At 43.9% G+C, this 144,179-nt stretch overlaps 1 protein-coding gene across 3 annotated transcripts; it reads right to left on the bottom strand.

Moving 5' to 3' along the window:
* Positions 1-94,457: 94,457 nt before the first annotated feature.
* On the bottom strand, positions 94,458-143,276 carry LOC139413002 (E3 ubiquitin-protein ligase Midline-1-like). 3 transcript variants are annotated; one of them, XM_071159962.1, is made up of 10 exons: positions 143,253-143,276; positions 118,471-119,245; positions 106,146-106,241; positions 102,338-102,445; positions 101,115-101,263; positions 100,841-100,968; positions 99,900-100,043; positions 97,082-97,243; positions 96,620-96,827; positions 94,458-96,337 (listed from the first exon to the last, which is right to left on the bottom strand). In XM_071159962.1, exons 2-10 carry the CDS (start codon positions 119,182-119,184, stop codon positions 95,989-95,991), a joined length of 2,058 nt encoding a protein of 685 aa, XP_071016063.1. In that variant the 5' UTR covers positions 119,185-119,245; positions 143,253-143,276; the 3' UTR covers positions 94,458-95,988. The 3 variants fall into 3 exon arrangements, with proteins under 3 accessions (XP_071016063.1, XP_071016061.1, XP_071016062.1); XM_071159960.1 differs by lacking the exon at positions 143,253-143,276 and adding an exon at positions 129,082-129,352; XM_071159961.1 differs by lacking the exon at positions 143,253-143,276 and adding an exon at positions 121,239-121,369.
* Between the last annotated feature and the right edge of the window lie 903 nt (positions 143,277-144,179).

Raw genomic sequence — 144,179 nt, 5'->3', positions numbered from 1 at the left:
CTAAAATATTCATCACTGTGGTAAATTTCAACTGTCATCAGGAAACGAAAATGATTGAAAATGATTTTTAAAGAAATCACTCCGGGAAATGTCATAGGTGGACAGAATGTTAACATCACCATAACAGATTTTTTGCAGACACACTGTGTGGCAGACTCACCGTGTGGAATACAGATGTGAAAAGTATTTTTTCACAAACATAATGTGCCACTACTACATTCAGAAATGGCTGCTTGTTCTGCTGCTGGTTCTGAGAGTATAAACTGTATGTGTTGAGTTTACACCTTGGGGCCTTTTGGCAAAGTCATGACTTATGTGTCTGTTGTTAAAGGCACATTGTTGTTCAGTCACGCAACAACCATTGTTTTTTGTGCCATCTTCTTAGAATATGGAAAAAAAATATTTTGTGATATTCTTTATTTACACTGAGTGTACAAAACTTTAGGAACACCTTCCTAATATTGACTTGCACTCCCTTTCGTCATCAGAACAGTTTGAAGGTGTTGAAAGCATTCCAAATGTTGACTCCAATGCTTCCCACAGTTATGACAAGTTGGATGCATGTCCTTTGGGTGGTGGACCATTTCTTGACCTACTCAAACCGGTGCACCTGGCACCTACTATCAAACCTGTTCAAAGGCACTTAAACCATTTGTCTTGCCCATTCACCCTCTGAATGGCATACATACACAATCCATGTCTCAGTTGTCTCAAGGCTTAAAAATCCTTCTTTACACTACCCTTCATCTACACTGATTGAAGTGGATGTAACAAGTGAAATCAATAAGGGATCATAGCTTTCACCTAGATTGTATACCTGATCAGTCTATGTCATGGAAAGAGCAGGTGTTCCTAATGTTTTGTAAACTCAGTGTATATTTGGATTGTTTCATTTCTACCAGTGGAGGATGCTGAGGAGAGAGCGTCTGATAACTGCTGGAAATGAACCAGTGTTTGATGTATTTGATACCATTCCACTGATTCTACTCCAGTCATTACCACGAGCCCGTCCTCCCCAATTAAGGTGCCACCAACCTCCTTTGATTTCTACCCATACTGGAACTGTTCTACACTGAACAAAAATAAAACACAACACGCAACAATAACAAATATTTTACTGAGTTACAGATCATAGAAGGAAATTAGTCAAATTAAATAAATGTGTCTATGGAATTTACATGACTGGGAATACAGATATGAATATGTTGGTTACAAAGGTAGTGGCGTGGATCAGAAAACCAATCCGTATCTGGTGTGACCACTATTTGCCTCATGCAGGCGACACATACAGTATAAATGTATTTTCGGCGTGCCGTGAAGGCGTTGCCCTCTGACCAAATTTGGTGTCCTATAGGATATACTACACCCCTAATGATATAGTGAAGTCTGGTTATGTTCTAGGATCTCTGAGGAATACATACAAACGTGATTTGACTGGTTGAAACAACGTTTAGGGTTAGATTTTCACAGATTCCTTTCTTTGCAAATTGAATGAGTGGAAATACAAAATTGATTGTGTAGGCTAAATGGACCTTTTTAGGATATGAAAAATGATTTTTTTCTAACAAAACGACACTTCATGTTATCTCTGGAACCCGTTGGATGATAAATCAGAGCAAGATGTCAGAATGTAAGTACACATTTTACCTTCCTTCAGAGGGGAATTTTTCAAACCTATCGCGGTGACAAAAGTGTGTTGTTGTTAGGAGCTCTCCTCAAACAATAGCATGGCATTTTTTCGCAGTAATAGCTACTGTAAATTGGACAGTGCAGTTATATTAACAAGAATTGAAGCTTTCAGCCGAAATAAGACACTTATATTTACCGACATTTGTTTTTTCTCTAAAATTGTGCAATTGTGACACAAGGCGCTGCATGATGTCACGCCCTGACCTTAGATAGCTGTTTATGTCTCTATTTTGGTTTGGTCAGGGTGTGATTTGGGTGGGCATTCTATGTTAATTTTTCTATGTTTTGGTATTTCTTTGTTTTGGCCGGGTATGGTTCTCAATCAGGGACAGCTGTCTATCATTGTCTCTGATTGGGAACCATACTTAGGTAGCATTTTCCCACCTGTGTTTTGTGGGAATCTGTTTTGTGTGTAATCTTCTGTTTCGTGTTTTCTGCACCTGACAGAACTGTTCGTTGTCGTTTCTCACTTTGTTATTTTGTTCTAGTGTTCAGTGTTAATAAAATCATGAACACTTACCACGATGCGCTTTGGTCCGATCCTTCCTCATCAGACGACTGTTACACATGATTTACAACTGTCCCGTTGACGGGACGAATATCCCTATTAAAACGCATCATTCTGTTACCAAATCAGTAACAGAATCACCCATAAATATGAAACAGAATGACTGCAATTGAATTGGCTAAAATGGGAATTTATAGTAGTCACAATCCACAGTTGAGTCACCTGCTACTGTCTTCCCTTCCACTGGCATACTGTTATGTTCAGCTCAAAACTGTGGTCAAAGCAAGAGTATGAAAACAGTCTGGACAACCCCTCCCTCTCTTTCTCCCTGTCTCTCATCTTGCTCTCTCCAGTTAATGTTACCTCTCTCAGCTCTTACTGACACCTACCCATGAGCCACCTCTCTTTCCATTTACTGTAATCAGCATCCTCACCCACTGAGCACCGACCGAACACGGACTTCCATGGACATTGAAAAGTAGTTGAAATTTGGTCAGCCAAGATCTGAACCAATCATAGACGTCTGTTTCACAAGTTTGTAAAAACAGTACAATATACTGTAGTATAGTACAGTAGAGCACAGTACAGTACATGAAAGAAAAAGTAGGTCAGAGAGGAAGGACCTTTGGGTTTCTCATCCAATGGGTTTTGAGAAGGAGGCGAGGAGAGAGGATGCGAGGAGTATATAATCAAGTTTCTCACCTTGTGTAAAGAGTTGTGTTTTGTTATATTGCAATCAATGTTTTTTGTTTGGCATTCTTTTAAAGTGAAAAATAAGAGTCATCGTTATTCTGTGACTGTGAGGATCGACGCTGGAGATGAGAAGCAGGTACATGGAGTATTTAATAAACGAAGTGAAATAGAACAGGAACAGCATCTGGACAGGGAAAATAACGACATCAATGCTGACACAGGTAACAAAGTGAGGAGCAGACATATTTAGAGGGGGTAATCAACAAAGTAATTGAGTCCAGGTGAGTCCAAAATTGCGCAACTGTGCGTAATGATGGTGACAGGTGTGCATAATGAAAGGCATCCCTCGAGCTCCAGAGAGGAGAGCGGGGGCAGGCGTGACTACCCCCCCCCCTCTAGGGGCGCCACCCCGCGTCCCACCTGGGCTAGCCTGCAGGCCGGCTGCGGAATGGGCGCTGGACAAGCTGGCTGAGGCGTAGAAGCTCGATGAGCCGGCTGAGGCGTGGGAGCCTGGTGACCCAACTGAGGCGTGGGAGTCTGACAATCCGGCTGAAGCGGAAAGCCTGATGGGCCGGCTGAAGCATGACGTGGGGTGGGCCCCTGTCGAGCCCAACGAGGCAAGAAGACCTCTCGAGCCAGCTAAGGTGTGGAAGCCCGACGAGCTAGCTGAGGCACCCTTGGTTCCATCTGATACGGCACCCGGACCCGACGTCACCAACCAAAACAAAAACCAAAATCTCCCCAATGCTCCCTTCAGTGGTGTCGGCATTATGTGAGGATCGACGCTGGAGACGAGAAGCAGGTACAGGGAGTGAACATTTAATAAACAACGGACATGAAACAGAACAGGAACAGCTTCTGGACAGGGGAAAAATAACGACATCAATGCTGACACAGGGAACAACGTGAGGAGCAGACAGCTATGGAGGTTGTAATCAACAAATTAATGGAGTCCAGGTGCGTGTAATGATGGTGACAGGTGTGCGTAATGAAGGGCAGCCTGGCGCCCTCAAGCGCCAGAGAGGGAGAGCGGGAGCAGCCGTGACAGTGACCATGGAATTGCCCATATTATTTTTTTACATAGTGCATATGAGGATTACCTCTGCTTACTAAGCACATATGGATGTTTTTTCTCTTTATTTCTCTCCTTTAACATTGGTTACTGATTTGAATGGGGCACTTGAAGACACCTTTGGAAGTTTAGGACTTTTCCTTCCTCTCAATCCATCCATCCACCTCTCTCACACTCCCTCACTCCTTGACTCCCTCCCTCTGTGTTTGATTAAACCACCAGATGCTGCTGTGAGTGTGGTGGGGGATGAATTAGATGTGCATACAAATCAGCCAGGTCACCTGTGATACAAATCAGTATTCAAAGTCCATCCATGTCTGAGGTTGTCAGGAGAAGACGTGGAAAAGGCCGCTAGGGGAACAGTGAGAGCTGCTACCTTCAAATTGGTTTCGATTTTGATAGGGTGTTGTGGACGGGGATAGCGGATTTGGATGGTGGAATGGTGTAAGCATCTATCACTGGTGCCAAAGATTGCATGTTCAAATCCAGAGATAAAATGTTGTTTTTGAGATTTTAGTTTTAAGCGTATCCAAAACCTTAACCCTTAATCTTGGAACTACCCATCCCGGATCCGGGAGAATTGTCATCAACTGACACTAATTAGCATAACGCAACGGACAAAAAATATTACTAGAAAATATTAATATTCATGAAATCACAAGTGAAATATAGTGAAACACAGGTTAGCCTTTTGTTAATCACCCTGTCATCTCAGATTTTTAAATTATGATTTATGGCCAAAGCAAGACAATTATTTGTGTAAGTTTATCGATAGCCTAGCATATCATTATGTCCAGTTAGCAGCAGGAAGCTTGGTCACGAAAATCAGAAAAGCAATCAAATTAACCGTTTACCTTTGATCTTCGGATGTTCTCACTGACGAGACTCCCAGTTAGACAGCAAATGTTCATTTTGTTCCATAAAGATAATTTTTATAGCCGAAATACCTCCGTTTGTTATTCACGTTTGGTTGAGATATCCACCGGAAACTGCGGTCAAGACAACGCCGAACAATATTCCAAATTAGATCCATAATATCGACAGAAACATGGCAAACATTTTTTATAATCAATCCTCAAGGTGTTTTTCAAATATCTATTCGATAATACACTGCTCAAAAAAATAAATGGAGCACTTAAACAACACAATGTAACTCCAAGTCAATCACACTTATGTGAAATCAAACTGTCCACTTAGGAAGCAACACTGATTGACAATAAATTTCACATGCTGTTGTTCAAATGGAATAGACAACAGGTGGAAATTATAGGCATTTAGCAAGACACCCCCCAAAAAAGAGTGGTTCTGCAGGTGGGACCAAAGACCACTTCTCAGTTCCTATGCTTCCTGCTGATGTTTTGGTCACTTTTGAATGCTGGCGGTGCTTTCACTCTAGTGGTAGCATGAGACGGAGTCTAGAACCCACACAACTGGCTCAGGTAGTGCAGCTCATCCAGGATGGCACATCAATGCGAGATGTGGCAAGAAGGTTTGCTGTGTCTGTCAGCGTAGTGTCCAGAGCATAGAGGCGCTACCAGGAGACAGGCCAATACATCAGGAGACGTGGAGGAGGCCGTAGGAGGGCAACAACCCAGCAGCAGGACCGCTACCTCCGCATTTGTGCAAGGAGGAGCAGGAGGAGCACTGCCAGAGCCCTGCAAAATTACCTCCAGCAGGCCTCAAATGTGCATGTGTCTGCTCAAACTCCATGAGGGTGGTATGAGGGCCCGATGTCCACAGGTGGGGGTTGTGCTTACAGCCCAACACTGTGCAGGACGTTTGGCATTTGCCAGAGAACACCAAGGTTGGCAAATTCGCCACTTGCGCCCTGTGCTCTTCACAGATGAAAGCAGGTTCACACTGAGCACATGTGACAGACGTGACAATCTGGAGACGCCGTGGAGAATGTTCTGCTGCTTGCAACATCCTCCAGCATGACCGGTTTGGCGGTGTGGGGTGGCATTTTTTGGGGGGGCCACACACTCCATGTGCTCGCCAGAGGTAGCCTGCCTGCCATTAGGTACCGAGATGAGATCCTCAGACCCCTTGTGAGACCATATGCTGGTGTGGTTGGCCCTGGGTTCCTCCTAATGCAAGACAATCCTAGACCTCATGTGGCTGGAGTGTGTCTGCAGTTCCTGCAAGAGGAAGGCATTGATGCTATGGACTGGCCCGCCCGTTCCCCAGACCTGAATCCAATTGAGCACATCTGGGACATCATGTCTCGCTCCATCCACCAACAGACTGTCCAGGAGTCGGCGGATGCTTTAGTCCAGGTCTGGGAGGAGTCTCAGGACTCAGGAGACCATCCGCCACCTCATCAGGAGCATGCCCAGGCGTTGTAGGGAGGTCATACAGGCACGTGGAGGCCACACACACTACTGAGACTCATTTTGACTTGTTTTAACCTCTTGGAACTCCCCATACCGGATCCGGTATCAGGAATACAGACTCAAGCTCATTACCATAACGCAACGTTAACTATTCATGAAAATCGCAAATGAAATGAAATAAATATGCCATCTCGCAAGCTTAGCCTTTTGTAAACAAAACTGTCATCTCAGATTTTCAAAATATGCTTCTCAACCATAGGAAAACAATAATTTGTGTAACAGTAGCTAGCAAACAAAGGATTTAGCGTTAGCATTAGCGTTAGCATCCAGCACGCAACATTTCAACAAAAACATAAAAGCCTTCAAATAAAATCATTTACCTTTGAAGAACTTCTGATGTTTTCAATGAGGATACTCTCAGTTGGATAGCAGATGCTCAGTTTTTCCAAAAAGATTCTTTGTGTATTAGAAATAGCTCCGTTTTATACATCACATTTGGCTACCAAAAAAAAAACGAAAATTCAGTCCTCAAAACGCGAACTTTTTTCCAAATTAACTCCATAATATCGACTGAAAACATGGCAAACGCTGTTTAGAATCAATCATCAAGGTGTTTTTCACATATCTCTTCATTGATTGGCTTTCTCCCCTGAATCAAATGGTAAAGTGGAAGCAGCTCAATTGCGCACCGAATTCGACGCAGGACACCAGGCGGACACTTGGAAAATGTAGTCTCTTATGGTCAATCTTCCAATGATATGCCTACAAATACTGCTGCTAAGACCTTGGGCGAACGACAGAAAGTGTAGGCTCATTCCTTGCGCAATCACAGCCATATAAGTGGAAAACAGAGCTTCAGAAATTCTGCTAATTCCTGGGTGATGCATTCTTGGTTTCGCCTGTAGAATGAGTTCTGGGGTACTTTCTGAAACTTCAGAGTGTTTTCTTTCCAAAACGGTCAAGAATATGCATAGTCGAGCATCTTTTCGTGACAAAATATCGCGCTTAAAACGGGAACGTTTTTTATCCAAAAATGAAATAGCGCCCCCAGAGATTTAATGTTGAGTGTGACTCCAAATCCAGACCTCCATGGGTTGATAAATTTGATTTCCATTTAAAATAATTTTTGTGTGATTTTGTTGTCAGCACATTCAACTATGTAAAGAAAAAAGTATTTAACAATAATATTTAATTCATTCAGATCTAGGATGTGTTATTTTAGTGTTCCCTTTATTTTTTTGAGCAGTGTATATCAACCGGGTCAGTTGGCTTCTTAGTAGGAGCGAGAGAAACAATGGCCGCATTTGTCTATTACGCACATATCACTCTGAGAGCCACCAGCTGACCACTCACGCTCATTTTTCAAAATAAAAGCCTGAAACTATGTCTTGTGACACTAGACACATTAGGGAAGCCATAGAAAAAGGAATATGGTTGATATCCCTTTCACTGCACAATAGGGATGCATAGGAAAGCAGAGGTTTCTAAATAAGAGTCACTTCCTGATTGGATTTTTCTCAAGCTGCTATATGAGTTCTGTTATACTCACATACAATATTTTTACAGTTTTGGAAACTTTAGAGTGTTTTCTATCCTAAGCTGTCAATTGTATGCATATTCTATCATCTGGTCCTGAAAAATAGCCTGTTTACTTTGGGAACGTTATTTTTCCAAAAATGAAAATAATGCCCCCTAGTTTCAAGAGGTTAACCATTAAAAGTTAATGCTGTGACGACCTTCCCACTCTTTCTGCCGTATTTTCTCTTTCCTCTTGTTTTCCTTATTAGGATGCCGGTGGGCGGAGTTGGGAGGGTCGTCAACTACATGGGAAACACCTGGGCCAGATGTGTCCCAGGATAAATACACCACTTCCCCATTCATGGGGGAGACTCTCTCCATGCAGACACCTTTACAGATTTTGTTGTGTATCTTGGTGGCCTTTTGGTTGTTTGCTTTGGCACCTTTCAACACCCTGCATTATCACACTCATGCATGCAAAACACTCACTTACACTACTGATTACTGATTACACACACCATTGTATATTGTACTTAGTTTACTTTATATAATAAATATATATTTTGTTACTCCTAATCTCCACGTTGTCTCCCTTTTGTTGCGGGCTTTGAGCCGGTTTGTGACAATGCCTAAACTTTACCTTGAAACAACTTAGACATTTGACGTTTGAGAAACCTGGATGAACGTCTAATTCTGATGTGAGACTGTGAGAGCTTGTTGATAAAAATTGAGGTATTTCCACTAAAACCTGGAATTAGGGGGGCAGTTCATGATGACCGTGGAAGCGGATCCCAACCAAAATAATCCCTTTATTGCCCTTTTTGAGGTGAAAATTACTTTCAAATCTAAACAACAACCATGGCTTCAGATCAGTCTCTCTTTTTTTCTTGCAGAAGTGGTCAAGAGCAAAGGACAATTTGGTTAATGCGGCGGCCGTAAATCTGTGACGCGAGACTGAAGCATAAAACGTCAAACCTAAGCAATGTTTAATTCCTCAGCTCCTCTGCTTGGATACTATGAGAGATGGAGGAATAAAACTACAACAACCCTCACTCTTTTGGTAAATGGCTCCAGTCTTAACACACATGGAGAGAGAGGCTCTCTAGCCTGGACGGGTCCCTGTAGGAGGGCTAATTGTTGATTGCCTGCATCGCCGAGAGGACGCTGTATGAAATATTAAGCGAGGCTCTTGGGTTTGCGAGTCACCCACGACAGTCGGGCAGATTTATAATTAAGCAGGGGAGGATTAAAGACACAGTGAGAATGAAGATTAATAAGCAGCAGGCTGGGCCTGCGCCGACTTCGCCAAACCAGAGAGACGAGAGTCATTAACCCCTTTCCCGCTTCCCCCAAGAGCCCCACAATGCACCACTGCTGGGCAGCTGAGAGGCATCGAGAGGTGTTGAGGGGCCATGGGTCATAAAGTCCCAGGATGTTGTTTACACAGACTATTAAATATGCCTGCTGTCATTCGTAGTATGTTTCAGGTCATTTCACGTGCTGAGAGACGTTGCGGTTAGCCTTGTTCAACGGGTTGAAACAATGGTGCTTATGGTGCTTGATTTGTTGTCCGGGCTTTGCGGAGCAGTTTTGAAAGGGAAACATTTTTGGACTAGAGAAATGAATACATGACACTGTAGGCTAGAGGGCATGAGGCTGAGAACCAGAAAATATTAACTTGTCAAAATTGATGGGGTAATTTGTTTTATTTCATTACTGAATTAATACTGTTTGTGTGTGTGTGCATGCGCGCCCATGCGTGCACCAAATGTGGTTGCGTGTGTTTGTTTGATTGATGTCATACGTTTAACAGAGAGACTAGGTCAGGAAATGTATTTTTACTCATTATACAATCGTAATGAAAGTATTTCTCCAAAGTGTCTGCAAAGTTTGCTCCGACTTCTCCAAAATTGTATGCACAGCAAAGAATTACGGCCTGATGCACTCTGTGGAACTCAGCAATATTTCACCATGGTCCAAACGAAATATATGAAGCCCGAAGCTCTGAGTACATTTCCAAATCCGTGCAACAAAAAAAAAGAGAAATTGTAATAGACTTGCCAAGTATTTATCTCGTATTTATCTCGTTCTTCACTTTTTTCTCTCCGGTTGACATCGCAAGCAGCGTCTACCTGGGCAAAGTGTATGCTTGAAAGCCATCCTAAATGGGGGAGGATATAGAGTGTGGCACACCTGCTGAAAGTTATTACACCAGTGACAGTAATGCGTAGTGCAAAACTAACATTTCTCTTTGCCGTGTGCCACAGGGAAGTGTTGCCGGGTGTTAATGCGTGCATCAGGGCACAAAGAGGTCTGACTCTGACATCTCCCACGGGACACCTTGAACGGTAGCGTGTCGCCGCTGCCTGACACCTGCCCCGCCACCCCGTGCCAAAAAAGAAAAGCGGAACTACTTTCTGTCCCCTGTCCCTGTTTCATTCCAGTAGCATGGCACGCCGGTAATGGGTGCGTTGGAGTGTGCATCCACTGTGATGTTGACATGGTGTAAATGCACAGTCACAGGATGTGGTGCGACGAGGCAAGTAGGAGCCGGGAGGATCCCCCGCTGCTAAGTGGTACACTGTATTTGTATTCTGAATTATTTATGCATAAGTAAGCATAATTCGCCCTCAACCATCAACTTGAGTTTGTGGGTGGGAGTCGTGTCTCTCTGTATGTGTGTGTGTGTGTGGGGTGTCTTTCTGTCTGTCTGTTTTCTTTTCTATTTTTATGAACTTTTTGGAAGTTTGCACTTCCTCCCCAACTGCCAAGTGTTTGCAAGGGAAATTAAACCACCCCTAGTTGGCGTTGACCTTATTCCTAAAGTGGTGTTTGTCTTTGTGTGTGTGTGTTTGTGTCTACTGCATTCACATTCTTGTCCTGTTCTGCGTCATGCACTACAAAGGAGAGGAAAAGGACAGATTTACAAAGGAGTCTGTGTACAGGGCCTTCTGTGTCAGCCTTGGACCAGAAACACGCAATTTGCATTCTCTAATTAACGTCTGAGTCCTCTGTGATGGTAATTCCAACTTGGACCACGGTTAGCTCAGAATTACAGAAGACAAACAACCTCAAAGGACAGTGATATTTTCTGATACTTTCTGATAAAGGACAGTTCCATCCCTGATACTATGAATGCTGTAATTGGGAGGCAGAATTTGGGATACCTTTTTGGCGACAAATATACTCCAATATGGAACGTGTCTTTTGGTGCACTCAAAGCAGGTACATTGAGTGTGAGGAATCAGTGTGAAAAAATTTGACATTTCTTTCGTATGAGTGAAGATGTAAGGTGGCATTGAACCTCAACTGTAAGGTTAGATGCCAGACTGTGTCTAGATTAAGGCAGGGATTCAATGCAAGGCGTGTTATGGGGCAGCTCACTACGACAGACTTTTAAAGATTATTTACACTTTAACTGACATGCACAGTGTTTACAATGAATCTGATCTCCAAGAAAGTCGAAAAATGTATTTAAAAGGCCAATTATCGGCTGTCTAGTGTGTTGTGCTATAACTCATCTTGCATTGAACCCGGGCCTTCCTTGGTACCGGAATGGTAAATCAGTCTGGTTGAGTACGGTTGCAATGTGTTAAAGCAACAGAAGGGCGATTTAGTATTTCAATGACCAGAGGGTAAGCGAATTGTCCATTGGAGTTCTTGAGACAGTCTCCTTTTTGTCCAAGCTATAATATATATGACACACTTGAGATGAATCACAAATGTCTACTTAAGGAACCATTTCCAATGGTTATCATCTCATTTATCGTAGGATCAAGCTCAGATGCCAGTCATCCCCTTCTTCAGCACCTGTGACTGGTATAGAATGATGGTGATGGGCACATGATGATTTGCCTGTGAACTGATTGCAGGTGATTGTGTTGAACGAGGAAAGCACTTCATGCAATCACAAACCAAGAGAAACAAGGTCCTGGAAGAGAAATCATTAGAAGGGAATGATGAGAATGATGTCATAGTATGCAACATACATGTTTCTCGTGGTCAATGGTGTTGTGAGAGACTCTTCGCAATTGGAGATGGATGTTCTTCAAAATTATGTTGTTTATTTTCTTTCACAGCTGCATATAAAGAGATAGATATTGGTTTTGGTGTTGGGAATTTCCAGCTAAAAAAGGACCCATGAGCACCAACATGTGACGCTCATAGGAGCATGTCAGGTTGAGTGTCAATTGAAAGCAGAGTCCATTTTTTTATTTTTAGTAATGCAGCTATACATTTCTCAACCAAATATTAGGAACAGACAACGGCTAGTGTTTAAGACCCTCTCTAGTTAACACTCTCTCTGGCCCTGGAAGAGCCTTTTACTGATGAGGTAGGCTTTCATCCCACACCTCAGCCTGATTCTATTGCTCAGTGCCATAGGGAAATTCACACCTACAGTACCAGTCAAATGTTTGGATACACCTACTCATTCCAGGGTTTTTAACTATTTTTTCATTGTAGAATAATAGTAAAGACATCAAAAGTAGGAAATAACACTTATGGAATCAGGAAGTAAACAAAGAAGTGTTAAACAAATAAAAATATATTTTATGTTTGAGATACTTCAAAGTAGCCACCCTTTGCCTTGATGACAGCTTTGCACACTGTTGGCATTCTCTCAACTAGCTTCATGAGGTAGTCACCTGGAATGCATTTCAATTAACAGGTGTGCCTTGTAAAAATGTAATTTGTGGAATTTCTTTCCTTCTTAATGCGTTTGAGCCAATTTGTTGTGTTTGAACAAGGTAGGGGTAGTATACAGTATATAGCCCTATTTGGTAAAAGACCAAGTCCATATTATGGCAAGAACAGCTCAAAAAAGCAAAGAGAAATTACAGTCCATCATTACTTTCAGACATGAAAGTCAGTCAATATGGAAAGTTTCAAGAACTTTGAAAGTTTCTTCAAGTTTAGTTGCAAAAAGCATCAAGCACCATGGCGAAACTGGCTCTTTTGCGGACAGCCACAGGAAAGGAAGACCCAGCCACAGAAATTGCAGCCCAAATAAATGCTTCACAGAGTTCAAGTAACAGACACATCTCAACATCAACTGTTCAGAGGTGTCTGTGTGAATCAAGCCTTCATGGTTGAATTGCTGCAAAGAAACCACTACAAAAGGACACCAATAAGAAGAAGAGACTTGCTTGGGCCAATAAATACGACCAATGGACATCAGACCGGTAGAAATCTGTCCTTTGTTCTAATGAGTCTAAATTTGAGATTTTTGGTTCCAACCGCCTTGTCTTTGTGAGACGCAGAGTAGGTGAACGGATGATCTCTGCCTGTGTGTGGTGCCCACCGTGAAGCATGGAGGAGGAGGTGTGATGGTGTGGGGGTGCCTTGCTGGTGGCACGGTCAGTGATTTATTTAGAATTCAAGACACACTTCACCCCTACAGGATCTGTTGGTCCCCCGCTGGATGGTTGAGCTAATGTAGGCTAATGTGATTAGCTTGAGGTTGTAAGTGACAAGAACACTTCACAGGACACAGACATAACTTCCGGCGCCGACAGAGATGGCCGCCTCGCTTCGCGTTCCTAGGAAACTATGCAGTTTTTTGTTTTTTTACGTGTTATTTCTTACATTAGTACCCCAGGTCATCTTAGGTTTCATTACATACAGTCGAGAAGAACTACTGAATATAAGATCAGCATCAACTCACCATCAGTATGACCAAGAATATGTTTTTCGCGACGCGGATCCTGTGTTCTGCCTTACAAACAGGACAACGGAGTGGATCCTATGCAGCGACCCAAAAAAACGACTCCGAAAGAGAGGGAAACGAGGCGGTCTTCTGGTCAGACTCCGGAGACGGGCACACCGTGCACCATTCCCTAGCATTCTTCTTGCCAATGTCCAGTCTCTTGACAACAAGGTTGATGAAATCCGAGCAAGGGTAGCATTCCAGAGGGACATCAGAGACTGTAACGTTCTTTGCCTCACGGAAACGTGGCTTACTGTAGAGACGCAATCCGAAGCGGTGCAGCCAACAGGTTTCTCCACGCATCGCGCAGACAGGAAAAAACATCTTTCTGGTAAAAAGAGGGGCGGGGGCGTATGCCTTATGACTAACGTGACATGGTGCGATGAAAGAAACATACAGGAACTCAAATCCTTCTGTTCACCTGATTTAGAATTCCTCACAATCAAATGTAGACCGCATTATCTACCAAGAGAATTCTCTTCGATTATAATCACAGCCGTATATATCCCCCCCCAAGCAGACACATCGATGGCTCTGAACAAACTTTATTTAACTCTCTGCAAACTGGAAACAATTTATCCGGAGGCTGCATTCATTGTAGCTGGGGATTTTAACAAGGCTAATCTGAAAACAAGACTCCCCAAATTTTATCAGCATATCGATTGCGCAACCAGGGGAGGAAAGACCTTGGACCATTGTTACTCTAACTTCCGCGACGCATATAAGGCCCTGCCCCGCCCCCCTTTCGGAAAAGCTGACCACGACTCCATTTTGTTGATCCCTGCCTACAGACAGAAACTAAAACAAGAGGCTCCCACGCTGAGGTCTGTCCAACGCTGGTCCGACCAAGCTGACTCCACACTCCAAGACTGCTTCCATCACGTGGACTGGGAGATGTTTCGTATTGCGTCAGATAACAACATTGACGAATACGCTGATTCGGTGTGCGAGTTCATTAGAACGTGCGTTGAAGATGTCGTTCCCATAGCAACGATTAAAACATTCCCTAACCAGAAACCGTGGATTGATGGCAGCATTCGTGTGAAACTGAAAGCGCGAACCACTGCTTTTAATCAGGGCAAGGTGTCTGGTAACATGACCGAATACAAACAGTGCAGCTATTCCCTCCGCAAGGCTATCAAACAAGCTAAGCGCCAGTACAGAGACAAAGTAGAATCTCAATTCAACGGCTCAGACACAAGAGGCATGTGGCAGGGTCTACAGTCAATCACGGACTACAGGAAGAAACCCAGCCCAGTCACGGACCAGGATGTCTTGCTCCCAGGCAGACTAAATAGCTTTTTTGCCCGCTTTGAGGACAATACAGTGCCACTGACACGGCCTGCAACGAAAACATGCGGTCTCTCCTTCACTGCAGCCGAGGTGAGTAAGACATTTAAACGTGTTAACCCTCGCAAGGCTGCAGGCCCAGATGGCATCCCCAGCCGCGCCCTCAGAGCATGCGCAGACCAGCTGGCCGGTGTGTTTACGGACATATTCAATCAATCCCTATACCAGTCTGCTGTTCCCACATGCTTCAAGAGGGCCACCATTGTTCCTGTTCCCAAGAAAGCTAAGGTAACTGAGCTAAATGACTACCGCCCCGTAGCACTCACATCCGTCATCATGAAGTGCTTTGAGAGACTAGTCAAGGACCATATCACCTCCACCCTACCTGACACCCTAGACCCACTCCAATTTGCTTACCGCCCAAATAGGTCCACAGACGATGCAATCTCAACCACACTGCACACTGCCCTAACCCATCTGGACAAGAGGTATACCTATGTGAGAATGCTGTTCATCGACTACAGCTACATCGACCCCGCCCTGTGCAACTGGGTACTGGACTTCCTGACGGGCCGCCCCCAGGTGGTGAGGGTAGGCAACAACATCTCCTCCCCGCTGATCCTCAACACTGGGGCCCCACAAGGTTGCGTTCTGAGCCCTCTCCTGTACTCCCTGTTCACCCACGACTGCGTGGCCACGCACGCCTCCAACTCAATCATCAAGTTTGCGGACGACACAACAGTGGTAGGCTTGATTACCAACAACGATGAGACGGCCTACAGGGAGGAGGTGAGGGCCCTCGGAGTGTGGTGTCAGGAAAACAACCTCACACTCAACGTCAACAAAACTAAGGAGATGATTGTGGACTTCAGGAAACAGCAGAGGGAACACCCCCCTATCCACATCGATGGAACAGTAGTGGAGAGGGTAGCAAGTTTTAAGTTCCTCGGCATACACATCACAGACAAACTGAATTGGTCCACTCACACAGACAGCATCGTGAAGAAGGCGCAGCAGCGCCTCTTCAACCTCAGGAGGCTGAAGAAATTCGGCTTGTCACCAAAAGCACTCACAAACTTCTACAGATGCACAATCGAGAGCATCCTGGCGGGCTGTATCACCGCCTGGTATGGCAACTGCACCGCCCTCAACCGTAAGGCTCTCCAGAGGGTAGTGAGGTCTGCACAACGCATCACCGGGGGCAAACTACCTGCCCTCCAGGACACCTACACCACCCGATGTCACAGGAAGGCCATAAAGATCATCAAGGACATCAACCACCCGAGCCACTGCCTGTTCACCCCGCTATCATCCAGAAGGCGAGGTCAGTACAGGTGCATCAAAGCTGGGACCGAGAGACTGAAAAACAGCTTCTATCTCAAGGCCATCAGACTGTTAAACAGCCACCACTAACACTGAGTGGCTGCTGCCAACACACTGACACTGACTCAACTCCAGCCACTTTAATAATGGGAATTGATGGGAAATGATGTAAATATATCACTAGCCACTTTAAACAATGCTACCTTATATAAATGTTACTTACCCTACATTATTCATCTCATACGCATACGTATATACTGTACTCTATATCATCGACGGTATCCTTATGTAATACATGTATCACTAGCCACTTTATACTATACTATGCCACTTTGTTTACATACTCATCTCATTTGTACATACTGTACCCGATACCATCTACTGTATCTTGCCTATGCTGCTCTGTACCATCACTCATTCATATATCCTTATGTACATATTCTTTATCCCCTTACACTGTGTACAAGACAGTAGTTTTGGAATTGTTAGTTAGATTACTTGTTATTACTGCATTGTCGGAACTAGAAGCACAAGCATTTCGCTACACTCGCATTAACATCTGCTAACCATGTGTATGTGACAAATAAAATTTGATTTGATTTGATTTGATTTGATTTGATTTGACATTAAACTATTGTTAATCTAACTGCACTGTCCGATTTACAGTAGCTATTACAGTAAAATAATACCATGCTATTGTTTGAGGAGAGTGCACAGTTATGAACTTGAAAATGTATTAATAAACCGATTAGGCACATGTGGGAGTCTTGATACAAAGATTTGAACAGAAATGCAATGGTTCATTTGATCAGTCTAAAACTTTGCACATACACTGCTGCCATCTAGTGGCCAAAATCTAAATGCACCTGGACTGGGATAATACATTATGGACTTTCTCTTGCAGTTCAAAGATGATGGTACATTTCTTTTTTATAATACGCATTTTTTGTTGTATTATCTTTTACCAGATTTAATGTGTCATATTCTCCTATATTAATTTAACATTTCCACAAAGTTCAAAGTGTTTCCTTTAACCTCTTTGATCTCTAGGGGCGCTATTTCATTTTTGGATAAAAAACGTTCCCGTTTTAAGCGCGATATTTTGTCACGAAAAGATGCTCGACTATGCATATTCTTGACAGTTTTTGAAAGAAAACACTCTGAAGTTTCAGAATCTGCAAAGATATTGTCTGTAAGTGCCCCAGAACTCATTCTACAGGCGAAACCAAGATGATGCATCAACCAGGAAATGAGCAGAATTTCTGAAGCTCTGTTTTCCATTGTCTCCTTATATGGCTGTGATTGCGCAAGGAATGAGCCTACACTTTCTGTCGTTCCCCCAAAGTGTTAGCAGCATTGTGACGTATTTGTAGGCATATCATTGGAAGATTGACCATAAGAGACTACATTTTCCAAGTGTCCTCCTGGTGTCCCTGCGTCGAAATTGGAGCGTAAAGCCAGGTGCAATTATTTTTCCATTTGAGAGCAAGGAGAAACCAGGCTTCCACGAAGGATATATCATTGAAGAGATATGTGGAAAAACACCTTGAGGATTGATTCTAAACCACGTTTGCCATGTTTCAGTCGATATTATGGAGTTAATTTGGAAAAAAGTTCGCGTTTTGAGGGCTGAATTTTCGTTTTTTTTTTTTTTTTTTTTGGTAGCCAAATGTGATGTACAAAACGGAGCTATTTCTAATACACAAAGAATCTTTTTGGAAAAACGGAGCATCTGCTATCTAACTGAGAGTCTCCTCATTGAAAACATCAGAAGTTCTTCAAAGGTAAGTTATTTTATTTGAAGGCTTTACTTGTTTTTGTGATAGTTGCCTGCTAAATGCTAACGCTAATGCTAACGCTAATGCTAACGCTAAATGCTACGCTAGCTAGCTACTGTTACACAAATGATTGTTTTCCTATGGTTGAAAAGCATATTTTGAAAATCTGAGATGACAGTGTTGTTAACAAAAGGCTAAGCTTGAGAGCTAGCATATTTATTTCATTTCATTTGCGATTTTCATGAATAGTTAACGTTGCGTTATGGTAATGAGCTTAGGTCTATAAATAGAATCCCGGATCCGGGTTTGGTCGTCGCAACAGGTTAAAATGGTATCAAGAATATGCATATCCTTGCTTCAGGTCCTGAGCTACAGGCAGTTAGATTTGGATATGTCATTTTAGGCGAAAATTGAATAAAGGGGTCCGATCCTTATTAACCAGCATGGATACCTCAGCATTCTGCAGCGATACGCCATCCCATCTGGTTTGGCCTTAGTAGGACTATCATTTGTTTTTGTAAGGGATATTTGACCAAGAAGGAGAGTGATGGAGTGCTGCATCAGATGACATGGACTCCACAATCACCCGACCTCAACCCAATTGAGATGATTAAGGATGAGTTGAACCGCAGAGTGAAGGAAAAGTAGCCAACAACTGCTCAGCACATGTGGGAACTCCTTCAAGACTGTTGGAAAAGCATTCCAGGTGAAGCTGGTTGAAAGAATTTCCAAGAGTGTGCAAAGCTGTCATCAACACAAAGGGTGGCTGCTTTGAATAAGATATCATATATTTTGATTTGTTTAACACTTTTTTGGCTACAACATGATTCCATATGTGTTATTTCATAGTTTTTATGTCTTCACTATTAATCTACAATGTAGAATAGTAAGAATAAAGAAAAACCCTTGAATGAGTAGGTGTGTCCAAACTTTTGACTGGTATTGTATGTGTTAGGGAGAAGTTTGCCAGGGAACTAGGTTGAGATGGCCTCTGTAAACTCCTCTCCTCCAACTACAACTCATACCTGGGCATTCCATGACCGGACAAGCTTCCCCTGGACTTCCCCAACCATGTGTTAGTGTGTCACTGCAAGGGACCTTTGTTAGGGTTCGTGTGTATTTGATCTGTAAACAGGTTATATGCTGCTATTTCTTTCTTAGTATATGCTTCCTTAAAATATGTATATGTCAGGATTGCCTCCATCTGTAATCCCTTGTTACATACTTCACACAGTCTGCCCTTTGGCATAGTTCCGTGTACCTTTATGTTCAACCATGAGGGAAAATCTCTCCCCAACTGCAGTCGCGTTATTCCTATGGCTGTCAGTCGCGTTATTGTATATCCTGACCTAAAATGGTTGACCAGTGACCTCATCATGCCCCGGTCACTTCCTGATATGGTAATAGCCACATTCAAGATGGCCTCTTATTAGCATGATAGCATGCCTATGTAACCGCCAACACTGATGCTAACTTTCCCTTACTGCCCATACTACTGTATGCTATTACCTACAGCCTTTGCCCTACTAGACCTTGGCCTGCTAGCCTTGCATGTTAGCTCCCTCTGTACATATTGTATACTATGCTAGTCACTAATTGCATCCTATTTTAAACAGCCTATGCTGTTCTAGCCCTTATTCTAGCCCTTATGCTATAATAGGTGCTATTTAGCCTGTTTACCTGCATTACTGCTCTGTAGCAGTTTAGCCTACAAGGCCCTGTGTATATTTATTACCATACTGTATATTTATTACCAGCCAATAATATTACCATGCTACCACCGCTAACTCTACTATATCTATTACTATCGTGTTCTAACCCATTGCTATGCCATTGCTGGTTTGTATATATTGCATCACTGTAATTACTAGTGTATAGCCAACACAGCCATCACATTGTTATAATATATATCCTTCCATCTTTCGTACAGAAAACCACTAATATTATCACTATCACTACAACACATCCACCTAGTCCACTTCCTGTTTTCTTGGAGATTTATCGCACAATCGCCCCGTCAATTGAAAAAGGCGAGAGCCAAATCATGGTGGAGACCTGGTCTGGACTTTCCACTGTAGTAGCACCAACCGAAACCCCTAAACACCTCCCCGAGCACTCTCGCGACCACCCCGTGAGAGCCCTCTGTTGCCATGAAACAGTGGGATCATGACACTGTAACCAGGGTAGGCCAAGCACCACGGGAAATGCAGGAGAGTCAATGAGGAAGAGACTGATTCTCTCCTTGTGACCCCCCTGCGTCACCATGCCCAGAGGAGCGGTGGCCTCCCTAATCAACCCTGACCCTAATGGTTGACTGTCTAAGGCGTGAACTGGGAAGGGCATAGCCACTGGAACGATTGGGATCCCTAAACTATAGGCAAATGATCTGTCTATAAAATTCCCAGCCGCGCCTGAATTGACAAGCACCTTATGCTGGGAATGCGGACTCAGGAAAAGTAACAAACAAAAACATTTGTGCAACAGAGGGCTCTGGGTGAGAATGGTGCCTTCTCACCTGGAATGACGCCAGAGTGCCTGCTGCCTCAACCCCCAGAGGAACCAACCCGGCACCGACCGGCAGTGTGACCTCTGCAGCCACAGATGGCTGAGCGCAGCACCTCCCAGCTCCATGGGCATCAGAGCGGTGGTGCTGTGGGATGGAACCGACAGACCCCGCTCTGGACATCCGCGGGTAGCCAGCAGGTATTCCAACCGAATGGACAGGTCCACCAGCTGGTCGAAGGTGAGGTTGGTGTCCCTGCAGGTCAACTCTCGTCAGACGTCCTCAAACAAACTGCAGTGATAGTGGTCGATCAGGGCCCTTTCGTTCCATCCCTCGCCGGCAGCCAGGGTCCGAAAGTCCATTGCGAACTCCTGGGAGCTCCTCGTCCCCTGCCTCAGATGGAAAAGACATTCACTCGCCTCTCTACCCTCGGGTGGGTGGTCGAAGACTGCCCTGAAACGATGGGTGAAATCCTCGAAATGGTCCAGCGCCGCATCTTCTTCTCCCCACACAGTGTTGGCCCACTCCAGGGCTTTCCCCGAGAGGCACGAGATGAGGGCGAACACCTTCTCACGGCCTGAAGGAGCCGGGTGGACGGTTGCCAGGTAGAGATCCAGCTGCAACAGGAGAACCTGGCAGATTGCAGCCGTTCCGTCGTACTCCCGGGGAAGGGCGAGACGAATCCCACTCGGACCGGGTGAAGTAGTAGTGGAGACCCTGGTGGTGCTGGTGGAGGAGCTGGAGGAACTCCCTGTCTTTCTCAGCAGTCCATGGTTTGGACCACGCAGTCCATGGCGACGTCGAGATGGTGGAGCATCGCCGGGTGCTCCCAGACACAATCTCCGACCTCTATACCAGGGGCACCAGCTCCTGCTGACTCCATATTGTCGGTGTGAAATTCTGTAAGGGATGCATAACTGGTGGCAGGGAAGTCAAACGCAGGAGAGCAGAACTGGGTAATACCTGGAGCAGTATAACCTCTCTAGGGTACGTGGGACGCTTATGTTAGGTCAGAGAAACACAGCCATTTTTCCAGCCAAATAGAGGAGTCACAAAAAGCAGAAATAGAGATAAAATGAATCACTAACCTTTGATGTTCTTCATCAGATGACACTCATAGGGCTTCATGTTACACAATACATGTATGTTTTGTTCAGTAAAGTTCATATTTATGCGCAAGTGTGACAGTAGGCGTGTGAACAGCCTTTGCAGATGTATGTCTTACACCTGCAGCACACCGTGTGTGTCTTGGAGTCCTTCTTGGGTGGGCAGAGCTGACACCTGAGTTTACATTGGCACGTTATGTTCAGTAGTTCCTAAACGTCCGGTGATTTTGCAGAGAGCCACATCAATTTTCAGAAATACTCATAATAAACATTGCTAAAAGAGACAACTGTAATGCATGGAATTTTAGATCCACTACTCCTTAATACAACCGCTGTGTCAGATTCAAAAAAAATTACGAAAAAGGCAAGCCATGCAATAATCTGAGTACAGCGCTCAGACAGCAAATCAAGCCAAACAGATATCTGCCATGTTGGAGTTAACAGAAGTCAGAAATAGCATTACAAATATTCACTTTCCTTTGATGATCTTCATCAGAATACACTCCCAGGAATCCCAGTTCCACAATACATGTTTGTTTTGTTCGATAATGTCCATAATTTATGTTCGTGCGTTTAGCCCAGTAATCCAAATTCATGAGTCGCGATCACTAGGAGCAGACGAAAAGTCAAAAAGTTCCGTTACAGTCCGTAGAAACATGTCAAACGAAGTATAGAATCAAGCTTTAAGATGTTTTTAACATAAATCTTCAATAATATTCCAACCGGAGAATTCCTTTGTCTTCAGAAATGCAATGGAACTCACGTGAACGCACGTCACCAGCTCGTAGCTCTCGGGCAGGCCTCTGACTCATTCCCCTCTCATTTGTCCCCACTTCACAGTTGAAGCATCAAACAAGGTTCTAAAGACTGTTGACATCTAGTGGAAGTCTTAGGAAGTGCAATATGACCCCATAGACACTGTGTATTCGATAGGCCAAGAGTTGAAAAACTGCAAACCTCAGATTTCCCACTTCCTGGTTGGATTTTGCCTGGCATATGAGTTATGTTATATTCACAGACATCATTCAAACAGTTTTAAAAACTTCTGAGTGTTTTCTATCCAAATCGACTAATTATATGCATATTCTAACTTTTATGGCTGAGTAGCAGGCAGTTTAATTTGGGCACGCTTTTCATCCAAAATTCCTAATGCTGCCCCCTACTCTAGAGAAGTTAATTATCAAAACCAACGGCATCCAGAAATACAAAATATGGGTACAAAACCCATCGCGCACCAGTCAAAATGTGCACAAGCACTTACAACAAACAATTTCACACACAGACATGGGGGGAACAGAGGGTTAAATACACGACAAGTAATAAGGGAAATGTAAACCAGGTGTGTGGGAAAACAAGACAAAACAAATGGAAAATGAAAGGTGGATTGGCAATGGCTAGAAGACCGGTGACGTCGACTGCCGAACATCGCCCGAACAAGGAGAGGAACTGACTTCGGCGGAAGTCGTGACATCAAAACACAATAATGTTGAAGTAAAGATCTGTGCCAATTAATATCAACACTTAAATGTAGTTTTGGATAAATGATTTGCCTTCTGTAAGTTTAAGAAATATTGCCTAGTGTCTTGTAAATCCATTACGAAAAGCCACATACCTTAAGATATTTTCCAGTTTCTCTCCCTCCTGAGGATAGAGGAGAATGAAAGTTCACAGAACTAACAAGTAAAGGTAGACCTACCAACTAGTTCGTGTTTTTACTGATATCATTTGTATTTATGAATTATGAAGTGACTAAAAACTCGTAACTCTGTTATCAAATCGGTAAAAAAAATCACCTAATTACTGCTGTTGAATTGGATGCAATGACAGATTATAGTAGTCCCAAACCACAGTTGGGTCACCTGCTACAGTTCTCCCTTCCACTGGCATACTGTTATGTTCAGCTCATAACTGTTTTCTTTCTGTTGTCTGGTGGTCAATGCAAGATTGAACAGTCTGGACAACCCCTCACTCTCCCTCTCACTCTTTCTGCCGCTCTACATCTCTCTCTAGTTACTGTCACCTCTCCCGTCTCTTACTGACACCTACTGTACCATGACACCTATCCTCTTTCCATGTACTGTAACAAGCATCCTCACCCACTGAGCATCAACTGACACCAGACACCCATGGATGTTGAAAAGTAGTTAAAATTTGGTCAGTCCGCCCTGGTCGGACCATATCTGAACCAATCACAGACGACTATGTTTCACAAGTTTGGACCACACAGTACACTAGAGCACACTAGAGTAGAGTACAATATAAGAATGTTTTGTACTCTACTATACTGAACATAACTACTTTACTGTAGTGTACTGAATTTTACTCTTCTGCGCTATGCTGTCCAAACTTGGACATCTATAATTGGTGTCCCCGGTGCGGGTGCATAGCCCGGTGCGGTACATTCCAGCTCCTCGTATCGGCCGGGCTAGAGTGGGCATCGAGCCAGGTGCCATGAAGCCGGCTCTACACATCTGGTCTCCAGTGCGTCTCCTCGGGCCGGTGTACATGGCACCAGCCTTACGCATGGTGTCCCCGGTTCGCCAGCACAGCCCAGTGCAGGCTATTCCACCTCGCCGCACTGGCAGGGCGACCGGGAGCATTCGACCAGGTAAGGTTGGGCAGGCTCGGTGCTCAAGAGCTCCAGTGCGCCTGCACGGTCCGGTCTATCCAGTGCCACCTCCACGCACGGGGGCAGCCCCCCAGACCAGGCTGTCTCTCCATCTTTTGCCTACAGGTGCTCCCGCCTGTCCAGCGCAGCTAGAGCCTTCCTCCTCTCCAGAGCCGCCAGAGTCTCCCGTCTGTCCTGAGCTGCTAGATTCTCCCGTCTGTCCTGAGCTGCTAGAGTCTCCCGTCTGTCCAGAGCTGCTAGAGTCTCCCGTCTGTCCAGAGCTGCTAGGGTCTACCGTCTGTCCAGAGCTGCTAGAGTCTCCCGTCTGTGCAGAGCTGCTACAGACTCCCGTCTATCCAGAGCTGCTAGAGTCTCCCATCTGTCCAGAGCTGCTAGAGTCTCCCGTCTGTCCTGAGCTGCTAGAGCTGCCAGTCTGTCCTGAGCTCCTAGAGCTGCCAGTCTGTCCTGAGCTGCTAGAGCCGCCAGTCTGTCCTCAGCCGTCAGTCAGCCAGGAGCTGCCAGAACCGTCAGTCAGCCAGGAGCTGCCAGAGCCGTCAGTCAGCCTGGACCTGCCAGAGCCGTCAGTCAGCCAGGACCTGCCAGAGCCGTCAGTCAGCCAGGACCTGCCAGAGCCGTCAGTCAGCCAGAAGCTGCCAGAGCCATCAGTCAGCCAGGAGTGGTAAGAGCGGCCAACCAGCCAGGAGCGGCCAGAGCCGTCAACCAGCCAGGAGCGGCCGGAGCCGCCCTTCACTCCGGAGCTGCTGGAGTCTCCCGCCTGTCCGGCGCTGCCGGAGTCTACCGCCTGTCCGGTGCTGCCGGAGTCTATCATCCATTTGGGACCCATGGCGTGGATCCCCAGTCTCTAAAGAGGCCACGGAGGCGGGCTAAGAGGCGCACCAAAACTATGGTGAAGTGGGGTCCACGTCCCTCGCCAGAGCCGCCACCGCGGACAGACGCCCACCCAGACCCTCCCCTATAGGTTCAGGTTTTGTGGCCGGAGTCCGCACCTTTGGGGAGGTACTGTCACGTTCTGACCTTTATTTTTTTTCCCTTTGTTTTGTCTTTATTTAGTATGGTCAGGGCTTGAGTTGGGGTCGGCAGTCTATGTTTTGTGTTTCTATGTTTTTCTATTTCTGTGTTCGGCCTAGTATGGTTCTCAATCAGAGGCAGGTGTTGTTAGTTGTCTCTGATTGAGAATCATACTTAGGTAGCCTGGGTTTCCCTGTTGGTTTGTGGGTGTTTGTTTCTGTGTCTGTGTTTGTCGCCACACAGTACTGTTTCGGTTTGGTATTTTCACGTATTCGTTTATTGTTTTTGTATTTCAGTAGTGTTCAGTTTATGTTTTTTAAATAAACGATATGAACACGTACCACGCCGCATCTTGGTCCAATCCTAACCCCTCTTCAGGCGAAGAGGAGGAAATCTACCGTTACACTAGGTAGCCTACCTATCAATGTTACGTTGAGCTAGGTGAATGTAATATGAATGACAGTCATCCAATATGCTCTAATAGAAATAAGGTCATGCTCATAAACATAAAAAAATCCTCCCTCATCTTCAATGGCACTGACCGCCACTGACACCCAAATATGCAAAAGAAGGATATTGCATATTTCTAACTTTGAGTACTTTTTAATTTATTTGTATTTTATTTCACCTTTATTTAACCAGGTAGGCCAGTTGAGAACAAGTTCTCATTTACAACTGCGACCTGGCCAAGATAAAGCAAAGCAGTGTGACAGAAACAACAACACAGAGTTACACATAAAGAAACGTACAATCAATATGTAGAAGAGTAGGTAGGCAGGCAATAAATAGGCCCTAGGGGCGAAAATAAGTACAATTTAGCATTAATACTGGAGTGATAGATGTGCAGATGATGATGTACAAGTAGAGATACTGGGGTGCAAAAGAGAAAGAGGGTAAGTAATACTATGTAAGTAATACTATGTGGATGAGGTAGTTGGGTGTGCGAGAGCATACAGGTCGTAGTGGTGGGTAGTATATGGGGCTTTGGTGATAAAACAGATGGCACTGTGATAGGCAACATCCAGTTTGCTGAGTAGAGGGTTGGGGGCTATTTTGTTAATGACATCGCCGAAGACAAGGATCGGTAGGATAATCAGTTTTACGAGGGTATGTTTGGCAGCATGAGTGAAGGATGCTTTGTTGCGAAATAGGAAGCCGATTCTAGATTTAATTTTGGATTGGAGATGCTTAATGTGAGTCTGGACAGAGAGTTTACAGTCTAACCAGATTCCTAGGCATTTGTAGTTGTCCACATATTCTAAGTCAGAACCGTCCAGAGTAGTGATGCTAGTCACTGGAGGGTGTGAGCAGCAATCGGTTGAAAAGGATGCACTTAGTTTTACTAGCATTTAAGAGCAGTTGGAGGCCACGGAAGGAGTGTTGTATGGTGTTGAAGCTCGTTTGGAGGTTTGTTAGCACAGTGTCCAAAGAAGGGCTAGATGTATACAGAATGGTGTCGTCTGCGTGGAGGTGGATGAGAGAACCACCAGCAGCAAGGGCGACATCATTGATATGTACAGAGAAAAGAGTTGGCCCAAGAATTGAACCCTGTGGCACCCCAATAGAGACTGCCAGAGGTCCGGACAACAGGCCCTCCGATTTGACACACTGAACTCTATCTGAGAAGTAGTTGGTGCACCAGGCAAGGCAGTCATTTGAGAAGCTAAGGCTTTCGAGTCTGCCGATAAGAATTGTCGTGACGTTGTATTAGTTAAGGTGACGACTGTTGCTCATCGAATGATTAAAGGTTTCTAATTGCGTGAATCAAGCAATTATTAACTCAATCACCTGGGGCACCATGGGAAAATTAGTTTTATTGAGTTTCTATTTCCTAAATTAACTCAAAGAATATCAGAATATCGATTTTACAACAGCCGCTAATTAACCAGTTACCTCTACGGTCTCGTTCTGAATGTCGCATAATCCTGGAATCTGCACGGGCCCGGGTCTCACCAATGAGTTCGTACCACAACAATCTTAGTTGAGTATGTATTTACTAGAAAGCTAAAATGATGATAAAATATATACATACACAAAAACACATTCTAGGCTATTGATTAGAACTTAGTATAACGGGCCAACACACTATGGCGCGTGTTACCCATATGGGGATTTAAAAGAGAGAGAAAAAGAGAAAGTACACGAGAGAAATATACATTTGGGTGAATTTGTCAGCTATGCTTATTCTGACCCTAGCCTTGCCCCAAACTGCCGCTCTTATGGGTCAGAATATAATGATGTAATTACGTGGGGAAGGTCTCCGTTGGATCTCCGTGTGGACCATTCAGGCTGCTCAATGACGCACTTCTCTGGCGCAACTCTTTGGTTGTCCTCACGATGTCAGTGTCCTTTTGGCTTAGGAGTCTGTTCCCTCGCCCTTGTTCTGGAAGGGGTCTTCTGAGGTCAGACAGCTCTGTAGCTTAGAGCTCACCGCGTAGGAATGAAACAGTGTAGGTACCACGATTTGATGAGGAGTGGAGGCTAGGTGGTTCAACTTGAATTCACCTGCTTAGACACAGCTACTCATCCGTAGCTTGGGTAGAAAAATATTTATTTGTCTTCAAACTTGTGTTGCGTTTTGGGTTAATTTACTTTTTAGACCTCGGCTGCAGCTTGGGTCACGTAGTCTTATCTGTAAATTCTTTACTCACAGGTTTTATACCCTCGTGTCTGAAGTGGGCGTAACCACCTCTAGGGCAATTCTCTGGGCGTACCTAGTTAAGAGGCAAGGTCTAGATTTTACTCAAATCCAATTTTAGACAACTAACTTCACATTTCATCTTTACCAAAACCTTCTCTTTGATTTGGACATTTTCCATACAACGTACAATTTATAAACATCAAACATATACTAGGTCAACTGTTGACGTTACAATGTTTTCGTAGTAACGTCATCTATTAACCTTTAATAACAAAACAAAAATGCCGTACATTTTCATATTCCATCTATCGTCATGACCACCATTGTGGCTGATGGAAACCATTGTTCCAAAGTCCCTTTATTTCATGTTTAATGTTCTGAGGCGGGTTCTCCATAGTAACAGGACAAAAGGAATTTGTCTGTGGCCTAAGATTTACCAGGGGCATGAGGGGTCATAAAACCCCCACATCTTCAGACCCCTAGATCTCTCCTCCTCTGTTGGGGTTGAGAGATAATCTGTAGGGTTGTGGTCTCCTGGAACCTGACCTGATCAGGACACTCATGAGAGAATGCAGTGATTGACAGAGTCGAAAGCCTTGGCTAGGTCGATGAAGATGGCTGCTAGGTCGATGAAGATGGCTGCACAGTACTGCCTTTTATCGATGGCGGTTATGATATCGTTTATGACCTTGAGCATGGCTGAGGTGAACCCATGACCAGCTCGGAAACCAGATTGCATAGTGGAGAAGATACGGTGGGATTCGAAATGGTCGGTGATTTGTTTATTAACTTGGCTTTCGAAGATTTTAGAAAGGCAGGGCAGGATGTATGTAGGTCTATAACAGTTGGGGTCTAGAGTGTCTCCCCCTTTGAAGAGGGGCATGTTTTCCAATCTTTGTCTTTTATACAGGTAACAAGTTCAAACAGGTGCAGTTAGTACAGGTAATGAGTGGAGAACAGGAGGGCTTCTTAAAGAAAAACTAACAGGTCGTGAGAGCCGGAATTCTTACTGGTTCGTAGGTGATCAAATACTTATGTCATGCAATACAATGCAAATGAATTACTTAAAAATCAGACAATATGATTTTCTGGATTTTTGTTTTAGATTCCGTCTCTCACAGTTGAAGTGTACCTATGATACAAATTACAGACCTGTACATGCTTTGTAAGTAGGAAAACCTGCACAATAGGCAGTCTATCAAATACTTGTTCTCCCCACTGTATGTATTTTTGTAAAGTACAGATGAGAGACCCGTTACTGTAATTCTGGATTTAAATCCACTTCACCTACTGCAGTTAAATAACCAACATAAATGTGTCATGTCATAGCTGATACCCCATTTTCTTCTGCAGTCATCTTTGAATATTAATTTGGAGACGTTATTAATTTAATAGAGTTTTTGGAAAATGTGGTCGCATAAAAGATGGAGGGAAATTTGACCATTATTCTGTTACCAAATTCTGCATCTGCACAGTTGTTCCGGTAATTGTGCTTTTGTGAAATGTTCTGTGTAAATTGTTCAAAATAGTCCTTGTGCATAGAGTTGTGTGGTTTGTTAAGTTTTGAAATCAGTGGTTTTTGTTTAGTATACATTTTAAAGTGAAAAATTGGAGTCAAAGCGTAATTATTAATTTGGGGCAGCAGGTAGCCTAGTGGTTAGAGTGTTGGGCCAGTAACCAAAAGGTTGCTGGATCAAATCCCTGAGCTGACAAATCCGTTGTTCTGCTCCTGAACAACGCAGTTAACCCACTGTTCCCGGTAGGCTGTCATTATAAATAAGAATATGTTCTTAACTGACTTGCCTAGTTAAATAAAGGTGAAATTTAAATAAATAACGTTTACATGGAATTGCCTTGTTGCCAGCTTGCAGTTGGGTGCATGGAATCGAGTTATCATCACAACGATTTTGCAAATCCACAAAAGCAGATCTAGGATGAGAAACTTTGAGAAACTTTGTCTAAAAAGATGGATGAGTAATTACTCTTCCTTGGCAACTGAGAAGCTAATTATGTCTTGTATTTTGTTGATAAAGAAACAACCCCTCAAACTGGCACCACCTTTGGGCAACAACAAACAACCTTTTGTAGTAAGTCTCTCTCTCTCTCTCTCTCTCTGTTACCTGTACCTGTTTATCTGCAGAACTCACTAACTACCACAGCCATTTCTTTTGGTGTGCCTATATCAACACCTTTGAGTTTGTCTCTATCAAGTTGGAGGAGAGAGCAGAGGAGACAAAACAGAACGAACGAGAGCACAGGAGAGGGAGCATGTAGAAATTAAACAAACAGGCACTGTGTGCTCCGGAAAACATTGCATTTTTTAAGCACCTTGCCATCGATTCAGGAACGCAATTTTCGATTCCCCTGCTGTGGAAAGGCACAGGGACTCATGTACAAAATGTGCCTGAGAGAGAAAGAGAAACAGAGGGAAAGGGAGAGAAATGGAGATAGAGGAGGATAGATTGAGAGCGGGAGAAAATGTGCCACCCCAAGAGTGCCATCTAGTGTCGCACCCCTCCATCCCTCCCTCCATCTGCCTCCCTGCACAACAGGACCTCCCAAATCACTTCTCCTCTCACAAAACACAACTCCCTCCCTTCTTCTTCCTCCCCCTACACACGACAGAATTGGCATGCTTGCCGTGCCCTCTCCCCTGTGATTCATGCCTGTATGAAAATGTGGGCACTCGCTACAGTAAGTTGCTCTGGATAAGAGCGTCTGCTAAATGACTAAAATACAAAACAAACACCACAGGAGTGAAGGATTAGTTCAGACTGCAGGGCGGTCTGTTGGTTGGTAGGTGAAACATAGGTGGCTCTGTGGACATATTTACGCCTCAGTGTCTGTTAGACTTCTCTCTCTCTCTCTGTGTCTATCTCACACACATTCTCTCTCTCTCTCTCTTGAGCTCTCCTTCTGCTTTGCTAGGGACCTGGACCTTTAAAAGGTCTTCCTTATCACGTGCAAACACAGGCACGTTGTATGTGACATTATTGTGCTGCCTGCCTGTTGGTGACCTGCTGAAGGAGGTTAAGGTCTTCTCCTCCAGCCCTTTCCACCAGAGAACCCCCAGACTGTTGACTGATGGGTGCTAAAAGGCTTAGTAACATTATTAGTATATTATTAGCAATAGTAATCCCTTAGTAATCCCTGCTTGGGATGCAATGGGACAGGCCAGCCAGTGAGAGTATGTGGGCGGGTGAGTGTGTGGTGTGTGTTGGGGGGAGGGAGGTTCGGGTTTGAGTTTGAGTTTGTGAAAAACAGAATGACAGCAGGCAAGCATAATTATTTTACCTCAAAAATAATGCGACCTTTGGGTAATGAATGAACCTTACATTATATTTTCATTGAATCCAATAGTATTGAACTCCCATGATGGGATACGTAAAGAGAGTCCATTCATTTTAGTCCATCGACTGAGTCCGCAAGTTCTGAGCTGAAGACTTTCGACCAGACAGTCCGACAGCATCCCCCTCCCACCTTATTCCAGCCCTCTCCCCACTGGTGAGATCACACATCAGTCAAACAGATATCAGCAAATGGAGACGTTATGTGTCTGTTTTGGCTATGCAACGAGGAAGAGAGAACGAGGCGATAGCCATAATGAATGCACATCCATTATTTATGGATAGCTAGCAGAATACTTTTAGACCAGAGCCTTTCTATAAATAAACCCTGTGTCATTTTCACAGATCAACAAGATATCAAGTCCTCACACTTATTGTCCAACGTTTCTCTTTATTTTTTACTATTTCTCTGTTTCTATGCATTGATTCAGCCCTTGCTAGTTGCTGTCTTTGAGTTATCCACACCTCCCCTCCCCCTCCATCCTTTTGTGGTGAGGCGGGTTTCATTATTCCCAACAAGGAGACATCACAAACGAGGGCTTTCATCTCTAGTGCCGAGTAATTAACTGTTATTTAAAGCGTGGCACCTACGCGTTCGCCCCATTATCGACCAACCGCACTGAGCTCAATCTGCGGTTTCAATGGGAGGCTGGTGAGGTGAATCAGAGAGAGGGGGGATAAATAGAGAGAGGGGGGTGAAGAGAGGGGGAGAAAACAGATACAGGCAGAGAGTGAGTAAAAGAGAAAGGAGAGAGAGGCAATGAGAGGGAAAGCGAGCAAGAGAGCTACAGGAAAAGCTTCCTCAGACCTACAAAGGTGTAGAGCTTTGCATAAAGTAACAGCACAAGGAAGATTACCTCTGTAAGAGGAGAGTTGTTTGTTTTCTAAAGCGTAGCCGTGTTTAGGAAAAGCATGATGTGTCAGCGTGCTCTCTCTCTCGCTCTCTCTCTTCCTTCCTTCCCCCACGCCTCCCTTTCTCTGTCTTTCACTCGCCATATCCACCTTTCTCTTGCTCTCTTTCTTTCTCTCCCTCTCTACTGTCTCTCTCACCTTGTCTACAAGGTCTTCTGTGCCTCTCCGTCTCTCCGTCTCTCTCTCTGTCTCTCTCTCTCTCTGTCTCTCTCTCTCTCCGTCTCTCTCTCTCTCTCTCTCTCTCCCTTTCTCTCTGTAGAGTTGCCTGTAGAATGTTAACACACTCTCACATTGTGATGTCCCTGAAGCGGTTGGTCTTGAGAGTGAGGGTGAGTGGAATGTTAAATGGGCCGCTCCACAATAACTGACGTGTTCCACCTACTGCCTGTTCAATACACAGTGTTTTTTCATGCCGATGGAGTTTATGTGTGTGTGTGTGTGTGTGTGTGCGTGTGCGTGTGTGCGTGTGTGTGTGTGGAGAGGAGAAAGATGTATGTGTATGTGTTGCAAGTGCTGGTGGGTGGTGAGTTAAATAGGGTTACAAGAGGGTGGGCAAATGAGGCATTGCCACAGCCTCTTCACTAAGCAGTGTTAATAATGATGAGTGAGGAACTGAGCTAGGGGCCCAGTGTATGTGTGTGTGTGAGTCCCAGTGTATGTGTGTGTGCGTCTGTTGATTCTTCCAAACTGACTCCGACTTTATTTCAGCCAGCAACAAGAGACCTCTATTCCCCCTCCCTCTGGTACCTAGCCAAGGGAACCACAGAGAAGCAGAGAATCAGTGCAGCTAGCTGCTCAGCTGTTGTGTTGCCCCCCATCATGGATGTTTGTTCAGGTGTGTTCATTTTTTATTCTTAATTTAAAAGTTGGCATCCCAAAAATGCATAGTTTGGTACCTGGGGAGGACACTTCCCAGATTGTGAGGCTTTAATTAAACATATTTTTGTTTCAGATTCTCACCGACCCTCCATCTGCCCACCCTTGCACGCCTCTACACACACACACACACACACACACACACACACACACACACACTCTCTCCTTACCCTTCCCCACCTTTCTCAGTTCATCACTATCACAGTGGAATCAGGGTGTGCTCGCCAAGAATGGAATTGTTCTCCGCTTGGCTATAGCTTGTCAGCACTTGTGTCGAGAAGGTTCCAAGCAAATATGCGATTACACATCCAATAAAGCCCTCTTGTCGGATAGTGATGAGATAGGCCTAATCCTCTTTGCATCAAAACTCTTTACCGTTAGGTGAGACAACCGTCTGCGTGTCTGCCGGTGAATATTTGTCAACCTCCCCCCTCCCAAAAAAGTGTAATCATTTTCCCTATACCAGCAAGGTGTGAGGACTTTTGAATTAATGGGTCTTGGTTGTCACAGAGGGCATACGATGAGAGAGAGAGTCTCAGTAGCGGTGCGACTGATGAGTAAACATCAAAGTAAAACAGCGCTGGTGAGAATGTCTCTGACAGAAACACGGCTTTGAGAGAGGCCTTGGAAGATTCTGGCTGCTCAGAACACAGGCCTCATTTAGGTTAGCAGAGGATTAGCTCCAGCGACGAGCCCAAGCACAGGAATTAAAATGCAAATGAAGGGGGGGGGGGTTGCAGAGCGAGGAGAGAAGAGCGAGAATTCTAAAAATGCTGAGATAGGGATGGGGATACATGTCCTTTAATTGAGACTATTGTTGTCCACCCACAACCCCTCACCCCCCCCCCCCCCCCCCCTTTAAAAAGTCCCCATCACCAAAAAGGATCTCCTTTAATTGCAGGATTATTCTAACACGGAGTTGTGCTTTGACTTAAAGAAGTTATGTTTGTTTGAACTTGATGGGAGCACACGACATCAAGTTTTCTATGCCCTTTCTCCGCACTGTCCCGGAAAAGCAATTATTAAAGTTCCTCTTCTGTTTGCATCTAACCCCGGGCTAAAACACAGCAGCAAATTAATCATGCTAAATTGGGTCAAATGAAAGGTCAGGAACATTGCTATCATATCCTATCCTCAGACCCCCCCCCCCCCCCCCCCCCCCCCCCCCGCCCTTCTGATGTTTCCCCTTTTAGAGGATACAGCAGAGGTTAATGAATAAATCGATTGTTTTCATAAAAGGCACCGACCTCCAGCCAGAAGACAATAAGGCAGTTCTATCCAAACACAGGATTTGCATGGGTCAGTAGTATTTGCCTGGTGTGGTTGGAGGGAAATACGATGGAATGCTTATGCAGCAGCTTGTTGGTTTGGGTCGCATGCTCAACCAAATACATGTACAATATGTTACATTATACACATTGGCCTCTAACAGCTTGGTTTGTCTCTCGGGTTAATCGTGCATGTTTGATAATCATATATTATGCTAGTACTGTATATTTAGTGAATGTATTTCAACTTGAGTTGGAAAGAGATGATTTTGCAGCCCAGGTTATCCATGTATTTGTATTTCAGCCCAGTTGTCAGGCCAAAGCCCTGGGTGTTTTAGTCTAAAACAGATTTACGACGTTTCACAAAATGATGGCTCCATCTTTGGTCTGATGTGCGTGTCTTCATGCAGGGTACCCGTTGATGTGCAGCGCAGGGTGACAGTATCTGGTCCAATACATGATTGAGTCAGAGACAGGAAGGGAGTTGTCATCACGTCTGACTGACGGAGGAGAGCTGGCTGACAGGTGTGTTTATGACAGGCAGGCCTCTCGCTCTTTCGTTTTCTCTCTCTAACTCAATCTCCCTCTCCATCTTTCTCTCTCCTTCTCCCTTTCTCACTCTCTCCCCCATCACTCTCTCCCTCTCTAACCCTCCCTCTACCTGTCTGGATAAAAGGTGGATCAATTTCACCCCACCTTGGGAATGACAAAAAAACAAATCAACAAAATCAACAGGAAGCTGTAAATAGAGTGAACATACATGCACCCAATTTTCCTTGACATTCCGGGACTTAAGTTATGACGGCAGCTTCAAATGCAGTGGAAGACCTCAGGTATTGACTGACATCGGTAACAGGGGGTCTCAAGCTTCTCACAGTATCGTGCCTATCATAAATCAGAAGTATATCACTGCCTCTAGAAGTCCACCACGCCTATTCAGTGCATTTGGAATTTTGTTACGTTACAGCCTTATTCTGAAATTGATTCAATAGTTTTTCCTCCTCATCAATATACACACAATACCCCATAATGACAAAGCAAAAACAGGTTTTTAGAAATGTTTGCAATGTATTACATAACAAAAAATGTATATATATATATATGTTTACATACGTTTTCAGACCCTTTACTTAGTACTTTGTTGAAGCACCTTTGGCAGTGATTACAGACTCAAGTCCTCTTGGGTATGATGCTACAAGCTTGGCACACCTGTATTTGGGAAGTTTCTCCCATTCTTCTCTGCAGATCCTCTCAAGCTCTGTCAGGTTGGATGGGGAGCATCACTGCACAGGTATTTTCAGGTCTCTCCAGAGATTTTAGATCAGGTTCAAGTCCGGGCTCTGGCTGGCCCACTCAAGGACATTCAGAGGCTTGTCCCGAAGCCACTCCTGCGTTTTCTTGGCTGTGTACTTAGGGTCGTTGTTGTGTTGGAAGCAGGTTTTCATCAAGGATCTCTCTCTGTACTTAGCTCTGTTCATCTTTCCCTTGATCCTGACTAGTTTCCCATTCCTGCCATTGAAAAACATCCCCACAGCATGATACTGCCACCACCATGCTTCACCGTAGGGATGGTGCTTGGTTTCCTCCAGACAATTGGCATTCAGGCCAAAGAGTTTAATCTTGGATTAAACTCCAAGCAGGCTGTCATGTGCCTTTTACTGAGGAGTGGCTTCCGTCTGACCACTCTACCATAAAGGCCTTGTTGGTGGAGTGCTGCAGAGATGGTTGTCCTTCTGGAAGGTTCTCCCATCTCCACAGAGGAACTCTGGAGCTCTGTCAGTGACCATCGGGCTCTTGGTCACCTCCCTGACCAAGGTCCTTTTCCACTCTAGGAAGAGTCTTAGTGGTTCCAAACTTCTTCCATTCAAGAATGATGGAGGCCACTGTGTTCTTGGGGACCTTCAATGTTGCAGACATGTTTTGGTACCCTTCTTCAAATCTGTGCCCCGCCACAATTCTGTCTTGGACCTCTACGACAATTTCTTCAACCTCATGGCTTGGTTTTTGCTCTGACATGCACTGTAAACTTTGGGACATTATATAGACAGGTGTGTGCTTTTCCAAATCATGTCCAATCAATTGAATGTTCCACAGGAAGACTCCAATCAAGTTGTAGAGACATTTCAAGGATGATCAATTGAAACAGGATGCAACTGAACACAATTTCAAGTCTCATAGCAAAGGGTCTGAATACTGCGTAGATTTACGAGGAAAACGGTAATTTAATCCATTTTAGAGTAAGGCTGTAACATGACAATATGTGGAAAAGGAAAGGGGTCTGAATACTTTCCGAATGCACTGTAAATCAAGTAACTTTAATTGCCCCATGTTCTTTGATCAAAACATCATATATATGATGCTGTGGAAGATGCAGTGGAAGACCTCAGTATTCAGAGCCTTTGATCCAATTCCACTTTTCTTCTTTACTTTTGACTACTGCTTTAGAGTCCAGACCATCACCTATACAGTATGTAAAGTGTACTGTAAAGTCAACTGGGCCTGTAAGGACATGAACGGTCCACTCAATAAATATAGATTACAAGCATGTGGTCTATCAACAATGCCCATAAATCTGGACTAACGCAAATTAGTCATGGAAGACGTCAATCAGACCCCGAGATCCCTCACTGCCGAGTTAACAGCATGTGTTATCGGTTATTCTGTAAAATGTACCGTTCATGTCAACTAGCTGTCCAGGTGTCCAGGAGCATTTCAAAGGGCTGCCGTGTGTATCAAACATCACACATCCCTCCATGCTCGAACAATGGGGAGTGTGTGATGAGGTTATTTTTCTGTGACAATCGAGGGCAGACAGCTTTTCCTCTAAGTGTTTGGACATGCCTGGACATCCCCTACATTCCTTTGTTTTCCTCCTGAGTACTTTACATTCTGCTCTGCATTCAGAAACTTTAAATGAAGTGTCAGTTGCTGACCCTTGACATAAATACCCCTCATTAGACTTGAGAATGTCCATAGACTGAAATTCTTCAAATGACTCCTGGTGGCCAAGCTAATTGGTTTGGTGTGCGCTCGGGGCGTTCGCTGCCAACTGCTTTCTGTCGAGTCGTGGAACTTGGCGTCGCTGCACGCGAGTTGGACAACAGGCCCGCCGGAGTACGCCAACTCCATTTGATTTGCTGGCGAGACTTGCCATGGTAATGCAGAGAAAGAGAAAGGGAAAACTGTGAAGCTGAGGAGAATCTGAGAAAACAGCTCAAATAGGATCCATTTAACTGTCATACGTTTAGCTATGGACTTGAAAGAATCGGTGACTAAAAGCTGCTCCTTTAGAATCTACATGAAAATCAATAGCTATAGACTTTAATTCATTTCCCAATCTCTGTCCCATATTTTCTTATATTTCTACTAATTTCTACTGATTGGCTTTCTCTCAGAGGGAAAGCTTTGAAACCATAAAATGTCAATTTCTGGATGATTTACATGAGCCTTCCAGGAGCTTAAAAAACACCCCACCATTTTCCCATAAACTGGTGAAGATGCGTTTTTAAGTGACAGCATATCAAATCCTTATCTTCCAACTGGTCGGCTGGATAGAAAGCCATGAACGGGAAATCCTCAAGTAGCCCTGGCATACTAACTTGGGTTGATTTGTATGTGTTCTTCATGTCAATCTCCAATGTAAGCCTTATTGAGCTACAGGAAATTAAGGTTTGGGGCGATGTTAGGATGGGTGCCACACTGCTCAGAGAGATGACACGGTACAGGGACATGGATTATCTTTTAAACATTGGAGATGAAAAGCTAAGTGGTTGGCATTGTTGGAAAGTGGTCTAGACGTTTGGAAGGTAATTCGGTACAATTCTAAACAGACAAACGACTCATCTCTAGCAAAGCATCTCCAACACAAATCAGTCTTCCAAAATATGAATCACTCTCAATTGATGAAATTGGGCACTTACTGGAAGGTCAGCATCTTTTCAAAAGAGAGGCAGGATACTTTATTAGAAGCAGCTGTAACAGGGCCATGTACATTAAACAACCCTTTACATAATACCATAGAAGCAGTGTTCTGCTAATATAACAATGTCCGCCTTTCACCTTTCATTGTCATTCCCAGTTGATACTGATACTGATGCTTATCTGCATTTTGTCTGGTTGTAATGGGGCTACCTTGGCAAACATGTTTGAGTGGTCAAACTGTCATGTGTGGTGTCCCGTATACAACAGGACTCCCCTGATACTGGTTTAGAATACACAGAGCTTCTCTCTCCCCATATTGACTGATACCATTCACTTCAATAATAATTTTAAAAAAGACAACCCAAGTGAAAGTTGTGTGTGGTAAAATGTTTATGCTATGTGCCAGGTCTCTCTCCATTCAGAGATATCAGTATCAAGCCTGTCTGTCAGTCAGGACTCCATTACATCGTCTTGCCTGTCTCCGAGTGCTGGCTCCGTAGGTGAATCTGTGAACACATACAGTTGAAGTCGGAAGTTTACATACACCTTAGCCAAATAGATTTAAACTCAGTTTTTCACAATTCCTGACATTTCATCCTAGTAAAAATTCCCTGTCTTAGGTCAGTTAGGATCACCACTTTATTTTAAGAATGTGAAATGTCAGAATAATAGTAGAGAGAATGATTTATTTCAGCTTTTATTTCTTTCATCACATTCCCAGTGGGTCAGAAGTTTACATACACTCAATTAGTATTTGGTAGCATTGCCTTTAAATTGTTAACTTGGGTCAAACGTTTCAGGTGGCCTTCCACAAGCTTCCCACAATAAGTTGGGTAAATTTTGGTGTAACTGAGTCAGGATTGTAGGCCTCCTTGCTCGCACACACTTTTTCAGTTCTGCCCACAAATGTTCTATAGGATTGAGGTCAGAGCTTTGTGATGGCCACTCCAATACCTTGACTTTGTTGTCCTTAAGACATTTTGCCACAACTTTGGAAGTATTCTTAGGGTCATTGTCCATTTGAAAGACACATTTGCGACCAAGCTTTAACTTCCTGACTGGTGTCTTGTTGCTTCAGTATATCCACATAATTTTCCTTTCCTCGTGATGCTGTCTATTTTCTGAAGTGCAACAGTCCCTCCTGCAGCAAAGCACCCCCACAACATGATGCTGCCAACCCTGTGCTTCACGGTTGGTATGGTGTTCTTTGACTTGCAAGCCTCCCCCTTTTCCCTCCAAACATAACGATGGTCATTATGGCCAAACATTTCTCCAAAAAGGACCTGTCTCCAAAAAGTACAATATTTTTCCCCATGTGCAGTTGCAAACCATAGTCTGGCTTTTTTATGGCAGTTTTGGAGCAGTGGCTTCTTCCTTGCTGAGCGGCCTTTCAGGTTAAATCAAATCAAAGTTTATTTGTCACAAGCGCCGAACACAACAGGTACACCTTACAGTGAAATGCTTACTTACAGGCTCTAAATAATAGTGCAAAAAAGGTATTAAGTGAACAATAGGAAGTTAAAGAAATAAAGCAACAGTAAAAAGACAGGCTATATACAGTAGCGAGGCTATAAAAGTAGCGAGGCTACATGTAGACATTGGTTAGTCAGGCTGATTGAGGTAGTATGTAGATATGGTTAAAGTGACAATGCATATATGATGAAAAGAGAGTAGCAGTAGCGTAAAAGAGTGGGTTGGGGGGTGGTGGGTGGGACACAATGCAGATAGCTCGGTTAGCCAATGTACGGGAGCACTGGTTGGTCGGCCCAATTGAGGTAGTATGTACATGAATGTATGGTTAAAGTGGCTATGCATATATGATAAACAGAGAGTAGCAGCAGCGTATAAAGAGGGGGTGGGGGGTGGGGGGGAACACAATGTAAATAGTTCGTATAGCCATTTGATTACCTGTTCAGGAGTATTATGGCTTGGGGGTAAAAACTGTTGAGAAGCCTTTTTGTCCTAGACTTGGCACTCCGGTACTGCTTGCCATGTGGTAGTAGAGAGAACAGTCTATGACTGGATTGGCTGGGGTCTTTGACAATTTTTAGGGCCTTCCTCTGACACCGCCTGGTGTAGAGGTCCTGGATGGCAGGCAGCCTAGCCCCAGTGATGTACTGGGCCGTACGCACTACCCTCTGTAGTACCTTTTGAGGACCCATGCCAAATCATTTTAGTTTCCTGAGGGGGAATAGGCTTTGTAGTGCCCTATTCACGACTGTCTTGGTTTGTTTGGACCATTCTAGTTTAGTGTTGATGTGGACACCAAGGAACTTGAAGCTCTCAACCTGCTCCACTACAGCCCCGTCGATGAGAATGGGGGAGGGCTCGATTCTCCTTTTCCTGTAGTTCATAATCATCTCCTTAGTCTTGGTTACATTGAGGGATAGGTTGTTATTCTGGCACCACTCGGACAGATCTCTGACCTCCTCCCTATAGGCTGTCTCGCCGTTGTCGGTGTCGTCTGCAAACTTAATGATGGTGTTGGAGTCTTGCCTGGCCATGCAGTCGTGGGTGAACAGGGAGTACGGGAGGGGACTGAGCACACACCCCTGGGGAGCTCCAGTGTTGAGGATCAGCGAAGCAGATGTGTTGCTATCTACCCTCACCACCTGGGGGCAGGCCAGTCAGGAAGTCCAGGATCCAGGTGCAAAGGGAGGGGTATAATCCCAAGATCCTTAGCTTAGTGTTGAGCTTTGAGGGTACTATGGTGTTGAACGCTGAGCTGTAGTCAATGAATAGCATTCTCACATAAGTGTTCCTTTTATCCAGGTGGGAAAGGGAAGTGTGGAGTGCAATAGAGATTGCATCATCTGTGGATTTGTTTGACCAGTATGCAAATTGGAGTGGGTCTAGTGTTTCTGGGATAATGGTGTTGATGTGAGCCATTACCAACCTATGTTTATATAGGACTCATTTTACTGTGGATATAGCTACTTTTCTACCTGCTTCCTCCAGCATTTTCACAAGGTCATTTTTGCTGTATGATGGCCGCGTGGTCCCATGGTGTTTATACTTGTGTACTATTGTTTGTACAGATGAACGTGGTACCTTCAGGCGTTTGGAAATTGCTCGAAAGGATGAACCAGACTGGTGTAGGTCTACAATTATTTTTCTTAGGTCTTGGCTGATTTCTTTTGATTTTCTCTTGATGTCAAGCAGAGAGGCACTGAGTTTGAAAGTAGGCCTTGAAATACATCCACAGGTACACCTCCAATTGACTCAATTAGCCTTTCAGAAGCTTCTAAAGCCATGACATAAAACGGAAAAATACTGCAGCTGGAGATTACGCAATAATTGCGACGGAGGACACCAAGCGACCACCTGGTAGATGTAGTCTCTTATGGTCAATCTTCCAATGATATGCCTACAAATACGTCACAATGCTGCAGACACCTTGGGGAAAACGTGGAAAACGTAAGCTGACTCCTAGCTCCTTCACAGCCATATAAGGAGTCATTGCCATGAGGCGGTTTCAAAAAATGTGGCACTTCCTGATTGGATTTTTATCTGGTTTTTTTCTGTAACATCAGTTCTGTGGCACTCACAGACAATATCTTTGCAGTTTTGGAAACGTCAGAGTTTTTTCTTTCCAAAGTTGTGAATTATATGCATAGTCGAGCATCTTTTCATGACAAAATATCTTGTTTAAAACAGGAATGTTTTTCATCCAAAAATTAAAATAGCGCCCCCTATATCCAAGAAGTTAAAAGGCACAGTCAACTTACTGTATCTAAACTTCTGACCCACTGGAATTGTGATACAGTGAACATTAAGTGAAATAATCTGTCAATAAAAAATAGTTTGAAAAATGTATTTTGTCATGCACAAAGTAGATGTCCTAACCGATTTGCCAAAACTATAGTTTGTTAACAAGAAATTTGTGGAGTGGTTGAAAAATAAGTTTTGATGACTCCAACCTAAGTGTATGTAAACCTCCGACTTCAACTGTACACACAGTCACTGTTCTATTACCAGTTGCAGTTAGGATAGGTGATATCTGACAAACAAACATATACTGTGTTGAAGTTTGAACAAGCCAGACTAAACCTAACAAATTCTGTTCTCCTTCATCAACAACCGTTGGTGAGCGGGCAAGAGGTGAGGAATGAGGTAAGGTCTTTGCCAGCGCCCCATTGATGGGCATGGCAGCGTAGATAAGCTCATGGCCCCTCATCAAAGAAAATTGTTGGTCACACACAAACACACACACAGAGCACTGATTACATTATCAATGGTGGTTATGATTAGCCTGGTGGAACCAACCTGGTTGCTGAATTCATCTTTCTATTTCACTTCAGATATCATGACATGTGAAGTAAAATAGACTGGTAAACACAGCGATCAGGCTGGTTCCACCAGGTTACGTTATGAAAGTAAATTGGAATACAACTCTAAACTGTTTCGACCTTTGTTAGGTTCTAAATAAACAAAGCAGAACTCAAAGATGACTAGTCAAGGTCAAACCAAGTGTATTCACCCACTAGGTCTCACAGCTGCATTAGACAAAGACCAGCACAAGTATTTATACCCTCCTTTAGGCAGAGTCTCCTTCTTTTCTCTAAACACTACATCTTTGTTGCTAGGGAGGAAGTTAAGTGATGTGGGTAATAAACTGCTCCTTCTCCCTTCATGTTTTTTAAATGTATTTAAATGTATCCATTATTTTACCAGTTGAGTTGACTGAGAACACATTCTCATTTGCAGCAATGACCTCGGGAATAGTTACAGGGGAGAGTGGGGGTATGAATGAGCCAATTGTAAACTGTGGGTTATTAGGTGACCATGATGGTTTGAGGGTCAGATTGGGAATTTAGCCAGTACACCGGGGTCAACACCGCTACTCTTACAATAAGTGCCATGGGATCTTTAATGACCTCAGAGAGTCAGGACACCCGTTCAACGTCCCATCTGAAAGACGGCACCCTACACAGGGCAATGTCCCCAATCACTGCCCTGGGGCATTGGAATATTTTTTTAGACCAGAGGAAAGAGTGTCTCCTACTGGCCCTCCAACACCACTTCCAGCAGCATCTGGTCTCCCATCCAGGGATTAAGCAGGAAGAACCCTGCTTAGCTTCAGAAGAAAGCCAGCAGTGGTATGCAGGGTGGTATGCTGCTGGCATGTGATTGCAGGACCTGACCTCAGCCCACATTCCTCACTAATCCACATCTATCCACCCATATCAGTGACCACAACCATGTGATTGCCTTTTCCCTTACTTAGTAACTTCCTAGGCCCATGGCTCTTATCCACCCTCAATGGACCCCATCATATACATTCCTTATACATATAACCATTAACTTCTGGTGTAGCAAGTATTTCAAATTACAACCTAATGTTCCCTCCTATTTGAATAGTAATGTCATACTGTTCAACATCACATAAACTTTGAAATTACTTATAAATGAACAAAGAATTAAACATGATTAACATTCACAGTTGATTATTAGGTTTACACCTCTGAGACTTATGGCCTCTGTCCTATAATCACACTATGCACACTCTTATTTCCCTCTCTCGTCAGAAAACTGATAATGACATTTTAGCTGGCTTTTTTGACTTCCTCCATTTGTCACACACTGATCTGTTTCACCTGTCTTTGTGATTGTCTCCACCCCCCTCCAGGTGTCGTCCAGCTTCCCATATCCCCTGTGTATTTATACCTGTGTTCTCTTTTTGTCTGTTGCCAGTTCATCTTGTCTTGTCAAGTCTTACCAGCATTCTCTCCCGCCTTCCTGTTTCTCTAGTTCTGTTTCCCAGTTCTGACCATTCTGCCCTGACCCCGAGCCTGCCTGCCGTCGTGTACCTGCCTGACCTGATCACAAACCTCTGCCTGCCCTCGACCTGCCCTTTGCCTGCCCCGTGGTTCTAATAAATCATCTGAAGATTAGGAAGATTAATCTCTAAAAGAGATCCTAATAAAATTAAAGAAAATCTGAGAACTGTTCTATCCGCCTCCCGTGTCTGCATCTGGGTCATATCTTGAGTCGTGATACCATTTCAGCTGGAACTTTTGACTTTCTCCATTTCCTCTTTCGGTTCTTAAAATAGAGTGATAGCACAAGACTTGAAAAGCAAAAAGAACCACAAAACATAACAAGTATTAATAATGTGTTAAGCTATGCATAATTATACAGTGGGGAGAACAAGTATTTGATACAATGCCGATTTTGCAGGTTTTCCTACTTACAAAGTATGTAGAGGTCTGTCATTTTTATAATAGGTACACTTCAACTGTGAGAGACGGAATCTAAAACAAAAATCCAGAAAATCACATTGTATGATTTTTAAATAATTAATTAGCATTTTATTGCATGACATAAGTATTTGATCACCTACCAACCAGTAAGAATTCTGTCTCTCACAGACCTGTTAGTTTTTCTTTAAGAAGCCCTCCAGTTCTCCACTCATTACCTGTATTGACTGCACCTGTTTGAACTCATTACCTGTATCAAAGACACATGTACACATATTCAATCAAACAGAAACCAACCTCTCCACAATGGCCAAGACCAGACAGCTGTGTAAGAACATCAGGGATAAAATTGTAGACCTGCACAAGGCTGGGATGGGCTACAGGACAATAGGCAAGCAGCTTGGTGAGAAGGCAACAACTGTTGGCGCAATTATTAGAAAATGGAAGACGTTCAAGATGATGGTCAATCACCCTCGGTCTGGGGCTCCATGCAAGATCTCACCTCGTGGGGCATCAATGATCATGAGGGAGGTGAGGGATCAGCCCAGAACTACACGCAGGACCTGGTCAATGACCTGAAGAGAGCTGCGACCACAGTCTCAAAGAAAACCATTACTAATACACTACGCCATCATGGATTAAAATCCCGCAGCGCACGCAAGGTCCCCCTGCTCAAGCCAGCGAATGTCCAGGCACGTCTGAAGTTTGCCAATGACCATCTGGATGATCCAGAGGAGGAATGGGAGAAGGTCATGTGGTCTGATGAGACAAAAATAGAGCTTTTTGGTCTAAACTCCACTCGTCGTGTTTGGAGGAAGAAGGATGAGTACAACCCCAAGAACACCATCCCAACCGTGAAGCATGGAGGTGGAAACATCATGGGGATGATTTTCTGCAAAGGGGACAGGACGACTGCACCGTATTGAGGGGAGGATGGATGGGGCCATGTATCGCGAGATCTTGGCCAACAACCTCCTTCCCTCAGTAAGAGCATTTAAGATGGGTCGTGGCTAGGTCTTCCAGCATGACAATGACCCGAAACACACAGCCAGGGCAACTAAGGAGTGGCTCCGTAAGAAGCATCTCAAGGTCCTGGAGTGGCCTAGCCAGTCTCCAGACCTGAACCCAATAGAAAATCTTTTTAGGGAGCTGAAAGTCTGTATTGCCCAGTGACAGCCCCGAAACCTGAAGGATCTGGAGAAGGTCTGTATGGAGGAGTGGGCCAAAATCCCTGCTGCAGTGTGTGCAAACCTGGTCGAGAACTACAGGAAACGTATGATCTCTGTAATTTTAAACAAAGGTTTCTGTACCAAATATTAAGTTCTGCTTTTCTGATGTATCAAATACTTATGTCATGCAATAAAATGCAAATCAATTACTTAAAAATCATACAATGTGATTTTCTGGATTTTTGTTTTAGATTCCGTCTCTCACAGTTGATATGATAAAAAATTACAGACCTCTACATGCTTTGTAAGTAGGAAAACCTGCAAAATCGGCAGTGTATCAAATACTTGTTCTCCCCACTGTATATGCAAACAAAAAACAAAGTTTGATAGCATGACGATTCCCACTCTCTCTTTGCCTGACTCTGAGCCTTCGGGATACTTTTCAGCTGGGTTCCACAAACTATAAGGCCGTAAAAAACCTCCTCATGCTTTTACCCAGTCTTCCCCCTGTCAGGCCACAGGGTCCAAGAGGTGTTCCCAAGTCATGTCATTTTCACTTCGCTCCCCATCTCCTTCTTCCTCCATGGCCACCCGGTATACACGTTCGGTGGCCTTTTAATCAACTTTACCTCATCTTGAGGTAACTCAGCACTGCATATACATTTCAACATGAACACCCTCAGAAGATGACATCCCAACAATGCTACCAAGGTAACCTCTCCTACTAATAACACTGCCCATGCCTCTTATTTCAAAATACCCCTAATTTGCGCCGTAGTCCAACTCCATGCTGTTACTATAGCATCCTTCACTACTACTACTGCTCCTTCAGTTACTGTCCCTACAGCGACTGCCGTGAGAATAGCTATTGCATGGAATCTGTCACCTGCTATCCTATTTCCTTCATGGTTCACTGATATATCTAGGACTGAACCTTTCAAATACTCCCTACCTGTCTCCCAAATCATACCTGGTTCCATAGCCACCAACATCTCCAATGACCTCCTATGTTCTGCTAAAGTCAGTACCTGTGGATAATACCTTCCTGTGCTCAGGTTAGATACACATCGCTCATCCCAAGACCGATTTACCCCCCACCCCTTTGTGAACACCCTCGTTACAGTGTAAACTTTGAGTCCCAACGGTTGATAAGCAACAACTTCCTGACACTTTCCATTGACCGTCACTGGTCCCAATCTTCTGGGAGCTATGTCAAGTGTTTGCTGGCTGTTAGGAATGGGGGAGAGATTAGTGGCGTTGGAAGAGTATCCAACCTTACAAAACTATTTTTTATTTTTATTTTTTATTTTTTTCACCTTTATTTAACCAGGTAGGCTAGTTGAGAACAAGTTCTCATTTGCAACTGCGACCTGGCCAAGATAAAGCAAAGCAGTTTGACACAATACAACAACACAGAGTTACACATGGAATAAACAAACATACAATCAATAATACAGTAGAAAAAGTCTATATACAGCATGTGCAAATGAGGTAGGATAAGGGAGGTAAAGGCAATGAATAGGCCATGGTGGCGAAGTAATTACAATATAGCAATTAAACACTGGAATGGTAGAATGTGCAGAAGATGAATGTGCAAGTAGATACTGGGGTGCAAAGAAGCAAGATGAAAAAAAATAAATAAATAAGGTATTGGGATGAGATAGTTGGATGGGCTATTTACAGATGGGCTATGAACAGGTGCAGTGATATGTGAGCTGCTCTGACAGCTGGTGCTTAAAGCTAATGAGGGAGATAAGAGTCTCCAGCTTTAGTGATTTTTGCAGTTCGTTCCAGTCATTGGCAGCAGAGAACTGGAAGGAGAGGCGGCCAAAGGAAGAATGGGCTTTGGGGGTGACCAGTGAGATATACCTCCTGGAGCTCGTGCTACCTAGCAGAGACTTGTAGATGACCTGGAACCAGTGGGTTTGGCGACGAGTATGAAGCGAGGGCCAGCCAACGAGAGCATACAGGTCGCAGTGGTGGGTAGTATATGGGGCTTTGGTGACAAAACGGATGGCACTGTGATAGACTGCATCCAATTTGTTGAGTAGAGTGTTGGAGGCTATTTTGTAAATGACATCGCCGAAGTCGAGGATCGGTTGGAGGGTCAGTTTTACGAGGGTATGTTTGGCAGCATGGGTGAAGGATGCTTTATTGCGAAATAGTAAGCCGATTCTAGATTTAATTTTGGATTGAAGATGTTTAATGTGAGTCTGGAAGGAGAGTTTACAGTCTATCCAGACACCTAGGTATTTGTAGTTGTCCACATATTCTAAGTCAGAACCGTCCAGAGCAGTGATGCTGGACGGGCGGGCAGGTGCGGGCAGCTGTAACGGCATTCAGAGGTGGAAGAAGGATCGGACAAAAGAGCAGGGTGGTAAGTGTTCATGATGTAATATTTAATGAAACACTGAAATACAAAACAATAAAGTGAACGAACGAAAACTGAAACAGTACCGTGTGGACCAAACACCCACAAACCTAAAGTGAAACCCAGGCTACCTAAGTATGATTCTCAATCAGAGACAACTAACGACACCTACCTCTGATTGAGAACAATACTTGGCCGAACACAAAAACCAACATAGAAAAACAAACATAGACTGCACACCGCAACTCACGCCCTGACCATACTAAAACAAATAATAAAATAACAGAACTATGGTCAGAACGTGACAGTATCCCCCCCCTGCCCCCCCAAAGGTGCAGACTCCGAACGCAAAACCTGAAACTATAGGGAAGGGTCTGGGTGGGCGTCTGTCCTCGGTGGCGGCTCTGGCGCGGGACGTTGAGCCCACTTCACCATAGTTTTTGTCCGCCTCCTCAACCGCCGCCTACCTCGGACTGGGGACCCTCGCCACGGGTCCCGGAGAGGCGGGAGACTCCGGCAGCTCCGGAGTGAAGGGGGATTCTGGCATCGCCTGGCTGACTGACGGCTCTGGCGGCTCCTGGCTGACTGACGGCTCTGGCGGCTCCTGGCTTGCTGACGGCTCTGGCGGCTCCTGGCTTGCTGACGGCTCTGGCGGCTCCTAGCTGACTGACGGCTCTGACGGCTCCTGGCTGACTGACGGCTCTGGCGGCTCCTGGCAGGCTGATGGCTCTGGAGGCTCCTGGCTGAATGACGGCTCTGGTGGCTCCTGGCTGACTGGCGGCTCTGGCGGCTCCTGGCAAGCTGGCGGCTCTGGCGGATCCTGGATGACTGGCAGCTCTGGTGGCTCAGGACAGACTAGAGGCTCTGGCGGCTCAGGTAAGACTGGAGACTCTGGCGGCTCAGGACAGACGGGAGACTCTGGCGGCTCAGGACAGACGGGAGACTCTGGCGGCTCAGGACAGACGGGAGACTCTGGCGGTTCAGGACAGACGGGAGACTCTGGCGGCTCAGGACAGACGGGAGACTCTGACAGCGCTGGCAGGAGGAAGGCTCTGGCAGTGCTGGACAGCTGTAGGGAGAAGACGGAGAGACAGCCTGGTGCGGGGGGCTGCCACCGGAAGGCTGGTGCGTGGAGGTGGCACCGGATAGACCGGACCGTGCAGGCGCACTGGAGCTCTTGAGCACTGAGCCTGCCCAACCTTACCTGGTTGAATGGCCCCCGTAGCCAGGCCAGTGCGGCGAGGTGGAATAGCCCGCACTGGGCTGTGCTGGCGAACCGGGGACACCATGCGTAAGGCTGGTGCCATATATGCCGGCCCGAGGAGACGCACTGGAGACCAGATGCGTAGAGCCGGCTTCATGGCACCTGGCTCAATGCCCACACTAGCCCGGCCGATACGAGGAGCTGGAATGTACCGCACCGGGCTATGCACACACTCCGGGAACACTGTGTGCTCCACCGCATAACATGGTGCATGCCCGGTCCCTCTCGCTCTCCGTTAAGCACGGGGAGTTGGCGCAGGTCTCCTACCTGCCTTAGCCACACCCCCCGTGTGCATCCCCCAATACATTTTTGGGGCTGCCTCTCGGGCTTCCAGCCGCGCTGCCAAGCTAGCTCCACATAATGCCGTCTCTCAGCTTTCGCTGCCTCCAGCTCTGCCTTGGGGAGGCGATATTCGCCCGGCTGTGCCCAGGGTCCCTTGCAGTCTAATATCTCCTCCCACGTCCATCTCTCCAGGTATCGCTGCCTCTCCTGCTGCTGCTGCCTGTTACCACGCTGCTTGGACCTTTCTTGGTGAGTGTTTCTGTAACGGCATTCCTCCACCTCTTCTGAGTAGGAGTTGCGAGAAGGATCGGAGGACCAATGCGCAGCGTGGTAAGTGTCCATAACGTTTATTTTAAGACAAAAACTGAACACTATGAAATACAAAACAATAAACGTGAACATGAACGAAACCAAAACAGTACCGTGTGGCAACAAACACTCACACGGAAAAAAACACCCACAACTCAAAAGTGAAACCCAGGCTACCTAAGTATGGTTCTCAATCAGGGACAACGATTGACAGCTGCCTCTGATTGAGAACCATACTAGGCCATACTCAAAACCCCAACATAGAAAAACACACATAGACTGCCCACCCAACTCACACCCTGACCATACTAAAACAAAGACAAAACAAAGGAATTAAGGTCAGAACGTGACAGCAGCGATCAGTTGAAGATCATGCATTTAGTTTTACTTGCATTTAAGAGCAGTTGGAGGCCACAGAATGAGAGTTGTATGGCATTGAACTCATCTGGAGGTTTGTTGACAGTGTCCAAAGAAGGGCCAGAGGTATACAGAATGGTGTCGTCTGTGTAGAGGTGGATCAAAGAATCACCAGAAGCAAGAGCGACATCATTGATGTATACAGAGAAGAGAGTCGGCCCGAGAATTGAACCTTGTGTCACCCCCATAGAGTCTGCCAGAGGTCCGGACAACAAGCCCTCCGATTTGACACATTGAACTCCAATGCTGTTGAGTCTGCCAATAAGAATGTTTTGATTGACAGAGTCGAAAGCCTTAGCCAGGTCAATGAATACGGCTGCACAGTAATGTCTCTTATGATATGGAGGTTATGATATTGTTTATGACCTTGAGTGTGGCTGAGGTGCACCCATGACCACCTCTGAAACCAGATTGCATAGCGGAGAAGGTACGGTGGGGTTCGAAATGGTCGGTAATCTGTTTGTTAACTTGGCCTTCGAAACTTTAGAAAGGCAAGGTAGGATAGATATAGGTCTGTAGCAGTTTGGGTCTAGATTGTCTCCTCCTTTGAAGAGGGGGGTGACCGCGGCAGCTTTCCAATCGATGGGAATTTCAGACGACACGAAAGAGAGGTTGAACAGGCTCTCATTTTAGAAAGAGAGTGTCCAGATTGTCTAGCCCGGCTGATTTGTGGGGTCCAGTTTCAGAACATCAGCTATCTGGATTTGGGTGAAGGAGAAATGGGGGAGGCTTGGGCAAGTTGCTGTGGGGGTGGAGGGCTGTTGATCGGAGCAGGGGTAGCCAGGTGGAAAGCATGGCCAGCTGTAGAAAAATGCTTATTGAAATTCTCAATTATGGTGGATTTATCGGTGGTAACAGTGTTTCCTAGCCACAGTGCAGTGGGCAGCTGGGAGGAGGTGCTCTTATTCTCCATGGAATTTACAGTGTCCCAGAACATTTTTGAGCTTGTGCTACAGGATGCAAATTTATGTTTGAAAAAGCTGGCATTAGCTTTCCTACCTGCATGTGTATATTTTTTCATAACTTCCCTGAAAAGTTGCATATCATGGGGGCTATTCGATGCTAATGCAGAAAGCCACAGGATGTGTTTGTGCTGGTCAAGGGTAGTCAGGTCTGGAGAGAACCAAGAGGTATCTGCTCCTGGTTCTATATTTTTTGAATGGGGCATGCTTATTTAAGATGGTGAGGAAGGCACTTTTAAAGAATAACCAGGCATCCTCTACTGATGTGATAAGTTCAACATCCTTCCAGGATACCCAGGCCAGGTCGATTAAAAAGGCCTGCTCGCTGAAGTGTTTTAGGGAGCGTTTGACAGTGATGAGGGGTGGTCGTTTGACCGCAGACCCATTACGGATGCAGGCAATGAGGCAGTGATTGCTGAGATCTTGGTTGAAAACAGCAGAGGTGTATTTGGAAGGCAAGTTGGTTAGGATGATATCTATGAGTGTGCCCGTGTTTACGGATTTGGGGTTGTACCTGGTATGTTCATTGATAATTTTTGTGAGATTGAGGGCATCAAGCTTAGACTGTAGGATGGCTAGCGTCCCACATATCCAGAGAGGTTAATCTCTAGCGTCGAGCAAACCCGTATCCGGGAGCGTAATCATAGCCTCAAGCTCATTACCATAACGCAACGTTAACTATTCATGAAAATCGCAAATGAAATGAAATAAATATATTCACTCACAAGCTTAGACTTTTGTTAACAACACAGTCATCTCAGATTTTCAAAATATGCTTTTCAACCATAGCTACACAAGCATTTGTGTAAGAGTATTGATAGCCTAGCATAGCATTAAGCCTAGCATTCAGCAGGCAACATTTTCACAAAAACAAGAAAAGCATTCAAATAAAATCATTTACCTTTGAAGAACTTCGGATGTTTTCAATGAGGAGACTCTCAGTTAGATAGCAAATGTTAATTTTTTCCAAAAATATTATTTGTGTAGGAGAAATCGCTCCGTTTGGTTCATCACGTTTGGCTAACAAAAAAATCCGAAAATGCAGTCTCTACAACGTCGAACTTTTTACCAAATTAACTCCATAATATCGACAGAAACATGGCAAACGTTGTTTAGAATCAATCCTCAAGGTGTTTTTCACATATCTATTCGATCATAAATCATTCGTGGCAGTTGGGTTTCTCCTCGGAAGCAAACGGAAAAATACTGCAGCTGGAGATTACGCAATAATTGCGACGGAGGACACCAAGCGAGCACCTGGTAGATGTAGTGTAAAATGGTCAATCTTCCAATGATATGCCTACAAATACGTCACAATGCTGTTGACACTATGGGGAAACGACAGAAAGTCTAAGCTCATTCGTGACCCATTCATAGCCATATAAGGAGTCATTGGAACACAGCGCCTTCAAAATCTGGGCCACTTCCTGTTTGAAATTTAATCTTGGTTTCGCCTGTAGCATCAGTTCTGTGGCACTCACAGACAATATCTTTGCAGTTTTGGAAACGTCAGAGATTTTCTTTCCAAAGCTGTCAATTATATGCATAGTCGAGCATCTTTTCGTGACAAAATATTGCGCTTAAAATGGTAACGTTTTTTTATCCAATAATGAAACACCGCCCCGAGAGTTCCAAGAAGTTAACTTCTTATGGAGAGGTGGGACGGTAATGTCCCACCTGGCCAACATCCGGTGAAATTGCAGAGTGCGAAATTTAAACTACAGAATTATAAATATTTAACTTTCATAAAATCACAAGTGTAATACATAAAAATAAAGCTTTAAAAATATATATATATATATCAAAGAACGCACTCTCATTCACACGCTTGAAAACACTACAGCCAAAATGGGAGCCACCTAGAAAAACTACAATTTCTAGCTCATTTTTCTAAAAACCAGCCTGAAACTCTTTCTAAAGACTGTTGACATCTAGTGGAAGCCCTAGGAACTGCAATCTGGGAGGATTTTGCCTTATAATAAACGTGACAGCCATTGAAAATTGTGGTAGGCTGAAAAAATGTTTTTGGGGATGGTTTGTCCTCAGGGTTTCGCCTGCCATATCAGTTCTGTTATACTCACAGACATTATTTCTATCCAAATCTACCAATTGTATGCATAACCTAGCTTCTGGGCCTGAGTAACAGGCAGTTTACTTTGGGCACGCTTTTCATCCGGATGTGAAAATACTGCCCCATACCCAAGATCGGTAAACTCCACTCTAACTTATCTTAAGCCCTCCTCCCTTTCATCAATTTTATAAATCTATTTCATAATAAGACAAAATAAAATGTCTCATGAAATTAAACCCCCCCAAGGTTTTCTGAGCTTGCAAGTAGTCATATCGCATTCTGCCCCTGTTACTCTGCTGAATGTAATACTTTTCCCTGTCGTAAATTTGGCCTATTTGACAAACGCAAAATACACACATGTTATTCCCAACTCTGGCCGCTTTCATGAGTGCTGCTCACTAGTCAGTGAAGAAAATGTCTGTACAGCCACATTTACCCCAAAATGATACGGTACAGAGGGCTCAAGCACACCTTGCAGTCTCTCACCCAATGGCCAAATGTGCCGCATTGGTGACGAGGTTTGGTGACTTTTTGCTGCCGAATGTATTTGGTGTCATATCTACCTCTCCGCTTGATATTATTTTTCTTACTCTTGAATCTATTACCGGTACTTGGGGTATGTTGAGCAGCGACTACACGCCCTGCAAAGTGAGCGGAATTAGATTCCACTCTCAACGCGTCTTGAACTATCTCCACCCATGTGAAGGGTTGGTCCACCACCCTTGCAATAGCAGTTTTGACAGTGGGTTTCAACCCTGCTGTCAAACCAGAGGTACAAATTCCTGCATTTTCATAAAAATTATCTGCTAGTGCCGGATTAGTGCACAACGGATCTTCCATCCTATCAACGTACTCACGTACCCCTTCATTTTGACCCTGAGTGCATTTGCACATTTTGTTAATGTCAGGGCGGAATAAAAATATTTCCAATAGCTGTCACAAATATTTTGATTTTCGGAGCTCCCTTTGTATATTTCAATTTGTGACTAAGAAGTTACTGGGTCACATGCCTCGCGAGAGGATGACCAGGCAGGAGTATGATAGTTTCCGATTAATTATGTCAACATTGATCTCGGCAATAGGGAACGGATAACATTATTATAATCACCAGCGTGGAATCCAAACATTCGTCCAGGAAACTGATTAACACCTGACCCTCAGGGTCAGACTCTTCCTTCATTATGCTATGCATTTCACCAATAGTCAGTGGCTGGTGTTGGTGTTACATTGGTTAAATCATGTTATAGTTTGGCTATCTGGCAGAACGAGGTTCCGTCCCCCTGCGAGTCTCTGCCCGGGATAATAAGTCATCACAACTGCATGAGTACGAACCGGGCGCACCTCTCTATGTTTTCTGGGATCCCTCAGATCTATGATCCAGTATTCTTTTTCAGAGCCCTTGCGAGGTCCTAGTTCTGTTAATTCAAATGTTTTATTAGTTGCCTCATACTTGTTAGTCACCTGGACAAGATGACCCTGCATATCTATAATTTGAATATTATCGGTTATACTCATCAAAACGCTTGAATATTGAGCTTGCGATTTCTCATTCATTTAATTGTGCCACACTACAACAGCATCTCTGAGTTCTTTATTTGTCTGGAATTTTCCATCAGCAGGGAAATGCTGACAAATTATATTCAGTTTGCTAAATTTTTTCCATATTCAAGACAAATTTTAGATTGCTTGTGCACCTCTTTCAGAGCCTTTATGGCTTTATTAAACTTGTCTTCCTGTCCCTCTTTAAATGGAGAATCGTGGCCGTCGGTCACCATAAATAGTTATTGTTTATGGCGACCAGGGTGTTTCTCCTCACCCACGGCTCTAATACACGCCAATTGTTACTATTTTTCAGTTAGTGATACTCACTTCCCGGAGAGTAGTTATGGTATAGGTGCCTAATAATTTGGTCACTGGACCTGATACCTTGTATTAGAACCAAAACTAAAGCATCTGCCAATTGATTACTGGAGAATACGGGAGACCTAATGTCTTCTACCAGTAACACACATCAAATATCACTGCTGTTGACAACACACATAACCAGAATTATTCACAGTAGTCTTCCTGCTTCCACATAATCTGTCACGGTTCCCCGCCCCAACAGGGCCTAAACCAACTGCTCTATTTATTGCTCCTGCTAATACACACAAATCACGTTTAAACTATGTGGCTCTCCTCCAGAACATATAGGCAACCTTTTATAACTATCCACATTCCCTTCTTTCGGTCCTTCTCCATGGACTAATTCTCTGCAACCTAGCGTACTAGTACACAAGCATGACAATTTATCCAACCACACACACTCTACTGTCTCACGGCCACTGTGGCTGGGACTTTTGTCCCTCTTACAGATCTCGCAGGGGAATAACCTCACTAGGGACCTACAGTGGTTTCAGAAAGTATTCACCCCCCATTTTGTTGCCTTACAACCTGGAATTAAAATGGATTTTTTTGGGTGTGGCTTGTATCATTTGATTTACAACATGCCTACCACTTTGAAGATGCAAAATATTTTTTTATTGTGAAACAAGAAAGAAATAAGACCAAAAAAACAGAACGTGGAGAACGCTTTGTAGTCAATTTTGACACTAGAATAAATGTTTCTGAGTGTTGCATTTGTGTTGAATGTGCTCTGTTATTCATTACGTTTGTCTTCCTGCTTGCAGGTTAAGGAGGTGATTGAGCACACCTGTGCCCCTCCTTAATAGAGGAGAACATGGTAGTGATGGGTCGCTCACGAACATATCAGATGAGCCAAATCTATTTGTAAAAATATACTAAAATTAAGATATGAAAAATCAAAAGATTTAAATGAATATAATTAACTAATTCAAAGAACAAAAAAATAAATTAAATATAGGCCTAAATGCTCAAGCTCACACATTTGTTCTGACTGTCTGCTCAGACTAGCAGCCTCACCTGTTGTTTCTGTCAATCAGACACGCAGTGTGAACCAATTAATCAAAGTTGAGTGAGGGAAGGCCGAGCAAACTCACTCACAGTCACACACTTAGCAGCCGAAGAGAGAGAGGAAGGACAGCTGTGAAAACAACAGCTGAAAAATGAGTCGGAAGCACAGTAGCTTTTGGATGCATTTTAGTAATGTAGACAATGTTAGAGCACAGTGTAGAATTTGCCAAAACATAATCTCATATAAAGCCGGTTCTACACACAACCTACACCGGCATATGCAAACTGTGCACCCAACTGTGAAGCTAGCTGTACCGGAGCTTCGAGAAACCATTGTGCCTGCTAGTGATAGTGGTGGAGCCAGCACTTCCACACGTGGAGATGTATCCACTCAGTCAAGTAGTCCTACTACGCGACCCACAGCAACACAGTCTTCTGTGTACCAGTTTATGCCAAAGTCTATGTCTGTAGCATAACAAGGCCAAATTGATTTTGCTTGGCTAAAATGATTGCCACCGATTTCCAGCCATTTTCGATCGTGGAGGACAGAGGTTTTAGTCTAAATCCAATGTACCCAATTCCAAGCAGGAAAACCCTTTCAAAAGTACTTATTCCACAACTGTACGAGAACACACAGGCTTCAGTGTGGGAAAGAGTCCAAAAAGCTACTGCAGTTTGCCTTACCACTGACTGCTAGACATTAAGGGTAACCACTTCTTCCATTTTGGTTACATGTTACTTCATTGAAGATTTTTCGATGTCTAGCTGTCTTCTGGACTGCTTTAAGTTCAGCAACAGACACACCTCAGAGAGCCTGGCAGAGGAACTGTTGAGAGTGGCCAGAGAATGGCAAGTAGATGGAAAAGTGATATGTTGTGTTAGCGACAACGCAGCTAACATAAATGTTCAAATGGACCCATTATCCATGTATTGCCCACAAGGGGTACAGTAAGCAGTTATTACTACATCATTATTTAATCCAGTATTATATATGTATATGAGCAGTAGATGAGAATGTAGTATCAGTAGACAAAACATGAACCTGAACGAATAAGTTACTGTTCTCTCGTTTCAGCTATGTGACAGCCTCAAAAATGATACTCCTGTATAAGGGTCTGCAGCAAATCACAGCCAGCCGCCAGAGAGAAGCAAATGTAACCACAGGACATGTGACAGAGTTGATGGACACCCTATGTTCATCAATGGACAGAAAGTTCCACAGAATGGAATATAATCACGTGCTATCAGAAACTGCTGCACTTAAACCCCAGGTTTAAGAAGTTAGCCTTCAGTGATGCCAGAGCGATTGATGAGGCTCTTCAAAGAATAACCTCAGCAGCAGGGAGGGACAGCACCAGCAGTCAGCTGGCTCATGCACCAGGGCAACAGGAAGAAGAGGGATCAGATGGAGCAGAAGCACCAGCAGTAGTGCCACAAAGGTCTGCTGTTTGGATGCTGTTTGACGAGAGAGCAACTGGGGATGCAGCACGAAGGAATCCCTCAGCAGATGCCATAATGGAGCTCCTATTTGGAGTAGCCCCTCCTCCAAAGATCTGCAGATCCTCTGAGCTGGTGGAAGAACAAGGCCTCTGTCTACCCACGGCTTACAAAAGTCATGACAGGGAGACTCTGCATAGTGGCCACATCCGTTCCTTCTGAGAAGGTCTTCTCGAAAATGGGACAAATAATTACTGAGAGATAAAAACACATCAGCCCCTCAAAAGTGAGGCAGCTTGCATTTCTGAATGAAAATCTCTCAAAAATGCAAAATATGGTCAGCATTGCTGTGTGCTGCTAGTTATAACATGGCAATAAAGAAGAGAGAGAAAAGAGGGACCAGTTTAATGTTTTAAGTGGGATGCTGCAGTTTTGGATATTGTTATTTATTTTTCTTTGAAATGGTGCAATATTCTATTAATATGTTATTCAGATTGTATTGGTTTTGAATTGTTACATTTACATGCACGTTATTTATATACATTAAAACATGTGTAATAGCATCCTTCTTTTTTACATTTATTTAAATTTGTGGTATGTTGCAGTTTATTTTTATTTGATATGGTGCAATATTCTATTATGTTGTTCAGATTGTGTTCGTTTTGAATCGTTAGATTTACAGTTGAAGTCGGAAGTTGACATATACCTTAGCCAAATACATTTAAACTCAGTTTTTCACAATTCCTGACATTTAATCCTACTGAAAATTCCCTGTCTTAGGTCAGTTGGGTCATCACTTTATTTGAAGAATTTGAAATATATAATAATATATATATAATAATATATATATATATACAGTGCCTTGCGAAAGTATTCGGCCCCCTTGAACTTTGCGACCTTTTGCCTCATTTCAGTCTTCAAACATAAAGATATAAAACTGTATTTTTTTGTGAAGAATCAACAACAAGTGGGACACAATCATGAAGTGGAACGGCATTTATTGGATATTTGAAACTTTTTTAACAAATCAAAAACTGAAAAATTGGGCGTGCAAAATTATTCAGCTCCTTTACTTTCAGTGCAGCAAACTCTCTCCAGAAGTTCAGTGAAGATCTCTGAATGATCCAATGTTGACCTAAATGACTAATGATGATAAATACAATCCACCTGTGTGTAATCAAGTCTCCGTATATATGAACCACTGGGAATGTGATGAAAGAAATAAAAGCTGAAATAAATCATTCTCTCTGCTATTATATACTGTGTATATATATATATATATATATATATATATATATATATATATATATATATATACATACACTCAATTAGTATTTGGTAGCATTGCCTTTAAAATGTTTAACTTGGGTCAAATGTTTTGGGTAGCCTTCCACAAGCTTCCACAATAAGTTGGGTGAATTTTGGCCCATTCCTCCTGGTGTAACTGAGTCAGGTTTGTAGACCTCCTTGATCGCACACACTTTTTCAGTTCTACCCACACATTTTCTATGGGCTTGACGTCAGGGCTTTGTGATGGCCACTCCGATACCTTGACTTTGTTGTCCTTAAGCCATTTTGCCACAACTTTGGGAATATGCTTGGGGTCATTGCACATTTGGAAGACCCATTTGCTACCAAGCTTTAATTTCCTGACTGATGTCTTGAGATGTTGCTTCAATATATTTACATAATTTTCCTCCCTCATGATGCCAACTATTTTGTGAAGTGCACCAGTCCCTCCTGCAGCAAAGCACCCCCACAACGCGATGCTGCCACCCCCGTGCTTCACGGTTGGGATGGTGTTCTTTGGCTTGCAAGCCTCCCCCATTTTTCCTCCAAACATAACAATGGTCATTATTTTTGTTTCATCAGACCAGAGGACATTTCTCCAAAAAGTACGATCTTTGTCCCCAAGTGCAGTTGCATCAAGCTTTGATTATTTGGACCCTGGTCTATTTAATAGTGGGATGAAGTGAGGGCAGTACAAGTACCTCCGACACAGTGAGTCATGCTTTTAAAAAAAAGTTGGAGCAGGTACTTTATAAGAAAATAATGCATGACGTTAATTGTTTTTCCAAAATACCAAATTTGAACAGAAAAGAAAGACTTGGTTGTTCTGACCATGTTGTTCTGTATGCCTGGGGCATTTACAGAATGCACTGATGCAACTGCATTTCATTGGATAAACTGTGATTGCCAAGGTGACAAACTATGATAACGGCAATTTGGCCTCACTTTGTACAGCTCGGTCAAGCATTGGGATTTTGCAGTTCAATCCAACATCCATCAACGTGTGACTGTTAAAATCCTAGATGCATGGCCAATTACATAATCACTGGGTCAGTTTGGATGTTCGGAAGCTGTCCTTCTCAGAAATAAGGTCTTGATACTATTTTGGCTGAACACACTTTTTCTGAGCTTTTTCTGGAGTCTCTCTGCAAGCCTTTGTTAGGGTCTGTTTGTTCTATAGTCAATGGTCCAAAAAGTTTATTCTTTAACAGTATGATGTTGTGTGCAGTTTGGTAGAACTCTTCCCGTCTGCAGTTCAAAGTATGTGAAAAGACTCCTGAGGTACAGGCCTTCATTGAATTGTGACTAGCCAACGATATTGGCCTTACTGTGACTTAAAGTGTATTTATTGGCAGTATGATCTTTTGTTCCGTTTGGTAGAACTTTTCCAGTGTCTAATTCGAAACTGGTAAAAAAGACTGCTGCAGTATAGTCCTTCATTGAGATCAACTAGAATGAAATGGGCCACATTAAGTGACCCACCAGCAGGACCGAGAGCACTATGATTCAGTGTTTTACCAGACACACTGCACAACTTCACCAATTCATCTACTCTCATGCTAATTGTTCACTAATTGATCCGTCAGCTGCAAAGTGATGGCAAGCAGGTGGACGGACCCATTCCAGAGATAAAGTTAAAACCACCGGGTAAAAAAATATGAATCTGGAGCAATAAGCACTACACGGACAAAATGCAAATCATCGTAACATGACATTTTTTGTGATACATAATGGTTAACACGGAGTGACAGAATTATAAATCATAAAAACTGTGATATATCTCGCCTGGCATGACAGTAAGTCCTGAGAATCAGCGAATCATTGTCCTGCCTCTCCCTTGGCACACCAGAAGCCTCAATAATTATAATCTTACTGGACACTTTATTTCTCCCCTCCACAGGAATCTGCAGCGACAAGATAAGTGTGGGGCCTTGTAATTGTGCGATGCCTTTGTCTTTCCAGCCCTCTGATAATGGGTTAGTGAAAGCCTTTTGCTCATTAAGCCGCTTTTGTTTTTTATTGGTGTGGGTTGATTATTTTTCAGGAGAATCCCAGGGGTTTAATGTCATTCTATAAACAGAGCAGTGGCAACTCTTCCCGAGCCCTTGTCCTTAGAAATCAAGAGTTATGTATGTGGCCATAAAGGGCCTCCATATTTACTATAACCCAATCTCACGCACTTACGATAACAGCCCAAAGTACTCATTGGAAACTGTCCTAAATTCTTAAAGTAGACAGTCCAAGTGGTGCTCAGTAACGATGATGTCCAGACATATTTATAATACTAATACAAAGAGAAAATAAAGTCTGGCAAACAGAACTCATTTGTTTTCGTCCTAAAATGGGCAATTGTGAAATTGAGTCTGCGAAGCCTATTCATATGCGAGCGTTATGAATCGGCGAGATTTCCTAGAGGTAAAGAAGATGAAATGAGTCTTTTCTGGAAGGCAGAATGACTCTGAGCTATTTGAACTTATTTCTAATTGTCCTGGTTTGGGATGATATGTTGTAGGAAGTCCAGCAGGCTTGGAAAACTAAATGAAAGGATTTCTAAAGGGGATCTGTGGAGAAAGGTTCAGATTTGCAGCACCTCTGTTAAAGGTGTAATGCTGAAAGCAACGTCCTGCCAAGAGTCCATGACAGGAAAGGCTACATCATCACTTCCTGTTTGAAACAGCGCTCTCATCTTTTACAGAAACACTGACTCTTCTGACCGGCTTTTGTCCTCCATTAGCTGCATGCCTCTTTCATCCTCTTCCTGTTATGTGGTAGGCCTAGGCACGAGTCTGCAGTATGGAGTGGCTACGGCAGCTTGTGTAGGAACTCAGGCTACAGAAGCATCAATTCCGAGTAAACAAGATTAAAGCCATGAGTCATCATTTGGGCCACGGGGTGCGGTGACCAAAGACCCAGGCCCCCAGTCTATTTCTCTCATCCGGGGGAAGAGAATAGCCAATCCCATTTCTCTCATCTCTCAGTCTCTTTGAGGTTCAGTAGAGAGGGTAAGCATGACCAATCGCACACCACCCCCATCCCCCTTCTCTCTCCCCTCTCCGCCTGCCTCCACTCCTATCCCTTGCCCTGGGCTTCGAATGTAATTGCAGCTACTTTTGGGAGGGCTCATCTGTAGAAAGTGCAGGGGATTTTGAGAAAGGGAAATTTGAGAAATTTGAGAAAGGGATTTTTTTCAAAATGTCAAGCTGAATTTCTCATTTGAAGCAATGGATGTAATGGCTTTGGTAGGAAATTACTCCAAATTACTTTATTTCAGCCAGATGCACTTATAGCGGTCATTTAAGCCTCAGCTCTTATGCTGCCTGTCAAAAGCTGAAAACAACACAACCATTCACTATAGACTGGAAAACTGGAATACTGCCACTGTCCGGCATATAAATGTAATGTATGTAATAATCTGAAAAATACTGTATATATGCAATATGAGTGACAGAACTTGTGCACAACTAAAAGTAGAGGACATTTTTCCTGTAATGTCATATTAAAGTTGTATGTTATAATGTGTACATAAACATGTGGTCTCATATCTCAATCTGGCTCATTAGCTTAATAATTCCACTGTATGCTTCCACTGACAGCTAAACTTCTCTACTTCTCTACCCTTCTCTACCCTGCCCAAAAAACAGCATACACACAGTGAGAGGCTTACTTTGAAATAAAATGCATTGTCTGAAGGAAATGGTTTGATCAGCCATGTCAAATACCAGTTGGTTAAAGTACTTAAATAGTAAAAATACTTTAAAGCACTACTTAAGTATTTTTTGGGGGTATCTGTACTTTACTTTACTATTTATATTTATATTATGTATATTTATACAACTTGTACTTTTACTTCACTACATTCCTAAAGAAAATAACTTACTTTTTACTCCATACATTTTCCCTGACACCCAAAACTTGTTAGATTGTTAGATTTTGAATGCTTAGCAGGACAGGAAAAGGTTAAATTCACGCACATCAAGAGAACATCCCTGGTCATCCCTACTAGCCTCTCACTAAACACAAACGCTTAGTTTGTAAATGATGCCTGAGTGTTGGAGTGTTCTACTGGCTGTCCTTAAATTACAACAAAAAAATTGTCTGGTTTGCTTAATATAAGGAATGTGAAATGATTTATACTTTTACTTTTGATACTTAGGTATATTTTAGCAATTACATGTACTTTGATACTTAAGTATATTTAAAAACAAATACTTTTAGACTTTTACTCAAGTAGTATTTTACTGGCTGACTTTCACTTCTACTTTATTAATTGTCTATTAAGGTATCTCTACTTTTACTCAAGTATGACAATTGGGTACTTTTTCCACCACTGTCAAATACTGATTTGAGATCTGCAGGGCACCAGGCCTGAGGAGTGGAGCTGATTCATCTTTGCTCCACTTCAAATACCGAACTCTTTCGTCAGAGGTTCCACTGCGCATACATCACACACACAGTTCACAGATCTCACAGAGTGGCCCGGGTCACTGAAATCAGCCCTGGTTGTGCCGCAGGGTCCACTCTTTCCCTGCTGCTCAGACCCACATATTAAAGGAGCTTTGTTGACTTTGATGCCCAGTTCTAGACGTGTTTGTGTGTGTGTTTGAGAAGAGATACTGTAATGAGGGCTCGTTGAGGAGGAGAAATTAGTTACAAATGAATGAGAGAATCTTCCAAATAAACTGAGCAGAATCTTTCCATGTTCAAACACGTGTGTGTGTGTGTGTGTGTGTGTGTGTGTGTGTGTGTGTGTGTGTGTGTGTGTGTGTGTGTGTGTGTGTGTGTGTGTGTGTGTGTGTGTGTGTGTGTGTGTGTGTGTGTGTGTGTGTGTGTGTGTGTGTGTGTGTGTGTGTGTGTGTGTGTGTGTGTGTGTTCATGCTTGTTGTGTGTTTGTGCTCATGTGTGTGTGTACAGTGTGTGTGTGTCTCTTCTGGTACCCCTTCTGTTTTGACTGCTTTTCAAAGGTGGATGTGTTCTTTATTCTGTCTTTGCCCACGCACCGGCCACAATCTGGGCATTCCAATTACTGAGGAACTGCAAATCATCTCACTGTGTATCTAACGATAACAAATGAGAAAGATGGTGGAGGGATGGAGGAGGTTCAGAACCACGGACAGCACCACAAAAGCCTGACTGCCGATTCTCAATGTTCAAGGCCCCTTTTCACAAAGAATCTCAGAGTAGGAGTGCTGATCTAGGATCAGGTCCCCTCTGTCTATATAATATCATTCATTATTATCTAAAAGGCCAAACTGATCCTAGATTACAGTCATTATGTTTCCTGATTATGTGTCATCACCTGCTTCAACAGAGTAAAGTAATTATCCACTACCATTAGCCATCCTGAATCTCTTATATGAAATGTACTTGAAATAGAGAGCCTTTTACCATCATTAATTTCAACAGTCGCTCATCAACTGGTGTTCAAGACGTGGATACAAATTGCAGCGACAGTTATATTGTTCTCTGCAAAGTCCTGAAGAGTCACCGTATGAAGAGTCTCTTGCTTTTACCACAGTTACACATCAGTACAGCGTCTCGAATGCATAGAGGATTTCCCTCCCTAGGTTGTTTATAATTCATAATTCATCTGAAAGTTGCTCAATGCCTTTATTTTGGGCCCTCCCTCCCTTACTTCTTCCTACCTTCTCTCTCCATATCCCTCTATCTCACTTTCTTTCTCTATTTCTATCGTAGAATCTCATTTCTATTTCTGTCTTACACTCTGTCTCACTCTTCTCCCTCTCCTGCGTGTTTTATTGGGTCATATTTGCATTTTACAAATTGTGCCGGTGTTCCTTTGCCACGCGCAAACATGCACAAACACACACACACACACACATACACACATACGTACATACACACACAGCCCATCCTCTCTTGCCTGCTTCTGACGCCCCAGTCTCCCTTCACACCTACACAGTGATCTTCTCACGTCGACTTCCCTTCCCTCCGCGGGCGGCCTACTTCCCGGTTCCCTCCAGTCATGCTTGACGTATTTAGTCTTGTGGAAATATTAGCACATTCCCTGCTTTAACTGCCAAGGATTATTCTCCAACGATGTTCATTTTGTAATGAGAATTAACATTACATTTTTAAAATCCCACTTTGCTATTTACATTTGTCTTTTGAATTCGGTAGTCCTATTTGACTCTGAAGTGCGTGCCAAATTTAAAAACGTCTCAAGAGAAAAAAGCCCCAAATAAAATACCTACAAAGCAAGTGAAAGCTCTGAACTCTTGAGAGGTGTGTTGTGTTGGAACAAGCTGTTCTGACAGGAAAACGGAGCAACTGTATCATGCTGATTGGCTAGACCCAGGGTTTTGGTACTACATAGGCAGTCCCCAGAAGACAGAAAAAGTGAGCACGTCCTCAGCCCAATTAACACTCACATCATTTCCAAACAGCTTCTTTTCAAAGACTACTACAGCTAATGCTCCCCCCTGCTCTTCCATGGTTAAACAGAAAAGAACAGGATGTTTCCTTAGTGCCAAGTTCTGTTGACGTTTGCCTGCTAATGAATACCAATTAGCTGGTGAGGAGGAGGACATGTGACGTCGAGTACCCACATGTTCAACTCCAATTTAAGACACTTTGCTACGGAGACTGAGTGCCGTAGTTATTTTACTCAGTGTTGCCCATTTAAATCCCATTTGTGCCTATAATTGCATAGAAAGTGGATACTGTTGAAAGTGCATAGAAACAGTCATGACAAAAACAATATGGCATTACAGTCCCTGGGTAGCGGTTGCACTTCCTCTTTTCAGGTCATTTTAATACACCGCTTGAAAATGCACAACCACAAACTATACTTTCACTTTCATATTAGACTCTCCTTGATGCTTTAAACTTTCTCCCCAAGCAAATGCTTCTCCTTTTCAGGTCATACCCAGACATAAAATAAGTGAATTTCACCATGCCACAGACAAATGGGCAGATGGACAGACTCTGCCATGCTCCACAGTCTACACTGTGAGAGCCAGTGTGGGTTCTTTGTTAAATTTTCTCACTCACTCCCCTGTTTCTCTTTAAATTTTTTGTCTCTTATCTACTAGCTGAATGACCTACGGAGCTGGCAGGCTTTGAGCAAGAGGGAAGTCAATCAGGATTGGAACAGAGAGGACCCTGGGGCATGGAGACAGTGGTGTGGTGTATAGGACGGGGAGCTGGCGCCCATGTGCCGACTTTTTACTCCAGTGGGGGGTTGTCAGCACAGGTTGGCCCGACACAGGAGTCGGTTTTAGAGGTCGCTTAGGCAATGAGGTAGAATCAATTTTCGCAAACTCCGTTGTGAAGAAAGACAGCGAAAGTGACTTTGGGGTGTTGACAAGCTCACGCAAAGAGTGGAGGAGGAGAAATCTGCCCCGGGTCTCAAGAGTCGCAACATTTTAAATTGACCTACTACCAGGACTGACAATTTTTATAATCACCTTGGGAGCATTTTTTTTTTTTTAATTCAGGCGCAGTGTGCCAGAACAAAGTTATCTAACAAATGAGTTGTAGTCTACCAGTCATGGGGGAATAATAATAAAAAATGCATGGAAGTCCAGTCTGTTCTATTCCAGAAGGTTAAAATCAAATTGTATTTGTCACATGCGCCGAATACAGCAGGTGTAGTAGACCTTACCGTGAAATGCTTACTTACAAGCCCTTAACCAACAATGCAGTTCAAGAAATGGAGTTAGGAAAATATTTACTAAATAAACTAAAGTAAGAAATTAAGTAAAAAGTAACACAATGAAATAACAATGACGAGGCTTTATCACTGTGTGTACCGAGTCAATATGCGGGGGTACAGGTTAGTCAAGGTTATTTGTACATGTACCTGTTCAGAAGAGGGTGTTGTCATTCGATGTTAAAGAGAGAGGTTCCGCTGAACTGGAAAATTGCAAACAAGTGAACAACATGCAAAGACATTTGAAGAGAGCAGGAATGAAGATACAAAGTCTAGGGTGTAGGTGAGGAAGGAAGAATATTTTCACCCTGATGGGTTTTTCCTTGTCTGATGAACCCTTATCCTCCTCCCAATGTCTTTGGCTGCCGGGGAGGAGGCTACTGTGAGCTCCAGAGAGAGGCAGTGATTCAGAAAGTGCTAAGTGATCTAAATGCCTGGGCTTATGTCACGGAGGGAGGAAGGATGAACGTGGCGGCGAGTAGTGTTTAATCGGGAGTTCACCTCTCACTCATAGAGACTCATGCAGTACACATCCACAGGTGTTGGGAGATTGGGAGAGGCTTGTGTGTGTGTGTGTGTGTGTGTGTGTGTGTGTGTGTGTGTGTGTGTGTGTGTGTGTGTGTGTGTGTGTGTGTGTGTGTGTGTGTGTGTGTGTGTTTGTTTGTGTGTGTGTGTGTGTGTGTGTGTGTGTGTGTGTGTGTGTGTGTGTGTGTGTGTGTGTGTGTGTGTGTGTGTGTGTGTGTGTGTGTGTGTGTGTGTGTGTGTGTGCGTGTGCGTGTGTGTGTTGTCGCTCTTGATCTTTACCAGCTGCGAGGAATGGAGACGGCGTGGCCATCGCTGAGGGGAGGACAGCTCATCAGATAAAATGAGGACCTGGCCTGGGCAGTGGAGGCTGCAGAGGGGAGGACGGCTCATAATACTGGCTGGAATGGAGTGAATGGAATGGTATCCAACACGTGATTGATACCATTCCATTTACTCCATTCCAGGCATTATTGCGAGCTGTCCTCCCCTCAGCAGCCTCCACTTGGCCTAGAGTTTGTCCTAATATTCTACGATGGTTCTTATAACTGTGTTGTAAACTGTTATGAGGAAATCAAGTGACTTGATAACTAGCTCATGAATGCCCCACTAAATGTAGTATCTTATAATGTAGAAAAACACTACTTTTGCATGGTATGTACAGTACACCATGTACAGTACATAGATATTTTCCAACAGATCATATCAAATAACAATACCAGATGAACGGTCACTAGTCACCATTAAGAAAAGGACATTTTTATTTGTAGTTCCCTCATGCAGAAACTTCTTCATTGTGAGTCTTCAAAGTGCCCGCACAAGTTGTGTGGGTGCAGTTAACTTATAATTATGGGGACATCGCAGAAACATTTCCACTGGTAAAGTGTCACTCAACCACCGTGTGCGTGTGGGTGGTCAGGCTATTAGAACACAATAGTCTTCCGACCATCAGCACCGCTCCTCCAGACAATAATGTTATGTAGGTAGAAGCTCCTCGAACCTTCAAGAGGACAGGGGCTGAGAGTCCTGAAAGTACTGGAAGAAGTACAGTGTTGTGGTGCTCAAACGACTCCATCCAATCCTGGAGATCAGTACTTTAAGACTTCCTCAGGCTGTCACATAAACTGCTGACATGGACAAACACAGCTCTGTCAGCTATTGTAGAAGAACACGGACTTCCTCCTCCACAGACATACAGCTGCTGCTGCTGCTGCTGCTGTTGTTGTTATTGTTTGGTTGCACTCTCATTTGCAAACAAAAGAAGGAGAAAGAGATGCCTTTTGCAGGACTCCATAATGTGAGAGATGAAACTAGCTATTACATGTTTCGTCCTACAGGCACTTTACATCCATTAAATGAAGTAGTTATCTTTCATGTATGCACGCATGACTGTAAGTCGTTTTAGATAAAAGCGTCTGCTAAATGGCATGTATTATATTATATATTATGCTGGAAGAGAACTTTTATAAATATTCTTCCATTAGTGTGCTTCAACCACTTGGTGAGATGAGGCCTGAGGAAGTGAATGTGTCACTGAATCCTTTCGGTATGTCTTATGCGCTGGTGGAACAGTTCACTTGTTCTGCCCTATAAAGTTGATCCTCCCTTCGGGGTCTTCACACTCATCATATTTTCTAAACAGGTTCTCACACACCCACAACTAATCACCCATGCTCCGAAAACAAATATTAATATCTAATATTATTATTTTGTCCTATTGAGTGAATAATGTATACACCAGCTAAGTTCATTATCTTCAAGGGTGGCCTATTAATGTATGAATAAAATCAATGATAATGTGCCAAATCTTTGCTTATGTATGCTATTCATGAGCATGCTGAATGTTGTGAAAGTGCATTATGTATCATGACTGAAACGAGAAATAGGGTGATTTAAACTAGCAATTGTTTAAAAAACTGAAATACCGCAAACACACCCTGAAAAAAGTGCAAACATACACCCCTGTCAGAAAAAAAATGTTATGGCTGTTCAACACACTTCCTTGTATTATCTGTTTTTGCCATCAAGGTGTTGTTTACAAGACAGCTCCTTATTGTATTTCCTGATCTTATCCTTTGGCCCTCTTTCATTTCCTCTTACAGCATTGTATTTAGCCGTGCTGGGAGTGAACGCAGCAACTCCTTTGCCAAGCCCAGTCAGAGCCACGCGCTAAGCATCCCCCTAGCAAACTGACGATTTTTCTCCTCTTTTTTTGCTCTCTTTTTCCCCCTCGACTGATAGCTAGAGGAGTGGTTTCTCCAAGGAAATACAGGAGCTGCCAAAGAATTCATTGAATTTGTAGTTCAATTGATCCCTTAGAGGCTGATGGTTGGTTGGTGCTGGAGGTTCGCGGAGGAAGAGGGGGGGGGGGGGGGGGGGGTAGAGAGCCAGGGTTAATATGAAAGGCCAGCTCTGGTTGTCAGGGGATTCTGGTGGAAAATAATACAGCAAAGTCTCAATGTGAATAGTTTCCATTCAATTCTGCTTCCTCCCATGCCAATCTGCTTCTATAAAAAAAAGTTGGTAAGGAAGGAGATTGAAGGGGTTAATTGGGTGCTAGGGTTGAGACTAAAGGACTATAAATAGCCAGTTAAGCTTACAATTCCAGGTTTAGGGGTTTAAGAGTACTCACGGTATCCTTCCACCCCTCTTTCTTTCCATGGAATCATACTGTGTGAGAGAGTGTGTCAATGAAAAATCATGCTCACTTAATGGTGAGGATAAGGTGTTGGAAAGAGAGGTGCACAGTAGCATGTCAGGGAGAATAATGCCTCACAGTGTTTGGCATGCGTCTCAATCGGAGTGCATCTTTGTCGAGGCTGAAAAGGTGGAGAGCCTATGTCTATGTTGCAGTGGTTCCTAGAAGTGGACCTTTTGTCATCCGACACATTTGATCATTACAGAGACGAATGCTGGCCTTTGCCATGGTCTAGTGATCACTCCCCCGCTGTAATAGCTGCACAGTGGAACGAGATTAATCCGGCCATCGATTTTGAACTGCTGGTCTCCGCTGCTTGACCTTTGATCCAACCATTAGGTTTGCATTTGACAAAGAGTCCATGGGCCATTCACTTACCTTTGACAGAGCATCTAACAGGGGAGACTAACAAACTATTGATCCCTAATACCCCGTCTGCATACTGTCGATTCATGGCACTGTTGTGATAAGCGCTTTCATCTGTTTCGATACCTTTTATATTCATTCAAAATATCATTCAACTGTAGACAGAACTATACACCTATAGTGAGAAGATACAGTAAGAGGAAGTCGAATCCCAATGGCATTTCCCAGGATCTCAGCTTTAGATCCCCATGAATTAGTGATAAGCGCTTTCATCTGTTTCGATACCTTTTATATTAATTCAAAATATCATTCAACTGTAGACAGAACTATACACCTATAGTGAGAAGATACAGTAAGAGGAAGTCGAATCCCAATGGCATTTCACAGGATCTCAGCTTTAGACCCCCATGAATTATCCCCACCCCTAAGAAGGAAGACTGAGGTTAAAAGTCTTCAAACTCATCCAGGCAGAGGGGTAGAGAGATGGACTCTGGGTGGAAATCGGCTTCCACCTCCCTCCCGTAGATTTGGCAGGCCTACAAAGGGCTACCTGTGAGGCTCTGAAATCCCCTCTCTGTGCTCTGGAGTGTGAGTGGGCCGCTGTTGAGCAGCTCACTCCAATTCTACAGGTTGATTGAAGGAGTGATGCCTTGAATCCCCTGTTGTGTTGCTGGCTGACTATTCCTACAAAGTGCTTTAAAGTATCCCCTTCAGTACCCCTGGAAATCCCTGTCAATCTACAGGTCATACGTGGTGAGAAGAATATCAGAGACTATGGTAAAACATGCATAATCACACACACATACACACATGCACTCTCACAGAGAAACACACACACACACACACTGAGTTTGTGCACATATACACACACACACATACACACACCTGTTTTTTTTTTTTTACACCTGTGTTTATATCAGGTCAGGTTTTGCACCACCAGAAGGTAGAATCTTTCCTTTGTTCATTAGTCATTATTACTTAATGGACAACCTTTAACTGCACCTCTATGACTCCAAACGATTGAGTTAACGTTTAGAGATGTAGTCTAGTTGTGTCTATCTACTGCTCAGTATCTGCAGAGCAGTTAGCCCAGTTAGTGTACACCCCAATGATACAATGTATAGATAGTATCAATGCTATTTGGTTGCAGTCTTCTGTAGCGAATGGAGCTGGATTACATTGCTATGCATCCGATTTATAATTCAAGGTGTGCAATGGAGAGTCTCTCGACTGATGCTCGTCTCACTAGAGCCGTGCTGACCCATAAAATCGCAACGCCAAATGGATATTAAACTTAACCAACATCCCCAGGTTGTTTTTATCATTCTGGCATGCATTCAGCACACTAACTGCCGGGAGTGAATGTGGACATTCATCTCCTAAAAGACATGATTTTGCCTGCTGCCCCCAGGAAGTAGCAAAACATGGAGGGTCGTGAATATGGAACGGGTTGAGGGAGGCTTAGAGTAAAAACATAGTGGAAATCTATTTTCTGACAAAGATCCACACCGGAGGGCTAGGTCTTGGTTTGGAGTAAGAATGGGCGACACAGAAAGCATATGTGACCAACCAAATGAGAATAAAGTCTTGTTTTGCATTGTCTCTGCTGCCTCTGTTCGGTGTTAGCTCTCTGCACGACAGTGTTGCAGAGGTAGAAATGAGGCCCCGTGGGGCTCCAAGCCAGGTTTTCCCAGGCCACTAAGCATCCACTTGGGTTCATTCATGTGTCCACAGCACCCTCTGGTGTTCGGATGTAGAAACTGTATCATTCACATTCACCTCACAGCTCACCTGGTAAGAACATTTATTTTTATTTTGCCTATCATCAAGAGGAGTTAAGGGATGTTATATCAAAGCGAGTCAATATGCTGGGTCTGTTTTTTCATTTAGAAAACATACATTTTTCGTCCCCTGACGAGAGATCTTTATGCAGGTCATGGCAAACTCCAGAGGAGTATTGAAGAGCAATAATCTTCTTGATGTCAAAATCAAAGGCAAATATGACAACCTTTGTCATGTATATGTCTGAAAAAGGGTAACATGTGCATAATGTCCAGATGTATTTAAAGATATTGCTTTCACACATCGTTGGGGTGCACACTGCCTGCCCTCGAGGACATCTACAGCGCCCGGGGTCACAGGAAGGCAAGGAAGATCATCAATGACCTCAACCACCGAAGCCACGGATGGTTTTCCCTGCTACCATCTAGAAGTAGGAGACAGTACAGGTGCCTCCACCCAGTACGCTGCCCTGAACCTCAGTCACTGTTACCAGCCGGCTACCACCCAGTACTCTACCCTGCACCTTAGCGACTGCTGCACTAAATATAGAGAGTCATTGAACAATGGTCACTTTAATAATGTTTACATACTGTTTAACCCACTTCATGGGTATATACTGTATTCTAGTCATGGATCATCCTGTATAACTACTGCTGTACACATCTTTCCTGTTCATATGCTGTCCATACTATACACTCCATTATTTAAGCAATAAGGCCCGATAATTTAGATTTTCTTAGATTTTTTGTCTTACATGTAATCCTCACTCTATCATTAGTTATTCAATGATAAATTGTCACATGGAAATGCTGGGTGACTGCTTGCATATTTGGTCATGGTCAGGCGTCAAATCAGATTACAATCTCTGATTGGCAGGCAGGCAGGCAGGCAGGCAGGCAGGCAGGCAGGCAGGCAGGCAGGCAGGCAGGCAGGCAGGCAGGCAGGCAGCAGGCAGCAGGCAGGCAGGCAGGCAGGCAGGCAGGCAGACAGACAGGCAGGCAGGCAGGCAGACAGACAGACAGACAGACAGACAGACAGACAGACAGACACCCCTCACACGCACGCACACAAGCACACACCCACACTAACCCCCAACCCGCTTCACACTCACAGATGCATCTAATACTAAACTGTCTTTCCTTCAACGCAACAGGGGCAGCAACATGCCATTTAAGTGTCACCTGGGAGAACGCCACTTCCAAATCTCTCTCCAAGGGGACTCTGCACAGATAATCCATAAGAAATTAGCCTTGCGATGTGCCCTGTCATATCCCGCCCCGCTGTGCAACACACCTCCGCTTGTTTGTTCAACCTACTGAGTCACAGCATCTCACATCATCTCTCTGCTATCTTCATTTTTTTTAAAGGCAGCGCCATTTCATCCTGGCGTGACATAAGTGAGGCTCTCTGCTTTTTCACCATTGGATAATAGTGTGCCCCCCCCAAAAAAACAAATGAATTACAGAAGATGTGCTGTTAAACTGCTCAGACCTTGAGGGGGAGGGCTAAACTGTGGTGAGCCATTGCCATTGGAGCGTTAGCATCTATTTCACCCAGCCAGGGGGCTGTACATGTCCTGTGTCTGGGAGTCAGTGTAAGGTAGAGCTTCTCTTCAGAATGTTAACGGTCGGATGGAAACTGGCTGCACACGTCCTTGAGTGACCTCGCCGTTCATTGTTGCTTGGCTGCCCTCACCATCTCTATTCCCATTGGATCTGCTCTTACTTTGTAGATTAGTGGAAAGGAAAGGTCAGGGAAAAGACTGGAACACCTAGGTAACACGTTAGCGCTGATGCGGTGACCTTTCAATTTATGGCTTTATCGTTTTCAGCCACTCGGCTACTCAAGCTGCTTTTTTTTCAATGGCTTGAAAGCACAAAAGCCCTCGCAAATGTGGAGCCCAATAAATTATCATCACTTAATTAGCTGGTGCAGTGGAAAAAAAGGGGGACCTGTCCAAGTTTGTTTCACCCTCAGTGAAGATTTTAGGATTGAGGGGTGCAAAATAATTGGATTCTCTTGGCTGTCAGGATAAAATTGCTGACTATTGTGAAAGGATGGAGAGCGACTCACTGGCTGACTGACTAAATGTGAGCGAGAGAGAGAGAGAGAGAGAGAGAGAGAGAGAGAGAGAGAGAGAGAGAGAGAGAGAGAGAGAGAGAGAGAGAGAGAGATTTTGTCAATGGTAGGTTAGCAGGCGATTCTTTGGGGAGAGTCACCTGCTGCTCACCTCTTGGCCACAGTACAGTAGACTATATGATCACAGACATTGACCCCTTCTTTCTCGGCTTATTCACTGTCAAGCCACTAACACCTCTGTCTGATCACAGCCAAATTACGTTGTTCCTCAAAAGAACAGACATGGAAACAACCACACATTCACAGCCCAGTAAGCTGTACAATGTCAGAAATTCATACAGATGGGCCCAAAACAGCACAGAAGAATACCAGAAAGCAAACTGTAACCAAAATATCCAAACACTCTTAGATAACATTCTGGATACCACATTCACTCACAGTAAAGAAGTCATCAATCTAGCAGTACAAAACATCAACTATGTATTCAGGCAAACGGCAAAAGATGCACAATTGAAATGGACAAAAAACAAAACAAAAAAGATCACAGATGACAACTGGTTTGATGCAGATTGTAAAATTATAAGGAAAAAACTTACAGCACAAAAACACAAATATAGGTGATTTACGCCTTCATTACTGTGAGACTTTAAAACTCTATAAACGTACACTCAGAACCAAAAAAGCACAGTACAACAGCAAGCAGCTGACATTAATTAAGGAGTCCATAAACACAAACAACTTCTGAAAATAGGAAAACAATATTTAAAAAATCTAAACAAGAGGAATTAGCGATATAAAATGGTGACATATGGACAACCCATTTTAAAACGCTCTATAACACAGTTCAAATTGACACAAACGCAGAACAACGGCAAATTCATGAGTAGTTGAATGGATTACAAAAAGCTATAAAGGACAATCAAAATCCATTGGACTCCCCAATTACTGACCAGGAGCTCTATAAGAAACTTCAGGCTCTCAAATTTAAAAAGGCATGCGGACCTGATGGCATCCTAAATGAGATGCTCAAACTCACTAGTGCAAAATTTCAATTGGCTATATTAAAACTGTCTCAATTGGCTATATTAAAACTGTCTCATTTGATCCTCGCACAACTGTGTAGGTTAATACAAAAATATACGACATCTTTGATTCTATTTGGCATACAGGACTGTTCTACAAAGTTATTGAAAGTCGTGTAGGGGGTAAAACATATGACATAATTAAATCAGTGTATACTGGCAATACGTGCAGCATTAAAACTGGCAAGAAAATAACAGAATTCTTTAACCAGAGGGTTGCAAGCTGAGCCCTGCACTCTTCACATCAACGAATTGGCCACTATTCTAGAAAAATCCTCAATTCAAAAGTTAAATGCCTACTCTTCGCAGAAGACCTATGCCTAATGTCACCCACAGCACATGGCCTACAGCAGAGCCTGGACCTGTTAGAGCAGTACTGCCAGACCTGGGCCCTGGCATTAAACCCCAAAAAGACTAAAATAATGATTTCCAGAGAAGATCCAGATCTCAGGGAATTAGACCAAAGTTCTCAATTGGTACAAAATATATAGAGTACTGCACACACTGCAATGACTTAGGTTTAAAAATAAGCTCAACTGGACACCTTCATGAGGAAGTGAATGAACTGAGAGAGAAAGCACGCAGGGCATTCTAAGCCATTAAAAAGCTAACTCAAATTGAAATACCTATTAACATTTGGCTAAAACTAATTGAATATGTCATTGAACCAATTGCACTTTATGGCAGCGAGTTGTGGGGTCCACTTGCAAAACAGGATTTCATCAAATGGGACAAACACCCCATTGAAACCAGAAGCAGAATTAGGCCAATATGTACTAATAATAAAACTCAAAAAAGAGCAATTCAGTTTTGGAAACATCTAAAATACAGTGACCCCCTATCATATCACTACCAAGCCCTGCAATGCCAAGAGCTGAGCAAAGAAAAGAGTCCCCTCATCCAGCTGGTCCTAGGGCTGAGTTCACAAACCTGTTCTACTAACACACTGAAGTCTCAGGACCAGAACATCCAATCAATCAGAATAAACTAAATTACAACACAGTCAAAACAAAACTACATTGCCTTGAATAAGGGTTTCAAATTTGGGAAGATGACACTCTAATTGTTTTATATTTTTTACATTTTGTCAGGAAACGCAGCTCCGTCTCAGGTTCTGCTGTTGTGCAGCACAGCCTTGCCATTGAGAAGTGTAGACACAGGAAACCTGGCTCCCTGTAGAGGAAAGGCTGTGCTGCACAACAGCAAAACCTGAGACAGAGCTGCATTTCCTGACAAAATGTAAAAAATATAAAACAATTAGAGTGTCATTTTCCCAAATTTGAAACCCTTATTCAAGGTTTCAAAGACCTCTCTGATGAGAGTAGGCTACCCGTCCTGTTGGGGGAGGATGCAGAGAGCTGTGGGTTGGCAGCGCACTACATTGCTGCCCTGCTATAAGTTGAGAGACAGTGTCTGACAGACCAATCAACCTGCACATGTACTCTACTGTATGCTTATTGTTATTGTTGAAAATATGGTTATTGTTGTTACTGATGTCCTGTTGACAATTTTGATTCTCATTTTTATATTGTAAATATCCAAAATAAGCTTTGACAAAATGTACATTGTTACATCATGCCAATAAAGCGAATTGAATAGAGAGAGAGAGAGAGAGAGAGAGAGAGAGAGAGAGAGAGAGAGAGAGAGAGAGAGAGAGAGAGAGAGAGAGAGAGAGAGAGAGAGAGAGAGAGAGAGAGAGAGAGAGACTTTGAGTTTTAAAATCATCTTTATTGGGTCTCTGGGCCCACCACACAATACATACTCATACAAAACCACAGTTACACATCAATTAAAAACACAACTCCAATTCCTCCTCCACAGTAACTAAACACAACAACCTCTGAATACCCAATATACTCAAAAACAGATCAATATTGTTGACAAGTTTATAATAGTCAAACTCAACTTTTAGTCTCGCTGCCAACATTAGCTCCGGCATTCCCACCACATCCACAGACCCCTATCCCCGAATACTGTTCTTTCGGGTCTTTCACGTCGCTAATTTTGCTGCTGTAACGCTTGTCCTCCTCCTCCTCTTCTGACGAGGAGGAGTAGGAGAGATCTAACCAATGTGCAGCGTGGTAAGTGTCCATAACGATTCTTAATTTACATGAACACTAAACTACAAAATAACAACGTGAAATACCGAAACAACCGAAACCGTCCCGTGTGGCACAAACACTGACACGGAAAATAAACACCCACGAAACACAAGTGGGAAAAGGCTACCTAAGTATGATTCTCAATCAGAGACAACTAACGACACCTGCCTCTGATTGAGAACCATACCAGGCCAAACGCAAAACACAACATAGAAAACGAAACATAGACAAACCCACCCAACTCACGCCCTGACCATACTAAAACAAAGACATAACAAAGGAACTAAGGTCAGAACGTGACAGCTGCCCCTAACACAAAATTAAGCAACACAACTACACCCTTTTGACTGAACCTGTACTTTGGCCCAAATATATACAGTTGGGAAGAGAAAACCTATCCCAACGTTGAGAACCAATCAGTGATCAGGTCAATCATCCCGACCAACCTGGGACACAGTAAAAACAGATGTGCCAGAGTTTCAGACTCAGCACAGAATGGACACCCCTCCCCAACAGTAGGGTCCAGGTGTACCAGATGCATGTTGGTCGCTATAGCTCCATGTATTATGCTCCATTGGAGGTCACCTGTCCTCTTATCAATAGGCAGTTTGTATAATGATCACCAACAGCCTTTTGGAGAGGCACCTGGACCAAGCACACCTGCCCACCTAGTCGATGTTACCCCTTCCAGGGAAGAAGCATGGGACACCTTTACACATATTCTGTACATGGCCTTCTTTCCCATCTCCTTGAACTCCCCCAGCTCCGGGGTATCGAAGGAAAGCAGCATCCCCACGTCCTCCTCGAATGCCCCCATCACAGCACTAACAATCAGTGCAGGGAACACATAATTCAGACCCTCCTTCCACTGATCAGAATTGGAAGTGTCAGTCACATACTGCAGATGAAGCACTGGCAAGGAGTCTCAGACCTCACCTTCCTCAGTAGGCGGGATGATCGGATCCCCGCTCTTTCTCCCAGCTCCTCCAACGATCTGCTCCTGCTCAAATGACCCAGCTTGGTACACCCCACGCCTAACAGGCATGAACGTAGGCTAGCTGAACCCAAAACACGGGACTGGATGGCAGTGTTGTGAAAAAGAGTCTCTTCAAAAAGCCACATCCCTGGTGGCGTGCAGGCCTTACGGGACATGACAAGGACTCCCCAAGCCTGCATAACAGACTCATAAAATGGAGTCAGGCCAGGCAAATCACCCCCCTCCAGCTTTAAGAGGAAAAGGTGCTTGTCTAAGTTCAAACAGCCCGCTCCCCTCATCAATGTGTAGGCTGTTTCGACCCAGCTAGAACAGTCTCTGTACAACAATCTCTGGGCTGCTTGAAGCCGGAAAGCCATGATTCTAGAGGAAATGTCCACCAGGCCTTGCTCACCCTCGTACAGTGGCAGGTACAGGGCTGCAGCTTTAATCCAGTGTTGTCCAGACCAGAAGAAATTGACAAGGGTCCTCTGAAGCTCTTGTATCAGACCCTTTGGTGGCTGCAAAATCATTAATCTGTGCCACAGGGTAGAGGCAGCAAGATTATTAGCTACCAGGGCCCTTCCCCTATAAGACAGCTGGGGCAGCACCCATTTCCATCTTGACAGTGTGGCACACACTTTCTCCAATACACCCTCACAGTTATTTTTCTGAAAGACATCGGAGCCTAGAAAAAAATCCAAAGTCTTCATCCCATCTCTGCCCCACTGAAGCCCCCCTGGTAACCATGGAGCGGACCCCGTTTGAAGCTGACCTGCCCACAGCGCTTCACTCTTTCCCCAATTGACTCTAGCTAAGGAGGCCCCCTCATACACCTTTAAAGCGTTTGAGAGAACCTTAACATCCTCACCCCCTGTAATAAAAACTATCACATCATCTGCATACGCAGACAGTGCTATCGTGGGACCCTTCATTACACCTGGCACAGAGAAACCAGTAAGCTTCACTCTTAAAAAACAAAGCATTGGTTCCATCGCCAGACTATATAACTGCCCTGAAATTGGGCATCCCTGCCTGACGCCCCTTTGGACAGGGATGGGGCAACTCAAACCATCCCCCACCTTCACCATACATGAGGCCCCAGCATACAGTAAATTCATCCAAGACAAAAAAACATCCCCAAACCCAAAGGCTTTCATTGTTTTAAACAAATACTGGTGGTCAACACGATCAAAAGCCTTCTCCTGATCCAAAGAAAGTAAACCCACATTTACATCAGACAGTTTATAAATGTCTGAAACATCTCTTATTAGAAACAAGTTGTCAACAATAGAGCGATCAGGTACACAGTAGGACTGGTCCTTGTGGACCAACAATCCCAGATACTCTTTCAACCTGTTTGAGAGACATTTAGAAACCATTTTGTATTGATCGCACAGCAAAGCAACAGGTCTCCAATTTTTTATGAGAGCCAAATCCCCCTTTTTTTGGCAACAGTGAAAGCACCGCACGTTGACAGGATACAGGAAGAGAACCCTCATGAAAAGATTCACACACCACTTCATAAAAATCCTCCCCAATAGACCCCCAAAAGTGCTTATAAAACTCAGATGGTAAACCATCGATGCCAGGGGCTCGGCCTGTTGAGAGCTGCATAACTGCTGTGGACAGCTCTTGCAGTGTAATGTCAGAGTCCAATGCGACTCTCTGCTCAGGTCCCAATTGAGGAAGACCGCGTAACAACTGTTCAGTACACAGAGTCACAATCCTCCGCCTTATAGAGGGCCGAGTAGAAATCCACAGCATGTTGACGCATTTCACTGTCATCCGTGGTCACCTTCCCATCAGGGAGACTAAGGCAGACCATCTGTTTACGTTGCAATGTCGACTGGCCTAGTTTTTTTTTTAAGTGCTAGGAGAATCCATATCCTTGAGGGATGCAAAACGAGACCTAATCAAGGCACTCTTCACTCTTTCTGTCATGTATTGTCATATTATGTCTTGTTCCTGTTCTTTCTCTTCACTTCGTCTCCCTCTGCTGGTCGTATTAGGTTATCTTCTCTTCCTCTCCTTCTCCCAGCTGTTCCTCATCTTCTCTAAACTACCTCGTTCACCCTTTTCCCACCTGTTCCTTTTTTCCCTCTGATTAGGTCTCTATTTCTCTCTCTGTTCCTGCTGCTGTCTTTGTCTGATTCTCGTTTGAGTTTCTCATGCCAGAACCAAACTATCGTCTCGTTTGCTTCACCCTTGTCCCGTCCTGTCGGAATCTGCCTGTTCATCTGATGCTACGTGTGATCAGGTACCTCTGTCCTCTACGACCCGCGCCTACCCAGAGAGACCAGCAGTCTGTCGCCGCTAACCCAGCTATTCTCCTCTGCTGCTAAGAAGGGGACTCTAACCCAGCTATTCTCCTCTGCTGCTAGAAGGGGGACTCTTCTGTAAATATCAGAAGGACTTTATGATTAATTTATCGCCCTCTCTGCGGGTTGTCTATTTTGCCATTATATACATCTGAAGAGGATCTATGTCTTCCCTGTGTTTTGACATTAAAGGACTCTGTTTTTGTTAAACCGCTTTTGGGTCCTCACTCACGTGCATAACAGAAGAATCTGACCAAGAATGGACCCAGCGACTTCGGATCCTCTCCACTCAGCCGTCGAGATCCAGGGAGCGATGCTAGGCAGACACGAGCAGGAATTGTCTGCTGCTCGACATGCCGTTGAGACCCTGGCCGCCCAAGTCTCCGACCTCACAGAACAGATTCACCATCTCCGCCTCGATCCACCGGCCACTTCCAGGGCTTTCGAATCTCCGGAGCCCAGAATCAATAACCCGCCGTGTTACTCTGGGGAGCCCACTGAATGCCGCTCGTTCCTCACCCAGTGTGATATTGTGTTTTCTCTCCAGCCCAACACTTACTCCAGGAGCACAGCTCGTATCGCCTACGTCATATCTCTCCTTACTGGACGGGCTCGTGAGTGGGGCACAGCAATCTGGGAGGCGAGGGCTGAGTGTACTAACCAGTATCAGGACTTTAAGGAGGAGATGATACAGGTTTTTGATCGTTCTGTTTTTGGGGAGGAAGCTTCCAGGGTCCTGTCTTCCCTATGTCAAGGTAATCGATCCATAACAGATTACTCTATTGAGTTTCGCACTCTTGCTGCCTCCAGTGACTGGAACGAGCCGGCTTTGCTCGCTCTGGAGGGTCTCCGCGCGGAGGGTCTCCGTGCGGAGGTAAAGGATGAGATTCTCTCCCAGGAGGTTTCTTCCAGCGTGGATTCCTTGATTGAACTCGCTATTCGCATAGAGCGACGGGTTGATCTTCGTCACCGAGCTCGTGGAAAGGAGCTCGCGTTCTCCGTTGCCCCCCTCTCCGCATCACTACCATCTTCCTTCGCCGGCTCGGGTGCTGAGCCTATGCAGCTGGGGGGTATCCGCATCTCGACTAAGGAGAGGGAACGGAGAATCACCAACCGCCTCTGTCTCTATTGCGGTTCCGCTGGTCATTTTGTCACTTTATGTCCAGTAAAAGCCAGAGCTCATCAGTAAGCGGAGGGCTACTGGTGAGCGCTACTACTCTGGTCTCTCCTTCAAGATCCTGCACTACCTTGTCGGTCCATCTACGCTGGACCGGTTCGTCAGCTTCCTGCAGTGCCTTGATAGACTCTGGGGCGGAGGGCTGTTTTATGGACGAGACCTGGGCTCGGGAACATGACATTCCTCTCAGACAGTTAAGGGAGCCCACGGCCTTGTTCGCTTTGGATGGTAGTTCTCTCCCCAGGATTCAGCGTGAGACGCTACCTTTAACCCTCACTGTCTCTGGTAATCATAGTGAAACCCTTTCTTTTGTAATTTTTCGTTCACCTTTTACACCTGTTGTTTTGGGCCATCCCTGGCTAGTTTGTCATAATCCTTCTATTAATTGGTCTAGTAATTCTATCCTCTCCTGGAACGTCTCTTGTCATGTGAAATGTTTAATGTCTGCTATCCCTCCTGTTTCCTCTGTCTCTTCTTCACAGGAGGAGCCTGGTGATTTGACGGGGGTGCCGGAGGAATATCACAATCTGCGCACGGTGTTCAGTCGGTCCAGGGCCACCTCTCTTCCTCCGCACCGGTCGTATGATTGTAGTATTGATCTCCTTCCGGGAACCACTCCCCCCCGGGGTAGACTATACTCTCTGTCGGCTCCCGAACGTAAGGCTCTCGAAGATTATTTGTCTGTAGCTCTTGACGCCGGTACCATAGTCCCCTCCTCCTCTCCCGCCGGAGCGGGGTTTTTTTTTGTTAAGAAGAAGGACGGGTCCCTGCGCCCCTGCATAGATTATCGAGGGCTGAATGACATAACAGTGAAGAATCGTTATCCGCTCCCTCTTATGTCTTCAGCCTTCGAGATCCTGCAGGGAGCCAGGTTTTTCACTAAGTTGGACCTTCGTAACGCTTACCATCTCGTGCGCATCAGGGAGGGGGACGAGTGGAAAATGGCGTTTAACACTCCGTTAGGGCACTTTGAATACCGGGTTCTTCCTTTCGGCCTCGCTAACGCTCCAGCTGTCTTTCAGGCATTAGTCAATGACGTCCTGAGAGACATGCTGAACATCTTTGTTTTCGTTTACCTTGACGATATCCTGATTTTTTCACCGTCACTCCAGATTCATGTTCAGCACGTTCGACGTGTCCTCCAGCGCCTTTTAGAGAATTGTCTTTTTGTGAAGGCTGAGAAGTGCACTTTTCATGCCTCCTCCGTCACATTTCTCGGTTCTGTTATTTCCGCTGAAGGCATTAAGATGGATCCCGCTAAGGTCCAAGCTGTCATTGATTGGCCCGTTCCTAAGTCACGCGTCGAGCTGCAGCGCTTTCTCGGCTTTGCAAATTTCTATCGTCGTTTCATCCGTAATTTCGGTCAGGTGGCAGCTCCTCTCACAGCCCTTACTTCTGTCAAGACGTGCTTTAAGTGGTCCGTTTCCGCCCAGGGAGCTTTTGATCTCCTCAATAATCGTTTTACATCCGCTCCTATCCTTGTTACACCTGACGTCTCTAGACAGTTCGTTGTCGAGGTTGACGCGTCAGAGGTGGGCGTGGGAGCCATTCTTTCTCAGCGCTCCCTCTCTGACGACAAGGTCCACCCTTGCGCGTATTTTTCTCATCGCCTGTCGCCGTCGAGAACGTAACTATGATGTGGGAAACCGCAAACTGCTCGCCATGCGCTTAGCCCTAGGCGAATGGCGACAGTGGTTGGAGGGGGCGACCGTTCCTTTTGTCGTTTGGACTGACCATAGGAACCTTGAGTACATCCGTTCTGCTAAACGACTTAATGCGCGTCAGGCTCGTTGGGCGCTGTTTTTCCGCTCGTTTCGAGTTCGTAATTTCTTATCGTCCGGGCTCTAAGAACACCAAGCCTGATGCTTTATCTCGTCTCTTCAGTTCTTCAGTAGCCTCCACTGACCCCGAGGGGATTCTCCCTGAGGGGCGTGTTGTCGGGTTGACTGTCTGGGGAATTGAGAGGCAGGTAAAGCAAGCACTCACTCACACTCCGTCGCCGCGCGCTTGTCCTAGGAACCTTCTTTTCGTTCCCGTTCCTACTCGTCTGGCCGTTCTTCAGTGGGCTCACTCTGCCAAGTTAGCCGGCCACCCCGGCGTTCGAGGTACGCTTGCTTCCATTCGCCAGCGTTTTTGGTGGCCCACTCGGGAGCATGACACGCGTTGTTTTGTGGCTGCTTGTTCGGTCTGCGCGCAGACTAAGTCCGGTAACTCCCCTCCTGCCGGCCGTCTCAGACCGCTTCCCATTCCCTCTCGACCGTGGTCTCACATCGCCTTAGATTTTATCACCGGACTGCCTTCGTCAGCGGGGAAGACTGTTATTCTTACGGTTGTCGATAGGTTCTCTAAGGCGGCTCATTTTATTCCCCTCGCTAAGCTCCCTTCTGCTAAAGAGACGGCACAAATCATCATCGAGAATGTTTTCAGAATTCATGGCCTTCCGTCAGACGTCGTTTCGGACAGGGGTCCGCAATTCACGTCTCAATTTTGGAGGAAGTTTTGCCGTTTGATTGGGGCTTCCGTCAGTCTCTCTTCCGGCTTTCACCCCCAGTCTAACGGTCAAGCAGAACGGGCCAATCAGACTATTGGTCGCATCTTACGCAGTCTTTCTTTTCGTAACCCTGCGTCTTGGTCAGAACAGCTCCCCTGGGCAGAATACGCCCACAACTCGCTTCCTTCGTCTGCGACCGGGCTATCTCCTTTTCAGAGTAGCCTCGGGTACCAGCCTCCGCTGTTCTCGTCTCAGTTCGCCAAGTCCAGCGTCCCCTCCGCTCAGGCTTTTGTCCAACGTTGCGAGCGCACCTGGAAGAGGGTCAGGTCTGCACTTTGCCGTTATAGGGCGCAGACTGTGAGAGCCATGTCTCCTGTGTTAAGCCCGTTCTTCGCGCCCCCGCTCGTCTTCCCCCCCCCCCCATCCTTGTCGAGGGCGCACCCATCTACAGGGTCCGTAAGATTTTGGACATGCGTCCTCGGGGCCGTGGTCATCAGTACCTAGTGGATTGTGAGGGGTACGGTCCTGAGGAAAGGAGTTGGGTTCCCTCTCGGGACGTGCTGGACCGTTCGCTGATCGATGATTTCCTCCGTTGCCGCCAGGTTTCCTCCTCGAGTGCGCCAGGAGGCGCTCGGTGAGTGGGGGGGTACTGTCATGTATTGTCATATTATGTCTTGTTCCTGTTCTTTCTCTTCACTTCGTCTCCCTCTGCTGGTCGTATTAGGTTATCTTCTCTTCCTCTCCTTCTCCCAGCTGTTCCTCATCTTCTCTAAACTACCTCGTTCACCCTTTTGCCACCTGTTCCTTTTTTCCCTCTGATTAGGTCTCTATTTCTCTCTCTGTTCCTGCTGCTGTCTTTGTCAGATTCTCGTTTGAGTTTCTCATGCCAGAACCAAACTATCGTCTCGTTTGCTTCACCCTTGTCCCGTCCTGTCGGAATCTGCCTGTTCATCTGATGCTACGTGTGATCAGGTACCTCTGTCCTCTACGACCCGCGCCTACCCAGAGAGACCAGCAGTCTGTCGCCGCTAACCCAGCTATTCTCCTCTGCTGCTAAGAAGGGGACTCTAACCCAGCTATTCTCCTCTGCTGCTAGAAGGGGGACTCTTCTGTAAATATCAGAAGGACTTTATGATTCATTTATCGCCCTCTATGCGGGTTGTCTATTGTGCCATTATATACATCTGAAGAGGATCTATGTCTTCCCTGTGTTTTGACATTAAAGGACTCTGTTTTTGTTAAACCGCTTTTGGGTCCTCACTCACGTGCATAACACTTTCATGCAGAAACGACCTCAGTTCATGTCTCTTGTCCTGTAAATTCATGACTAGTCCAGGGTCGTTCTGAGTGAGCAGCTTCAATTCAATAGACTTGATGTCCTGTTCAAGGGCCTTGATAGTCTCTTTAACTTAAATTTGAGACAGAGCAGTATACTGTTGACAAAATAATTGTATTTGGGCCTTCCCAACCTCCCACCATTGTCTCAAGGACTCAAAATTCCCTTTTGTAACCCTCCATTTTTCCCAAAACAACAAAAACCTTTCACAAAACATGACATCATGTAACAATTTAAGATTAAAATACCAGTAAGGTATTTGTGATGATCAGTAATGTCACACCTTCCAACCCTACTACAGTATTGCTCAGATACATACAACCTGTCTAACCTTGCTGCACTGACACGACCTTCATTAACTTTTAGCCATGTGTACTGCCTAACTTTCGCATTCCTTACTCTCCACACATCAGAAAGCTCAAACTCAGTTAATAGGCCAGACAGGCAAGTGGCTGACCGCAGATGAGGTTCTTCAGCAGTGCGTCAACAGTAAAATCCACTGTACAGTTCTAGTCCCCCCCTAAAACCATACACCCCTCTTGGTCACACTGTCTTAAGGTTTCCTTTATTTGATCAAATACAGCAATATGCTCTGTACCCTCATTAGGAGCATAAACATTTAAAAAATAAGAATTAAAAAATAACATCCACCTTGACCAATTAAATCCGACGACCCTTGACAAACTCTGTTGTAGATACCACAGTCACCCCTAAACCTGAGGAAAACAAGATTGCCACCCCAGCACTGAAATTAGTACCATGACTGAGTATATGCTGCCCCTCCCACCACATACCCCAGTCAAACTCATTTTCCTCATCACTATGTGTCTCCTGTATGAAAACTACATTAAGCCTTTTCTGTTTTATTACTTCTAATACCCAAGCCCTCTTATTCCTGTCCCTTCCCCCATTAATATTGAGAGAACCTACCCTTAGTACCTCCATATAGAAAAGAGAAAAGAAAAGCAGAAGAAACCACAGAGAAACCAAAGAGAAAAAAGACACCCTATGAAGCATGATCGTCAACATTCTTTTAATATTCTCTTATTAGCCTGACCACGTTTCCCACTACCTTGTGCTGCTGCAAAAGTAACAAATTTCCTCAAGCGAAACCGCTTCTTCTCACTCAATTGGTTTAACCCCACCGTCTTCTGTAACATCACAGCTGACCTCACAAACATCAAAATAATCTGCTAATTTGACAAATTTCCCAAAGGTCTGATCCAGAAACCCATTTACCTCCTCTAGATCGTAAATTGAGTCGTCACCAGCTGCTATCATATCAAAATTAGATATCCTTCTCCTGATCCTCCTCAGCTGAGGCCATAGACAACTGACTCCCCTCTACCACATCCCTTTCAACACTCCCCACTTGCACCCCATCACTCGTACCAGGCATCTCCTCCACTACCTGGGAGACTAGCCCCACCTGAACCTCATTACTCGTAGTGGGCATCTCCTCCACTACCTGGGAGCCTAGCATCCACATGAACCCACTCATGTACCCCACTACTCGTAGTGGGTATCTCCTCCACTCCCTGGGAGCCTAGCTCCACATGAACCCCCTCCTGTACCCCATTACTCATAGTGGGCATCTCCTCCACTACCTGGGAGGCTAGCTCCACATGAACCCCCTCCTTTACCCCAGCACTCGTACTGGGCACCTGCTCACCAGTCTGATGAACTGGCTCTTCAGATACATCCTTACCTTCTACAACAATATTTTTCTGCTGCATAATATTTCCCTCTAATACAAGTTGCAACTCTGTGCCCTCAACACGGATAACTTGTTCCTCAGCAACAGGTGCTTGTGGCTGCTGTACCGCTATCGGCCCACCTCTTCCTACATCAATGGGCCCAGGCGTTACGATGACCACCTGCGCCCCTCCCTCGGCCTTCACCCTTTTCGGGCAAGCATGTCGCTTATGACCAACATCCCCACACTCAAAACACCGTTGACTACCCGTACTAGCATAAACCATATACAGTCTATTGTCATACTTGATTTTAAACGATAACTCTAAAGTCTGCTCCGGTGAGTCCAAAAACATAAACACCTGTCGCCGAAATGACATAATCTGTTTCAACCCAACGGGACAACCTTAATTGAACTGGCGAACTTCCCAAAGCGCAATAACTTGCGCTCCAATAGCGCATTTGGAATAAATGGCAGGAACATTTGAAATCGTTACCCTTGTTGACGGAGAAAAAAGCGGCGTAACTTGAGTAAACATTCCTTTAAGAGGTACGCCATGCTCAACCAGATGATCTACAAGGCGCTCTTTTTTAAGGAATACCACCACCGCTTTATTCATCCGGGATGCACCTACCTTCCACCTCTCTCCTACCTTCTCTCCTACGGTGACTAGAAACTCCTCCACCGTGACAGTAGCTTCAGTAACACACCTAAAGCCATGCCGAAGTGACAGGGACGGCATCCCCGTTCGGCCTATTCGGGCATACTTAATTATACCACAACAAAAATAATAACCTTAATCATGCACAGAAGAAAACCAAAAAATGCCAAGACATACAGAGAAGAAAGAGAGAGAGAGAAACAGCTAGACAGACAGGAGAGAGAGAGAGAGAGAGAGAGAGAGAGAGAGAGAGAGAGAGAGAGAGAGGGAGAGAGAGAGAGAGAGAGGGGAACAGCAAGACAGACAGAGAGGAAAGCGAGAGAAAGAAAGAAACAGCAAGACAGTTGGAGGTGAGACAAAGGCCGTAACTTTGCATTGAGTGTATTTGCAAGCTGCCTCTTAATTGAACTTGCCCAGTGTGGATGTAAGAGAGTGGTGAAGACCGATACAGAAGCTGTCAGAGCTGCCTCAAACAAATGGAGAGAGAGGGCTGGAGGAAAATGTGATTTAAGATGAAACGACCACATCATTTGTCATTCTGACCCAGCTCTAAAAGAGCTCCTCCACTATTCTCAGTTATGATTAGGTCTGAAGAAAGAACATCAGAACTATTAGGATGTTAGATTACAGACCTGATACCTTCCCAGTTCTGATTAGGATTGATGGAGGGAACATAGCAGGATATCATATTTATATACTAATAGTTCTGATTACAGACCTTACCATCTTCACTTGAGACATGATGATGTCAAGAAAGTGTATGAAATTCTATCCTCTTTGACATGTTCTCTTAATTTTTTTGTCGGTGAATACTGGTGTAACTGGATACAGAGCATGCTCTGTCTGACTATGCTGGAACAAACCATATCAATCTGATGAAAAGTCACCATGTGTTTTTACACAGTGAATTATGGGTGCATTATGTGTTATGTGCAAGTCAGGGTTGTCACGCTATGCCATTTGTTGTGTATTGTAATCACGCATTGTGAACATTTAGGCCATCCGATCATGTCTGATCAGACCAGGAAAGAAGGAAGCAAGAACGATGCTTGTTTACAACTGACTCCAAAACTCCTCCCTTCTCATTTATCTATCCTAATAATCCTGTAATCCCAGGGCCCAGTTTTTCAAAAGTTGTCCATCTGGATTTTTCCTATCGGATAGGATTAAATGCATAGACATAGGATGAATAGAACTGACAAATAGTTTACTTGAGTTTCTATTCGTTCTATTTCCATGCATTTAGGCAAAATCCAGATAGATAACTTTAGAAAAACTATGCCCATTGCAGGAGGACTTAAATCATCAAATTGAATTGCTTCCCAGCCTTCATATGATCGATTAGCGGCACACAGCGAATCAAACGGCAATTTATTACACATGACAGGAAGCAAAACATTGTGTAAGAGGAATTAGTAAGCTTTTGATTAGGATCCAACGTTGATTAATGGAACAGCTGTAGTCAGTGAATTAATAAGATCTTTCCCTTATTTGTTTTCTTTGTTTATGTTATAGTATTCCAAATTCACAGATGTTGTTTTGATGAAGCACAATCAGTACTGTCAGATCATTGTTGATAGCTGGACGCCTGTATCAGAGATATTAACCATCACCATAACCCATACTAAGAGCCAGACTACACAGATTCAACTGAGCATGTGTGGTCCTATTGTAATGAATCATACTAATATCACTACCCTGATCGTTAGACATTGGCACAAGACTATCATTTTTCCAAATGATGTTATGGATTATGGATTAAGTACTTTCTTTTCACATTATACTGGCCTCTGCTGGCCATTCATGGAGTTGACTCGACTCTGCATCCACAGTTGATGTAATACTTTTTCTTTAAAGAAAAGAGTATCATGTGCCATAATGTAAAGTATAATTATGTGGCCAACTTTTTCTTATTTTCCTTTCAATACGTGACCAGCAATATGGGTGTCCTATTGAAATGTGTGTAGATGCTTGCTATACAACTAAATAGCCACATGAAACCAGACAATGTTTATCACATTGTATGAAGGCAGTTGATATAGACATTTGTTTTTGTTATTTTTCCTATTTCCCTCTTATCAACTATCCTTCACTTCCTGTGTCTGTAGATTGTGATTCTGGGCAGTTCTCTCACGGGTAGCTAAGATTCCTGGTGTGTTGGCCAAACATCCAGCCATGAGGGAAATGTCACAGCGCTCCTGCTCAGTCATGACCTCCACTGACCAGTAATTGATGTGTAGGGTCACTGTAAGTTCATGAACAACGCACATGCACGCACACAGTCACATATGCATGCACACCTGTCTGCACACACGCACAAGCATGCATGCATGCACGCATATACATTCACTCATGCACAACGTACATATTTTTTTTTTTTTTTTACCTTTATTTAACCAGGCAAGTCAGTTAAGAACAAATTCTTATTTTCAATGACGGCCTGGGAACAGTGGGTTAACTGCCTGTTCAGGGGCAGAACGACAGATTTGTACCTTGTCAGCTCGGGGGTTTGAACTCAGGCTACCCTGCCACCCTGTCGTCACACACACACCAAACACACAGGAAATCCCTAAAGCCTTTCTATCGGGGGGACCAAAAGAGATGTCATTGAAAATCATGTCATTCTAACAGTTTCCTGGGCTGGTGCAAGAGCTGCCTCTTGAGAATCACCGTACCATCCCACTGGGCACAGATGTCAGTTCAACATCTATTTTTGATTTACATTTGGTTGAGTTGTCAACTAACGTGAATTCAATGTGATATGTTGACGGCAGGTAACCTAGCGGTTAAGAGCATTGGGCCAGTAACCAAAAGGTTGCTTGTTTGAATCCACAAGTTGACTAGGTGAAGATAAAAAAATCTGTCATTGATCAAGGCACTTAACCCTAGTTGTTCTGGATAAGAGTGTCTGCTAAATGATGCAAGTGTGAAATCAAAGATGTCACCCTGTCATTGAATTCAGCTTAAAAATATATATGATTAAAATGATTACTTTTTGCAAGTCCAATCAGTTTTCCTCGTTTTCACAGTTTTTGCCCAGCGGGATGGCAACCCTGAGACACTCAGGGGAGTACCACACACACACACACACACACACACACACACACACACACACACACACACACACACACACACACATACACACACACACACACACACACACACACACACACACACACACACACACACACACACACACACACACACACACACACACACACACACACACACACACACACCTTCCCAAACACTGTTGTCAAACATGTATGTTAGTTGTAAGAGGAAGGACCCCAGTCAGTTGTATTCAGGTCTTTGTTGTTTTGTCTGAGGCCCATATTGTTTTGGGTAAGGCCCATATTGCCCGGTCACACCGTTGCCCCTGTGAACCAGAGACAAAAGCCTCTAGCGGACCAGGAAGAGGCCCTGTTGTCTACAGGAAGTTCTCAGGATAAATTCACCAGCTTGTAGGCTAAACTTAGACATAGATGGCTGGTTGGTTTGGTTTATGGTGGGAAGGCAAGGGTCTAGAAAGAGAAAAAACGATATACTAGGCTACGTTGGTGGTCGGTAACTATTGCTAAAGTGATGTTTACAACAAAGTGTGTGTGTGTGTGTGTGTGTGTGTGTGTGTGTGTGTGTGTGTCACACCCTGACCATAGTTTACTTTGTATATTTCTATGTTTTGGTTGGTCAGGGTGTGATCTGAGTGGGCATTCTATGTTACATGTCTAGTTTGTCTAGTTCTATGTTCGGCCTGATATGGTTCTCAATCAGAGGCAGGTGTTCGTCATTGTCTCTGATTGGGAACCATATTTAGGTAGCCTGGGTTTCACTGTGTGTTGGTGGGTGATTGTTCCTGTCTATGTGTTTTCACCAGATAGGCTGTTTAGGTTTTCGTTACGTTCATTACGTTCTTTATTTTGTAGTGTTTGTATTGATTCGTGTTTTACGTTTGTTTATTAAAACATGGATCGCAATCGACACGCTGCATTTTGGTCCGACTCTCCTTCTCATATAGAAAACCGTTACAGAATCACCCACCACCAACGGACCAAGCAGCGTGTCAACAGGCAGCAACAGCAGCGAAAAGAGGAGATACATAGTAAGGATTTCTGGACATGGGAGGAAATCCTTGACGGGAGAGGACCCTGGGCTAAACCAGGGGAGTGTAGCCGCACCAAGGTGCAGCAGGAGAAGGAACAGAGGCAGCAGCAGCAGGAGCAGCTGCAGTGGGAGAGGCTGCACCACCTGGAGAAATGGACATGGGAGGAGGAACTGGACGGTAAAGGACCCTGGGCTCAGCCTGGTGAATATCGCCGCCCCAAGGAAGAACTGGAGGCGGCGAAAGCTGAGAGGCGCAGATATGAGGAGGCAGCACGGCGTAGCGGATGGAAGCCTGAGAGGCAGCCCCAAACATTTCTTGGGGGGGGGGGGCTAACAGGGAGTATGGCTACGCCAGGTAGGAGACCTGCGCAAACTCCCTCTGCTTACCGGGGGGCTAGAGAGACCGGACAGGCACCGTGTTATGCAGTGGTGCGCACGGTGTCTCCAGTGCGGGTGCATAGCCCGGTGCGGTATATTCCAGCTCCGCGTGTCGGCCGGGCTAGATTGAGCGTCGAGCCTAATGCCATGAAGCCGGCTCTACGCAGCTGGTCCCCAGTGCGTCTCCTTGGGCCGGCTTACATGGCACCAGCCTTGCGCTCGGTGTCTCCGGTTCGCCTGCATAGCCCAGTGCGGGCTATTTCACCTCGCCGCACTGGCAGGGCGACCGTGAGCATTCAACCAGGTAAGGTTGGGCAGGCTCGGTGCTCAAGAGCTCCAGTGCGCCTGCACGGTCCGGTTTTTCCAGTACCACCTCCACACCCCAGCCCTCCGGTAGCAGCTCCCCGCACCAGGCTTCCTGTGCGTGTCCTTGGCCCAGTACCACCAGTGCCAGCACCACGCATCAGGCCTACAGTGCGCCTCGCCTCTCCAGCGCTGTCGGAGCCCTCCTCCTCTCCAGCGCTGTCGGAGTCTCCCGCCTGTTTAGCGCTGTCAGAGCTTTCCGCCTCTTCAGCGCTGCCGGAGTCTCCCGCCTGTTCAGAACTGCCAGTCTGCAAGGAGCTGCCAGTCTGCAAGGAGCTGCCAGTCTGCAAGGAGCTGCCAGTCTGCAAGGAGCTGCCAGTCTGCAAGGAGCTGCCAGTCTGCATGGAGCTGCCAGTCTGCATGGAGCTGCCAGTCTGCATGGAGCTGCCAGTCTGCATGGAGCTGCCAGTCTGCAAGGAGCCGCCAGAGCTGCCAGTCTGCAAGGAGCCGCCAGAGCTGCCAGTCTGCAAGGAGCCGCCAGAGCTGCCAGTCTGCAAGGAGCCGCCAGAGCTGCCAGTTAGCATGGAGCAGCCAGAGCCGCCAGTCAGCATGGAGCAGCCAGGGCCGCCAGTCAGCATGGAGCAGCCAGGGCCGCCAGTCAGCATGGAGCAGCCAGGGCCGCCAGTCAGCATGGAGCAGCCAGACAGCATGGAGCAGCCAGAGCAGCCAGTCAGCATGGAGCAGCCAGTCAGCATGGAGCAGCCAGAGCTGCCAGTCAGCATGGAGCAGCCAGTCAGCATGGAGCAGCCAGAGCTGCCAGTCGACCAGACTCTTCCAGATCTGCCAGTCGACCAGACTCTTCCAGATCTGCCAGTCGACCAGACTCTTCCAGATCTGCCAGTCGACCAGACTCTTCCAGATCTGCCAGTCGACCAGACTCTTCCAGATCTGCCAGTCGACCAGACTCTTCCAGATCTGCCAGTCGACCAGACTCTTCCAGATCTGCCAGTCGACCAGACTCTTCCAGATCTGCCAGTCAGCCAGGATCTGCCAGATCTGCCAGTCAGCCAGGATCTGCCAGATCTGCCAGTCAGCCAGGATCTGCCAGATCTGCCAGCCAGCCAGGATCTGCCGGATCCAACTACCTGCCTGAGCTTCCTCTCAGTGCTGAGCTTCCTCTCAGTGCTGAGCTTCCTCTCAGTGCTGAGCTTCCTCTCAGTGCTGAGCTACCCATCAGTCCCGAGCTACCTCTGTCCCGAGCTGTCCCTCTGTCCCGAGCGGTCATTAAGGAGGGTAACCTATCTAGGGACGCTAAGGAGGTGGACTAAAACGATTATGGAGTGGGGTCCACGTCCAGCGCCAGAGCCGCCACCGCGGACAGATGCCCACCCAGACCCTCCCCTATAGGTTCAGGTTTTGCGGCCGGAGTCGGCACCTTGGGGGGGGGGGGTACTGTCACACCCTGACCATAGTTTACTTTGTATATTTCTATGTTTTGGTTGGTCAGGGTGTGATCTGAGTGGGCATTCTATGTTACATGTCTAGTTTGTCTAGTTCTATGTTCGGCCTGATATGGTTCTCAATCAGAGGCAGGTGTTCGTCATTGTCTCTGATTGGGAACCATATTTAGGTAGCCTGGGTTTCACTGTGTGTTGGTGGGTGATTGTTCCTGTCTATGTGTTTTCACCAGATAGGCTGTTTAGGTTTTCGTTACGTTCATTACGTTCTTTATTTTGTAGTGTTTGTATTGATTCGTGTTTTACGTTTGTTTATTAAAACATGGATCGCAATCGACACGTTGCATTTTGGTCCGACTCTCCTTCTCATATAGAAAACCGTTACTGTGTGTGTGTGTGTGTGTGCGTGCGTGTCGGTGTGTATAAAATATACAGTACAGGAGGCAGTAAACAAGTTAAATTGTATCTTTCTTTATTGAACCTTTGACAATCGACAAACGCTACTTCGCATTTGTACAGTGACACAAGCATTCCGATCCTCTTTCCTAAAATAGTGTCCACCGGATTCAAACATACAACTGAATTGAAACAGTTTTTGTGGCAACATTAAAGAGCAGATAATCGCTGCATCCATTACAAGGAAACAGATCATCCCAAACCTAAGACACATATTAATGAGTGAAGCAATCCATTGTGTTCCTTTAAAAACTTAAGGATGGTCTGTAAAATATCCAGATGGTCCTTCTTTCGAAAGAAGACAGAGTAAAAGAGAACATAATATGCTATGTACATCATGGAGTGCCTGTTTGTGGTGGCGAGACGTTTGAGTTCATGGTCACTGGGTCATACAGTGGTCAAGCTGAGGTCAAGCTGTGGCTCGTGGTGGCATCGACCTTGGTGAAATAATGACCGAGTTTGTAAGTGTGGTGCTTCCCTGTGTGACATATGGATGACAAATGCCCAGAGGCATGGTTGTTGTCATTGAAATGTACCTCCCAGCGGCCACTGGACCTGAATAGAGAAATTATTGTAATAGTCTTGTCCTCACTGTACCTAACAACAAAGTGGAAGTGTTTTTCAGTTTAGGTTTGTGACAACTGCTAAGGACAGTAGGGGGTTAGTATTCACTCAGGAGAGGACAAAGTAGTTTGCATTATTTTCATGGATTTGGAATAGACCTGAGAGATTCTCACTAACATGCATGGCTGAACGACAAAGGACCTATCCCATTGCAAAGAGGACAAAACATGACAAAAATTAAAGACGCAATTTGTTGTGTTTCCCTGCTTGTCTAAAATGCGACAGTACTTTTACACTTGTGGGTTTAAGGTACTGTAAGGAAGAAAGTAATTATGTTGTCACAAAATATGTAGAATTTACACATTAATGTAACACAATACCTTTTCTAACACAATACCTTTTCTAGATTAGAAAGTAACATCGATAAATTGCATCAAAATAATTTCCCTAGATTTATAAATGTCTCCTATCCCTGGTAAACTGACCATAAATAATGTATGAACAATGTGTAAACATAAGGGAAATTGTACATATTGGAATATATCTAGGCTAATTTCTTACACTTCAATAATGAATATCTATCATATAAGCACAAGAAAATAGTAATAAAATCATTTAAATTCATGGCTACTTTGGTTCCATAATCATGAATGTGGGAGTTGGGCAATGCTATAATTCACAACTGTACAGCTACGTAGCTTTTTCCTTCTTTCCCACTGCAAACAGCGTTCTGTGGATGAATAGAGGGTGGTCTGTGTGATTGACGTTGGCCCAAGGGGTGGTCCAAAGTGCCTAAAATGAAATGAAATGAGGTGGTAGCATGACGTTTTCTGAGATGATTCAAGATTGAAGACGACCTTTGCTAGTTCATAGAGGCCCAAAGTGCCTTGAAGGTGGCTTAACCTAACCCAAACCAACTTAGTCTGGTTTGGCCAGGGGGAATTCTAGTTCCCAGGGGTTCTCAGTTCTGGGTTTCCAACCCTTCTAGGTGTTCAGGGATGGGCAGACCCGTGAGTACAGTCAGACACTTGTTCCACACGTTGAAGACGGGGCACACGGGCTGGGCGAAGGACACGTGGAACGTGTGCAGGTGCTGCGAGCCCACGGCGTCGTAGAAGGAAAGCGAGCCGGCGTCGTAGTCCAGCAGGACACCGACGCGGCGCAGGTGGGGCGAAGGCTCGATGGCCAGCTCCTTGCTGTTGTGGCGCACCACCCACGAGTTGTTGCAGCGGCACAGGACCCAGGAGGCCGAGTTTTTGCCGATCCACTCGTGCTTGGGGGCCGACTTGTAGGCGATGCCCACCGCATACCTGAGGAGAAAGAAGTAAGAAGACACTGTTAACAAGCCTCTAAACCCCAAACACTTCAACACTTTTGAACACTTACCAAGTGTTAAAAACTCATACTTATTAAATGTGCATTGAATCTTTCTCTGTCTACATTGCATAAATGTGCCTTAAAGTTATTTAGAAAGTGGCGTAACATAACCGCCCCTCTATCTCTGTCATTCTACCTAGCCAGATCCAACGCGCTAAACACCATGTGGTTCAGAGCAAGACATTGGTCCATCAGGTCACCCAGGTCTAACTCACCATGTGCTTCCTCCAATCAGGGCCTCCCAGTAGTGGCGTCCGCTGTCGATGTAAACGTTGCCGACGACGCCGTAGCTACTCTGGCTGGTGAAGCGCTCCTGGCCGTGTCCCTTCTTCGATGCCGTCTCGTCGCGCTCCACCGTCAGGTTGTCATGGGAGACCTTCAGCTTCTTGTGGGCGGACTTGGGGTCCAGCTTGAAAGGTTGGCCTGGACGAAGAGGACGGAGAGAGACAACATGGTTAAGTTAGCAAGGGGCTAGGATAGGATAGGCTATGAAGGCAGTAGCTGTATGTATGGTGTCCATATTAGGACACCATCCCGACATGTGATGCTGTCCTAATATGGACACTGTATTGATACATAATCCTGTGACCATATTAGCTAAGAATCACAAGAGACTTCTCTAAAACTGCATGTCATTATGCCAAGTTTCCTTATGTCGTAATGTATGGAGCCCTTACTGTTGGTTTTGAGTGTCCCTGGCTCACTGCTGCGGGCACCTGCCTGGTTGATGGCTTTGACGATGAAGATGTACTTGGTGCCGCTCTGCAGGCCGTGGACGGTGTAGTGGTTCTGCTTGATGTTAGGCACAATCATCCAGCTGTCTGCTGAGTTACACAGGCCTGGGAGGGAGAAACAGACTCACAGTTACCGTGTTGTCATGCATACACACTCAGCTATGCATTGGTGCGTATGAGTGAACACACATATGTCTCCGTTTCCACACACGTAGTCACATAAACACACACAGAGTGGCTATAACAGACCCACAACACAGACTACACATGTACAGTACATGTACTTTGTTGTGTGAAGTGTTGTGGCCTTGATAAACTTTGAAGAGCAAACATTTTCAATTAATAAGGTCACTCGTAAACTGCCGAATTCCAGGACATGAGCAAAGTTCATTGTCACATAATGAGGAAATGATTTACGTTGCCTGCCTCATAGACAGCCAATCCTCAGCCAAGGTAAGTATCATACTTGGACCAACTATCAACATTCACCTAATTAAGTCCATATTTCCCCCCGACATATTCTATTTTTTCATTCTTTAGTTAACGAAGTCTTCTCTATAGTGTAAGAGAGGTGTAGATTTGAGTCTGTTTGTGTTAGAAGGGGAGGAAGTCGATTAATGTGATCCTAGGAGACCAGAGCTATAGGATAGAGAGGAGTGGTCCAAATTCCACAATCAGTCACTTCCTCAATCCATTCTATGGCCTTTTCAATCATACCCAAGTGAGAGGGGAAGGATTCATGATCAGTGTGTTCAGACAATGCTTCTTCTCCAAAGGGACTTTGGCCTGGGAGGGTCTAGTAAACATGTAGAATTGAGGGGTAATTTATCATACAAAGTCAATCCATTATGCCAGTGATGTTCAAAAAGACAGTCAGCCAGAATGCAACGCAGCATTATGCCAGTAATAGTGATTCCTTTATTAGGATCCAACACATTCCCTTTCCATTGCCGTTCACTCTCTTGCTTTTCACTCTGTTTCATGTGGTCAATGTGGGTGTTAGAAGGGGGGAGAGGTCATTCACCTCTCAATGGCTGTGCTGTTCCATGGGACTGGCTGTGCTGTACATTGATAGGCCTGTACTAAGCTGTGCTGTGCCACATTGATGCCCGTAGGCTTAATTCTCTGACAGAGTGGCCATCTTGCTGAGTGCACCGTGTACTCTCCGTAAGCTTCACGCGACATCTGCGAACCCGTTACACCTTTTTGTCCTTCCCTATAGGCTACCATGTACCACCATGCCCCGTCATCATGTCTAACGTGTGTTCTGAAGGCTGCCCTGCTGTAAATGTGTAGTGCACTGTGAATGTACCGCACGTTTGTTAATATTTGAAATGGAAACGCGCCATTCTCACCTCACACATGGCAGCCATTTTGGAACGGAGTGCCCGCCACACATCATTTACATTGGTGAGAGAAAACACAGTGAGTTATTAAATTGAGACCCGATGGGACCAGTGTTTGCCGTCACCCGTTTTCCTCTGCCATGTTTTCGGAGACATTTCTAAGATGTGACATTGTGACAACACCTCAGCCTCAGCCCAGAGCTTAGACCTGGTGATTGGATGTGAACCTAGAGCGGGAAGAGAACATAGCGTGTGCAGAGGATGAGGAGAGGGGGAAGTGGGGAAAAAAACACGTGTCACATTGGGTTTACGCCACCCCTCATGAAAAGTGCTGATGTTGGTAGACTTGGGGGAAAAAAATGTTTAAAGGCCCTTCGAGAGTCGTCTGCTCAATGGAGTTCCAAAGACAGCATCTGACACAATTGTTATGTTCAATTATCATTCAAGGGTGAACATGGGAGACTTCTATTATACATTTATGTTCATTCATTTTGTATATCGGTATCGAAAGACTTTCAAAAAGGCATTCAAACTTGGGGGCACTGGAGTTTTCAACATGATTAAAGTGTGGAAAAAGCCAGCAGCTCTTGTTCCAAATTGCAGCAACGCTGGGGATGTATTGCAATATTAAAGCTATAGTTCTGGTAGTTTTCAGTTTCTTCTTTTAGCTGTTGCTAAATGCTATTGTTTGAAGTGAAGTTAGACGCTCACAATACGAGACATCATATCCTATTTATTCTCATGACATCCTATAACCTTGTTTGCTAGCCGTCCGCTTTCATCAAACCGCACTTCCTCCTCTGTTCTCTTCATCTAAGAAGCTATATTTCCCATCCCCTGACCTCATTTTATATTGCTTGCCCAGTGAAGTATGCATGAGTGTGGCGTTCAGGCGTGATCCGTGGGGGAGGAGGGCTCTGAGCACTGATTCGTGTTATGACTGTAATTCGCTCCGAGTCAGCTTGTCTCCCTCTCTCCTTCCCACTCTGTCCCCTTTGACACTGTAATAACTCAAGCTGAGATCCTGAGATTTGAGCTCACCCCATTGGCCCTAGTCGACCGGCTCGGTGAGAAGATACGCATGATTCGGTTTTGATTCTTAAGTCCTCCAGCTGTTTGGCTTTGCACTTGATTTATCGCGGGGCTTTGAGTTGGAAAATACAAAATGTATCATCAGGAGAGAGTTGTGAGCACAAAGTGTTCTCTCAAGGCGTTCTGTGCACTTACTAGCACCATTGGCTTGCCATGTGAAGATACCATTGTGTGTCTGGTGGTGTGTCTGGTATGCCAGAGGGTAGTTTAACTTACACCCTGATACATACTGACAACATTGGCTTGACCTATGAAGATAGTTGTGTGCTTGAAGGTGTTTCTGGTATGTGTGACTGCATTTTTGCCGACACCCAGATACTTACTGACAATGTTGGCTTGCCCTGTGAAGATAGCATACTGGAGCTCATAGGAAAGCACTGTGAACTCGTCGTCTGAGGTCCAGTGGACGGTGATGGTGTCGTACGATGCAGTGCAGAGCTCTTCTCTGATGCCCGGAGGACTTGGCGCTAGATAATGGTAATGAGAAATTAGAGATGTGTGCTCTGGCATAAATAACAATGGAATAACAGCGGTTCACCTTTGAGCATGTCATTTGACCTCAAACAAGGTACTGTGGCTCTTAAAGGAGGACTGAAGGCTAGTGACTTATATTGATTGCCGTGCTTTTGTTTGCTAATGATCATTTATATCCCAGATTATATTTCAGAGGTTGACAGTGTGATTTGGCTGATGACATATTTCTCTTCTCTCAACTCATCTCTCTCTCTGATCTCTCTCCCTCCCTTTCTCTCTCCCTCTCTCACCCTCTCTCGCTCTCACCCTCTCTCGCTCTCACCCTCCGCCAGTGAGTACACATCGATGACTCAGACTAATTCACTTAGTGAGCCAGCCCTCAAGCGAAGCCCTCTGCCATCGCAAAGACCTAACAACAACCTCTTCCACGATCTCATAGAAACCTATTCATATGTGTACTGCAACAACATGCAATAACATTGACAAAAACAAAGACAATTTTGACATTATGTAGATGTTGAACTCTGGACCACAGTAAGGTTAAAGTTCATTCGACCACATTTTTAGGTTATGGTTGTAGAGAGAGATGCCAACTCAAGCTCTTAACAATAGGTTATAGCTACATATATTGTCAGTGCTTTTATATAGTAGATATCATGATATAAAGCAATACCATGATATAGGCAACAATTTTACAGTATATCAAAATATTTCCAAATTATACATTGTATTGAACTATAACTTTTGGCGCCCACCACTACTAGTAACCAGAGCTGATTGTACTCTATACCTGTGAGGTAGTCCAGGCTCTCCAGCAGCTTCTTCTCCTTGGTGAAGTCCAGAGCGAACGTGTCAAATGTGTCTGTCAGGTTGATCTCTGGAATCAGGACCTGAGAGGAGGCGGTCGCCATGGAAACCCTAACGCAAACACATATCCCAGAGGGTTTAGTTCACAACTATCCCACTACGTTGCACATTGGATTGACTGTGAATGGCCAATGGCCAATGGTTAGTCAGTGTTCGTAGTGAATTTCTACCACACTCTCCTTGCTGGCCTGGCTCACCTTTCGGTGATACTCTTGGCGGTCTGGAGGAAGCGGGCGTGGTCCGTCTCCTTCAAGGTCTGGTCGGCCTGGGTGATGAGAGCAGAGGACCTTTCGATGCACTGCTTACAGTTGGAGATTTGCTGGGCTAGCTTCCTGATCCGGACTGCCTATAGAGCAGATAGGACAGAGGTGGGTTAGAATGGGTCGATGGTGATTAACTGAATCCCACGTCAGGGATGGTAGAGATTTAGCCCAGATGGGGCGTTTGGGATCGTATCCAGATGTTTTTTGCTTGTTGCTTTCTCTTAACCTAATGAGAGGTTTAGAGAGAGTGATTGAGGCCTGTGAAATGTGGTTGGTTGGATGTTGTATTTAGGTCAGACACACTATCCTCATCAACATGTTCTGACCCACTCTCACTAAACAACTAATCTTTGGTTTCATTCGTATGTGTATATTTCTGTTGCAATTTTCTGGTATTTATATGAAACAACTTGTCTCCCGCATCCTATATCTACAACTACCAGAGGAGTAGGAGCAGGGAAAAATACCAAATTGTCTCTCTATCGTCTCAGCGGCAACCGACCACCATAAAGGATTTCCATTTAGGCAGGTTTTCATTTCCAGCCGAAAGGCCAGAGCTAAACTGCCTCTTTGGCCCCTGATATTGGTACTTTTACTTTAATGCCCCTCTCCTGACTCAAGTCCTGACACGAGACCAGGAAGGAAGGAAGTCCCGCCCTTTAAACTGCAGGAACCTGGTTTCTGACTAACCCTGGACTGCTTTGGTAATTCCAACGCCAACAGAAATACAGCAAGGGAACTGAAGCAAGTAAAAGTAACACAAAGTGTGAAGTCCTTTTCATTTCCTCTCTGACTACAAATAGTTAGCTTTGAGCGAATTCCAACTCAGCCAGTCAGTACAAATAATTGAGACATGCCCTGTAGGTCGGACATTTTGATAATTAAGCATGGGGCAATTCCCCTGGTGACCTTGTTCAAATGTTCACTTTGCATCATAAATGAACAGATTGAGAGTGAACAGACGGTGGACTTTCCAACAGATCCAATGCAGACCCCGAACAGAAGGCGAGAGACATTTACCCTTCTGTTGTTTTACTATTACATTCCCTCCCAGGCCGTACAGTTCAGACTGCAGTTCAGAGAAAGTGCAGAGGATTGTGTGTGTGTGTTGGATGGGATTCCCCTTTCAGACCCATGGCCACTCCTGGAACTTATACCTTCCCCTCCTTGATTTTGGTCCCAATGATCTGTCTCCTTTGCTGGATGATGTCAATCAGGAGGTCGCATTCTTCCATCAGCTTTCCCTCCTGCCGCGATGCATTGACCTGAAAAACACAAATGAAACATAATTCATCTGTCTGATAATTCACAGCCTTAAGTAAACTGTAGTTACAAACCATTTATTGTTCTACTTACCCAGAGTTAGACGAACTCATGGATACCATTTTTATGTCTGTGTGCATTGTGAAGAAAGTTTGAGGTAGGTTCAAGTGCCAACGATAACTAGCGGCAGCACAATGACTGGAAGTCTACTGAAACGCTAGCGTATGGTTTGCACTAAAGCTAGTTAGCAGTGGTTCAACATTGGCTTGCAAAACTACCTCTAACTTATTTCATACTGCATGCAAATATAAAAATGGTAGCCACAAGTTCATCTGACGCTGGCTTTGTCAAAAGACGAATCTCACGGTATCCCATTAACGGTTTGTAATTATCAAAACGTCCGAACTGTCTCAGGGCAATGATTTAGAAAAAAGTTGAAAAACATTAATTGTCAGAATCTTGCAGTATCCATTTAAAGCTATAGTTCAACTAATGATAATTCAGATGTCAGTTGGTTTTGCATTGTAAATAATAACCTCCAGGTGAATGAATCAACATTTAAACACAGTAACTTAATCTGTGTTTGTTTCTGGCTACTACAGAAGATAGGGAATGCCTGCACCTGTGTTTTGCTGAGTCTAACAGTGCTCAATTCTATGTAGAATTTGGATCAGTCTACAGATCTTGAAGCTTTGTGATTGTTGAGTGCATGCACACTCAGATCCACTTTACTAGCCACAGGCCTTTGAAATAGATGCCTCTTTGGTGCCAGTTGTTATGTCCTGGTGAAACACAGATTTCACCACCTGGACAAGTTTCAACCGAATCGAAGCGAAAAGCAGAGAGGGGAGTCGTGAAAGAGGGGATTGTTTGAGAGTTGCCAAGCCAACGAGGTGTGTTACGGTCACTCCCTGGTGTGGACAGGCTGTTTATGATATGAAAGGGACTCATTGAAAAGCACACAGATCTGTCTTTCCAACGCCAGTAATTAGGTTCCTTCGCCTTGTGAGTGGGTTTCTCTACTGTACGTTCACAGGGTTTAGAGGAGATCCTGGGTGAGAGCCACTACCGTGAGGGAAAAAAGTATTTGATCCCCTGCTGATTTTGTACGTTTGCCCACTGACAAAGAAATGATCAGTCTATAGTTTTAATGGTAGGTTAATTTAAACAGTGAGATACAGAAATAACAACAACAAAAATCCAGAAAAACGCATGTCAAAAATGTTATAAATTGATTTGCATTTTAATGAGGGAAATAAGTATTTGACCCCCTCTCAATCAGAAAGATTTCTGGCTCCCAGGTGTCTTTTATACAGGTAACGAGCTGAGATTAGGAGCACACTCTTAAAGGGAGTTTGTTACGTGTATAAAAAACACCTGTCCACAGAAGCAATCAATCAATTACCCATCCACGACCCATTTTCAATGTCCTGGCTGAGGGAAGGAGGTTCTCAACCAAGATTTGACGGTACATGGCCCCGTCCATCATCCCTTTGATGCGGTAAAGTTGTCCTGTCCCCTTAGCAGAAAAACACCCCGAAAGCACCCCGAATGTTTCATCTCCATGTTTGACGGTGGGGATGGTGTTCTTGGAGTCATAGGCAGAATTCCTCCTCCTCCAAACACGGCGAGTTGAGTTGATGCCAAAGAGCTCCATTTTGGTCTCATCTGACCACAACACTTTCACCCAGGTGTCCTCTGAATCATTCAGATGTTCATTGGCAAACTTCAGACGGGCATGTATATGTGCTTTCTTGAGCAGGGGGACCTTGCGAGCGCTGCAGGATTTCAGTCCTTCACGGCATAGTGTGTTACCAATTATTTTCTTGGTGACTATGATCCCAGCTGCCTTTAAAAAAATAATAATAATAATTTAACTAGGCAAGTCAGTTAAGAACAAATTCTTAATTTCAATGACGGCCTAGGAACAGTGGGTTAACTTTTTTCCCTCACTCTATCTCCCCCATCTGATCTACTATTGAATATTTGTGGAGTTTAGGTCTTATGAACCATCTTTGTGTTACAGTAGGAGATAGATGTTCAGTGAGGACACACTGTATTCCTCTTAAATCATTCTAGCATCTTGTGAAATCTTAGATTCATTAGATTAGATGAATACTTATTAATTAGCCCCGCATTTCTGTCTCTTTCTCTCTCTCTCTCCCCCCTATATACCTACAAAAACAGTCAAACAAGCACACACACACACATGCTGTGGCCATGTTGCCATGACAGCGTCATGAGTACACGTGGCTGACACACTGTGGGTTCAGCCTTTTGCCATGGCAAGAGGGTGTGTGACGGACATGACAGAGTCTTTGGCAGGAGCATAAGTGATTCATTTAACCCGAAGTAAATGCGTTTTTGGGGAATTTGCACGTCAAAAGAGCACAAACCTTTAACAGAAGTTGGAAGAGAGGCTGATTTTCTTTAGAAGGCTTTAAAATATTTAGCGATCTCCAAAAAGTACACGCGCGTCCTGTGTACTCTCGTTAAGTGCTGAGAAAGGGGGTCTTTCCACTCCCTTGCACATTTCGGCACAGTGATGATGACTATACTAAAAATAACTCTAACTGTAATCCTTGGGGTGGATATAGCAAATTACAATCTACAGATTTAATGAAGTTGTTTCATGAGTTGCACAATAATTATGCAAGTCATTCCACATTCCTCAATTATTCACGCAAATTACTTTTGCAAAGTTGATTCACTGAGCACAAGCTGAACATACACACACACTCACGCACACACACACACACACACACACACACACACACATACAAAAACACAGAAACACTCAAGAGTTAGCCTACACACTCATTATTTAATGGGTGGAAGTGTGTTTAAAAACCATGTACACATTCGTTTCTGACCTACATCCACCATGAAAACGAGGTCAGATATTTCCCCTCTTCTTCTCTGATGCATTATTTAAATACATCCGTTTTGAAAGGACCAGGTTTGTGGATTTTTAAAAGGCTAAATGAAATGACCAAAGTGGACCTGCGGCCTGTCCTTAAACGTTTTAGTGTACTGGTGACAGTGGCCATGGAAACATAATACGATCTCTGCTTAGAGTATAAAGATAAAGATTCAGGATGTCATATCCTAGCCCACTCTTCCACCATGGGGCTGTGACTCTTTCCTCTCAGGCGCTTCTAATTTGAATCATCACAGACCAAGAACAAGTGGCTATGGTCAGAAAGGCTTAATCCAAAATAACCTTCATTAAAGAAGTAACACAACCAATCTTTTGACTCCGTATAGATACATCAGTATAATCTGATTGTATTGTACATGTGCATATTTAAATTGGACACGTATATAATATAATACATTTTTATAATGTGTTGCTTGACAAGTCAATGATTAGTAGCCTACATATCAGGAAAACATTGTGCATTTTGAAATTGTAGAACAAGATTCTATATGCAAATTCAGATGAGCAAACTCAAGCGGAGACAGGAGCATCTGTGGCCACATAAACTACTTCAAGATGACAGGACAACATGGGCATAAGCATGTTAGGAAAATCATCATTCTCATTTTAAATTTGACACCAATACAAAAATGAACAAAGTTTGTCGTTTTCTCTGAGGTGAACAGCATACAGTGAATTGGGCGTGCATCACATGCACTAGACGAACTAAATACACGCGCATCTCTGAACTAATAGCATGGTCAGTGGCATAGAGTGCTCACCTCTACATGTTGACAGGTTTGGATCAACTTTCCCATCAACCCCTCCAACTCATTGTTCCTCTTGACCAAATGACTCAGGTTGGAATCCAACGCTTGCTGAAAAAGAGAGAGAAAAGTACTATTGAAGACAGAAGAGAAAACAACAATTATTGTCCTTGTTTGTCTTATGAGCAAGCCTAAAAAGCAACCTACCATACTTTCAAGAGAAAATAAACACAAAACCAAGCTGATCAAAAGGTGTTAGAGGTCCTACATTTCTGTTTAAGAGAGAGCAAAATCATGAAGCCAAAACAGAGAAGCTTCCTCCTCCTCCTCCCCCTCTTCCTTCCTCTCCTCCTCCTTCACCTCCCCTATTCCCCTTCCAAAATCTCATCCACGGTTGTCACACTTGCTTTTGGACAATTTGGACACTAACCTCCGGGCGCTGCCCCTGTCCCTCATCCCGATACCGCCTCATCCCGGTCACTCAGTCTCCGAGCAGGACTCACAGCCAAACACTACTGGCAGAGCCTTAGCCAGAGCTTGAGCCACTCCGGAAAAAAACCTCATGCATAAACCCCCCCGACCGGCAAATGAAGCGTCAAAAGCTCCTCTGACAGCCCATCTACCTATCAAAGAGTCTTTATGCGAGCTGTTCTTCCTGACGTTTTTTCCCCTTCCTATTCTGCCTGCCTGTCTTCTTTATTTCAACATTCTATCATATTATTGCCCAACCGACCATATTAAGCCACAATGTGATGTTCAGTAGGGATTAAATGGAGTTGCCCCATGGGTAAACAACGTAAACTACAGACGAGCCAGGCAGAAGAATACGGTTGGGGGGGTTTACCAGTCTAATGGATGGCCTTAATACGATGATGACATACAAAAACAAAAACACATTAAGGACCATAGGGGATGGCATGATCAACGCGGGTGTAAAAATAACTGAACCCATGCAGGAGAACAGCAATACTACAAGGACTACTAGCGTGTCTTCTTGCTTGATTGGACATATTGAATAAGTATCACTGGAAACCAAACTAAGGGGTCAAACAGTATGCCCCATGTGACTCCCTCCATTCTGGTCTCCTCAGCATGTTCAATCTAATGTCCGATTGAAATTGACGTTAATACAATGGAATTTGTCCCCCACGGTCCTGAGAAGATTAATTGAAATGTCCCTGTTGTAAATTTGTATTCGGGTCAGGAGAAATTACTCTTGATCTCATGTATTTATAGCCAATATTCTCAATTCACTGAGTTTAAAGTGGACACGCTCTAGGTTGAGGATATTTATCAAGCATTTTCTTCTTCTTCACCTAGTAAGAGGTCAGAATAAATCAGAGTGTCAGAGGAAATGTGAAAGAAGCATCTGTTACATATCTTGAAACTGTTGTACGGTGAATCATGTACGATAACGTTGGGGTGATCCAAGCCTGTTGTCTGAAAACATGTTGAGTAAATAAGACACACCGAGAAACAAATCACAAAGATAAGACCTCTGTTGAAAGATCTTTGGCTGTATGGAGTAAAGAACGGTCTATGATGGTTAAAGGAGAGACTCACATTAAGCAGGAGGCACATGGTTGAACTCAAACTCAATGCAATTGTCCTATTCATATATATTTCAAATGGTTTGTTTTTAAAACCAAAATGCCAATAAAGCGGACGGAATACCTGAATCCTTATAGTCAGTTTATTTTTTGAATGTTCTCTCAGCAGGAGATAATGTAGTATATGAAATGACAGCCTACTGTATCCATTTACCAAATACACTAGTTCTCTTCATTGCAAAATACCACTAGCCACATTTGTGTAGTTAACAACTCAAACTGGGAGAAATCCCTGGTCATTAGTGGAAGGGTATATGGAAACTTTTGAGATTTAAATACAGTTCTATAATAATAAAAAAAAGTGGGCTACTCCTGAGTGTGGCCAGATGACATTGAAGGCAGTTGCAGGGAGTTCTACAAAGGAAATAGATTCTAATGTCATTCCTTCAGCATCTGTATCTAATCAAAAGAAAGCTACCACTCACCACACTTTTAATGGCTTCTTGCTACTTGACCTTCTAAGATCCCTGTAAGAACCCTTTACGATGAGGAAAAAATGTTTACTATTCAATATCTGATAATATCTATATGGGAGGAAACACCAAGGGCATCTAAAAAAAAAAACGATTTATGTGATACGATCACAGCATAAAGAGGGCTGAGGACAGGCAAGGCTGTTTTTATCTTAATGCAAAAGTCAACCTATAATGCATGTGTGACTTGTAAATACCAAAATTGTTATACATTTGTAAGTATGAACCTTTTTGGATGTCAATTTCTACTCCGTTGTTTGCCTTTATGAACGGTGTGACTCAGGAGTACTAGAATCACGACTTTGCCCTTTTCTCCTTCTCCCATACTCTGAAGTGAGCATCCCACGAAAGATGCGTGAGTCCTAGGAGGCCAACACTTCACACCCCTGAGTAAAATAAATGAATCATTTCTATGGTGCGTCAGGTCCTGTACCTTTACACTGTAAACAAGGTCACTGATAAAACATGGCATGTGACATAACTTCTTCTGCATCCTCTACATCAGGGCAACTAGACTGGTTTTCGTGCTTTGCCTGGCATTTAAATACATGCAAGCGTATACCTGGATTCGCTGGTCAGACACTGATTTGAAAAAAAGAACAAAAGCTAGCAGACAATGGCCCCCAAGAACTACATGTCATGTCAGTGCCCATTCCCCAATATTACACAACACAATACCAAAGGTCTCTGAGCAACAGGTTCCTGTTCGGAATAACAACAAGAAACATGTTTTATCCCTGTTTTAACTCCCTGTGTGTGGTATCGACTGACATGCAGTGGTGTTAGACATAGTTAGCCTCAGGCAGTGATGTCATGGGAGTAGACTGATTATCCTATACCGTTGCTACACAATTGTCTCTTTCACATAGCAGGTGGGATGTTGTTTTCCTGCTCACTGTGTCTGGGTGTCCCTGAACAAGCAGTCTGATGCTCTGAAAAATGTCCACCGGGTCATCACACATCACAACACCCTCTAGCGCTGTTGTTGCAGCCAGGTCACACCAGATCCACTTCAGTATTCAACGTTTGTCCAGATTCCCAGGATGTCGGGAGATGCCTTCGATGCCATCCACTAGGGGTAATGTGAGCACCTGTTACCATCTAGTAGGCTCGCGGCTTGATAGGGCGTTGTGGATTAGGATAGAGGAAGGGATTGAAACGCAAGCCGAGGTTTCAATCCCAGTGCTATGCACTCTTTCATATTTTTTACGTTTTATCCCTATTCCAAACAGTCGGAATGAATGCCTAATTTTAACCATTACGTTTTTTTTCTGTTTTATCCCTTTGAGAACCACAGTTGCAAAAATGCAACGCTACCTATATTGCATCTTATACAGGTCCTAAACTAAAAAATGTCAAACTGTCAAATGTCAAAAATGTCATGTCAAACACTATATGCATTTCCTTAGAACCATATTTATTTCTTAGTAGTATTTGTTGTGTGTCAGTATGATTACTTTGGCATTAGTAGCCTCTGAATCATTAGAAACCTACAATGGTCCCCTACAAAAGCATATGTTGGCAGTACATGATGCAAGTACATGACTTGAGCCATTTTTTGCTGTCTTCTCTAAGATGTAGTGATTATGTAAAAAATATATATATATACAGTACCAGTCAAAAGTTTGGACACACCTACTACAAAGTGTGAATAGAATAATTTTGGTCATAAAGTCAGTATTGTCTAAAACAGAGTTTGGAAGCCTACACTACCAGTCAAAAGTTTTAGAATACCTACTCATTCAAGGGTTTTTCTTAATTTTTTATATTTTCTACATTGTAGAATAATAGTGAACACATCAACACTACGAAATAACATATATGAAATCATGTATTAACCAAAAATACACAAATAAAAATATATTTTATATTTCAGATTCTTCAAAGTAGCCACCCTTTGCCTTGATGACAGCTTTGCAAACTCATGGCATTCTCTCAACCAGCTTCATGAGGTAGTCACCTGGAATGCATTTCAATTAACAGGTGTGCCTTGTTAAAAGTTAATTTGGGGAATTTCTTTCCTTTGTAATGCTTTTGAGCCAATCAGTTGTGTTGTGACAAGGTAGGGTGGTATATAGAAGATAGCCCTTTTTGGTAAAAGACCAAGTCCATAATGTGGAAAGAACAGCTCAAATAAGCAAAGAGAAATAACAGTCACTTCATTACTTTAAGACATGAAAGTCAGTAGATCAGAAAAATGTCAAGAACTTTTAAAGTTTCTGCAAGTGCAGTCGCAAAAACCATCAAGTACTATAATGAAACTGGCGCTCATGAGGACCGCCCAGGAAAGGAAGACCCAGAGTTACCTCTGCTGCAGAGAATAAGTTAATTGGAGTTAACTGTACCTCAGATTGCAGCCCAAATAAATGCTTCACAGAGTTCAAGTAACAGACACATCTCAACATTAGCTGTTCAGAGGAGACTTCGTAAATCAGGCCTTCATGGTTGAATTACTGCAAAGGAACCACTACTAAAGGACACCAATAAGAAGAAGAGACTTGCTTGGGCCAAGAAACATGAGCAATGGACATCAGACGGGTGGAAATTTGTCCTTTAGTCTGATGAGTCCAAATTTGAGATGTTTGGTTCCAACTGCCATGTCTTGTGAGACACAGAGTAGGGGAACAGATGATCTCTGCATGTGTGGTTCCCACCGTGAAGCATAGAGGAATAGGTGTGATGGTGTGGGGGTGCTTTATTGGTGACATTGTCTGTGATTTATTTAGAATTCAAGGCACACTTAACCAGCATGGCTACCACAGCATTCTGCAGTGATACGCCGACCCATCTGGTTTGCACTTAATGGGTCTATCATTTCTTTTTCAACAGGACAATGACCCAAAACACAATTCCAGGCGGAGTAAGGGCTATTTGATCAAGAGGGAGAGTGATGGAGTGCTGCATCACCCGACCTCAACCCAATTGAGATGGTCTTGGATGAGTGGGATGAGAGAATGCCAAGAGTGTGCAAAGCTGTCATCAATGCAAAGGGTAGCTACTTTGAAGAATAAAACATTAAAACATATGTTTAACAATTTTTGGGTTATGACAGGATTTTATCTTTATTTAATTAGGCAAGTCAGTTAAGAACAAATTCTTATTTTCAATGACAGTAGGAACAGTGGGTTAACTGCCTGTTCAGGGGCAGAATTACAGATTTGTACCTTGTCAGCTCAGGGATTTGAACTTGCAACCTTCTGGTTGCTAGTCTACCGCTCTAACCACTAGGCTACCCTGCCACCCCCCTAGGCTACCCTGCCGGATTCTGTGTGTGTTATTTCATAGTTTTAATGTCTTCACTATTATTCTACAATGTAGAACATTGTAAAAATTGTCACGACGTGGCCCTTTGGGGGTGTATATCGTGTCTCCACCCCCTCTCTCACTCTCCCCACCACAAGTTTTCTGACATTACGCCAGGTCATAAATACCTGGTAGAAACTGCTATGCATTATTAAGGGAGAGAGTCTACCAGATCAAAGAGCTTATCTTAGTTCAAAACTCCTAATTGCCAAAATAGGAGAACTAAACAATATTTCTACTTTTGAGAATGTGGGAATGGTCCGTGGACACTTAAAGTACAGTCATGACGAGTGTGTTTCATTTGGTGATCTCATGAAGGACAGGAAACACACATAACTGTATCTGTAGTGTACATTTCCCAGCTGTCAAGTATACATCTAAATTTTGTGAAACATATGTGATTAAACATGAAACTATTTGTGAAAAGATGTAATATGATGTTTACCTTCTAAATGAGAGTATGGATTTTCATATAACGATTAACTAGTCAGTGGCCACACCCCCGTGAGCCCAGACATCACATTAGGCATCATAGAACTGCCCCTTCTTCCACAAGAGTATAAAACACTGTCCTACAAAATATACATTAAGTCAGAGAATGCCGGGATGTCGTCCGCACGTTGGAATGGCTACAATTCTATAAGCCACGGAGACCATGCAGCTGTAGTTTTGAATACACTGCTGGAAATGGTTAAACTCTGAGACTGTTGATCACTACAGAAGAAGGAGCAAATTCTAGATGGCACGAACTACTAGTCTGCAGCTAGAAATCACATAAACCTAGTACGAGAATACTGACAACTGCCGAAAATGTCCCAATGGTACTCCGAAGTGTCCATCCTAACCACCTACAACCACAAAAGACATTGTGACATCTGGGAAACGTAACCAGAGACTCTTATGGACTCTATAGGACGATAGAGTGTTTTCAACGGAGAGACAACAACATTGCAATTTCTTTCAGAATGAGTGGCTGTTCATGTGCAAAGCAATTATCTACTGTGTGTATTGAATTAATTTTGGCTTTCCCGATCTTTCTCAGTCCCCTTTCCTTTGTCTACCAAGCCTTCATATAGGCTTAGCCCACTAAGGACTTTTCTATCATTGTAAATAACCACTATCTACTGTTTGATTGTTATGTCATTCTGTGTGATTATTTAGTTACTTAGTAAATAAATAATTAAGCCAATTTGTATATTTATGATTTATTATGGAAACTAGGGTTTGTGCAGATAACCAAGAATTGTAAAATTTTTGGAATGAGAACTGATAATAATAATAAATCATATATAGAAGACCAATGGATCAGATATTAAAATATTTGAAGAGTTAAATTCGGGAAATTATAACTCTTACTCTTAATTTTACCAGTGGTGCACCGACATCCTAGTTAATTAATGTTTACATGATTAGTTTAATCACATAATAATTCAACCTAGATACTTGATTTAATTATATACAGTCTTCACATTTAGTGATAGTGTCACGCCCTGACCATAGAGAGCCCTTGTTTCTCTATGGTGTAGTTGGTCAGGGTGTGACGAGGGGGTGTTCTAGTTTAAAATGTTTAAACGTTGATGCATTTTACTATTTCAGACAATATAACTGCATTTTAGATGTACTGTGCCCGAAATTATTGACATCCCTGATAAAGATGAGCAATAATGACTGTATGAAATAAATCATATTAATACTGAGCTAAACTGTATGCAAAAAAGGCAAATTATATTATTGTATACTAACCCAATTGCTTAGAGAAAGAGATTTTGTTCAACAAGTAGTATTTTTTTTCACTCAAAAAGGTAGGTGTCAAAATGATTCTTATAAATAAAGTAATCGAAATTTTAGTATTTGCTCCCATATTCCTAGCACGGAATGACTACATCAAGCTTGTGACTCTACAAACGTATCGGATGCATTTGCCATTCGTTTTGGTTGAGTTTCAGATTATTTTATGCCCAAAAGAATTAAATGGTCATTCATGTTTTGTGTCATTTTGGAGTCACTTATATTGTAAATGAGAATAGAACATGTTTCTAAACAATTTTACATTAATGTGGATGCTAACATGATTACGGGTCATCCTGAATTAATCATCAGTAATGATGCGTGAGAAAGTTACAGAGGGTCAAAGATCACACCCCCAGGACCCACCAGAACATGCGCCAGCACGTCGATGCTTTTGATATATTTTTATGTGGTTTTTATAGAATTTTACGGTTTTCTTAACACAAATTCTTCCTACCATTGATGCCCAATGGTGAATTTTTTCAACTTTTCTGTAAAAAAATAAAATAACCCTGAACCGTAGTAAGAGGCCTATGCTTGGGTCTCACAGGGTTTAACCCTATCCCAAACCTTAACCCTTACTTTAACCAGTCGGAATTAATGCCTAAACGCAGCTATCGAGTTTTGACGTTTGTCCCCCCTGTGCAAACGTTGAATACTGAAGTGAGACCATAAGATCTTGTTGGTTGTTGAGCAGAGGATACATAATGTTGAAACAGCTATAGACTGTGTATCAAATTCTCTGATGTACTATATATCAACTTCTCACATCTTGCTTCATTCTTAATGTGTTTGTGGTTGCTTGTGTGTCTTGTCTCAGTGTTAATTTGTTTGTTTGTGTGCCATTATGTTCTCCTCACTTTATCTGTGTCAACTTTCTCTTCATCTCCATCAGTTCTCCATTTCTCCTGTTTCATTTTCCCAAGCCGTTTCTGTCTGATATAAACTCAGTGATTTTGTTTACGGAGAAAGGCAAGCAGCTTTGAGTTATTTACTCTCACTTAATGGAATCCATGCCTTCATGTGCACACCATGTGGGAAAGTTGCAGGATCCATACATGAAGTACATCTGCATTAATTCCATGTGATTTTGTGCCATTCGTTTTGTTGACATCAAATGATGTATACAAAATCATTTATATCACTATTTACCATCTATTTGCAGTGTTCGTGATAAACGTAACGTTTCTCCTGTCACTACTCTGCCAGTTGTGCAAAATGCAAGCCATAATGCTGCATAACGTACTGTACATGATAACACTTCAGAAACAGTCAATGCTTGTGTTGTCTGTGGTCCGTCCCTTGGCCTAGACCCTTGAGACACAAAGTCATCTGCATGGCCAGTCATAGATCAGAGGCAAGGCTGCAGGCAAAGGGTTATGACCGTGTAACAGTATGACTCAATTACTCCAGGGCATGGGGGAAGAAGTTGTAGTTGGGCTGAGTAAAGTGAAGAGTTATGGCCAAGCCAGGAGCTGTGCCATTGGGGAGGGGAGGAAGGCAGAGGACAGTCAAAGGTCTTTGCTTAGCTACAACAAGTTTATCATGATTCTGCATTGTTAGATCAGAGCTTCCTCTATGACCCAGATCCATCGACCTCTGATGCTATTTTGAACCATTTCCTCTCTCTGTACGTTTCCGTGAAATGGTAATTTTATCTCCCAAAAGGAAAGGGTGTAACCACAATGACCTAGCCCCTTCACAGAGGCCCACTGCCACCACTGAAAATACTGCAATCATAGGACAGTAATTTCCCTTCAATCGTTCGGTAGCTCCGCCTAATATGAGTACATGTTTAATAATCCTTAAGGTTTTCTTTCATGAGTAATTAAAGGTCAAATCAATACTGCATGAATTTTACATGGTGTGGTGCAAAGGTTTCTGGTAGTAGTGACCTACATTCGAGCTTCGCCTACCCTTACAGGAGTGTTTTCATGACTCTACGAATCTTTAAATCCTTCAAAAGGTGAAGTGAGAGAGATTAGACTATAGCACAAGGCCTTTCGATGCAGGTCTGTCGCAGAGTGAGAGTATTAACCCATCGTAAGCCAATCCTGGGTTGCGATCAATCGGCTCCAAACGGAAGCAAATGTTTGTATTCTGTTTCTTAATTGATACTGGAGTCATATAGGAACATGTAAAGGGTTCTCAACACTGAGAATATTACCCCCCCCCCAAAAAAGATCCACTTCACTGGACAAAGATCAGCATGTTCTTCCTCTACAGTAGGTAGAAATGTGTTTATTTTGCAATTGCAGTGCACATGTGGTATTGTGTTGTCACTGCATCAGGAATTATCTCCATTTTATAACCAAGAACCCCAAAGCACCAGTGCAAGTCTGTAATCATGCACCAATGTACCCATTCTAGTTTTGAGGGGGACAGCATTTTTTGGACTCACCTAGGGGCAGCAGAATGGTAAGGACCGGCCCTTGCATTCTTACATGATTGTGTATCCTCTGGTATGCTCATTTGTGCAATGTGCAATGCCTTTTAAGTGCAGAAGATCCATGAGAAATGCATTTATACCACTATGAAATGATTCAGTGTACTAATTGGGAGATCCACTGACCTTAATATGAATGCATCTGTCTGTAATAACACACACATAATATGGAAGTGAGGCAGAAAGACACTGTAGTGTAGAAGAACAAATGCTCCATTAATGGTTCATCTCTCTGAAAAACAAAAATAGCCAGTGCTTCATTTGAGCTGGATCTTTCCGGGAATAGGATCCAACACCTCTCAGTTTTGCAAGGATCCGGTAGCCTACCTCTCGTGGCATGACATTTTTTTCTCACTGTTTGCAATTCACACTGAACATGATAGTCCGTGTTTATTTGGCCCAGATCCTGCCGGAATAGGATCCGGCACCTTTAAGTTTTGCAAGGATCCGGTAGCACACCGCTCCGGGCATGAAACATTATTTACACGGTTTACAATATAAACATCAAATAAAAGAGATCTGCCCGTAACAAAAAAAAAGGTCATGTGAAAGGTAAACCCGGCCCGGGTTTATGGTTCGCGCAACATTGTTGCCTGGTGGCCGTTGCTGTGAAAAGAGAGAAGTGCTCTTGAATTACTCACAGAACTAGAATGATATTAATTTTCTATGATCTCTCTCCGTCTCTCTCTTGCTCTGATAGACACGAACCTGCAACTATCACCTCTCCAGCGTTGCACTAAATTCAAGAATTGCTGCTGTCTGTCCGTTCTGAAATAAATGAAATAATTCCGAATACTACACCAGGAATACGTCTATAATTTAGCCACAGAGGATCAATAGCTTATTTAAAATAAATAACATATGTGTGGATTGTGTGTAGCCTAAACACAAGGATTTGCCTCGGGAATGTGCGGCAAATCTGCCAGTGAATAGCTAAACAGACCTTTCGCAATACTTCAAATACAATCGCAGGAAAACGTAGGTTGGAAAGCAAATGGTTACTGCTGAAAAGAGAAGACTCTAATATGTATGTAGGATACCAAAATATTTGATCAACTTCCAAATAGGCCTGTTCAGTGAACAGCATTGTTTTACAAAGTAAAACAATAGAGAGAGAGAGGCTGTTGACACCAGCGCATTGACCATGACTGGTGAGTGAGTCAGTAAAACTGGAAAGCTTTTTCAGGATTTTAATTCTTCCTCATACTGTACAAAATGGCATTGTTTAGACAGGCAGCCCAATTCTGATTTTTTTTTCAACTATTTGGTCTTTTGACCAATCACATCAGATCTTTTCCAGAAAAAAAAGATAGATAAAAAATATAGAATTGGGCTGCCTGTATAAATGCAGCCTTTGTGCGTCTCCACACACCTAGGCCTAGGCTATTGATGGATTCAAGACAAGGTCTTTTTTATTGATCTCAGATTATCCATTTTGTCAGTGTCAAAGTAGCTTGTCATTTCTATCATTTGTGCGGTATTAAAAAATATTCTGTTAAAGTCACCAGTCACTTAAAATGACGTAGAGTTGCATGAAAGGCTTTTAGAAAAGGACACATTTTTCCCAGACCATAGGCAACAAATAACGTCGCCATTTGTGCAACTTCTGCAAGTGCCTCTACTCTACTGCTCTGTGCCACTCGGCAAATACAATGATATGCATGCAATGCTTTACTATAAAGCTGTTTTTTTATCATGTATTCCTGTACCTCAGAGCCCCACAGGTCACCCCCCTCTCACGCTCACATTCCGTTTCAGAACCTCCCGATTTACAAATGAAGCATTGATATTAGTTACATTTGGACTTCATGTGTTGCTTCTGTAATCAGAACACTTTTCTAGACCGCTTAACATACACAGGAGAGATGGACCAGAGTGCAAAAGATGCCAAACTGAAAATCAGTGATCACACATGGCCTTATCACAAATCAAACTCTGGTCTTAATTTGTCCTGCAGAATCCATATAGGACACCTCCATCAAACACCACACTTCTGGGGACCACCATGCCCTAACAGACACCCTTCTTCACATGGCAGCAGGCCCCCATCCGACAGCCCCCCCCCCCCCCCCCCCCCGAGTGTGCTTCAGCTCCCCCCTGAGAGAGGGGGTAATAACAGGCCATCTCCCAGTGGGCCCTCCCTAACAGCCTTTAACACGACCTACCAGTCACACTCAATTAAACCAACCCCCACCAAACGGAGCGATTACCACTGTTTAACCTCAACCTTCTGGATGCAGCACTCTTCCTCATCACTAATGAACCCCTATTTTCACACTGCCTGCACAGGAGAGATGCAGAGAGACCCTCTTGGCATTTTGGGGCGGTGCAGTACTTGTACTAATTGTATGATTAGGGCGCTCCGCTAATGATGAAACAAAAATATGATAACATCATTTTTGTTGGAAATCTAGGCTACATAGTTAGTGAAGATTATAGTGCACTCAAAACAAAATATAGTAGCTGTATTTCTTCACCACAACATTACACTTACAAAGTCACACCTACGATGGCGAATGCACAATCGGGCACCTCACTTTCTCACTCTTTTCAACTTCACACACAGCTTTCCACAGCTCCTCACTTCTCGCTTTTAATTCTTTACACCGTCACACACATTATCCACAGCAGTTCTGATGCCGCCCCTCCTCAAAACAACATGTCCACCAGCAGAGCATAGCGACCAGGTTCATGCATACATTCAAAAAGTCATCCCTTACCTTGAGTTTCTCGAAGCGGTCACTCAAGGCCGCCACCTGGTGGTCTCGGTGTCTTCCCACCAGTTTGCACAGCGAGCAGATGAGCTGTTCGTCGGTGACGCAATACATGTTCACTTTCTCCTCCTCGTGCTCCAGGCACTGCAGCCCCCGCAGGTGGCAGTCCGGCATGGGCTCAATCAGACGGTGGCCCGTGAAGGGCTTCTTATTGGGGTGCGTGGCACGCAGGCACTCGTCACAGTATGACACCTCGCATGTCACGCACGTCTTGACAGCGTTCTGCGGCGGGTCCTGCTCACAGAACTGGCACTGCACGTGGCTGGGCGGCGTCCCGGGGCTGGTCATGGCGGTGGAGGCGGGGACCAGGGCCAGGGCAAATCGCCCGGCGTCCTCGCTAGGGGAGTTGGGCCCGCTGTGGGGCAGCAGGGCCAGGGGGCCGGAGGAGGTGGCCCTCTGGACGCGGTCGATGATGTTCTGGAGGGTGACGTTGCGTTTCAGTCCTTCTAGGCCACGCTGCGGACTGAGAGAGATGACATAGCGGCAGGTGGGGCACTGGAAGGCTCCGATGGACTGGACGGGCTCGTTGGAGGCGCAGTGGGATACCAGGATGCGATGGGCACAGCCGAAGCAAAGGCTGTGGGCACAGGGCAGGAGCAGTGGGTCCTCAAAGAGCTCGAGGCAGATTGGGCAAGTCAGCTCTGACTCCAGCGCGTCCATCCTCTCAGGTGGAACTCAGGCGCGGGCGTGTCAGCGAAATCCAGGGTAACTGCTCAGCTATCTGGAGAGGTGGACAGAAAGACTGAACCGTTCAGATAAATACACGTGAATGGTTATCTACAGTTGACTGATCATTTCCATTGTCATCAATTGTAGTACTTCAATGAAAATGAAGCGATAAATGAATTCATCAAAAACGTGGAGTGTTGAGCGATCAGAGCTTGTATTGTTTGAAATGTCCACAATATATGGGTGGATGCTGTGCTAAAAAAAAAGGTGAAGTCATAGAAATAACAAAGCAAAAGTCTCTTCTGCTATTTTATGTTTCCTTTATTTATTTGTCTTAATTGTCTAATGTTAATAAACAGAGGACAGGAGTACAATTTATGTTAAAACATCTGTCTCAGTAATGGCAAGCTGTAACACACTGACTGACGGTGACCCAGAGCCCTTGTCAAAACCAATAAAGAGGGATGTCTTTTTTTACTTCTATCGAAAACCTGGTTACACAACTCAATACATTTGGCAATATACATTTGTATATCCTTTTTGTAGGCCTCCAGGTGGGTTATTTCATCCACAATTGATGCTGAATGCAGATAATCACTCATCAGAACAGAGAACTGAAACTTGCTCCCCCACAACGCTGTCTAGACAGGTCAACTAAACACTCATGCCATTGTCTGAGGTGACGGGTGCCAATACTCTCCCGACGCCATGCCCTTCTCTCAATCCTGCAGCAGTGAAAATGTACCCTCAGCTTGGCCCGAGTACAGCAAGGGACAAATTATTTTCAATAAACTGATGCTGAGCAGAGCATAGGAAACGGACCTGTCTACCTGGAAATATAATGATTTTACAGCTACCCAGAACCATTGTGTGATTTTATTTGACCATGGTAATACTGATCTGATTTAATTGAACGGTTCAATTTGAACCCTTCTTCAAAGTCTTGTGTCAATAAGTGAACAATCCTTCAAAGTCAAAGCATAATCCTACCTCTAATAAAGCCGTTTTTCCAGGGATGTCCCTGGGTGTAGTATTTTCAACAGATGTCACTGTTTTCTGTACTTGTGTGTCCAGCAAGTACAGTACTATACATCTCTCTGACCTAGTTCCAAGTGGGACTAGACTGCTAAGCAACGCCACTCCCCTACCCCTCTGGAACAGTGACAGACACAACACTTCTTATTTAGCATTGAATGGTCTCTGAATTCCTCTGATCGGGGACATTGAGTTCACTTGAATGTCAACTGCAGAATGCTTCAACCTTCGGGCATCGGACAGAAGCTGTAGTGACCAAACACATTCATTGTGAAGGATCATACAATGTGTAATACGTTGTACGTTTTAAAAACACAAACACCAAACATGCCTAAATTGACCTGATACAGAACTGAATAAATCAATGTAGCACGCACCGTACCAGCAATGACTTGTCTATCACAGAGACAACTGCAGTGACCCAAGCGTTTCCCTGAACTCAGTGAAGATAATCGCTCCCTTGACTTCGGTGTACGGTATTGAAGTATACGACTGCATGTCAAAGTATCTGCTCTCAACCTAATAACACCAGATAAACTATGAAACAGCTGAATAGATTCCTCTGGGAAAAGTCCAAAGCAAGTCATAACTTCAATAAGTAGAATGCTAGTCACTTTAATAATGTTTACATATTCTGCATTACTCATCTCATATGTATATAATGTATTCTATTCCACTGTGTCTTTGTCTATGCCGCTCTGACACTGCTCGTCCATATATTTATATATTCTTAATTCCATTTCTTTACTTAGATTTGTGTGTATTGGGTGTATTGTGTGTATTGGGTATAGGTGGTGTGAAATTGTTAGATATTACTGTTACATATTACTGCATTGTCGGAGCTAGAAACACAAGCATTTCGCTACACCCACAAAAACATCTGCTAAACACGTGTACGTGACCAATAAAATTTGAATTGATTTGAAGTGGAGCCCCCGTCAGTCTTTGCCATGGTCTTTGCCCTTCCCTAGCACGCGGATCCCCTCTTAGCAGACCCACTCAGTACCCACCAATGGATCTCGCTCCCGTGTTCTCAGCATCGCAGACATCTCTGCTGAGGAGGAGGACGATGCTACAGAAGCTGAAAAGCCCGAATCAGAAACACAGGCAGCAGGGAGCTCAGAGGACAGATCCCTGAGCATGGAGACACAGCGGGGTGGAACACCGGTCCACAGCAGGCATCACGCTGCTGCCTGTTTAGCCCTTATCCTCCTCACGCACACACTGAATACGCAAAGTCGTCTAGTGTAGCTGCCGACCAGCTTTTCACAGGAGTTTCACAGGAGCCACACAACAGGAAAGGACAGAGTTGTCCCGACAATTCCAGCAAAGTTAGCGAGAGAGAGCGGTTCACTAGAGCGGTTAGTTCTGTGGACAATCCCACTTCACACAAAAAAGTGACACTGCAATCTGTCAGACCTCACAGTGGAGGTGCGGGAGGGGAGGAGGGAGAGAAGAGAAGAGAAGAGGGGCAGAGAGGGGGTGAGGGAGAGGGTATTGTCTTCTCTCTCCCTTCTGCTCATTTATAGCTGTGGTCCAATGAAAAATCAGCAGGGATAGGTGTCAGAAGAATAACTAATGTAACACGTGTCATTAAAATACTGTGTGAATTTCAAATCTGAGGAATACACATTGTATACGTTGGAGTTCTATGACATGTAATGGGTTTAGACACTAGTCTTGGACTCTTCTTCCTATTGACCTCTGTGAAAAATAGACTGTGATGACCTTCCCAAAGGGCCTAACCAGGGTTGGTAGTTGAACTGAGTCTGAACCTTTAAGATCAATCAAATAATGTGTGGAGTTATGTTAGTGTGTTGATATGCAGCGTGAGAGAGAGTCACAAGTTGAATTACAGTGTTTTCCATTTGCGGTCAAGGCATTAACCCTTTCTGTTGTAACTAACATGGTGCCTCAGGCAGGTTTGTTTGAGAAAGTTAAATGTTGCTGGCTTGGCAATTGGGGACAGGTACAAAGAATGGAGACTCACACTGACAGCCAGCTAGCCAGACTGAAACATGGCCAATGAAGACGAGGCTACACTATCTTCATACCAAGTTGAAACCTAACAATTAAGGACAAAAAAAATTGATTTACCGGTAAGGAAACTTGATCACTTTCAGCTAAATTTGCCTGAACTGTGAGTAAGCTATGTGGTCCCAACTAACATTTAGAGTAGCCTTTTTTTAAAGTATGAGAGGGGAGGTCAACTTACTGTTGTGAGTTACAATAGTAGAATACATGGTGCAATTTCTAAATTTGGTTGTGCATCAGCAGTTTTTCTCCTTGTCAGCTAACATTTTTTTTAGTGGTAAATTAGTCTAGCCAGCTATCTAAACTTGTTGTTATTGTGGAAAAATACTGATGCAGGGCACGGTCCCAGGGGCCCTGAATTCCACGGGTCCGCCTTTGATTTTGATGTTCACTCTCACTGTGATATCATATTAACATGGCATAATGTGTAGAATTGCATAAAATTAGCTGTAAAACTGCAAAAAATATGTATATACACGTATATATATATATATATATCTCTTCCCCATGGCAAAATTTGTTATGAAATTGCAACATATTCTTTCTGCCCCATGGCATACTGTGTATATTTGCTGAAAAATTGCTTTGAAACAGCAACATTTTATCCATGCCCAAGGCACAATGTGTAGAATTGCAGGAAATTAACTTTAAAACATTTAAAATGTTTTGCTTGGATAAGGCACTTTTCATGAGCTTGGGTCCCAGAAAAACATAGAATTTCTCATTTGGGTCCCAGGCTGAAAAAAGTATAAGAACCCCTGATTTAGAGCACTATGCATATCCCCCTGTGTCTCGCTGGATATCTTGTCTGTTTGTGGAGGTACTGGTTGTATCTTTAAATCAACTCAGTTGCTAGAGGTTGTGGCATTTTCACTATCTTTGATCTCATACATTTTAAACAGATCCTTTTTCTCTCCAGTTTCTAAAAACAGTCACTTCATGAGGAGTGGATGAAAAGATGAAAGGGCAAGACAATATGATGTATAAGGGTGCAAAGGTCAGATGCTCTGAGGCAAAAAGGAAAAGTATTCAATTGGAGATTAGTTATCACCTTCAAGCTACTGTATATTGAAATTGGATGTAAAAATAGCCCTTATGTTATCATAGTAAGCTTACGTCTCCTACTGAATGTTTGTAGCTAGAGTAGCCAAACAAACAAAAAACTTATTCAATAATATGTGGTCAAGATTCCCTTTCAGTTCAGTGCAATAGGACTATCAAAAAAGGGAGATCCCATACAGTGGATACCATTTTATAATCCCACGCTTGTTATCCCAAAACAGCTGAAACGTAAAATAAAATGTACAAAAAAAATAAATGAACCAGCAGAAAGCTGCTGTAACAAAATGGAGGGGAATATTGTCCATCCGGTGGCTTGACGTGAGCGACTGTGGCATCCCACAGAGCGCAACGCTCAAACTAGGTCAAAGGCATTGACCTACCTAACATAATCAGTGTGCGTATGCATATGCACTTTCATTTCCAAACGAACTGAGACGGGCGAAAAACGAGAGGAGATGCACGAGAGGAGATGCACGAGAGGAGATGGTTCATACTTTTAGGGCAAAGGTATGAACCATTTATAGGTAGCGTAAATACAAACGTATTCTACATCTTGCCTAATTTCTGGGGATTAGATGTGAGATACATACTTCAAATATCAGTTTTATTTTGCAATTGTTAATGGTAAAAAAAATGGTAGTATTATTTTGGATTTGAAAAAGAGGAACAAAAAAATTCAAAGGAATAATTATGGGTTTTATAATCCCTATACAGAGTCTAATAAGAATCAACGCTCACATGTCCGTAGTTCATATAGCAGGACATAATCTATAGTTTCCTAACCAGGGCCAAAAATAACAAAGAATTGTTCTAGCTACCTAGGACTTTTGACAATTTATTTGCTTCTCTCCAAACACGTTTAATAACCTAAAGGCAGATTAGAGGATTGGCTGTTGAGAGTAATAACAATCTCTTTTGTTGGAGCATCTGAGATGAACCGCTGACCCTAGCGTTTCTTTCGGGAGCTGACCCACTCATACAATTTACTTGAAGTTATACATTTTTATTGAGTATGAAATTGACACCACCCTTATATAACATGGTCTTCATGCCCTTGATGTCTGCTTTTGTTGTCAATATATACTGTAGGCATATTTCCAAAGTCATTGTTGAGAGTGTGAAAATATCCACTAATAAATGGCAATTGGACCCTCTGGTCTTGGCATAAAAATGGATTTGTCACAGCTACAGTTCCACAGCCCCAGTCCACTGTTCTGACACCAGTTATAGAGTGTATTGTTACCCAGTGTCTCTCTCTCTGTCCCCTTCTCCCCATGACCGTCGCATGCAGTGCCCCCCTAATCACCTCTAATGACCGCGCCAGACCGCACGTCGGACTCATTAGCGTTAGCATTTAGCCACTCGCCCCCCTCACTCTCGGCCTGCCTGTCTTTGTTTCGGCCCCAGACACCCTGCCTGTTTATCCATAATCCGCTCCTGCCACTGTGTCTGTGACCAATCAGAGACTTTCATGTTGAAGATCGGGTCAGTCACGGCTAATGGGATTGGACGCTGTGTTTGAGGCTGGGGTGCGAGCCGGGAGATTAGGGGGGGACCTGGAACCCTAAACTGGCACATCTGACTCAGGGGGGTCTCTCTGGCTATGATCCGCATCTGGCTCCCCCCTCCTGACTGACCCAGATATGGAATAATAATAACAAATGTTATTAAAAATTACATTTGTGTTGGGGACAGATTGGGGAAGAATGTGTTTATATAATAGTGTTTATAAAGCTGACAGGGCCAGATGGAAAAGTTTCAATGACGCATGTGTGTACTGTATGCGTTTGTGTGCGAGCAAGCAAGCATATGTGTGTGCGTTGCCTGAGTGCCTGCATGCTTACGTGTGAGTGCATGCTTGCATAGCAAGTCTGCATTAAAAATGGCTCTCCCGTGAAGTAGTGACCCACGACATACGCCTAATTTCCTGAAACGAGTCATATATGTGAGGTTATGAGTTTGTGTAGAAAGTGGGAGTCTGTCCAGTTTACGGTGGAGGCATCTTATATGACCTGTGTGATGTAAACAGTACACAAATCCTTCATCTATAATGTATCATACTGTATAGGACCGTTCCCCGCTCCCTCGCTCCACTCCCTTACATCACAAGACAGATGACAAGAGAGAGAGATGTCTTATGAAGCGACTATGCAAGTACATGTGCATGTTTACATGACAGTGTATTAAATGTGTGTGATTGTCTCCCTTTCAGAATAGCTGAGACTGTTGATGTGATTCTGTGATACTGTTCGAGACCCAGCTTTAGTTTCCACAGACATGGCTAAGTGTCAGTCAGTGACAGGGGAAGAGCGAGGGGTCAGGGGTGACATATGCCACTCCACTCATCAGCCAATTCTGGCAGAGTCAAAGACCCAGTGCCGGGCGGAGAGAGTGGGAAAACTTTACCTGGCGTCTGTGGAATGTTATATGGAGCTAGGAAGCTTACGGTACTGAGTTTAACAGACATAGAGGTCAGAGGTGGGAATGTAATAAAGGTGTGTGTGTGTGTGTGCACTCGTTTGTGTGTGTGTGTGTGTGTGTGTGTGTGTGTGTGTGTGTGTGTGTGTGTGTGTGTGTGTGTGTGTGTGTGTGTGTGTGTGTGTGTGTGAACGCCTGTGTATGGTTATCTTCTCTCTGACACTCATCATCAAGTCATACTGATATCCTTTTCTACCAGCAGAAGATGTCGCTATAGACTGCAGACACAGTCATGGGATTGGGGGCCTTCGTCCTGACATGTCAGTTAGACCACAGGTCATTGATTGCTCCATCAGTTACACCCCAAGAGGCTGACCCCAGGTTATTCTTGGCATGCTTGACCTGACCGGGTAAACAGTCATATAAGGTCATAACAGCATACATAACACCCTACACATGGATCAAGTTAGAAGCTCTATGAAGCCACTATGGGAGGTGTTTAAGCAGCCTATGTGTAAGTGATATATGTTTATGTTTCACACTTCAAATACTACACCTTTTATTGAGTTTTCTGTAGTAAAAGACATAAGCTGACACACACCCCGAAAATGTTTTGTCGAAGTGCTGAGAAACGGACAGAATAAACTATAAAAAGAAAGAAAGAAAGTTGCACACTAATTATGCTCCCAAACATTTGATCGGTTAGCAACCAACTCTTCAGCACGTCGTGCCTTCTTCTTCAGGGTTTTTTGGGCAATGTACCATACACAATGTACCATACACACAATGTACCATACACAATGTACCATACACAATGTACCACACACAATGTACCATACACAATGTACCATACACAATGCACCATACACAATGTACCACACACAATGTACCATACACAATGTACCATACACAATGCACAAGCCTGTCTTTTCTCTTGCCTGTTTTAATAGTGTTGTTTGTCCATTCTTGTGATATGAATGGGAGGACTGTCAAATTATTCTATTTGGTAGGGGTTGCGGGGAATAATAAAGGAAAATTCCACAAAAAGTATATCTATATAGGTATGTGTATGTATGTATGTATGTATGTATGTATGTATATGTATGAATGTTTACATATGCATGGGTATGTACGTGTGTATATATATATATATATTTACCGAAAAATTATATGGGGGATTGGAAATGATGCAGACAATTACATTGATGGAAACAACAATCTTTCCACAATATTAAGCTGATCCACCCCTAAAAAAATTATGAAAAATAATACAAAAAAATAAAAAATAAAAAAATCATTATTTACACACAAAAATGATCGTCAAAGTAACTTTGTAAAACGTTTCAAGAAAGAACGCTCTCTGGTGGCAACAATGCAGACGTGCAGGAAGACACATCGTTATACATTGGAGCATCTGCTTCTCTGGATCTTGAGAGAGACGGCTCTCAACAATCCACATTCCATCATTTCCCCCAAAATGGCAACCACCAAACTAAAGTCACACTTTTCCTATTTCAATTGTTCTCGCCGAATGACTATGACTGATCGCTGGAAACTGGAAAACTGTGTTCAGGTCCACACGACTTCCCTGATCGAAGAGGCAGAGCAAAATCCCAAACAAGTCTCTCGTTGTTAAAGGCTCACTGCAGAAGAAGTTATCATGGAAATATTGTTCATGCATCTATTGGAGCAAATAATCAAAGAACGCATAAGCATAGGTGCATAAGAGAAGAAAAAAAACTGTCTGTGGTTCATTTCCTGCTGGGAGATACCCAGAATGCAATTAGCAAACAGCACAACTGTAATAAACTGAAAATATGCCACAACTAACGCAAGGATAACAGCTTGGTCACCATCCATCTAATTACCTTATATCAGCAAGACACACAACATGACCAGAAGTACATCAAAGACACAGGAAAGCAGAGACAAACAGACAATGCTGTTGTTGCTATATTTATTCCCAGTGACAAACACAGAGCAACTCACAGTGACTCATTCCCACAGTCTGTCATGTCCTGAGGCAGGTCAAAGTGGCCCCACGAGAGCTTATCAGACTATGGTCCTCAAGCAGTCGTCTCCACTGACCAAGTTGACAGTGGACCGCTTTATAACAGGTTGACAAAGCATCAACCATATCTTGAAATCACAGCTCTCCCTTCATTATCAAAGACAATAAACGCAAAGCCTGATCCAAGATATGTTTGTGCTGTCTGTCAACTCATATGGTTATTGTCATGCCAAACATGGATCTGGAACCAGGGGAGAGAAGGTTAGAGGGGCATCTCTGTGCCTTTGACCCACAATACAGTAAGTGAAGGGAAGTGAACATGATAGGTTTGTGCTTAGGGTTCAGAAGAGCGTTGTCAAACGTGTGCTTGGCTGGAAAGGACATGTTGCTGAATGGGCAGATGTGACCTCTGCTTCCCTCCTACTCTGCGTGATCAGTATCACACCATGTTGACGGCAGTATGCTGAGAGGATTTGGAGGAACTCAGAAATAACATAGCATAAACAAACACACACACACACACACACACACACACACACACACACACATGCAGGTACACACACACGCGCACACACGCCATCCTCCCAATTGCCTCCCCACCCATGCCGCCCGCGGAGTCGGTGTGTCAAATTCTCTTCAGTGATTTATTTTTAAAAGCCCAACAGTTCAGGTTTCTCACACCACACTAACTTTGTGAACACCCCACCGATATCTCTCACCCACTCGCATAAAGTCTGCTAAGAGGACAAGAGCTCATCAGCGACCAAAAATTAGGTCACATGGAAACGATTGTGGAAATGAACAGAGGCATCACTCCCTGCACTGATACAATCACGACGTGCACCCTTAGGGGTCCCACTGTGTTCCTGCCGTCAAAAAATATTTGACATATCACAGTCCCCTCATCTGAATATGCAAAGCACTATGACAACTACTTATGTTATAACCCCAAACAGCAAATCTATTCTCATAAACACAAGAACACAGATGCTGAAGTAAAGTGTTTCATACTCAAATTCTGATGATCAATAGGTTATATTGATACAGTAGCATATTCACTAAAGTAACTACCTCTCACAAGTATATGGTGGTAGTCCCATCTGGGAATGTTGCCTACTTAACCTCATGGTCATACTATCATCAGCTCTATAACTGTGATCACGGTTAATGATGATTAGAACTCAGCGCTCTCTGTGATATCATCATCACTAGATGTAGAGAGCTTTGGAGAAAACTCCTGATGACCCCTGCTTTAAGTAACCAGAGACCCCATACCCTCAGGGACCACACAACAACATTTCCACACAATCAATCACAGTCCACCTTACCTGCCACATGGTTAAAATCCCATTGTCCATCAACAAAGTGAAATAAGAGAGGAAGAAGAAATGAGAGAGCTGAACTGAGCTGCTGAACCGTCAGGTCAGAGGAGGCCCTTCATTCTCCGTTACAACAGACCAGCTGCAGCAGTAGTCGACCTGCTATACTCCAGTCCGACTGGGGGAACTTTGTGTCAGTGTACGTCTGTCTCTGGCTGTCACATTGCCTCTTGTGGCGTATTTCCTCGCACCCTAAAGCCGCTCCTCTCCCCAGCCCAGTGAGAACACGCAGGCAGGAGGAGGGAATCTAGCTCACCGCTCCGCCTCCCCCTCCCCTTCCCCCTCCCCCTCCACTCTGTGTTCAAATAGCTTAGTGGGCGGCCCTGCTTTAGATGAGCCAATCGGGAGGTACTGTAGCTAGAGCAGGGACAGCCCACGCTGTGCAGTCAGTTGGTACAGTACAGTATGCCTGTTGTGGGATTATGGCATCTGAAATGAAAATGTGTCGATTTATAATGGTTTATAATCCTCTCTCCTTCCTGGTATTGTCCCACTTATAATTTTCACGCTCTTTGCAATCTTGCCAAAGTTCTCTGTCTCTCTTCGTCTCTCTCTTGGTATCTCTCTTGGTATCTCGTTCTCTCTTTCTCGCTCTCTCTCTTTCTCTCTCTCTCTCTTTTTCTCTCTCTCTCAAACACACACACACACATACATACACGCACACTAGCAAAAGTTCATTGTAGCATGCTTTTTTTCTCTCCCCAAATGAAAGAAGGTTAGATTAAAGATTCTGTCCGCAGTCATTTACTTCTGGAGACATGTAGGGCGTTCGTTCTCCCTCAACTTCTACATGATATTGAGGGACTCACTCACTGACCTTATCTTGGGTAACATTCCCCATAGTCACTTGAAAAGTTCAAATCTGCCACCTCTCCTCTAGAATCTGTGCATTTCAAATGTTTGGAAGAAGAATGTAATATGCTTGTATTAGTCAGAAAGAGTTGAAGTTTAAGACCTTGGTTGAATGGAATGAATCAGGGCGCTGGGCCTGACCGTGGCAGTGATTCTGACACTTATTTTTAGAGTTGGAACTGGATGAGAAAGGCACCGTTTAAAAATTGTACTTTTGAGAAAGACAAGAAAATCCATTTCCATCTAAGGTTCGTTTTAGACAAGAGTTGAGATCTTAACGGAAAAAGCTAAGTTCTTGTATCATCACAAAATGTGATTCTGCAGTATATGTCAGCTAAGCACATTTGATGAAACACGATATATAGTCTGCACAAATGTAGAAAAAAGATTGTACGTTTTAAGACAAAGACTATGTAGGAGGTTTGAGCAGGAGAGAGGTTTCTCTACCTTTGGGAAAAACACTACGCCAGAATAGCTTCAGTAAATAAGTGCCCATCTCCAGAGTAAGATGATATCCTTCCTTTCCCTTAGAGTAAAAAGAAAATCAAACAAAAACCCAGTTCTCTGGGCAACCTTTGGAGAGCTGCTGCTGCTGCTGCTTTGGGATGTGCTGTTAGGTGGAGAGGCCTCTTCAGAAAGCACATGAATACCCACAGTACAGACTCTTTCTTTAATTAAGCCCACAATAGACCTCCAGTCACAGAGCCTGGCTGGAAAGCGCCCAGCTCACTGTAATAACACAATGCATGCCACTCGGCACACAGGCAGAGCTCAGCGTTCTTCAGCCTCCTCAGTGTTCAAGAGACTCTTATACAAGTCAAAAAGGTCATTTATAACAAGGTCGCTCCTTGCGTCCTCCAATGTAAAGGATTTTATTCATTGACGCTGTGTTTCTATTCTTTTCTCTGTTCTTCCTGGAAGGACTGCAATCGAATTAGTAGAGGGAAGTAATATCATCAACCTACACAATGTCTGTGGAATCATTAGTGCAAAGTCATGGTGTACGAAGTAAAAATGCCAGCTCTTTCATCCGGAGTGGGCGATTATATTGGTTGAAACAGACAAACATGATTAGCACAAGCTGTTGTTTGGGGTTTCTCTATATTTCTTTCTCGGACGCGTTCTGGGAGCTGTGGTTTTAACATGGTGGAATGATTGGAATGTTCAGGAGATTGCCTCTTTTCTCTAAGTGAGCCCATTAAAGGGATAAGCCTGACCAGGGCTGTTACCAGATTATTTAGAGGGCACTGCCGCTATGGATAACACACACACACACACACACACACACACACACACACACACACACACACACACACACACACACACACACACACACACACACACACTATCATCATCTCTCATCTTCCTCCCTGGTCGTAACATCTTTACCACTCACATCTATCTCGACTCCCTCCTGCAATGAACTGGTATGGTCTGACAGGGGAGCTCCTACACATGTTAGTGGTAGTTTAATAAAGCTGAGTGGAAATCTAAAGCTCTCTGTATAGCTTTGTTGACAAAGCACTCACAGAAAAGGGAGGGCACTTTAATACAAGTACGCGTCTGCCTCGGGGGCATCACGCTCTAAGGCGTCATGGCCTCCAGGCAAATCCCAAACACATTTCTTCACTTGGTGACTTTTGCCCCTTTAACTGAGTTCAGATGGGCCTTTAAAGAGCATTTTTTACTCTTTGTAGTGATATATACGGCCAGTGTTTGCATCTGGCATCTCAACACAGGCACCTAGAAAATGCTTTCCGGGATGGCCCAATATTTTAGATCTAATCACCAAGTTCCACAGGTATGCCTGGCTGCGTGGTTCAACAAGACACAGAGAGAAAGAACATGTATCAGCTGAAAGGACCAGACATTCTATTTTTGTTGTGTTATGTTGTTCATGGACTTCCTCTGAGTCCGGCCGTGGTTGCTAGGCAATAACCAATAATTGGACACAAACAGAATGAAATGACCGCTCAGGGACGAATTAAGAGGTCAATAATGACTATAACAAGTGATGACTGCATTCTCCTTTCTGCCAGTGGATACGAACTAGTGAGATGAATGGAAATACAACATCAATATCTTTAGCATCATGAATTTACGGTTCAGTAGACGTCCTGATGCTGAATCAAATCCAGCGGTGAACAGTGCATTGCACAGTGAAAACAGTTTGCAGTGATGCTTGAAGTGTTGGCAAACACACACACACACACACACACACACACACACACACACACACACACACACACACACACACACACACACACACACACACACACACACACACACACACACACACACTCACACACACACTCACACACACACACACACACACACACCCCCTCGCCTGGCACTGAACTCAGCTGTCATTCTCTGTCATACAAGGGAAGTCCAGTTCACACACACACACACACACACACACACACACGTGCGTGTGCACAGACAAACACACATATGGGTACAAGCATGCATGCACACACACACAAACATACACACTTGCATGTCACACAGCATCACCATTTGCTCACAATAGGAACAATATTACAACGAGAACTCAAACTGTCAAATACGTCCTCTCCGCTCTCGCCATCACTGACACTAGCTAGACTCCAGCAAGGACATATTGAGTGAAATAAGGTTTTGGACCCTGTGATGGTGTGATGTGCTATAATCCTCTGCATCCTCAATTCAGTGACATAAATACTGTATATGTTTCATGCATTCACTATGACTTACTATGATTACAGCAGAACTGTGATGTGCCAAACCCATTACGACAGCCAGCTAATCCTTTTTTAACACGCATCGTACGGAGACACTATTTGTCGAGTGCCCATGTAAGCTGTGACGCTTGAAGTTATCAGAGATGAAACGATTAAAAAGAGAAATTATATTTAATGAACGCATCAATCATATCCAGTGTGGGGGAGTGAGCACTGGGCGTTTGTTCAGCCAATCTGATATATACAATATATAACGGTTTATAAGACAGTTATTACACGTCTTATAATAATTTATAACATTGTTATAATGCCTTGAAAGAATAGGTCAAAGAGGACGAATATGGATGGGAGAAGACTAAGTTCCCAGGCGGGCTACCACCTGTACCATACGCCCTCGCTAGCAACATCACACACAAAAATATCCAGGTGTATAAAAACGCAAGTTCATGAATAAGTCATGAATAACTCAGTCACTCTAACCTCGCTGTTCCCCTAACAGTGGAGCTAGAAGTAATGCAGTGTGTAATGTGACGGCCCGTTAGGGATAGACGTGATTTATCTCTCCTTCAAAACAGAGAGCAAGAGGTCTATACCCTCGGCTCGCTCAGAACTGGAATATCTCACTTCGCTCTTCGCTAATACGAAAGTTATGTATCATCTTTAGGCATCAAAGACAGAGAGATGGGAGAGACGGCAGAGAAATGCATAACGGCGCTAAGAGATGAAGGCGTAGGAACATTCATCAGAGTCATGCATTTTACATGAGCGGACACGGGCTAGCTATGGCAGAGGAATTAAAAATGGTGATGAGCGACCATTAGGTCTCGTGATCCATTGATACGCCCTCGAGCCAGGCTATAGTCGTGGATCCTATCAAAATCTCGAATGATTAATTTTCCTTAAATTCTGCATTCCAAAAGTTCTGAATAGGGTCCAAACTAAACAAAAAGTTCTAAGGATCTCAACGGGAAGTCAAACAATGGGTTTCTTTCACCTGAAATAGTTTTAACCCTGAACAGTTAAGTCTGAAAGGTCTAATGCAGCCGTTTTATCTCAATATCAAATCAATATCAAACCTTACTGTGATATTTCTCATTAATATGGTCAAAAAGATGCGAAAAAAGGTTCTTAGCAAAGATACATTTCTCAAGCAATAATTTAGCTAGGACTGTCTAGGAGTGGTCTGAGTAGGGAAGGGAACTCCCTTTTAATGGATCTATTCTCTTAGAAAAAAATATGCTATCTAGAACCTATACGGTTTTTCGGCTGTCCCCATAGGATAGCCCTTTGAATAACCCTTTTTGGTTCAAGGAACTCAAATTAGTTCTACCTGGAACCAAAAAGGGTTCTCCTCTGGGGACAGCTGAAGAACCCTTTCAGAACCCTTTTTTTCTAAGAGTGTGTAAACTAATTTACCGCCTGTTGATGTCGCCAGGCAGGCCAAAACTCCATTCCACCAAAACAGGCTAAAATGTCAGGTGGTCTTTTCAAACAGCTCTTAAACTAAAAGGGTATTATCATAATGTTCATAATTTCACAGTATTACTCCAACCTCATAGTGTGGAAATATATATAAAATGCATTTTTGACTGCACTGGGCCTTTAACAGATTCTGACTCAGAATAAAGGCAAACTAAGCACCTTATCTCTATTCTTTTTACATCGAAAAACGAAATCAATAAACCACCTACAGCATAGCCTTTGTCCAGCAAACGTTGCATTGTAAGCCTTTATCAAGACAGAATGTGATGTTTTGTTCTTGAAACGCGTTACAGAATTCACCATAGGCCACATACTGATTTCACATTACTTCCCTTGACACACCGTGGCTTTGTTGTCTCACAACTTGTTATCCGCTAACAAAGAAAGATGCTTTCTGATTGGTGCACTTGCAATGCAACCTTGACACTTCCTCTCAGCGTGTGCTCAAGCACGGGATGGATATCAAATTAGTCCAAATGGATTGTGTGGATGGAAAACAACATTGAGTGGTTGCTGCATCGAGCTGTGGAGACAACAGAGTGTGTCCATAGTCGATAGTGTGGAACGAGTGGCGTGAAAGCATGATCAAGTCAGCACAGTGTCACCCTCCCTGGACTAGATGTGTCACCCTCCCTGGACTAGATGTGTCACCCTCCCTGGACTAGATGTGTCACCCTCCCTGGACTAGATGTGTGTTAACATTACATTAAGTTGCACTTGTGATGCTCTTGTGACGTTTAGCAATAAGTGAATCTTCTACCGGTGTACCCAATGCTGAAATATTGTATGCGTTAAGATCAACATTACCGCAATGTTGTTACTAGTGTAATTGCAGTGTTACTACACGGGTATAAGAGCAGCCTAATGTATAGTGTTACCTGATTTTCATAAATATACCCTGTTAAGGTAACCTGTCCCATATGAATTCTAAATGGATTACTTTAGACTAATTGACCATTTATTTGACCATTAACTTTGGTGTTAGGCACTTCAGGGAAATGATATATCTAATATGCCAGGACTGCCCACCAAAGCCCTTGCATTTAATAATACTGTCCCCTTTAGCCTGTTCTATCACAGTGGAGATTAGGGGAAATTGATAACAAAATTACATTTCCCCAGGACCAATAGTGGCCTCTCTGCAGTAATGAGATGAATCACGGTTTAGCTGTGTGTACACGCACCTTGCATTTCAATGTACTGTTATGGTCTCCCTCCATAGACTGGGTCAAATGGGTCCACAAACACAATGAATAATTACAAAGCACAGCAGATTTTCAGCAGCAAAAAGTAAGTAGAAGGTTATCTAAGATGATGTTTCAGTGCTCGAGTTCTGGTAAGAATAAATGTGTAACCTTGCTGCAGTTTCACCACAGAGGCAACATGAAATAGGGAAGTACATTGATTGTCTTCTTTCCTTTTAAAGTAAACATATGTTTTCGAAAGGCTAGGAGACAATCAATACTGCTCTTTCTGTTCTCGCTTCTCCTCTCTTTTATCCTGGGCTATCGTCTAGCCTACTGCAGCTTGAAAAACAATCTACTGCTCCGTTGTATAAATGCAGTGCCATTGACAGGAAACATCATCCAATCGAATATCCAGTTAACGCCGACAGCTGTGTCCACAAACCCCATCTGCGCCTTTTGTCAATGCAACATTTTCTAAAATCATGTTGGCACAACGCCTAAAATCAACCAGTTCAAATCAGGTGTGCACTTGAGAAACAATAACCCTACATGATGGCGTTAGGCCCTTGTAAGTCAACTCAGATACTCAGATTAGGCTAATACTGGTACTGTCTGAGGTCAATGATTTGCCTTGAGCCTAAGTCAAGACGTTCAAGACAAAAATATATTTGCAGTTATCAGTTTCTGCTCTAAGGTATCTCAGGTTATTTCTGCTATATATTGAAGGTGACAACTGTGTTATAGTCAACAAACCTCCACAGCAGCTTCATATCATGTCCCTGCATACCCAAAGACTGACATCGCACTTTCATTAGATAGTGATGTGAAACCGGTCTCAGGGTAAAGTCATTGACCATTTTGTTTGTGGCAGGATCATAGCTGGTTTAATAGCCATGACATTGAAGCTAAAGACAAGTTTGCACAACGCCATCCCAGAGGTAATTATACTACGACTGTATGTCCTCTGCTACTGTCCTCAGCATAGAGCTGGAAAAGGGTGGCCACTGCCTCATTCCCAAGCCTACAAACTTTAATGAGTAGGTGCGGGTGGAAGAATAGAACTAAATATCCACCCTCCACCACAGTAAATTGGATTTGCTTGGTTTTCTCTAGTCTGTCTTTGCCAAGAGGTACGTTCTAGTGTCATGTCTGGTCACACGGAACACAAACCACCCTTCACACAGTCCAGTAACCCCACAGTGTAGAAGAGAAAGGCCCTCACAAACAAACCACTTTTAGTTCTATTGAAAACTCCAGCATTCTTGATTCAAGTGGGAAACTGTGTGATGTGGAGGAGCAAGAGAATGGCTGCCAGACACTGGAAGCCACAGCAGGGGGAGAGGATAGATTTTCAGCAGGAATTTAGGAGACTGGCTGGCCATGAATAGATCTGAGACACTGCTGGTCGCCCATGCCAAGGCCTTGCTTGGAAACGGTGGTGTTTCTACCATGGCAACAAGGGAGTTGGTTTATTAAAACCGGACCACAGTAATTAGACTAAATAGGGACAGTCCCTCTTTAGTCTAATTACTGTGGTCCGATGTGAACTCGCCTTTGCCTTGTTGACAACTGTGAACCTGTGTGGTATCTTCCCTTGTAGGCTTTGACTAACAACATGTAGCAGTCTATGTAAAGGAATATCTGTATCATTTATATAACTAATAGGTCAGCTTGGGTACAGAGGTTAAATATCACCATTTTGACATTTTAAAGAGACCATGTTGTTTTTTGAACTGATTCTGATCCCACCAAGGTAATGTGAATACATTCTCCATTTTGTTTTTACTGTTTGGGGGATGGCCATGATTCTTTGATGGAATTTATTTGGCAAGTAAACAAAGACAAAGCCTTTGTATAACAGCATCACTTTCTCTGTGTTTCTATGTTAACGGTCTCAGCAGTGTGACCAACCACAGCTCTGTTCCATGCCTCAGGTCCAGAACTGTCACTCCCTGACTTTGTCACGACTGCCTCAACTCTGTGTCAACTAGAATCAGAAATTTTCTGAAGCGAGGGGCAGACTGAAAGCTATTCAAATCTTTAAATACAAGTGTAGAATTTTTATTTGAGTCAGCAGCAACAGAAAATGTGAATTATCATGTAGATTATAAGTAATGGATGTTTTTGTAGGGGTTGATACATTTGCCATTAGGGCAAATCAAGTTTGACATTTTAAAGTGGAAATTGCTAACTTTAGAAGCCTTTTTAAACCTTGAATACACTACAAGTTATAATTTCCTGCTATGGAAAATTCTCAGCAACAAAACAGCGATCAAATTAAGATCCTACATCTATATGTCTGAGCCCAAGCAGTCCCATTTCACAGTTTCTCTCAGAGGACAAACATTAGCTCGAGGTCAACTGAGAAGTCTGAATAAGAAAGTACATCTTTTCACAAGTAAATAAAAAGTTCCGGACAGCTTTCCTACCTTTCATCGGTTTCCAAAGAGCATATTACCTTCCTGACCTCAATGTGTTTAGACATATTTCAGAATGTATCTTATCACTCCCTTGGGACTAGCTGATGGTGTTATACGTTTAGATGAGGGGTTGGAAGGAGGAAGCAGGCCCCTGCACCAATACACTTATCTTGTCATCCAATATTTATGTTAGGACACATTCTGCCGCGCTATAACAATGGGCCCAGGACAGAACCGTGTGAAAGTAGAGAGCAGCCACACAGAAAAACAACCAATAATGAATATTAAAACTTAGGTTGTAGCCACCAATTCGGACTCTTTATTTGATGTGCACTCTGTACACCAAGCATGTGTATTATTGATATTTATAAACTGGGTGGGTCTAGCCCTGCTCTAATTACATTGGTAACCAGTTTATAATAGCAATAAGGCACCTCTGGGTTTTGTGGTATATGGCCAATATACCACGGCTAAGGGCTGTATCCAGGCGCACATAAGAACAGCCCTTAGCCGTAGTATATTGGCCATACACCACACCCTCTCGAGCCTTATTGTTTAAATGTATGTACACCATGTGGATTATTCATCAGTCGTCTTGACTGAAACTCACTTCAAAATGTCCTTGAGTTGCACTGAATTGAAATACTTGATAAAAGCATCCTGCACATAATGAATGACATGTCACGTCCTGACCTTAGTTCCTTTTGTATGTTTCTATTTTACGTTGGTCAGGGCGTGAGTTGGGGTGGGCAGTCTATGTTTTGTTCTTGCGTTTATATTTCTGTGTTTGGCCTAGTATGGTTCTCAATCAGAGGCAGGTGTCGTTTGTTGTCTCTGATTGAGAATCATACTTAGGTAGCCTGTTTTCCCACTCTTGTTTGTGGGTGGTTATTTTCTGTTTAGTGTATGTCACCTTACAGAACTGTTTCGTTTCATTCTCTTTGTTATTTTGTTTAGTGTTCTGAGTTTAAATAAATATGAACATGGACACTTACCACTCTGCGCATTGGTCCGATATTTCATACTCGTCAGACGACGAAGACAACCGTTACATGACAACCACGTGGAAAAGGGTCACGGGGACATTTATGATTCATTTGTAGTTCTATGTGGAATTTACAATTAGGCATTGATGAATACATTATCCTGGGAGTTTCAAAGTGCTTCACCCCTAAAGGAAAAATCTCCCCAAACAACTAATTCCTATAATGTTGGTAGCAACATGAAAATCGTGGAAATTTGTTCCAGATCAAGTTGGTTACAAAATCCACAATGCGATACTCTCTCTATGGGCTGGCCTGCAAACATAACTCCATACAATAATACCAAAGTCAATATCATCATGTGAGTAGCTAGTTAGCTGTAAAACCGCCGAAACAATCTGGAGGCTATTTAAGAGTCTACATTCTCACCATGTTCAGCCTGCAGATCGATGTGCCTCGCAGAGTGGAGTCTGACATTCACAACGGAACCATGCAAGGTGCCCTGGACTGAAGAGGCAGACAAATAGGCAATATTAGGTGGACCTCCTGTTCAATTACACATTTCTCAATGTAGGAATATCGCAAAAATATTATCAAAGGCTCATTCGAGAGAAGACATCCTCCCGATTTATGACATCGGCCAGTATTGAAATCTGACATGATAGATGTTGATAAATGACAGATGATAGATGTTTTCACAATCTAAAAGTTATATTCCTATTAACTTCCAGTGTATTGAGAGTGGCTTTATCGCAATTCTATGTCATACCGGCCAAAGTTCTTCCTGCTTGAATGGCAATAGCTTAGATACACATGAAAACTTGTCCTCATCCCGTCAGTAGAGGATGCCTAGTAATTTTTTTTAAATGCCTTCCTCACCATCTTAAATAAGCATGCCCCATTCAAGAAATGTAGAACCAGGAACAGATATAGCCCTTGGTTCTCTCCAGACCAGACTGCCCTTAACCAACACAAAACATCCTATGGCGTTCTGCATTAGCATCGAACAGCCCCCGTGATATGCAACTTTTCAGGGAAGTTTGAAACCAATATACACAGGCAGTTAGAAATGCCAAGGCTAGATTTTTCAAGCAGAAATGTGCTTCCTGCAACACAAACTCCAAAAAGTTCTGGGACACTGTAAAGTCCATGGAGAATAAGAACACCTCCTCCCAGCTACCCACTGCACTGAGGATAGGAAACTCTGTCACCACTGATAAATCCACTATAATTGAGAATTTCAATAAGCATTTTTCTACGGCTGGCCATGCTTTCCACCTGGCTACCCCTACCACGGTCAACAGCACTGTACCCCCCACAGCAACTCGCCCAAGCCTTCCCCATTTCTCCTTCTCCCAAATCCAGTCAGCTGATGTTCTGAAAGAGCTGGAAAATCTGAACCCCTACAAATCAGCCGGGCTAGACAATCGGGACCCTTTCTTTCTAAAATGATCTGCCGAAATTGTTGCAACCCCTATTACTAGCCTGTTCAATCTTTCTTTCGTGTCGTCTGAGATTCCCAAAGATTGGAAAGCAGCTGCGGTCATCCCCCTCTTCAAGGCGGGGACACTCTTGACCCAAACTGCTACAGACCTATATCTATCCTACCCTGCCTTTCTAAGGTCTTCGAAAGCCAAGTCAACAAACAGATTACCGACCATTTCGAATTCCACCGCACCTTCTCTGCTATGCAATCTGGTTTCAGAGCTGGTCATGGGTGCACCTCAGCCATGCTCAAAATCCTAAACGATATCTTAACTGCCATCGATAAGAAACAATACTGTGCAGCCGTATTCATTGACCTGGCCAAGGCTTTCGACTCTGTCAATCACCACATCCTCATCGGCAGAATCGATAGCCTTGGTTTCTCAAACGATTGCCTCGCCTGGTTCACCAACTACTTCTCTGATAGAGTTCAGTGTGTCAAATCGGAGGGCCTGTTGTCCGGGCCTCTGGCAGTCTCTATGGGGGTGCCACAGGGTTCAATTCTTGGGCCGACTCTCTTCTCTGAATACATCAATGATGTCGCTCTTGCTGCTGGTGAGTCTCTGATCCACCTCTATGCAGACGACACCATTCTATATACTTCTGGCCCTTCTTTGGACACTGTGTTAACAACCCTCCAGACGAGCTTCAATGCCATACAACTCTCCTTCCGTTGCCTCCAACTGCTCTAAAATACAAGTAAAACTAAATGCATGCTCTTCAACCGATCGCTGCCTGCACCTGCACCTGCCCGCCCATCCAGCATCACTACTCTGGACGGTTCAGACTCACATCAAACATCTCCAATCCAAAGTTAAATCTAGAATTGGCTTCCTATTTTGCAAAAAATCATCCTTCACTCATGCTGCCAAACATACCCTTGTAAAACTGACCATCCTACCGATCGACTTCTGCGATGTCATTTACAAAATAGCCTCCAATACCCTACTCAATAAATTGGAGTGCCATCCGTTTTGTCACCATAGCCCCATATACTGCCCATCACTGTGACCAGCACGCTCTCGGTGGCCCGCCCCCGCTTCATACTCGTCGCCAAACCCACTGGCTCCAGGTCATCTACAAGACCCTGCTAGGTAAAGACCCCCCTTATCTCAGCTCGCTGGTCACCATAGCAGCACCCACCTGTAGCATGCGCTCCAGAAGGTATATCTCTCTGGTCACCCCCAAAACCAATTCTTCCTTTGGCCGCCTCTCCTTCCAGTTCTCTGCTGCCAATGACTGGAACGAACTACGAAAATCTCTGAAATCAGCTGTCAGAGCAGCTCACAGATTACTACACCTGTACATAGCCCATCTATATTTTTGCCCAAACAACTACCCCTTCCCCTACTGTATTTATTTATTTATTTTGCTCCTTTGCACCCCATTATTTCTATTTCTACTTTGCACATTATTCCACTGCAAATCTATCATTCCAGTGTTTTCCCTGCTATATTGTATTTATTTCGCCACCATGGCCTTTTTTTTGTCTTTACCTCCCTTATCTCACCTCATTTGCTCACATCGTATATAGACTTATTTTTCTACTGTATTATTGACTGTATGTTTGTTTTACTCCATGTGTAACTCTGTGTTGTTGTGTGTGTCGAACTGCTTTGCTTTATCTTGGCCAAATAAAGTTTTTTTTTTTTAAATACATGAAATGACCCCGGGAATTGATAGTTCATCGCTCAGAGGTGCACAAAAACAATATAACATTCAAAATGGGTCAATCTTTCATCTATAATTGACCCAAAAAGACCAGAAGTTAGGTCAGAATTGCGTGTCTCGATGTTCCTTTGTTGTTAGGTAGCCTAGGGGTTTCGAGCGTTCGGCCAGTAACCAAAAGACCGCTGGTTCGAATCCCCAAGCCGGATAGGTGAAAAATCTGATGATGTGCCCTTGAGCAAGGCACTTACCTTAATTGCTCCTGTACAGTAAGTCGCTTTGGATAAGATTGTCTGCTAAATGACTTAAACGTAATGTAAATGTTAACTATCAACAGCAAAACATGTACAACTAAATGTATCCCAGGTCAGTTGCAGGTGCTCAGAAAAAGCCTGACAACATGATCCTGCAGATGAGTGCAAAATGAAAAACATTTGTCCTTGAGCGCAGTTGAAGGCACTGCCCTATAATGTACCCTGTACATTATTGTATTAGATTGCTATACAATTCAGCAGTGAGCATGTCATTCAGAGGTTTGATTCTGGCAAAACCTCTGAAGATAAATCTCTTGAAAAAGGCACAAGATATGATTGCTCCAAGAGTATTTGCCCTTTTCAGAGTCCTTCTGGCTGCTGCCTGTGAGAGTACAAAATAGACCGAAGTCTTATTCCAATGAAACAAAGACTTGGGTCATTATATTAGACATCAGTCGGACAAGACTGGAATTATGGTCCCAATACGAATTCATCTGAAAAATATCCTCTGCATGAAAGCTAACATCACTTGGATGTTTGTTTCAACATGCAAAGCAAATTGCCTACCTGTTTCAGCAACAATAGTAGGACATCACATTTTCCATTGAAATGTGTGTTATAATGTTCTCAATAACTGTACTGCAAAATGAATCCGCAATGTAATAGGTTTATGTATTATTGAATCTATGGTATTTGTAGTCTCTGATGTATACAGTCCAAACAGTCAATTTCAAAGTTGTTTTTGGACATACATTTGCATATAGTTACCTCAAAGTATTTGCACTTTTATTTACTTTGTGTTACTGAATCTGAATCAATTTGAAGTACATCTCAATGCCATGCTCCAGAAGTCTATCCCAGTCCAATTCAGACCCGAAGAGTTGAAGCCACAGATAGAATAACAACAACGTACACGTGCAGGCGCCTCCCATGCCCAAGCACATGGAGCCCCCGAAAACACACCTCCCTGTGTTTGACCAAGCTTAGTCCATCAGCATCTTCCACTAACTAAACAAACTCCAATAGCCCACAAGGATGGCCCTGAACAAATTAAAGAAGTACTTACATTCAAGACTCTTTCGTGATCCTCCAACCGAGAACAGACAAGCATAGGATGACCAACCTTGGAAAACAATGAAGCACGATAGAGAGAGAGAGAGAGAGAGAGAGAGAGAGAGAGAGAGAGAGAGAGAGAGAGAGAGAGAGCCACGTATCCAACGGGCACTCAAAACGCAACATGAGTGATCAAGCCTCCTCAGTGACTCTTTCTCTCTGTTGTTCTCCCCCTCCTCTCCTTCTCATCCCCCCTTCCCCCTTTCCCCTGACTCGTACTTGTCAAGTTGCTCAGGAGAGCGTGAAGCAGGCTGGAGAGACCAGTGCTTTGAGTGCTTTATCATGTGGTTTGGACCTCTCATTCCCATTATGCGGAACATTGAGCGTTGTGCCTCCTGCTCCTCCACCACTCCCCCCCCCCCCCCACCTTCCCTCTTCCCACTGTCCCATTCGTTGACTTCAGACTGGGACACAAAAGAGCGGGAAACCTCAGGGGGGAGATGCTACTGATTGTGTTGACACTTAGCAGGACAAACCATTGGCACTAAGTCTGCTATCTATATCACTGTTTCTCATAAACATGGTGGATACAGTGCACCAGCTCTTCTTGCTTGATCGTTTTTAAAACACGTGTTAACTCTGAACATTTATCCTGTGCTTCTTATAAACCTACTTATAAAACAACTCTTAGCTGTGAACTGTTATAATAAACTGTAAACCTTTTTAAAAGATATGTTTTTGTAAAGTGTAAACTTGACTATACCTGAAAATAAAGTGTAAACTCCCTCAACTTGAGGTGTGTGTATCATGGGGTATTCCAGACAGTCCTTGAAGGCAGAAGGATCAGCTGGGGTTTTCTTTCCATTCAAACAACAGTCTCCCTTATTGTTCCTGATGATAATCAAGCTCTCTGTGGCGTCGCCCACTGACTTGGAAAACA

The sequence above is a fragment of the Oncorhynchus clarkii genome, chromosome 7 (genome assembly GCF_045791955.1).
Source record: "Oncorhynchus clarkii lewisi isolate Uvic-CL-2024 chromosome 7, UVic_Ocla_1.0, whole genome shotgun sequence".
In the NCBI taxonomy this organism is placed as follows: domain Eukaryota; kingdom Metazoa; phylum Chordata; class Actinopteri; order Salmoniformes; family Salmonidae; genus Oncorhynchus; species Oncorhynchus clarkii.
The sequence above is the reverse complement of the archived record's forward strand: the minus strand, read 5'-3'. Positions and strand labels throughout refer to the sequence as shown.

Coding starts and splice junctions, on each gene's coding strand:
- LOC139413002 (XM_071159962.1), bottom strand. CDS start 119,184: ATGGACGCGCTGGAGTCAGAGCTGACTTGCCCAATCTGCCTCGAGCTC. Junction 100,044..100,840: donor GAGCCTGGACTACCTCACAG/GTATAGAGTACA, acceptor ACCATTATCTAG/CGCCAAGTCCTCCGGGCATC. Junction 96,828..97,081: donor AGGGACACTCAAAACCAACA/GTAAGGGCTCCA, acceptor CTCTTCGTCCAG/GCCAACCTTTCAAGCTGGAC.